Below are 135,000 nucleotides of genomic sequence, written 5' to 3'. Positions count from 1 at the left end.
TTATCATCACAAGCATCCTCCAGTGATGGCATCTGGTCATCATCTTCCTCACTTTCAGTTTCCACCTCTCCATCAACACGTGCGATCATGGTTCTCTTATTTGGGCATTTTGAAGTTATATGACCTACTCCCAAACAACGAAAACACTTAATATCATGATTACGAGTTTGGGATTCATTTTTACCTTTGTTGACATTGGGAGCTTCATCTCTCCTTTTTGGTGGTTCGGTTTTGGACTTAAAAACAACCCCTTCATCTTTCCTCCCATTTGGCTTCCATGAAGCAGAGAAGCTAGGATTTTGAAATGACCGAGTTCCTTTCCTTTTAAGCTGTTGTTCCACCTTTATTGCCATGTGCACCATGTCCTCCAACTCCACATAGTGTTGTAACTCCACCACGTTGGGAATGTCCCGATTCAACCCATTCAAAAACCTTGCCATAGTAGCTTCTCTATCCTCCTCTACATTAGCCCGAATTATGGCAATCTCCATCTCCTTGTGATAGTCATCCACGCTCCTATAGCCTTGAGTAAGACTATAATTTCTGATACAAGTCCCTATAGTAGTGACTAGGGATAAACCGCCTCCTCATGGTGGCTTTCATTTCCTCCCATGTCTCAATAGACCTATCATAGTTTCTTCTTCTGTTCATCACAGGTTGATCCCACCATATAATAGCATAGTCAGTAAACTCAATCGCAACTAGTTTTACCTTTTTCTCCTCGGAGTAGTTATGGCACTCAAAGATGAACTCCACCTTCTTCTTCCACTCCAAGTACACTTCTGGATCATTTTTCCCTTGGAATGATGGTATCTTCATTTTGATGTTTCCTAGGTTTCTATAAGTCCCATCTTGCCATCTTGGAGCTCTTCGGAAACCTCTACCACGCCTTTCTCCCCTTGGCGCAAACCTGTCCTCATGGTTCAATGAAGCTTGATCCTCTCATCTTCAAACCCATCCTCATGGTAGTCATTAGAATCATCAACGTGCGCACGCTTTCCTTGCCTTCTAGCATTAGGGGCTCTTTGGGTACGCTCCTCACGCAAAGAAGTGATAACAGTGTCTTGCCTATCCATCTGATCCTAAATATCATTAAACACCACATTCATGCATTCAAATTGTTGTTGCATAACCTGCAACATGAGGGATGACTCCTCCCCTCCTTCCTTATTTGATGTTTCGCCCTTGGAAGACATATTTTTGAAACTACAAAAAAATGTTAGAAATGATTCCTCACAACACTCCCTCACGTGTTTGCACTCACACTCGTGTTTCACTCTTAAATTGGCCTTTTCCAGATATTAGTCTCACACTCTCTTGCCTTTTTCCACTCGTAGTTTCCCCTTTTCAGTTCTACTTAAACTAATAAACTTGATCAAGAAATTCAACTTGTAGTATTTAAACTAATGCCAATGGCAAGAAAATATGACAGAAACATTAAATCAAAGGAAGATGACAAAAGAAAATAATATTTTGATTTGAGAGAATTGAAACTACACAATTATTTTTTATTTTTTTATTTTTGTTGTTTTCTATTTCATTTTTAAAGTTTTTTTTTTTTTTTTTTGGAGCTTGGTACACGATTTTAACCTAGTGCACATCAAAAAAATAAGAACAAGGAATAAAGAACACAAAAAGAATAAGATAGGATGATAATAGGAAACAAAAGATAAATGGATAGAAAATTGATTTTAGATCCTGTGCTCTGATACCAAATGATGCGAACCTCAATCGACATGCTTTGAGATCCAACAAACAGTATTGGAATAATTGCCCAAGAAAGCCAAAATACAGATTTTTGATAGAACCTTGACCCAACGTTTATAAGTGAAACGCGAACAAAAAGTATAAGTAACAGACCTTGACCCAATGATTACAATGGAATTATGAACCGAAGGTATAAAGTTTGAATGCCACAAGGAATAATCCTTAATAAGTTCACAATTCTTGAAGAACCAAAAGAAGAGCAAAGCCTCACCTTTTCTGATTTTTTATTCAATCAAAATTCTTCCATATTACAAAGAGTGCATGCTATTTATATGTCATGACAAAAAAACTTACTAAATATTAAAACCCTAAATAAAAGTTGATTTGGTCTGAAATTAGCAGATCCAAAATAGGAAAATAGCTAAAAAAACGTTCTAAATAATAAAAGCCTAAAATTAAGATAGATTTGGCCTGAAATTAGAAGCTCTAGAATAGGAAAAATGTCTATTAACTGATATGGAGTTGGAAAGTCAATCAGTCATTAATCCACGCCATAAATCACGTCCAATCAAGCCAGATTAGCCCTCAATAGCTTGGATTAAATTTATTACACCTTCATCTTCCTTTGGGCCAAGCTTGGAATATCCTACGTTAGAATAAGCCCTAATATCTTGAATTAGCCCATTAAGTGCTACTTTGATCTTCTTGGATATTGCTTTAGTAATAGGCTCAACTGGAACATGTAGTGGATCCTTAAATGCTTGTTGATTCTCATCATTGATTCTTATAATTCTCTCAGACAACTATGTCCGTTCTAGCTGGTGTTTAGATGAACTGGTCAAGATCATGAAGTGCAGGAAAGAAATGGGAAAAATTGTTTTCCCAGTTTTCCATCATGTTGATCCTTCCCATGTGCGAACTCAGAGGGGTAGTTACGGACGATGGATGGTCGATCATGAAAGAAAAGGTTTTGACGAGAAGATACAAAGGTGGAGAGCAGCTTTGAGGGAAGTGGGCTATATTTCTGGATGGCATGTACAACTTGTTCCACATAATCTCTTACAAGTATCCTCAATTTTTTTATACATATTGATAAAATAGAAATCTATTAAAAGTTATAATTGGCATATGCATCTTATCCTAAAAAGTCAAAATGTTATGTCTCCTTTCAATCAGATTTGTCATGTGGGAATTTGAAATGGTTCTTCCCAATTAAGTGACCATTTAATTTACAAATTTAGGGCCTTTACATCATAATAATAAAGCAACCTAGCAAACTAAAGTTGTTATATAATGATATCAAGTATTGGAAACCGAAATAGTAAGTAGTGCATTTTCATCAATTAAAATAGAAAAAAAATCATACATTTTCTTAACCATTTCTCCAAATATATTATGGGAAAAATAATGGTTAGGAATGTGACCAATTGAAATATAAAAGACAAATATGATGTTTTTTATCATAAAAGATTCGATTTGGAGGAGCTTTTTCTATAAATGATATAGCATTACTCTTTCAAAATATGAGTTGCATATAAAGGTATTAAGACTTGAAGTCATACGGATGAGACTCAAGATGGAAGGCAAAAGTTTCTTAATGAGACTTTAATATTTGATACTTTTAAAATGTCATCTATCCTTTTGTTTTATTCAAAATAGTCTTCCAAACTTTATCTTTATCCTTGAATTGTGAAAAAGAGACTCATTGTTTAATTTGTTCACAAAAAAAAAAAAAAAAAAAAAAAAAACCTATAGATTTCCATTTTGTTGTAGAGGAATGGAGATTTTTGTGTTTATATATGAAAATGATGATGTTATATTTGGAATTGTACATGTGATTAAGACACATTGCTTTTACTGCTATGGTAATCTTTGATAATTGTCAAAAGTAAGATTTCATTGTAATAAACTTTATGAAAGGTAATAAGTTGATTTTAGTAAAATAATATCTTTTTTCTTCACCATTTATTTCTTTCTTAGGATCTTATACACCATATAATTGCACACTTTCCAACGATTTATTGTCTTCAACATTGTCTCATTTCAAGGTTTACATTGCTTTGATTAAAATTAATTGTTTCAAATCCAAAATAATGTTGTCTTCTTTTCCTTCTACTAAAATTTAGTTAATTTCTTGTTTCTTTCCATTCTTTTATTAGGTTAATATTTTGGTACGTATTTGCAAACAACTATTCTTGATTTCCTTTTTTTTTTTTTGAAGTGTTTTGAGCTAGATCAAATACCATTTTAGGACTGGCCCTAATTGAAAAGAAGCTTATGAAAATAATTGTGTAAAATTTCAAATAAAGGCCAACATCATCTAAGAAGGGAGGTGAGTAATCTTCCAATATGAATGGAGGTGGGAAAGATGAAATAATGTTATCTTCAATTGTGATGAAAACATTTAAAGACAATTTATTTGTTACCGAAACTATATGTCAATATTTCCTCCCTAAATGTAAGTGGAAATATTTGGAGATAAAATTATTTCATTGCAGAAACTCTATGTCAACATGATGGAGATGAAAATATTTCATCTCCTAATGTATAAAGTAACATTTAAAGATGAAATAATTTCGTTGCCCAATGAAATTTTGTGTCACCAAATGGTTTACTAGATATTTGAAAATCTAATTCCCAACAAAACATTTTACTTTATGCCACAAAAAACACTTGCTGGCAAATAGTTTTGGCCATGAGATTTCATTTCATCATTAATATGTTTTCCTAATGAAATGTAATTATTTGTCTCTAAAACTATAGGGTGACACAATTGTGGAGACAATTGCCGAGAAGAAATTTTTTGTTAGGAAAGCCTTTTAGCCGCGAAAGAAATATTGTTGGAAATAAAACATTTCATCCTCGATCATGTAATTTGTTGTAGTGTGAATTTTTGAAATTTTTGAATAGATGTAAAAAATTTCATTGGTATAGATGCGTACCTAAGAATGACAATGAGGTTGATTTTTTTTAGAAACCCATCTTTCCCTCATACTAAGTTCAAGACAGGTTGGAATATGATTTTGTCTTGTCTCCCCCCATTTAATATAAATAAATGACACAAGATTGAAATGGAGGTGATCCTTCCCAGACTCATCCGTTGCCACCCTTAATGTGTTATCTAAAAGTTCCATTTCCAAGGGTCTTTTCTACCTTTCCTTTAGATGGGAATAATGTGTAATATATTCCCTATTGCTATGGTTGAGTGTGAACTAATAAACTTGGAGCCTCTTCCTATGCTATCTTTATACTATAATAGCTACATACTTCAGTCAAAGTCCACGAGACATTCATGATAGATTATCAAAAGATATATGTCTATGCACTAATGGATATGCACAACTATGCTATAATATATGACATGGAACAATAGATTATTTTCATTTTTATTTTAGTAAACTTAACTTAATTTTTTAAAATTATCATATTGATATATTTAAACTCACTAATTTTTCTTAGTATTTATCTTCATAAACTTAAATTTGTTCAACATTAATATTAAAAAGTACTATTATGAAGCTACAAAATAACTTCAAAATATTTACTAAAAAGAAAAAAAGAATTGTGAACATAGAGTCACTGAAATAAAAGTGATTATCACCAAATATAAACAAACAGAATAAAAAAAAATAGAATTTAGAATAAGTTAATTATTTTGATTTGATATTTAAATTCATTTTTTAATTCTAAATGATGATAAATAATTATTTTATCTAACACTAAGTTAATTTATCAGACACGTACCCTAACTATGACTCATGATTGTCATTGTCATTCTCATGCGGAGGTCATATTAATTTATGCATCATTTGAATAATTTTCTTTCATATGTTAAGCGAGAACAAAAATATCAATTTTTACCGATATATCGTTAATTGGAGTTTATAGCTATATCAGGAAACATCATATATATATATAATGTTGGAAATAATTCAAAAAATGATAGAAAAAATAATAATGTATATAATGAAATTGTTTTAAGAGAAAAATGATATGTGTATAATAAATTGTAATCTTAGACAATAATATACAAAATTGTAAAACATTAATGCTAAAATGATAAAGCATTAAGTTTATATATATTAAAGGATATAAAAATTTTTTTGATATATATTTATATTTTTTATTTAAAAATATTAATAATTTTATTTATAAATTTATGTTTGTCTTATATTTAATCACTATATAAAAGATATAATAAGATAATTAAAATTAATTTATTTTAATTAATTTATAATTACTAATATACAAAAGATATTGTACAAGGCCCACACTCAAATCTTGATATTGTGTGTTTTTTTAATAACTTTAAGAAAGGAAATCCACATTATAAAGGGAAAACAAAATAATAAATAATGTATTGCTATGTGACATCACTATTATAAGGTTGTTGTGCTTCACTTTGGCAGGTTATGCATGGGCTATCTTTGGCTGATCAAAGGTCCACCACCATGATTAATTTTTTAAAAAAAACTTAGGTATTTTAAAATATTTAATTTATATTAATGAAAAAAATAATAATTTATTAATTTTTTATTTATTGAACTGATTTCGTATTGTTTGAACCAAGGATTGGATTGATGGAGCTAGACGGTTATTCAAGAATCAAATTGTTAACGACCTTTTCATTTTGGGCAAAATGGGCTAGAGTGCCTATCATTTGCAACCTAGCATTCAACACCCTCTTTTTTATTTTGCAAAATGGGACATTGCCCATGGGTTTCACCATTGTTTGCTTTACAATGAATGAATGAGATTTATAATGCTCTTTCTTATCTCCTTTTATTTCCTATATGGGATCATTGTAGTGGCTAATTTAAAGAAAAATAAGCTTGGACGATAGGTTCAAGGTAAAATGGTTGGACCACTTTGTTACTCTTTTGTTGATGTTTAAAATTATAAAAAATAAATAAATTACATATGTTATTTAAAAAATGAATATAAGTAAACATATATATAAGATTATTGTGATATAGTACAATTTTTCTTTCATTTTCAATGTATTTTTATATTGAAATATTATAGATGTTTTGTTTCATCAATTTGAAGATGGTATCAGAGTTAGGGAACTGAAATCTTGGATATTTTATCGGTAAGGCTAGCCATCGCCCCTCATTCGCGATAAAAAAAAAAAAAATTTGAGTGAAAAAAATACTGTTGTTTTTCAATCTGAAGGTACTTTTAATCCAGGAATTAATTTGATTGAATTAAACTATGACATTTGGTCACAACTCGTGGAGATGCATATTGCCAAACGGGAAAAACTTTCCTACATTCGAGGTAAGATAAATCCACCAAAAGAGTCAGAAGATGGATATGAAAAATGGTATGCTGAGAATCAAAAGGTGAAAAGATGGTTGTTAATGTCCATGAGTCCAGAAATTATGAAGCGTTACTTACGCTTACCCACCGTTCAAGAAATTTGGAGTGCATTATCAAAGGTCTTCCATGATGGAAGTGATGAATTACAAGTTTTCACTTTGAATAAAAAAGCCTTCACTGCCAAACAAAGCAGCAGGTCTCTTTCTGAATATTATGGAGAGTTAACTAAAATTTTTTGCGAATTAGATCATCGGGATAAGGTAGTCATGAAAGACCTTGAGGACATTGCAGCACACCGGAAATCCATTGAACGACAACGGGTGCACATTTTTCTTGCTGGATTGGATGGTGACTTTGAGCAAGTTCGAGGAAAGATTCTACGCAAAGATCCTCTTCCTGATTTGGAAGAATGCTATGCACTGATTTGACGAGAGGCAGTCTGTCATGCTAATATGAAAGCAGAATCTAACAACCCTGACACCTTAGCTATGGTAGTCCGACAACGATCAACCCAGAATTGGAAGGACCAATCCAAGACCAACCATCCTAAGACAGACCCTAATATTGATGAGTCAACCTTCAAATGCACTCGCTGCAATAAGACTGGTCATACCAAGAGTTGTTGCTTTAAAATTGTGGGATATCCAGACTGGTGGGATCATAATCGTGATCAATGGAAAAAAGATTCCAAGAAAACCTCAACTGCAGCTGTTGCCGAAATAAAAACAGAGGCTAATGTCACTGAGAAAGCCTCTGCATTGGTAACCGCTACAGATTATGGTAGTAAGTTTTAAAATACTTCAACACCTGTTATTAATAGTGCATGGATAATTGATTCTAGTGCTATAGATCATATGACTTTTGATTCTAGATAGGTCTCACCCCTTAAACCTTCCTCACAAAAAATTGTTTCCACAACCAATGGTAACACAACCCCAGTCATTGGGAAAGGATCCTTAACTCTTACTGATACTTTGAATTTGGATTATGTTTTAGTTGTTCCATCTTTAGATTACAATCTTTTGTTAGTTTTTCAAATCACTGCAGTTTTATCTTGTATTGTCATTTTTTGGCTTGAATTTTGTGTTTTTAAGGACATCCAAACAAGACAGACGATTGGTTGTAGTATTAAGCGGGGAAAAATCTATTACTTGGACTTGCAATCAAAGGATTCAAATAAGTTGCGACAAGCCTTGATGGCAGATGGATTTGAGGGGGAAAAGAAAAAGTTTGAAATTTGGTTGTGGCATCGACGTCTGGGACATGCTTCCTCTGATTATTTAAAAAAATTGTTTCCTAGTTTGTTTGCAAATAGTGATATTTCTAGTTTCCGTTGTGATATTTGTGAATTGGCTAAAAGCCATCGTGCTCCGTTTCCGTTAATTTTGAATAAAAGTCTGTTTCCTTTTATGGTTATATATTCTGATGTTTAGGGCCCATCCAAAGTCCCAACTTTGAGTGGTTCGCGTTGGTTTGTTACTTTTATTGATGATTGTACCAGAATGACATGGTTATGCTTGATGAAGACCAAAGATGAAGTGAACTTGTTGTTTCAAAAATTTCATAAAATGATTGAAACTCAGTACAATGCAAAGGTTCGGGTTCTGCGTAGCGATAATGGTGGAGAATATCAGAGTTCTGATCTTCAAAAGTATTTGGGAGGATATGGCATCATTCATCAGACTACTTGTTCCAATACACCCCAGCAAAATGGAGTCGCTGAACGGAGAAATCGATACTTGTTAGAGGTTGTTTGTGCTTCCTTGATAGTAGCAAAAATACTGATATCTTATTGGGGAGAAACAATCACATCTGCCGCATACTTGATCAATCGGGTACCTTCCAGCTCAATTAACTTCCAAACACCTCTCCAAGCTCTTACTAATGTCATAGTTGCCCCAACCGTCCCAAATCTACCTCCTTGTGTTTTTGGTTGCGTGGCATTTATGCATCTACACAAACACTAACACACCAAGTTAACTTCCTATGCATTGCAATGTGTGTTTGTTGGATATGCCTTGCACAAAAAGGGATATCGATGTTACCATCCTCCAACTCGATGAATGTTTATTATAATGGATATGGTGTTTCATGAAGATTCGATGTATTTTTCATTTGAGTTTGAACTTCAGGGGGAGTACGAGAAGGAAATTCAAACTCTTGATTATGATTATCATATCTCTGAGGAGGATGAATCTGGACAATCTAAACTAGTGAACCAGGAAGCGGGTAAGTTGGATATGAGTGGCACAACTTTGGAAACCAAGTAGTAATGACCACCCAGAAACTGAAGAAGTGATAAAACAAAGAAAAGACAGTACAATTGAACCATCACCACCATCTAAACAATTTGGGTCCAAAGATGTCTTCATTGAAATACCAAACCAATCGTCGTCTGTTAAGGGTGTTCTTAATTTGGAACCTGATCCATTCATGAAATGATTACCACACCGTCATAATAGAGGTATTCCTAAACCCACATATGAACTTGAATTGTCTAACAAAGTCAAATATCCCATGAGCAACTATGTGTTTAACCATCGTTTGTCTGAATCAAATAAGTCATTTGTAAATCAATTATCTACTGTAGCTATTCCTAACAGTGTGCAGGAAGCCTTAGCTAATCCAAGTTGGAAAGCAGCCATGAATGAAGAGATGAAATCATTGCAGAAGAATGAAACATGGGAACTCGTAGAATGTCCACTAGGAAATAAGCCAGTTGGGTGTCGTTGGATCTATACTGTGAAGTACAAGGCAAATGGTAGTATTAAACGATTTAAAGCAAGACTGGTAGCAAAAGAGTACACTCAAACTTATGGAATTGACTACATAGAAACATTTGCACCTGTAGCTAAGATCAACACAGTTCGAGTATTACTGTCTTTAGCTACAAACCTGGATTGGCCATTACAACAGTTTGATGTGAAAAATGTCTTTCTTCATGGCGAGTTATCTGAAGAAGTATATATGGATCTTCCACCAGGATGCATGGTGTTAGAAAAGCAATGTCAGAAGGTGTGTAAATTAAAAATAATATATATTTTATTTCATTTTATTTTTGGAATTAAAGAAAAAAATGATAAAAAATTTATTTAACCGTAAAAAATATTAATATAAGATATGTTATAAAATAGAAATAACCCCAAGTTTATTTACTTATTTCCTTTTATTTATTTAAACTAGAAAGAAATTTATTTTAAAAGATCAAAATGTGCACAATTAATCTATTACTTTGTTAATTATGGATATATTAAAATTTTGTATTACACAAAAAAATAGAGAAAATAAAATTAAAAAGAGTAATAAATATATATAATTTAGTTATTTAACTATTTTTCATGTAAAAGATAGCCACACAAAAAAAATACACAATTGACCAATTCCTTTGTTTAATGGTAAGCATACTATATATATTATTAAAATAACTAATGGAAAAAATAAAAATAGATAATCAATGAATGAAATTCAATTCTTTTTATTATTTTCATATAAAAAAAAGTATCAAACAAGGTTTTCAATTTTAATTTGAAAAATAGTTTTCCTTTTTTAATTAAACATTTTTTCAAAAAGAAAATATAAAAAATAAAAATCACATTATCATATTTTTTTAGATAGTATTTTTTAAAATAGTTTTTAAATGTAATTTTTCTTTTATTTATAATTTAAAATATAAAATAATACTGATTTTCAATTATTTATAAAAAAAAAGTTTTGAAAAACAATAAAAAAATCCAAATGATTAAAATAGAATTATTCTGATTGTGTGAACAATAGTGCAATAAAGACTAAAAAAATATATATAAAAGGTCAATAGATATTTTAGTACATCATTATTTTATATCTTTAAAATCAATAAAAAGTTATCCACGCATCTTTGTTCAAATTTGAGGTTCACCTCAAGAAAGGATCATATATTTTAGGCAAGTATTCTTTTTTAGTTGCATCATTACACAATCTAGTTCTTTTTTCTAGTACATCCAGAGTAAGCGATCCATTGTCTAGAGCCTCAATTCTAGTTATAAACTCCTTTCTTAGTGTGTTTTCTCACCTCAAATCACAATGCTCCCTTATTTTTCCTTTACGGAATCCTTTTTCTCTCAAGCAATCTATTTGGAGTAGTTGGATAATTGACCATTAATGTTTTCTCCTTTTTGTGATATTAAAAGAATTTCCTCTCAAGCAATCTAATTGGAGTAGTTGGATAGTTGACCATTAATGTTTTCCCTTTTTTGTGTTATTAAAAGAAGACAAAAAAACTTATGGAGAAGTCAAATACTTTTAAATGAACTATCAAAAATCATATCAATTTAATAATATGACTTGGACCTCTAAAATTGGTTTATAATAATCACAAATGATTGCCACGTAGACTTATTATATAATATGTCAATTCATCAAATTAATTACACAAAACACTTTGGAATAATGCAGAGTTCAGAATTTAAAGCCATTAGGCAGAATAAAATAATTGTTAAATAATTTATTTATTAAATTATTTTACTATATTGAACAAATATTAAATTCCAAGCTTCCTTTGTAAAAACTGAGGTGGCCTGCCTAACCATGAATCACAGAAAGGACGGCAAAACGTCAGGCCATGTTGCGGTTTGGGCGGCGGAGATTGGTTGAGAAGGGAGACTGAAAACGAGACCACCAAGTTAAACGTAGCCGCAACTACAAGCAGCTTTTGGGCCCTACGTCACATGCTCTTGTATTTTCCTTGGCTCTTAATTGGGTGGGCCCAATCTTCCCCTCTATCAGCCCGGGCCGAGCCATATTTAAGGGTTAAATAAGAAGGTTAGGGCCTCATAGAACCATGCTATTTAAGTACTGTTATAAAAGGCGTTAGACTCCCCATCCATGATGACTCACAACTGGTTGGCTTGGTGATAACCTTAAAAATCAGCTAATTTGTTTTTGACATGTTATTAGATTTCAATCAATTTTCTAAATTAAATATTGATTATTCAAATTTATTTGTCTTTTTATATCATAGGAAGAAATTGAAGAAGAAAAGAAATAGAAAGAATCCAAATTATCTGATTTAACGTTGGGAATTGTCCCAAATTCCTAATTAGTAAAGATCTCTTTTTATAAAGAATATTGTATATAATATTTTCTAAGTTAATATATTATTATAATATTAGATTTCCTTATAGAATAAAGAAAATTGTTGGAAATATCTCTATAAACATTCTAGATCATGAGGGGAAAAAGTCATGAGATGAAGATAGACTTGTAAAGACTATACGTGATGGATAGAGATGTGAGGAAGAAAGGGAGGTATCCGATGGAACGAGAAGACTCGTGGTAGGGTATGGATACAAGGAGTTGGGAAACATGAGATGTTTTGGGAACCCAATAGTTTTATCTGGTTTTGTCATCTGTAATATTCTCTATTGTATAGTGGAATAATTCTTGCTCATTCGTAGACGTAGGCATGATTGGCCAAACCACGTTAAAGCCTCAGGTAACGTGTGTGATTGTTTTATCTTTGTGTGTTCTTGAATTAACCTTATTTGCATGAAAGATTTCATTGTCACAACATTTAATTTATTATGAAAAGTACAAAGAGAGAAAAATAAATTGATGAAAAATAAGGCTTCTGAGTTACCTTTTGAAATGTCTAAGAATTCTGATTGGTTGTTACCTTTTAAAATGCCCAAGAATCCCCATTAGTTGTTTCACTAACCAATTTTCTCGCCTCAAATCATGAATGGAATTATGAATACAAGAACCATTCTTTTCTCACAACAAAGAGTCTTAACCTCTCTTTTCAAGGAGAAAAATAGGGAAAATTTTGAGAAAGGGAAAAGAAAAATATATTCTTTCTTTTGTATCCAAGGAAAAAGAAAAATATATCCAAGAATTTGCATGTGAAACCTCTGATTCACATTTTCTAATTGCTTCAGACTGTCTGAGAATGAAAACATCAACTTTATGGCAACTAAATTAAGGGAAATGCAAAGTCTAACAAATAAATTACCAAGATTTCAATTCCCAATCCAGGTTTCTCTCATTTCTCTCTTGATCATATTGTAAAAGTAAATCAATTAAATCCTATGAAATAATTCTTATACTCCTTTAAGCATTACTCCTACATTATTTCCATATAACTTGACAATGATTTTCATGACCCGGATGGTGCTATATACTCCACATATTGAATCCAGTACTTTTGTTCCTGGAAGTCAAATTCCTGAGTGGTTCAGCCAACACAGTATAGTGTCACGGACTTAGTCTTTTCCTGAGCTCGTGCAACACTTAGACAAGTCAAGACACTTGATCTTGCTAAGTTAGCCTTACTCCCAATGTTTAGTTTGCTAGGCTAAGATGCACCCGACTTAGAAGCTTTAGAGGGCATAGTAGGCAACACTTAAAGAATGGAAGCTTTTATTGCTCAAATGAAGCTTTACAAGTGCTTTGGGAACTAACTTGCTTGGTTAGGAAGTGATTTGGGTGGTTTTGGATGGTGCCTTAGCCAAATGAGGCCCTCACCTATTTATAGGCACCAATGGAACTCTCTGGAACCTTGGAGGGTTCCTTACAAATCAAGAATAATCTAGAAGCTCCTGCACTAGTCTATGTACAAGGGTATGTACAAAATGATTTTAGAAGATTCTAGAATACCTCCACTATTCCAATGCTCTCCTAGCCAAGTGCAGAGATGTATGGACATCTCTAGCCCTCTTTAAAAGCTTCCATACTCTTCCACTTTGTAGCTAAGTGTAGATGTCTCCAAGGGTCTCTAGAAGCTTCCCACCTCCTATATAAGCCCATGGGGAGGGTCATTTGAAGCATCTTGTGACACTTTTCCCCACCTATGCCGTCGACGTCCCCATTGTTGTCTCTTCTTGAAACTTCTCGATGTGTTTCTAGAACCTTCTCAAGGCATCTGCATGTTCCCAGCTTACCTGCTTCTTAGGTAGTTCTTTCCATCGGACTAGATAGTCTATCAAAGGAGAGACCCCTTGTCTCTTGGTAACCCGTTCAGCCAAGAAATTTTTCACCTCCTTCTTCCGTGAGGCCTCGGATGGATGCAAACCCCTGCACTTTCGATGCTTGGAGTGCTGCTTCCTCTTGCCCATCGAGTTTACCTTTCCTTTGGTGACCTTGTCCATGTGTGTGCGGCCTATCTCAACTCACTCCTCTTTTGCCTCCTTTACTTGTACCCCTGATAGTAAGAAGGTCTTAGGCGTACTAGGCTTTGGGTTGACTTGGAGGGCACCTAGTAACATCATCGAGCCCATATGTGCTTCGTCTTCCTATTCCCCCTCCTCGATCATGGCATTGAGCGCTTTCCTTTTTGGACAATCTCGTGCCCAATGTGGACCGTCACATAGGAAGCATTTGATTTTAGGTGTAAACTCTTTCCTTTTCGCCTTACCCTTTCCTTCTCGGATGTTAGGCATCTTACCTGATCCCATTATAGGAGCATTGTGGTCCCTTGAAACCTCGTCTCCTCCACCCGTAGCGTGGCTATCCTCCAAAGACTCAACTTGGGAGGAGTCTCCCCTCTTGTAATCCATTAAAGACTCTACTACTGCCATAGCAGTGGCAAAGTCTTGAACGCCTCGGCGCCTTAATTCTTGCTCGGCCCACCCTTCCAGGTTATCCATGAAGTTGAATAGCAACTCCTCATTAGTCATATTAGGCATCTCAAGCATGAGCAAAGAGAATTCATTGACATAGTTGCGTATTGAGCCTATGTGCTTGAGACGCCTCATGTTTTTCCTAGCCAGGTAAGCCACGTCCTCTAGGTAAAACTGCTTCTTGATATCTCTCTTGAAGTCTTCCCACGTCTCTATGGTGCAAATGTCTTTCTCCATATCGGCGAACCTCCGTTACCACCATAGAGTAGTTGTATCAGTAAGGTGGAAGGTTGCAGTCCTTACCTTAGCCACCTCATTAGTTAGTGTGATAGCCTTGAAGTATCGCTCCATATGCCATAAGAAGTTGTTCAACTCCTTGGAATCCCGCTTACCACTAAACCCTTGTGGCTTCGGCATCTCCACCCTAGATGCCTCCTGTGTGGCCATGACCCGTGCCAACATAGCAACCTTGTAGATGACCAAATCCTACCTAACCTCCTAGTCTCGGGACTCCATTTAAGTGGCCAAGGTCTCTATCCTTGACTCTATGCTAGCAAGCATGCTTAAGACCTTTTCTTGGAAAGATATAAACTCCTCGTGCGACACTGGCTGAAATTGTGAGACTAGCATCCCCTCAAGAAGGTCTTGGATCTGCTCCCTTAGATCCTTTAAGCCCTTCTCCATGCTTTGCTCCATCAAGTCCACCTCTTCTCGAGTGTCTACCATGGCTAGCTCCACCTTGGCTAGCCTTGCCTCCATGTTGGCTATGGCATCAAGAGATTTATCCTTTTTGCCCATGCCCCGTGTAGTAGGCTCAGTCTCCCTCCCACGAGTTTGCTCGCTAGCGTCCTCAATGTTGGACCCCAACATGCTTCCTTTACGGTGCCCGCTTCATAGCCGTGCTCTGATACCAACTGTCACAGACTTAGTCTTTTCCTAAGCTTGTGCGACACTTAGACAAGTCAAGACACTTAATCTTGCTAAGTCAGCCTTACTCCCAATGCTTAGCTTGCTAGGCTAAGATGCACCCGACTTAGAAGCTTTAGAGGGCGTAGTAGGAAACACTTAAAGGCTGGATGCTTTCACTACTCAAAGGAAGCTTTACAAGTGCTTTGGGAACTCACTTGCTTGGTTAGGAATTGATTTGGGTGGTGCCTTGGCCAAATGAGGCCCTCGCCTATTTATAGGCACCAGTGGAACTCTCTGGAACATTGGAGGGTTCCTTACAAATCAAGAATAATCTAGAAGCTCCTACACTAGTCTATGTACAAGGGTATGTACAAGATGACTTTGGAAGATTCTAGAATACCCCCACACTATTCCAATGCTCTCCTAGCCAAGTGTAGAGATGTGTGGACATCTCTAGCCCTCTCTAGAAGCTTCCATACTCTTCCACTTTGTAGCTAAGTATAAATGTCTCCAGGGGTCTCTAGAAGCTTCCCACCTTCTATATAAGCCCATGGGGAGGGTCATTTGAAGCATCTCGTGACACTAGGCTCCACAACAATAGTACATCTACCTCCAAATTGGTGTAATACTAGGTTGGTGAGATTGGTTGGGTGCGCTATTTTTATTGTTAAGGGTGTTTTCCATGATTGCCCTGGTAATATATTTTGTCATTTGAATTTGACTCAAGGTAAAACTGTTCACCTTTTTGCTCCCATCAATCTAGAACACCAGAATTCTTCGGATGAAGGACATAGATTCATTAAATCAGATCACATGTGGCTTGGGTATCAACCAATTTCTCGAATTGGGATTGGCCACGCCAATTGGCTAAATAAACTGAGTCAAATTTAGGCTTCATTTCAAGTCTATGGCCCATCTTATGAGGTGAAGAAGTGTGGGGTTCATCCACTATAAGAACAAGATGAGAAAGAAGGCAATCAACCAGAATTTCAGTGCAACACTACGGATGAGAATTCAAGTATCTTCACTATTAAAGATTATGGTGAGCTTACACATTTTCTCTTTACAATGCTGATATAATGAAGCAAACCACTTCTACATTGAGAGGATGCATCAGCACAAGATGCTCAAACTTGAAAGATGGAGATGAAAACTATCATATTGTTATTGTCTTACTGGTTTCTCTTTTGCATGGTTTTTCTTTTGCATTTGATGCTTTTGGGGGTTAGAACTCGTAAGAATCTAGCTGAGAATTTAGTCATCTATTGCACAGTAGTTGATTCCCAAATTGAACCATTTTATTTGAGCCTATATTTTCTTTTTATGCTTCTTGTTCTTCATATTTTTTCATAGGTTTTTCCTTTTAATAGTAGTCATGGATTGCTTGAGCAATATTCTGTTCAAGGTTGTTAGCTAGCTTGGTAGAGCTAAAGAGAGCGTCCCGATGATCCTCTTATATCTGTGCTTAGTCTTCACTTAATTTTGGCCATGGATGTGATTGATGTGACTAATGTTTTAAGATTTGGTTAACTAAAAATGATCTACATGTTGGCAATTTTGTGAAAGTGTATTTTGAGTAGTTACAATATTTATCATTTTTAGTTCATATAAGTGGTACATCCAATCCAATCCAATCCAAGTTGTTAAAGACCCTTTCAACAACTCAAGGAGAAAATAAAGATCAAAGCCTCTCCAAGGAACCCTGAGGGTGAGCCAATGCTCTTATTTTTCTTTAGATATGCTTTGAGAGGTTTTCATAATCTTCAAATTGGAGAAGGCCTCTATGGATGAAAGGCTAGTTGGTTGATTTGAAGTTATTCTTCAATTTGTCTAAGCCTAGTTGCGTTGGCCGAAAGTGCAAATTCTGTAATTTGAGTTTTCCTCATTGAAAGTTAGTTGATCTAGTTTAGGTAACATCTAGAAGGGGTGAATAGGTGTTTGAACCTCTTACGCTCAAAAATTAAATTTTTTGAAAAATTAATTTGTTTGATTTAGGAAAGCCTAAAAATATTCAATACAAGAATGTAAGATTTTTTACATGGAAAACCGCTTATACAACATGCGGATGTAAAATCCATGGGGTCAGAAACATCTAATTACAAATCCACTATTCAAAAGTATAGTGCACAGTTTTATCTAGTCGAACCCATCCCTAAGTCTTACTCCCTATCACCTCTACTATACTTCACATTTGTAGTACAACACTGCTTGTGCTCCTAGTGAATCATACTTTAGTGTTTGTGGAGATGTGAATCTCTTTCTCAACCTAGTAAAACTGAAGACAATCATTTTTCAAAGTTTTGGGAACAAGAAGGCAAATTAGGTTTTTTTGAAATATTTGCATCAAAAAGAGAAAATCCTCTTTAGACAAGGTATTTATAGGGCCAAGATCCTAGTGGATCGGATTTAGAATTTTCCTAAAATAAAGCTTTTAAAATTTGGAAAATCAAAGCTTTAGAATTGTAGAGAATTCTATCACACTTGAGTGCTTTAGGGAGAGCTTAAGTGCTCTCCATAGCACTAGAATTCTCTAGGAGGTTTTTAAAACTATTTTAAAAAAACATTTAACTCAGTTTAAGAACTTGACATTCACACCAACCTTCATTAACTCTAATTTGTCTTTCTTAGACCTTTCTATACTTACCTTTGTTATTCTAGTTGATCACACGACAACTTCGAGTTTTCAAAGGAGAGTGAGATATAATCTAAAAACTCCCTAAGTTAAAATGATTGAAACAAAATTATCAATCTTGAACTATATAAATTAATGTACCAATACTCACAAATAAGAAACCTTGGGTTCATTTAGCAAGAGGGATTTTCTATCAAGCATGTTGGGTTTGCTTCAAAAATGACTTATTATGATATGAGAATCATACCAAAATGCTTCAAAGTATAACAAATACTATGGTCCCAATCACAATATGGTGGAATAAGAAAATATATGACTAGTGAAGTGATTATTTATTTAAGAAAATTTTAAGGTTAGGTTGTTATGATATCCTAGGATTTTAAATTAATTATGCCCACCTTTTTATAGTTGAAATATTAAAAAAATGTTTTTTTTAATTTTGATTTATTATAAAAAAATATGAAAGAAAAATATAATTAAAATTAGTTAAAAAGTTATATATATATATATATATATATATATATATATTGAATTTTTATATAGAATAGAAAAAAAAAATCAAATGAATTAAACAAAACATAAATTTCTTTTCATTCTTTTCCCAACCTCAGACTCTTTTGCCATTCTTAGACATACATGCATCTTTGATGATGGAAGTACAAAAACAATTTATTTCATGCATGAACCACAAATGTAGAGATAGCTTCCCCAACTTTTTAGATGAGATTATAACTATAAAGGTCCTTGTTCATTTTACAACAAATAATTAAATCCATTGGATAAAGAAGAATAACATAAATAAAATGAAGATAGTGAAATTAATGATCATCTTATATAATGTTTGTTGAGATGTTTATTTGGTATTACTCATAAAAATGTAGATTAAAGGCATTATTATACAAATATTATTTGATCTAGTTAAAATAAAAATGAACTTTCAAAAACACAAAAAGAAAATGAAGATATTAAGAATATTTTTTAAATGGTAAATGATTTGTTCAATTAGAGGTTGGATTTTATATTAAAACAAAAAAGAGTAAAATTTTTGTTTTGATCATTATACTTGTTCATAGTAATTCAGTCATTTACTTGATTAAATACTTAAATATTGTTGGAGTTGGGTGGGCACCCAAGTTGGTGTGACCTAACCTGATCTAACCAAATAAGAGATAAGAGTGGAACATTTCTGGGAGTTGAAACTACTAGAAATTACCCAAAAATCGCCCCAATAAACTTTTCTCTAGAAAAGAAAGATTGAGAGAACTCTAGAAGAAAAGTTCTTTGAAAAAGAAGGTGAAAGACTGTGTGTTGTGGAACAGAGTGATTCTCAATTTTAGTGTGGTTTCATTCATGACTTGGGGTAAAGAATTAAATGGTGAAACAATTGATTGTTTTTTTTTTTCCCCGATCTTGGGTATTCCAAAAAGTAATCCAAATTTTTCCTACAAATATTACCTTTGAAATTTAGGAACACTTCTCAACTGAGCAAATGTTCAACTACTTAATATTAACTTATTTTCTTTCAACCCTATTAAAAGTGATTTTTCTAATATTAGTTCATATGCATTTAGTTGAAACATGATATTTCTTTGTATATCAATATAAAACTAACTAAAATATAAGTCATTAAGCTCATATTTGGTACATTGGAATGGGGAATGAGAATGAATAGATATTTTTGGTAACCATTTTTAAAAAAAATTTCCTATTCTCTAAAAAAAAAAAAACAGGAAACCATGTTTGACAATCAAAAAATAGAAAATAGTTTTTTGCTTTTAAAAACTATTAATATGATGTCTTCAGATAGCATTTTTAAAATTATTTTAAGTTGTTTTTTGGCTATTTTAAAAAATAATTATACAAATATGGGGAATGATAAAAAAATAAAGCACTACAAATAAACATATGTAAAAACATATAAAGTGGGTTAAAAACATTTCAAGTTCCTAAATAGACATTTTTTTACAAGATATTGAACAATTTTTAAAAAAAATTCTCGAAAATTATTTTTCAAAATTATTTTTAAAGGCAATTACCAAACATGACCTTTATTTCGATGCCTATTTTTCCTTGATTAGTAATAAATATGTCAATTCCAATTCTTATGTTTGAAAGCACTACAGAGTGTAAAGTCGGAATGAATGTTTGTTTCCATTTCAATTTTAGGTAATAATGAGAATGAGAATGGAAAATAAAATTGATAATAATAACTATACACATAACTTCAAATAATTTTTTATTTTTATTTAAAAAAAAAAAATCTTTGAGAGTTTCTTTACTGAATAATAAAAGTTGGTTTGATCATATAGCCACCTAAAGCAATTCCTACTATTTGGGCACAATGTTATTATTAATAAGTCAAAGTAAAATGTTTGTTTATAATTTTTTTAAAATATAATTTAAGTATGCAAAGTATATTATTTAGTTTTATCTTTAAATGGAAAGTGCCTAATTTTTTGAAGAAAGCGAATTTAATTATTGAATTAAATGAACTCCTACTTATCAATTTTTTTTATAAAGATGCGATAGCTCCTAGGATTTAACTTTGTACTATACTTGATCCTCCTTAGTGAACTATTTTTCCTAACTGAGTTTTAAGTTCACTCTTCTCTATTATTTCACTTTTTAGGTACAAGTGATATTAATGAGGAGAAATCAAGTTAAGAAGGGTGTTTCTTTTGAAATCTTCTTTACAATTAATTATTTAGGAGTTTTAAATTAAGATTGAACTTAGTATTGATTTCTAAAACTCTTTGAATTCTTTGGGATGATCTTTGAATTTATTATTTAGATATTTTTAATTAGTTTTGGGTTAGATTTTTTATTTATTTATGCTCTAATCATTATTATGAATCAATTTAAGGAAGTTGTCAACTAATTACTTGTTGGATTTGTTAGTTAAGGTCATTCACATGTTGGACTCTTGGGTTTGACAAGTCAAATGACCATGGTGTCTTTGATCTTCAAGTGTCACAATTAAAAACTAAACTATTTTCATTTTCAAGTAAAGTTCCTTGTTAAGGTAAAAATATACATTCAAAATAATTTAACCAAATATTGAATAAATATGTATCATACGGAGAAAAAATTTATATTAAAGCTCCACAAATAGTAGGAAATTTATTCCAAAATTTTAAAAGAAAATGTGAGAAAAAAGTGAAAAAAGTCTAAATTAACTTGATCAAATTTTTACACATCTTAAAATTTATTCATCATTTTTTTTGTTTATAAATAATTTAAAAATATATAAATCTTTCCATAATTTATTTATATAATGATTTTTCTTTGTATATGATACAATAAACCAAACAAGGAAGTTTGAATTATTTCTTATTTTACTTTTTTTTAGATGGTTTGTGTAAGCCAACTAAAACCATTTTAATCAAGATATACATATCATACGAACAAATAAATTATAGATTGCATTTGTTTTGAAAAACATTTTTTTTAATCTATAATTATTTATTATTATTATTATTATTATTATTATCATTATTATTATTATTATTATTATTATTAAATTGCTTTTTGTTGAGAAAAAAGATACTATGACTCCCAATTGATGTTTTAAGTGATTCACAACATACAAGGGGTTGGTATTCTATTTTCAACTATTCACAAAATATATTTTTGTGTTTTTTTTATGGAAAATTCTGAAATACCAACTTAGCTTATCGTCATGTCTTTTATAATCTCAATTCTCAAAGTTTTAAAAAAATTGGGAAACAACTTTGTCCCATCCAGACCAAAATAATAATCATGTTTGCCCCCCAACTGCCGAAATCATCGGTTCAGCACTATTGATTGTCTTAAGTAACACGATAACAAGTGAGAATAATAATAAGGGTTTGCTAAATAATATTTACAAAAATAATTTTAAAATAATTCTTAAAAGGAGTTGTCTATGAAAAACAGTTTATACGCGAGGCCAAAATAACGTGTGAAAGAATATTTTAAATTTATTCTAAAATAACGTGGAAGTAACCTATAAGAATTTTTCACAATTGTTAGCTTTCTTCACGCATTTGGTTTATTTTAATTTGGTAATTGATCAAATATCATTATTGTATATAGTGGTCCTGCTCATTGAAGTGGTCAAAGAACATTAAAAGCCAATACACATTCAAATCACTTTCTCTTATATTGAAACGTGGAGAGGAAGAATGGTATCCCGACAGAATTATCATGACTATATAATGAATCATATATATGAAAGAAACACATCAAAAGGAGTAAGAAAATTGAAGGAGTTCTGTTTAGGAAAAGAGAAGAGGCTTTTATTCCAAAGAAGATGTGGCTGATCATGAAGGTTTTCCTCTTACAAATTTTAGTGTTTCAACTTTTTGGTGGTGGCATCCATTGCCAAGCTTCAACCCGTCGGCAAACTTTTGTGGTAAATACTACATATGATTATGGCCTTAACGTCACCTTTTGATTATAATATTTCGGGAGCAGTATGACTCTCATTTTCCACATTAGGACCCTTTACTCTAGTGTCGTTGAGTCGTTCATGCATGCTATCAAATTTTAAGTGGTTATACACTTGCATGAATGGATTGATGCAACTATTCATGCATGTAATATTTCTTTTGGGATGAGGTTGCATGGTTAACTTTTAATTGGTTGCAGGTGAGGGAAGCTTCATATACAAGGCTTTGTAGCACCAAGAAAATGTTAACAGTAAATGGACAATTTCCGGGACCAACTATATATGCTACGAAAGGAGAGACGATCATTGTCGACGTTTATAACAGGGGAAAAGAAAACGTCACCATTCACTGGTAGGTCTTGAGTGTGTCTCAGAGAAAGAGCGTCGAAAACATGCCTACATGGCATACATTCTTTTATTTCTAAGAGGGGGTTGCAATATATTGCTTTGCAAATAAAGTCAAATTTAAAACAATACTTTAGGGTTATTTGCTTTAGTTCCATTGAAATACAGTAGATGTTGCTTGTTACTATGATAATATGTTGCTACATGCTATCTTTTGTTAGTTCAAAAATAAGTACTAGTTTTAACGTATAGTTATTGTTTTGTAGGCATGGGGTGAACATGCCTAGATATCCATGGACAGATGGTCCTGAGTATATCACACAATGCCCAATTTAGCCCGGGTCAAAGTTTAGTCAGAAGATCATCCTTTCCTCTGAGGAAGGCACTTTATGGTGGCATGCTCACAGCGACTGGACCCGAGCCACCGTTCATGGAGCTATAATCGTCTATCCCAAGAATGGAACCAAGTATCTTTTTCACAAACCTAATGCAGAAGTTCTCATCATATTAGGTATAAGTGTTGTTACTTTTAAATGTTAATTTACATATTATGAATTAATCAGCATAGCAAAATCTAAAATTATTGGAGTTGTTGAAATGCAGGACAATGGTGGAAGATTGATGTGAATGCGATTCGAGATAAAGGGCTTGCAAGCGGAGCTGATGCCAACGCCTCTGATTCTTTATTGATAAATGGACAACCCGGTGATCTACTTCCATGCTCAAAATCAAGTACAAATTAAGTTTAACTTCCCATTTTAAAATTGTACACAGTTTCATTTTCTTGTATGTTGACCATAATACTTTTTCTTATTAACATCGACATATCTAAAGCTTAATGCTAAGAAAGAGGAATATAGTTACGAGAATGGTAGAGCCATGATTTAACACATGAGAAAAGGCTAGTTCAAATATAATTTTGAAATATGGAGCCAAATTTACACCCCTAATCAATCAATCACTTCATAATTGGTGGATCCTCATGGAAACTTTTTCTTTTTCTTTTGGTTAGTCATAAGTATACAACTTTCCCTTTCTAATTGCAGGCACATTCAAGCTAACAGTGGATCATGAAAAGACCTATCTACTTCGCATAATCAATGCTGCCTTGCATGAGCCTCTCTTCTTCTCCATTGCCAAGCATAAAATGATAGTGGTTGGAACAGATGGTAGCTACACGAAACCATTGACACGAGATTATATCACAATATTTCCTGGCCAAACCTTCGATGTCTTACTAGAAGCTAACCAACGCCCGGATCACTATTACATGGCGGCTAAAACTTATTCCGATGCCCCGGCAGGTCGTAATAGTTTTTATAACACAACCACCACAGCTATTGTATAGTACAGGGGATTCTACACTCCATCTTCACCTCCCTTCTTGCCTCATTTGCCTGCATTCAATGACACAATTGCATCGCTTCAGGTCATGGCCACCCTCCGAAGCTTAGCAGATGCGGAACATCCTTGCAATGTCCCATTGAGCACGAGCACTAAACTGATTTACACTGTTTCTGTAAACTCGTACCCATGCGTCAATGATTCATGTTCAAGTTCCAATGGGTTGAGATCCGCCGCAAGTACAAACAACATAAGCTTTCATACCCCTACAATTGACATACTAGAAGCTTACTATTATAACATCAGTGGTGTATATGGAGATAAATTTCCTAGCGTTCCACCAGTGGTGTTTGATTTTACAGCATATTATCTTCCATTACTCTATCAGTTGCCGAGCGCCGGAACAGAAGTAAGGGTGCTCGAGTATAACTCCACAGTGGAGATTGTTTTGCAAGGGACAAACTTGGTTGCAGGGGTAACCCACCCCATGCATCTCCATGGACACAGTTTCTATGTTGTTGGATGGGGATTTGGGAATTTCGATGAAAATAGGGATCCTTTGCACTACAATCTGGTGGATCCTCCCCATCAGAATACCATCGATCTCTGTTCCTAAGAATGGTTGGGTTGCAATCAGATTCGAGGCATCCAACCCTGGTATGTTGCAAGCTCTCATGTCCTCTATGAAAAAAAAAACCCTTGAAACTGCCAACATAGGTGTAATGTTGTGTATTTTATGTATTGCAGGAGTGTGGTTCATGCACTGCCATGTAGAACGCCATCTGACTTGGGGCATGGAAACTGTGTTCATAGTGAAAAATGGTAAACACTCAGAAGCTCAAATGTTGCCTCCTCCATCCGACATGCCACCATGTTGAAGTTGCAAAGAAATAACATGCCAAAGATTTCATTGAATATTTGTATTATTTAGCTTTCATGATTTATTTTCTGTTCAATAAATACAATGCTAAGATGCTCCCAATGCCATGTCCACAATAGATATATCTTGATTTGACAACTTTTGGCCATTCCAATTTCTTTAGACATGATAAAATATCATGTTGTATTAGAAAAGTTTGAAATGGCATAGTTTAAAATTATCTTGATTTGACAATTTTTTACTTCTCCATATTTTATTCCGATTCATAGAAGGTTAGGTATCAGATTAATAATTAAAAAAATTATAAATGATATAGTTTAGAGTAATTGACTTATTCTTATATTTTAAAATTAAACTATGATCTAAATGGATACTTGTGAAAAAGGTCATGAAATGGTTTGTTTAATTTTTTACTTTTACATCTAAAAATATTTTGCAAATAAGATAATTTTTATGAAGTCTTATACAGTAGAGATAAAGTGAGTTCTTTTTTATTTATTTATTTTAAATTAAAATAAACGTTTTTTCCTAAAGTTAAAATAATTGGTATATAATTTATATTTTTATGTTCTATTTTAATAACAATATCACAAGATCTACACCAAGATAAAGGAAAAGGAAAAAAAAAATCACCCATTTCCATTGCATGGGCACAAATGAGCCTAACCCACACTGAAAGAACTCCAAATTTGAGCCTAACCCTTTTCTGCTTCCTTAAATTAAAATAACTAGTAAAACAAATCACTGGTTTTTGTAAATTAAAACGTAGGACTGGATCATTTGAATTTATGGTTTAGAGAAAAGACACTTACCAATTAACTAAGTTGCTGCATTTGACCAAACCCTCCAAGTCCAAGTCAATAAATTAAGTTGGCAGGAAAGTTGTAGAGTCATCATGAGTGGTGTGCTAAAAAAGATTAAATATTAAACTTTGGTTTTATGGACTTGGAATATTCCAGCTGATATTCCAATGCTATGTGGTTGGAGTTGACGAAACAATGCAGGAGAATGTCAGAAGCGAAGAAAGGTGGAGAGAGGCCAAAATTTCACGCTACCTATACCTAATAGAGAGTTAAAAGGAATAAATTTGGGTATGACCTAATTATACTTTATAAACACTCAAAAATAATTGTAAAGAATTAAATCCCAAAAAATAAATAACAATAAATGAAATTTTATGAATTAAAAAACAAATTAATTGTGATTAAAATGTTTTTTATTTGTAATGTTTTTATCCATAAAAAAAATATTTTTACATTATAAATGATTTTAAAAAGAATCACTTAGTATTTAAACCTAAATTAAAAAAAATGTTCATAAATTATTTTTAAGTGACTTTTAAAATTTTTAAAAGTGATTTTCAAATATATTTAAATTTTATTTAGATTGACTTTTAAGAGTTAAAAAAATAAAATTAAGTTGAATAAAAGTTTTTATACCTATTTAATTATTATTATTTTAAAAAAAAAACCTTATAACTTTTAAAAAAGGTTTCATATAGAAGTCATAAAAATGTTATTTCTTATAAGAATTTTATAATTCTATTTTTGTTTAGGGATGATGAAGAGCTTCCAAGAGGAGAAGAGATTGCAGCAGAACTTTTAAAAGCTATTGAAGAGTCAAGGATTTGCCTCATAATTCTGTCGGAAAACTATGCCCATTCTAGGTGGTATTTGGAAGAACTGACAAAAATACCCCTATCACAAACCGAAAAATCTAACCGTTAAAACTGAAATGGGACTCCGTAGGATGTTCTTCACAACAAAAATACTGTTCTCCTAAAATTCACATGAAACAGAGCATGCTTAGCTTACTAAATCGATTACTGAAGTTAAAATAATTTGTATATAATTTATATTTTTATGATACAAATATCATCTTATGATAGATGTGATGAATGTGTGTTAAGTTTCAAATAAAGGCTAATATCATCTAAGAAGGGAGGTGATTGCTCTTCTTGTGTGGGATGGTGGTCAGAAATGATGATTAAAGGACAACAGTTTCCATCGTTAATGTATATGTTGGCATAATGAAAACTCTTGAATATGTGAGCCAAGTGATTCGACCTTATCCCTTCAACACATTTTATTTGCCCATAATTCTGGTTTTCTAAATAAAGCTAAAAGCATAATCCAATGTTCTTCATGTTTGCTAGCATTTGAATCGATGATCTAAGGGGAGGCGATATTGCATTGGGTCTTTTGCACGCTATTGAGAAGTCAAGGTTGGTTCTTATAATTCTCTCAGACAACTATCTCTGTTCTAGCTGGTGTTTAGATGAACTGGTCAAGATCATGAAGTGCAGGAAAGAAATGGGAAAATTTGTTTTCCCAGTTTTCCATCATGTTGATCCTTCCCATGTGCGAACTCAGAGGGGTAGTTACGGACGATAGATGGTCGATCATGAAAGAAAAAGTTTTGACGAGGAGATACGAAGTTGGAGAGCAGCTTTGAGGGAAGTGGGCTATCTTTCTGGATGGCATGTACATAAAAGGGTAAATATAGCTTGTTCCACATAATCTCTTACAAGTATCCTCAATTTTTTAAACATATTGATAAAATAGAAATCTATTAAAAGTTATAATTGGCATATGCATCTTATCCTAAAAAGTCAAAATGTTATGTTTCCTTTTGATTAGATTTGTCATGTGGGAATTTGAAATGGTTCTTCCCAATTAAGTGACCATTTAATTTACTAATTTAGGACCTTCACATCATAATAATAAAGCAGCCTAGCAACTAAAGGTTTTAGATAATTATATCAAGTATTTGAAACTGAAATAGTAAGTAGTGCATTTTCATCAATTAAAATAGAAAAAAAATCATACATTTTCTTAACCATTTCTCCAAATATATTATGGGAAAAAATAATGGTTAGGCATGTGACTAATTGAAATATAAAAGACAAATATGATGTTTTTTCTCATAAGAGATTCCATTTGGAGGAGCTTTTTCTATAAATGATATAGCATTACTCTTTCAAAATATGAGTTGCATATAAAGGTATTAAGACTTGAAGTCATATGGATGAGACTCAAGATGGAAGGCAAAAGTTTCTTAATGAGACTTTAATATTTGATACTTTTAAAATGTCATCTGTCCTTTTGTTTTATTCAAAATAGTCTTTCAAACTTTATCTTTATCCTTGAATTGTGAAAAAGAAACCCCTTGTTTAATTTGTTAACAAAAAAAAAACCATAGATCTCCATTTTGTTGTAGAGGAATGGAGATTTTTGTGTTTATATATGAAAATGATGATGTTATATTTGGAATTGTATGTGTGATTAAGACACATTGCTTTGACTGCTATGGTAATCTTTGATAATTGTCAGAAGTAAGATTTCATTGTAATAAACTTTATGAATGGTAATAGGTTCATTTCAATAAAATAATTTCTTTTTTCTTCACTGTTTATTTCTTTCTTAAGATCTTATACACCATATAATTACACACTTTCCAACGATTTATTGTCTTCAACATTGTCTCATTTCAAGGTTTACATTGCTTTGATTAAAGATATTAATTGTTTCAAATCCAAAATAATGCATGTTATGTCTTCTTTTCCTTCTACTAAAATTTAGTCAATTTCTTGTTTCTTTCCATTCTTTTATTAGGTTAATATGTTGTTATTTGCAAACAACTATTCTTGATTTCCTTTTTTTTTTTAAATGTGTTTTGAGATAGATCAAATGCCATTTTAGGACTGACCCTAATTGAAAAGAAGCTTATGAAAATAATTGTGTAAAATTTCAAATAAAGGCCAACATCATCTAAGAAGGGAGGTGAGTAATCTTCCAATATGAATGGAGGTGGGAAAGATGAAATAATGTTTTCTCCAATTGTGATGAAAACATTTAAAGAATAAATTTGTTTGGTATTGAAACTATATGTCAATATTTCGAAACGAAAAATAGTTCCTCCCTAAATGTAAGTGGAAATATTTAGAGATAAAATTATTTCGTTGTAGAAACTCTATGTCAACATGATGGAGATGAAAATATTTTGTCTCCTAATGTATAAAGTAACATTTAGAGATGAAATAATTTTGTTGCTTGATGAAATCTTGTGTCACCAAATGGTTTACTAGATATTTGAAAATCTAATTCCCAACAAAACATTTTACTTTACACCACAAAAAACACTTGTTGCCAAATAGTTTTGGCCATGAGATTTCATTTTGTCATTGATATGTTTTCCTAATGAAATGTAATTATTCATCTCTAAAACTATAGGGTGACACAATTGTGGAGACAATTGTCGAGACGATTTTTTTTGTCAGGAAAGCCTTTTAGCCACAAAAGAAATATTGTTGGAGACAAAACATTTCATCCCTAATCATGTAATTTGTTGTAGTGAAGGTCTCTTTTTTATGGTGTTATAATGGTGCTTGAATGATCTATCTAATTAATCCATATCCCTTTAACACACTTTATTTGCCCATAATTGAAGTTTTTATATGAAACCCAATATTATCAAGTTTACTTCATGTTTTCTATTGTTTGTTAGTCTATTGGTTCACCCATCTATGTGCCTTACTGGTGGCAGGTCTGAGGCAGATTATATTGAGGATATTACTCACGTTATTTTGATGAGATTTAGCCAAAAACTCTTACATGTTGACAAATAGCTCATTAGGATGGATTATCATTTACAAGAAATGGAAAATTATTTTCCACAGATGATAGATCCGTTATCAAATGATGTTCACATGGTTGGGATCTATGAATTTGAATGAATTGGTAAGATAACCATTTCCAAAGTTTTATATCAAATGATGTTGGCATGGTTGGGATCTATGGATTTGAAGAAATTGGTATGACAACCATTTCCAAAGTTTTATATAATCGAATTGTCGCATAGTTCATGATTACTAGTTTTCTTGCTAAAGTTAGAGAGGATTCCAAAAGTTGGGGCCTACTTCCTTTATAGAAACAACTCCTTAATGATATCTTACCAAGAAGGAAGAACTTTATAAGCAATGTTGATGAAGGGATCTGTATGATAACAGGTAGGCTTTGCTTTTAAAAAAGTCCTTGTGCTTGACAATGTTGATCATTTGAACCAATTGGAAGCCTTAGTTGGTGATCATAATTGGTTTGGTTTAGGAAGTAGAATTATTGTAACAACTAGAGATAAGCATCTATTAGAGGTACATGAAATGGATTCATTATTTAAGGTTAAGAAATTAGATAACAAGGAAGCTATTGAACTCTTTAATTGGAATGTTCTTAAACAAAACCATCCCACAGAAGATTATGAAAAACTTTAAAACTCTATGGTACATTATGTTAATGGTCTTCCATTGGGTCTTAAAGTTTTGGGTTGTTTCCTGTATGGCAAGACAATAAGTGGGAAAGTGAATTTTATAAACTAGAACGAGAACCTAACCCCAAGACATTCAACATGTGCTTAAGAGAAGTTACGGTGAATTAGATCACACACAAAAGCAAATATTCCGAGATGTCGCTTGCTTCTTTAATGGAGAAGACAAAGATTTTGTTACAAGAATCCTAGATGCTCGCAACTTCTTTGTGGAGAGTGGAATACGAGTCCTCAATGATAAGTGCCTCATCAGTATTATAGACAACAACATATGGACGCATGATTTGTTATGACATTTGGGACATGACATTGTTGAACAAGAATTTCGTGAAGATCCTGGAAAATTGAGTAGATTGTGATATCTTCATGTTATAAGTCGTGTATCGATAAGAAAAATGGTAAGAGTAAAATGTAGATGAACCTACTTTCAAACTTAAATAACATTTTGAATATGTAAACTTCAATAATACCATTTTCCATTTAAGTTACAAATCAAAATTTGCTTCTATGTATTTTGCTCTTTACGTCCTGTCTACTCTTGTTTGTTAGGGAACGGAGGCAATTAAAGGCATAGTCTTGGACTTGTCTATACCAAAGTGGATATACATTACTACTAAATCCTTTGCAATGATGAAGAATCTTAGGTTGCTCAAAATATATTTGAATCAGGAATCCACTTCTATGAGGGAGGATAATAAAGTTGTCCAAAGACTTCGAATTCCTTATGAGCTAAGATATCTCTATTGGCATGGATATCCTTTGGAATCACTGTCATCAAGCTTTTATGCGGAGGACCTTGTAGAACTTGACATGTGTTATAGCAGGTTAAAACAACTCTAGGAAAATGACATGATATGATTATTGATAATTTATTCATGTTTCTTCTTTAGTTAATCTTGAAGTCCATGAAAGCTTATATATATATATATATATATTCTGTTACAGCTTCTTGAAAAGTTAAATACTATCAGACTAAGTTGCTCTCAACACCTCATTGAAATTCCAGACATCTCAATTAGTGCGCCCAATCTGGAGAAACTAATTCTTGATGGTTGTTCAAGTTTGCTTAAGGTTCACCCATCTATTGGAAAACTGAGCAAGTTTATTTTATTGAATTTGAAAAATTGTAAAAAGCTTGGGAGTTTTCCGAGCATCATCAATATGAAAGTGCTTGAAATTCTTAATTTCTCTGGCTGCTCAGGGCTCAAGAAGTTTCCAAATATTCTCAACGATCCCACGCTCAAGCTCAAGCGCAAACGCCGTTAAGAATGACTACCAATAAGATTCTCTCCTCTGTTGATTTGGTCATTCATGCTTGAAATCATTGATGATTTTTGTTGTCAATGATTCTTGGCAAACTCCTCCAATCATGTCCGTATATTATATCTCTGTTGACTTTACACGGTGAGTCTTCGTCTTTTCTCTTACTGAGTTATATTGATTGAAGCAACTGAAATTCTTAAAGGAGTTCTCCTTTCTTGTTTTCTTTGATATTTTAGGCAGACATTTTTGTTTGAATCTGACCTTTGATTCTGCTGGAATTTGTTATTAAGCCTATGTAAGGTTCTGACAGTTTGTGTTTTATATAGCATTGGTTGGCACATATAAGGAGTTTGATTAAGAAAATCAAGCAAAGTTGGTGTTGGGTGATGAATGCTAGTTGTCAGCTGTTATTTATGAACATAGTTTCTGCAGAGCAAATCCTTTCCAAATTAATGCAGCAGTGCCACAAGCTTGCAATCTTGCATCCTTATGAAGTTGTGACAAAGCTGCTGGAATGGTTTACTGGATCCTATTAATAAAATAACTTGTATTCAGCGTTAAGAGTGAAGACACCGAGATTTGGAAATGGCAATGTTCCTATAAGCACTGATTTTTCATGTGGCTAGACTAGTTGTTTGTACAATGATAATATCATGTTTACGAAGCTTAGTAGTTCTTATGACTTCTACATATTTTTCTGTTACATAATTTGTAGAGGTTTGAATTTTGTCCTTTTTTTGTCTTTATATTTTTTATCATTGTTGATTGTTTCGATAACTAAATGCTACATAACATTCCAATTCTCCAAGTTCTATTACTTTTTTTGTAGGTTTCTTTGCTTCAGTGGGCTCCATCACTTCAAAAGGTGTTTCCAATTTCTATTCCACTTCAATATCATCTTGGGCTATGTTTGGTTCCCAAAAAATTGAAGAAAAATGTGAGGAAAAGAAAATAAAGAGAAAAAGTATAAGGAAAAAAAAATAGGTTTAAACTTAATAAATTATTTTTATATGCTTCTTCAAACTCATTTTATTATTTCCCTCTATTATATAAAGATTAAATAATTTAAAAATATATAAAGTTTTGACAAATTTTAACTATATTTGATTTTCTTTTGTATTTCTCATGGTGAAACCAAATGTGAGAAAACCATTTTTCTTAACATTTTTTTATTTCATTAGTACTTTCTGAAAACCAAACATAGCCTTAGTATGTGATTAGCATATACATTTACTTGTAGTTGGTTTTTTCCTTTGGCGCCAACATTTTCTTACCATAGTGGAAGCATTCAACATTGTTCTATTTGAATTCTTTGTAGTGCATTTCATATTTCTCTTCTCAAACTCTATCTGCCAACTTCTTTCTAATTACTACCTTTCTGGTTCATTTTCTTTTCTTTCTTTTGTCTCAAAGCATTTTGCTATATTTATTTATTTAATTATTTGCTTTTTTTTTTTTTTGTAAAAGAGCACTTCCTCTTCAATTTTGGATGCTTTGTTGAACATCTTGATTAGCTAATATTAGTCTTTCTAACTCCAATAAATTAAAGATGGTTAAGTTGGCAAACCATGAATTATTGTATTGGATTATGAATCTTGTACTCTCTACTCATTAATTTTAGCTTTAGGATTTAATTATCAAATTTTATGAGTTAGAAATTTTACCTTGAGCAGAGACATTATCATTCCACCTTTAAATTTTCCACTTTTCCAATGCATCAATTGACATATTCCTGAGGTAATGTTGTGTACTTGCTATTACCAAAAACTTTTCAAAAAATCCTTCTATTAAGATAAATAAGCACTTTAATCAATCAATAAGAGATTCGACTAAACCAATGAATTTGATTCAAGCTTAAAGATAAAAGTCGAATTCAATTTCACATTATTTGTTATGATCATGTTTTAGTGTTGAAAAGCAATCACACAATTTAACACAAATCATTTATGTGGAAAACCTTGTCTCAAGGTGAAAAGTTGTCGAAGCATTCCTGACTACCAAACTCTACTAAATCAGTTATCAATGTTGCATTGATTTCCCTATTTAAATTTCACCTTCTAGAGATTTTATAAAAATATCAATTGTTGAATTTTTAGAAGTATCAAATTTATTAGACAAAAATTTAGTCAAAAAAAAAATTAATGAGATAAAAATTGATCAAAACACATAAATGCTGGAAAAAAACATTAAGAAATGATAAAATGAGTAATAACGTATTGGTTGAAGTTATTTTATTGAAGAAAATAATATATTTATGATAACATTTGTAATACGTAACAATAATTTTCAAAACTTGAAGACGTCTTTAATATCAAAATGGTAATCCATCTAATTTGGATATATTCAAGGATATAAAAATAGTAACATATAATTATTTTTTATTTAAAAATATTTATGAATGTATGTTTTTCTCATATTCAATTATAAATTTTATTAAAAAATTATAAGTGACGATCATGTTTTCCTTATTTTATTTACAACAAAAGATATAAAAATTATCTTGATGGTTTTATATTTTTAAAAATCACTTAAATCAAATTTGAAAATGAAAGTTTAATGTCTCATACTGTGAAACTACCAATGGTGGGTGATTCGTTCCCAATTGGTGTACCAGCTAATTCATGTCCTCTCAATGGTCCCCGGCAACGGCGCCATTTGATTTGTGCCCAGCTGGTGTACCTTGATTTCGGTCCTCAGACAAAAGCAATCAACAAAATTTATAACCTATTACATCATGTACTAGGATAGCCTCAGCTAGCATAGCATAGTGGCTCTAGGATCGTTCACTGGGATGGATTTTCACTCCACAATTGATATTAATTCAAAGCTTAATTGGTGCTTTTTCATTTCAAGGTTAGCTTTAAAAAAGAAAACATAAAGATGTTTGAAAAGGCTTGGCTTTAAGCTAACCAAAAATAATAACTGATTTTAATTACAAAGAAAAGTGTTTCTTGGAGTTTCAGATCACTAGGCTCAGGTTCCTAATACAAAAAGAGAGTTCCGGTCACTTGTTTCTTTTCCTCGCATTGGGGATTTAACATATAGTTATTTCTCGAACCGGTGTGGTACAGATGCTTCCCCTTAATGGGTTCAAACATTAAATCCCTGTCACGAATGCATCTTGCAATGGCTCATACCTCTCACCTAGCATTTGCCATTCAAGGTGATCTTTAACCTTGGATTACCCGTCAAAAGCTCGCAAGAGATAACTAATGGATGTCTCCTTAGAGTCCAAAAGCTTACCAAGTGTTGGCTATTCTAGAAAATCCTACCTTCAAACCACCTCCCAAAGGCTCGCAAGAGATAAACTAGTGTAACTCAATGGACGGAGTCCACTTGCCTTACCAAGTGTTGGCCCAGGTGATTTCAAGGCGTTTTAAGTTAACTAAAAAGATAGAAAACATTAACGGGTCACACTTTCTCGTGATTAAAAACTTGAAACAACAAAACTTCCAATTTTTGCATGTGGAAACTTACCTGGCTTTCTTCACTCCAAGAGACAAAGAGCCTAGCCACTCATCCTTTAAGGAAACATCCTCAGAGTTTGTTTGACTAGAAATAAAAATAACAAGAAAACAAAAATATGAAGGAAAAGCAGAGCAAGTGCTCTGTAGATATATTTCTTACTATGATCCTCCTCTCGTCGGATTACATCTATGATCTCCGATGGATCTCTTTTCTTTACATTGGTTCAAAGATATATATAGAGAAGATATTTTCTAAGAAATATCCCAATAATATCTTTGACTGATTACAAGGAGAAAATAGAAATTTACACAAAATATCTTGAGAAAAAATCTAACTTAGTCGATGGCAAATATCTGAGTTTACACAGGTGGATTTCACAAGCTTGAATTGTCCATTTTGCAAGTTTGAACTTTGATTTTGCAAGTTGAATTTGTGATTTCACAACTTGGAGGTGATTTGCAACTTGTTTCGCAACTTGGAGGTGATTTTGCAACGTGGTTCGCAGCTGTGAAGATGGAGTTTCAACTTGCGAAGTAGCATACGTGTGCTTGGAGGTGGTTTCGCAGCTGCGAAACACCTTGCGAAATTTCGCAAGTGGATTTCATTTCGCAGCTGTGAAATGGGCTTTGGGCTGCGAAATTTTCGCATAGCTTGATGCAGTTGTCTTCAAATGGCCATAACTTCTTCGTTTCAACTCCAATTTGTGCATTGTTTGAAGTGTTGGACTCCTGACTTCTCAAGCTTCAAAACAACATATATTATGTATGAAATGGACTCCAGAAAGTACTTGAAATATGTCCAACAGTTGCTGTCCTCTTGAATTCTTCATGTTAGATTCCTCTGTTTTTCCTCCTTGCATTCTTGATTGGCTTTGGCAAAGAACTACGAAGCTCCAAAGCTTGGATTCTTCATGTAAATGAGCTTCCATTTGCTTTTCCATGGATTATACAAAGATCTCCCTCATTCTTAGATTGCTTTGGTGATAAAAAAAAGCTATCAAAAACACCAAAACTTAACGTAATTTGATTAGAAATTATTGCAAGGGTCCTTAACATGCCAATTGAGTTAAAAGGTAATAACTACTACTCAAAAGTGTTTAAAAGAGTTAATTGCAAGCTATAAAATAACACTTTTTGAGTAGTAATCAGTGGGGGTGGTTGATGGGTTGTATAAGTAGTTCTTAGATTTTAGCCTAAAAATTACCAATTTTTTTAATGAATTTTTTAATTAGATTGATAATTATTAAATAATTCAATAACTCCACTCACGTAAGGAAATAAGCAACATACATGGAAAACCTCTCACAAAGTCCCCCAGAGATTTTATGGATGTAAAAAATCATGAGATCAGAGATTCCAGAGACAAAATATATAGTCTTAAACTAGGATAAGTAGAATAAAACAATCAGTTTTATCTAAATAAACTAATGTAGAATAGAAAAGAAAAAAGATAATTAAAATTAATTTATTTACCAAAGTTTTATTTTAATATTTAATTGTGTGCATGGATATTTACTTAAATATAACATATGCAAGTATTGATAATAAGTGCAACTTGACAACGTTTTTCCATGAAAGTCAAGCTATTGTAGAGGTTGTATAAGGGTATGTTAAGGGACAAAAGTGATTTTATTGTATCGAACAATATATAACAACCATTATAGTTTGTTTCCCTTTGAAAGGTCTAGACCGTCAGCTAAATCCATGGAGATATTAAAACATCTTGTGAAGGAATGAGCAATGGTTTTAGCAAACCTTATTAAGTGCTTAGCATTAGGAAGGCGTTAGAGTTTATGGTTATTAATACTTTTCAAATTTAAAAAAAAAAAATTTATAATCATGGAAGAAAGTGAGCAATCTCTTTTGGTCAGAGCAATCTCTTTTGGTCATTGCAATGCATGCTTGATATATTATATAATGAGGCTTGACTTAGTCCTAGGAGTGATTGAGCTCACAACTTTCATATTGACACATATTATGTTAGACATTGATCATTAATTAGATAACTTTACTAAATGACTTTTCTAAAGTGTTAAACTTGCCTAGTCTCTTAATTTTGAAATGATTAATGGATTCAAGGTTCTTGCTTCTTTATTTCTTTAACATACAACATATTATGCCACAAAACTTACTTATTTCACTTAACATACCTTTCTAATAAAAAAATGTTGATGCTCACCTATAAATCTGAGAATAGCCTAAAGGACTAGCTGTTGAAGAAGAACGAAATTTATGGCTTCATTAGTCACTCATAGTAGGAATTTTTCTTGACATGTTCCTTAATTTTTTAGGCTTAAACATTCCTTGTACAGTATCTTATAAGCTATGTGAAAACTCATGTCATTATCATCGAAGTCACTTAACTCACTTAAAGGTTTTTTAAGGGAGGTTATCTATTGACATTTGTCACAAAGGCAATGAAGTTAATGCACTCACAACATTCATTTAATTTATTTCACTTGTTTAATTAGATTTGAATTCACTCCAAGTTCTTTGTATGACCTTTTTATCCTTTGAGGGACAATCAAATGCAAAATGACTCTCTTTGCTTTCAATTTCAAGCCTTTCTCCATATTTTTCTCTTTTCCCATTGATTTTCTCTATTTTTTAAGCATTATTTAATTTTTTTATTGGATTTTCTTAATTTCATATCCTTCTTGAATTTTTTTAGCAAACCTTGTAAATTTTCCCTTTGACATTTTCTCATCATCATCACTTTTAGAACTTAGAGACTATTCTTCAATAGCATTTAAAACAACTCCTTCCCCTTTCCTAGGTGATTCAAGATTCATCTTTAATGATTTCACATCCTTAGATTCCTCAATGGTGGTCACATTTGCTCTAAATCTCTTCGAGAGAGATCTTAATTTTTATTTTTTTTTTATAACTTTATAGTTAGGAATAGGTTCACCAAGATTAAAACTAGAATTCATACTATCCATCAATTTTGTATGAAAATCTCCTAATGGTCTCAAACCTAAAGGTCAACATTTGAAGTTTGGACACTTTAACAACATTGTTTCTTTCATGAGTCACTTGGAGAATATCCCAAGCCCCCTTAGCCGAAGTGCATGTAGCAATCTTTCAAAATTCATCCATGCTAATGACATTGAAAATAAATACATGACTCTTGCATTGTTCTTATTAGCATCATTTTCACTTCTATACCATTTCAAATTAGGCTTGACAACATTCGTTAGTCTACTTTCTCTATCCAACACCTTAGATGGAGACCAACCAAATTTAATAGTGTTTCAAACCTTTTTGCTTTGTATTTTGAAAAAATAATGCATTCTTACTTTCTAATGGAAATGATTTTTGCTGATTAAAAAAAAAGTGGTCTCCCAATAGAAGCACCCTCTTGATGAGGTTTCATATTTGAGATTTAACTACTGAAAATGATTTTTGTAGCATAAACCCAATCTAGTACTAATTGTGGATGAATCTTAATGTAGACTCTCCATTTTGTCCTCCTAGCACTTGTCATATTAAGTATTTGTCCGATACTTTACAGCAATTCCTTGGTGGCCCATTACTACTCGTGCACCCTATCTTTTTTAAGTCACCTTGGGGACTTTGGTTGAGGGGTTTATTGAACTCCATTTTGACTCTTGGCAGCCCTAATTTAGACTTAGGCTCACTTAGGTACCCTAGGTTCATTTAAGTACACCTTAGGCCCATTTAGACACACCTGGCCCATTAGGCACCACCCTAGGCCCACTTAGGCACCACTTTAGGCCCACTTAGATACACTTGGCCCATTAGGCACCACCCTAGGCCCACTTAGGTACCTTAGGCCCACTTAGACACCCTAGGCCCATTTAGGCACCCTAGGTTCATTTAAGTACACCTTAGGCCCATTAGGCACCACCCTAGGTCCACTTAGGCACCTTAGGCCCACTTAGGCATCTTAGGCCCATTAAGCACCACTTTACGCCCATTTAAATACACTTGACCCATTAGGAACCACACTTGGCCCATTAGGCACCACCCTAGGCCCACCTAGGCACCTTAGGTCTACTTAGGCACCTTAGACCCATTAGGCACCACTTTAGGCCCACTTAGATACACTTGGCCCATTAGGCACCACCCTAGGCTCACTTAGGCACCCAAGGCCCATTTAGGCACCTTAAGCCCATTTAGGCACCTTAGGCCCATTTAGGCACCTTAGGCCCATTTAGGCACCCTAGGCCCATTTAGGCACCCTAAGTCCATTTAGGCACACTTGGCCCATTAGGCACCACCCTAGGCCTACTTAGGCACACTTGGCCCATTAGGCATCACCTTAGTCCCACTTAGGCACCCTAGGCCCATTTAGATCATTTTTTTGCATGGATGCATGGTTTGCATGGTTTGCATGGCTGCATATCTCATATGGCTTGCATGTGCTTGATTTTGTTTTTGTTTTTTTTATCTTTCTCTATTTATTAGTTTTATTCAAGACGTGGTGTCAAATGATATTGGAATGGTTAGAATCTATAGGAGAAAAAGTTACTAGCAGAAGAGCCTGATGAAATTAATGTTAGGGCTAATTATTCTGGCCCCAAATTTAAATTAAAATTCTAGTTTAAATTCAATTGTAGATTCTCAATTTCATTGCATTTTCTGATTCTCTGAACTAAATTTTATATTCCAAAAATAATATTAAACTCTAAGTTATCCAAGAAAAATGAAAAATAAAAAATAAATTGCATCAAGAAATAATATAATATAAAAGCATAACCTTTATTACATGGAGGGGAATAACTGGTCCTTCAATGGCATCAGTCCTTTCTTTCCTCCACAAAATTTAAAAATCATACTTGTTAGTATTATTAGCTCCACCATTTACTCCTTAGCATTATTAGCTCCACCATTTGCTCCTTAATTGTATTCACCATTAGCTCCTTAATTGTAGACTAATTCCTTGATTTTCTTCCATTTGATGTGGCCTTCTTTCCTTAGTTCTACTATAAATAGGCTAAGATGTAAACTTGTTATATTATGAAATATAGAAAGATCATTCTTTCAAAGTTTTTTCTCAATATTTTTGTATCAATACTCATTGATAAATATTAATTCTTGATGGAAACATCTTGAAAATGCAATATATTCATATAAAATCATCCCTAATCTCAAATCAGCATAATTAACTCTAGTCAATATATATATATATATATATATATATATATATATATATTTTCTACATTGGGATGAATTTAGAATTTATTGGAATTGTTTCATAAACCAAAGCAATTTAATTGTAATTTAATAAACCAAAATAAAATACTGACATTTCAAAATAAAAAACGTAAGCAATCGGTTCCTTTTTATTGCTAAAATTATGAAATCAAATACGAAAGTGTGAAGGGCAAAAAAAGTCAGTCCAATATTTCAAAATTTTGTGATTTTTAGGTTTTGAGGAAAAAAAAATATGTCAGTAAAAATGTTTCAACAATTTGTTATTTATAAGCTTTGGAAGTGAATTGAAAATTCAAGGTATAATCAACACTGTTATCTTATATCGCCTCCTGACTGGGAGTATTGATTAGCAGACTATTTTCCAAACTTAGGATCTTTATATCCTCTTTAATAAAAGAACACAGCAAAAGTGTTTCTCCAATAATTGCAGGGCAATACTCTTTCAAGAAGGTAAGTATGTTAAGTTTCAAATGTTGGGAGGCCAAGTCATACAACCAGTGTTTGGTTCTTTTAGGCTATGTTAGGTTCCAGAAAATACCAAGGAAAGAAAAAAATGTTTAAGGAAAATGATTTTATCATATTTAGTTATCCCATTCAACAATAATTAAGATTAATTAGAAATTTATACATTTTTAAGTTATTTAATCCTTCCCTCAAATTTTCCGGGAACAAACATAGCCTTAGTATTTTCTCATACTTACAAGTACCATCTTGTGATAGACCTAATGAAAGTGTTTTAAGTTTCAAATAAAGGCCAATATCATATAAGAAGGGAGGTGATTGCCCTTCCTGTGTGGGATGGAGGTCAAAAAAGATGAATAAAGGATAACGGTTTCCATAGAAGACCTCTTTATGTATGGTATTCTAATGGAGCTTGAACAAATGACAAAGGATTGCCCAAGTATAATATCCCTTGTTGTTGAAGGATTGAAAAACATGTAGCTCATGCCAGCTAAAAACATTACATGATTTCATACTATGATCTTCATTGTTATGCCTACTCTGGCAAAATGAAAACACCTGAATATGTGATCCAAGTATTCCAACCTTATTCCTTCACTGCATTCTATTTGCCCATAATTCTGGTTTTCTAAATAAAGCTGAAAGCATACATAATCCAGTGTTCTTCATGTTTGCTGGTGTTTGTAACTGTTGGTTCACCACTTGTGTCATGCTCTACCACTTACAGGACTGAGGCTCATGTTATTGAGGAGATTACTTCCACTGTTTGGAAGAGTTTAAATCGGGAATTCTTACATGTTGAGAAGAACTTTGTTGGGATGGATCGACGAAGGGCATCTTCTACTTGTACTTCTACTGGTTCATGGGATTATGAAGTTTTCTTGAGCTTTAAGGGTGAAGATACCAGATACAATTTCACAGATCATCTCTATGCAGCTTTGTATCAGAAAGGGATTCGTACCTTTAGATTGGATGAGATCAGGGGAGAAGAGGTTGCATCAGCTCTTTTTAAAGCTATTGAGAAGTCAAGGTGCATCCTTGTGGTTCTCTCAAAATACTTTGCCCACTCCAGATGGTGTTTGGACGAATTGGTGAAGATCATGGAGTGCAGGAACCAAAATGGAAAAGTAATTCTTCCAGTTTTCTATCATGTGGATCCTTCCGATGTGCGAAAGGAGGAAGGGTGGTATGGAGAAGCATTAGCCCAACATGAATCAAGAAACATTTTTGGCCACAAGACACAGAGGTGGAGAGCAGCTTTGAGGGAAGTGGGCAATCTTTCTAGATGGCATGTACAGAATGGGTAAATATAGCTTGTTCCATACAATCTTTTGCGAGTATCCTTTATTTTTTTACATAAATAATGACAAAACATAAATCTATTGAAAGATATATTCGACATATGTATCTTTCCTAAAAAATCAAAATATGATGTCCCCCCTTGAATGGGAATGCTAATGTTCAAGCTAAGCGTTGGTTAACTGCATGTCTACTTTATTATTCATTATTCGATTCAAGGCTTCATTCTGGTTATTAACAGATTACCCAGGTTCATGGCCCATATACAGTGTTAAAATCTGCTTCATCAATTAAAATAGAAAAATCATAGATTTTCTAAATTATTTCCCTGAATTAGTTCTCATAGGCCCTGTGACTATTTGAAATGTAAGGGGCAAACATGATGTTTTTCTCAACAGAGAGCCAATTTGGAGGAGTTTTTTCTTCTTCTTCTTTCTTTCTTTCTTTCTTTTTTTTCTTTTTCCTTTACTTTTTTTTTTTTTAATGATATAGCGTTACTCTTTCAAAATATAAGTTGCATATAAAAGGTCTCAAGACTCAAAGTCATGCAGATGAGACTCAAGATAGAAGGCCAAAGTTTCTTGATGAGACTTTAAAGTATGATACTTTTAAAATGTCATCTACTTTGTTTTTGTTCAAAACCAAGTCTTTCAAACTTAATCCTTATCCTTGAAATGCCAGAAAGGAACCCCTTTTTAAATTTGTTCACACACGCAAAACTGTAGATTTCAATAAGGTGTCTCATTGACATATGATTTTTTTGGGTGGGCTTTTGTTTCCTGTTTTTCATTTTGTTATGGGAAATGGCGATTGTTTTGGTTGTATATGAAAATGATGATGTTTTATTTTGTATTGCATGTGTGATTAAGATACATTGCTTTTATTGATTTGATAATCACAGATAATTGTCTGAAGCAGGATTTCGTTGTAATCAATATGACATGGAATAAGTTGATTTTCAGTAAAATCATCTCTTTTTTCTTCATCATTTATTTCTTTCTTAAGATATCATACACAATATAAGTGAATATTTAACAAATGATTTATTTATTTTTCAAGTTTTTTTTTTCTAAAGATATATTTTTCTTTGATTAAAATTAGTTGGTCTGAATTTAAAACAATATTATATCTTCTTGTCCTTGCATTAATATTTAATTGGTTTCCTATTTCTTTGCATTTCTTTAAAGGGTTAATATATTGGTATGCACAAGCTTCTCTTCTTTATTTATTTTTATTTTTTTAGTGTTTTATGATACATACAAATACCATTAATTGATAGGACTAATGAAAAAGAAGCTTATAAAAGGAAGTGTGTAAAGTATCAAATAAAGGCTGACATCATCTAGAAAGGGACGTGAGTGCTCTTCCGGTATGGATAGAGGTTATCAGAGATCATTAAAGGACTATATTTAAAAGCCCTTTTTCTACGATGCTCTAATGGGGTGCTTGAAAAAATGGCTAAAGATCATCTAAGTATAATATCTCTGATTGTCTAAGGATTGTCGATCATGTAGTTCATGCTAGCTAAATAGATTTCATGCTTTCAACTTATTGATAATTGTAATGTATACTCAACATAATGAAAACACTTAAGTATGAGATATAATGTATTCATTCTTTCACCCCTAATGCATTCTATTTGACCATAAGTTAGGTTTATAAATGAAACTAAGCATAATCAATTTTAGTTCATGTTTTCTACTATTTGTTACTCTATTGGCTCATCCATGTATATGCCTTGCTGGTGGCAGGCCTGAGGCGGATTATATTGAAGATATTACTCGTGTTATTTTGATGAGATTTAGTCATAAACTCTTACATGTTGACAAGAACCTCATTGCGATGGATTATCATTTGGAAGAAATGGAAGAAATTTTTCCATGGATGATGGATTCAATATCAAATGATGTTCACATGGTTGGGATCTATGGACTTGGAGGAATTGGTAAGACAACCATTGCCAAAGTTTTATATAATCGAATTGTTGCTCAATTCATGATTACTACCTTTATTGCAAATGTTAGAGAGGATTCGAAAAGTCAGGGTCTACTTCATTTACAAAAGCAACTCCTTCATGATATCTTGCCAAGAAGGAAGAACTTATAAGCACTATTGATGAAGGGATCTATATGATAAAAGATAGGCTTTGCTTTAAAAAAGTTCTTCTTGTGCTTGATGATGTTAATGATTTGAACCAATTGGAAGCCTTAGCTAGTGATCATAATTGGTTTGGTCCAGGTAGTAGAATTATTGTAACAACTAAAGATAAGCATTTGCTAGAGGTGCATGAAGTGGATACATTATATGAGGCTAAGAAATTAGATCACAAGGAAGTTGTTGAACTCTTTTGTTGGAATGCGCTTAAACAGAACCACCCCAAGGAAGATTATGAAACACTTTCAAATTTTGTGGTACTGTAGACCCTCAATTTTGTCCGTTTAGCACGTCTTTAAATTTGTTTTCAGTGTTCCACAATAGTTCTTTGGTGGCCCATTGCTACTCATACTACTTACCTTTTTTTGAGCCACCTCGGAGATTTTGGTCGAGGGATTATCTGACTCCTTATTGTGACCCTTAGCAGCCCTATTTTAGACTTAGGCTTTTCGTTCATTTTTAGGATAGCTTTTAGGGTTGCCCATTTAGGCACCCTAGGCCCATTTAGGCATCCTAGGCCCACTTAGGCACCCTAGGTCCATTTAGGCACCCTAGGTCCACTAAGGCACTCTAGGCCCATTTAGGCACCCTAGGTCCACTTAGGCACTCTAGGCCCATTTAGGCACCCTAGGTCCACTTAGGCACCCTAGGTCCACTTTAGGACACTTAGTTCATTAGGCACCCATGTACGGCCGTTTAAACACTTCATCGGGCTTAACTTTTATATATATATATAGATAACTTTTATTATTATTATTATTATTGCATGTATTCGATAATTATATTTATTTTGTTTATTCATTTTCATTTTTTACTCTTTATTTGTTTATTATTATCATTGTCATTATTATTACTATTACAATTTTTATTTTTATTTTTATTTTATTTATTCACTTATCTAATAGGAAATTGCTTGAATTGTTTAGACTCCAAAATGTGCATATAGCCCCCTTATTGAATGATGGATATATAATCTAGTCTCTCATTGTTCTCTTTCTTTTCTTTTAAATCATATTTTATTTTATTACCAATCTCATGATTTCCATTAGTTTATTCTCTTTTCTTCTAATTTTTATTTTATTTTTATTTTTATTTTCAATTTAATTTTATTCTGTTTTGCATGAGGAAATTATTGAGAGAGCTTGCTACTGTTAAAGATGGGGCTGTCCGGTTTGAAGTACCAGAAGATATTAAATCCTAAAGCCTTGATTTTGGAGCAGACCCTTGGAATGAGGATGAAGATTGGTTCTTCGATGACGAAGATTCTGATACAGAAGAGAAACAAGAATCTCTTCTTACCAAACGTCAAGGAAAAGGTGCTGATTTTGTTCGTGCAGTACAGGAGATTGTTGATAGTTATGAGGAGTTGAAGAAACAGGATCAAGTTGATGATTTTAACTCTGCCAATGATGTTGCTGTGACAAATAGTGAGAATTTAGTGGACTCATCATCTAATTCTGGGTTGAAGGATCAACCTGAAGCCCCCACAGTAGCAGTCAATTCAAGATTAAAAACTTCATATTCTGCCGAGGATAGAAGTGAACCAAAGCTACTTGAGAAAGTCCAGAATGAGTTGCTGTCGATATTTGCCAACCAACTGCTTGAGAAGGAGCACTCTGGGTGCCATGTGTTGCTTAGAGATGACAAGGTGGATAATTTATCAAGGAAAACAAAAATAGGAAGGAAGTGGCCACACAACACGCATATAGTGGGCTGTAAGGGAGATTCCTTTGGGTTTTTTTTTTTAGAAAGAAAAGTCAACTGATCTAATGACTTACCAAACAACATGCGGCTGCATCCTTGGGAAATCTCCAATGTGAACCACATGTATGCACTTTCCTATAACACGTGCATCGACGGAAAGGAAAGAAATATTAGAGTGAAGCTGCCATATAAAGGAGGAGGCGTTTTGAAGGGATAGGAGACGACTGTTGGGAAGGGATCAGCCTGCGTTTTGAAGCGTGAGAGGCTGCTGTTTGGAAAGGATCAGCCTGCGTTTTGAAAATTCACATTTGCCTTGACTTAATTTCGTCCATTTTAACCAGTCTAGATGTGTTTGTGTGTTTGATTGATCATGTGCTAATTCTTGATTGTTATTTTTAATTGATGTGTTTCTCGAAAATAGTCATTAATTCTTGGTGGGTATATCGTTAGCTTATATGATCTAAGTTCGAATAGTTTATTTCTTTGGTAGTCTATGGTAAAATTTACTTTTCGGAGGCCATCGGAAAATAGTGAAGATTGACCTCCATTCCCACCACTTCAATTTTCTCAGTTGTCAAAAACTCTACTTTGCGATTTTAATCACTTTTGTTTTGCTTGGTATTTTGTTCCTTATGTCTTGTCATTTTCAAATTAATTTCTTTTATTTTGAAATCCAACACTTTTCTTAAAAGATCCCTTTAAAAATCTATTTTCAAAAATTCATTTAGAGTTCTTAGAATCAAAATCTCATTTTTTAAAATAATATGCAACCATGTTTTGATCGGTTCACATCTTTCAAATAAAATTACAGTTTTGAATAAAACACGAATCAAAGCTTGTGGTCCCAAATAAATGGGATAATTCTAAGCTAAATTCGTGTATATCGATTGGGGAATTGGTGAAATCCCTACATAAGAAAATCTTTTCAAGATTTATTTTTGTTGCCACATTTGACACTTGTTGAAATCATGTCTATCTATTTTTTTTAGGAATTATATACAAGATGTATGTGATAATTGATTATTTTGTATACTTTGATCACTTTTGCTATGCTAATTAGATAACGAGCATGCTAGGATTTCTATATTTTATTATTTATTATCAAACCCCTTACAACTTGAGGAAGCACGTTACAAATTATCTATGCTATCCAGGTATGTCCTCTATCACCTACTTTCTGAATTTTGTGAATATGCTTGTCATTGTGAAATAATGCTTATGTCTAATAATGCTTGAGTGTTCTGATATACATGTTTCATTGTTTGATTATTTCTAATAAAATACATGCTGGATGATCTATTGTTTAAATTAACCATCGATGTTTTATGATAGCGCTTGAGAAGCGGTCCCGGTATGCATCCTAACCTTCCTTTATTATGATTTGATCTTGTTTGGCATGCTATTTTTTGGAACCACCTAGCATACTTAGGTATCCATAAATAGCTGATTAATTGCCACACTTCCCTTAACTTTGTTAGTAGAGACCTCTTTAGGGCTTAGAGGGGTGCTACCTCCTAGAGGTATCTTCCCAATAAGTAATCTGATCCCCGGACCTAGACTCGAGTTTTCGAAGACATGCTTTTCCAAAATTATGGAGTCACTTTTTTAGGGTTTTATTTCTTGTTTTATTTTCCCTTTCAAAAATAAAATAAAATAAGTGGCAACTCTAACTTTTCCAAAAATTAATTTTTCACCAAAAGCGAGTCTCGCCGATCGAGTGGGGGCACAAGTGAAAAATGCGGGTCCACAGGTACATTATGTTAATGGTTTGCCATTAGGTCTTAAAGTTTTGGGTTGTTTCCTATATGGCAAGATAGTACGTCAATGGGAAAGTGAATTGCATAAACTAGAACGGGAACCTAACCAAGAAATTCAATGTGTGCTTAAGAGAAGTTATGATGAATTAGATTGCATATAACAACAGATATTCCTAGATGTTGCTTGCTTCTTTAATGGAGAGGATAAAGATTCTGTTACTAGAATCCTAGAGGCTTGTAACTTCTATGCAGAGAGTGGAATACAAGTCGTTGGTGATAAGTGCCTCATAAGTATTGTAGACAACAAGATATGGATGCATGATTTGTTACAACAAATGGGGCAAGACATTGTTGGACAAGAATTTCCTGAAGAACCTGGAAAATGGAGTAGATTGTGCTATACTGATGTTGTAAGTCGTGTATTAACAAGAAAAATGGTAAGAGCAAACTACAAATGAGCCTACTTTTAAACTTGAATGATATTTAGAATATATAAGCTTCAATAATATCATTTTTGTTTAGGTTACAAATATTACTTGTATGTATTTTTCTCTTCAAGTATTAAAGGCATACTCTTGAACTTGTCTATACCAAAGTCGATACACATTACTACTGAATCCTTTATAGAAATATTGGGTATTTATCAAAACTTATATAAATATTGAGAAACATTATAAGAAATGGTAAAATAAGCAATAATGCACTTATTGAAGTCATTTTTCTAAAGGAAACAATATATGTTTGATAACATTTGTGATCTTTGATAATATTTACAAAACTTGAAACATATTTAATATTAAAATGATGATTTATCTAGTTTGGATGTATTCACAGAATTAAAAACATTAATATATGGATAACTGTTTTGTATTTATAAATTTCTTTATATTTAAGTACTATACAATATATATATATATATATATATAAACTTATTAAAAAATTATCATGATTGTTTTATATTTTTGAGAATTAGTTAAATCAATTTTGAAATCAAAATTTAAAATCTTATACCATGAAATTACCAAGGAGGTTGAATAGGTAATCTTTGGACATTAGCCTAAAAATTATAAATTTTTAGATTTTTTTTTTATGAATTCTTTAATTAGATTGATAATTATTGATTAACTTCAAGAATTCTAATCATACATGGAAACACAAGATATTCGTACAAAAACTATCCACAAGGTCTCTCAAAGACTTTTTCAAATGTCAAAAACCTCAAGTCTAGAGACTATAGAACTATAATCCACTTGATATTAAGAATTTTAAATACAGATTTATCCAATAGTGGCTACTCCTTGAGATTTACACTATAATACCTACACTTTAACCTCACATCCATGACATAAAACTTTTGTGCTCCTTAATGGATTCCTCAATACTTTGAGGGGATATGATAATCTACCACAAACCCATGAATAATGGTGACTCAATTATACATTTTTTAAAAACAGAATTTGTAAAATGATGAAAATAGGAATAAAACACAAGGTAATATAGATTGATTATCAAAACAATAAAACACAAGAAACAAAACAAAAACGAGTTGTTTTGTTTTAAACATTTTGACATTTTAACTATTTATTAAGGACTATTGAAGGCTATTAATAATAGCCATGGGCATAATATATATATATATAAAAGAATAATCAAAGCATAATTAATTATTACTACCATAAGGGTGTTCTTATAATTTAACTTAATAGTTATTTTAATAAGTATTTATATAATTTGTGGCAATCAATTTTTTTTTTTTAAAGTATTAGTTGTTAAATAAAAATGTTTGGTTTTTTATTGAAATGAAGTAATTAAAAATGATTAAATTGCTAGTCTTATAGCAATCTTTTAAAAAGACTAAATAATCTAATATATTAAATAAATAAGAGAACTAAAAACCAAATTCAGCCTAAGGAAGACACAATAACCATTCAGGCTTTTCTTGTATCGAGACAAGAGGCACTACATCCGAATAAGCTTGAAGATGAAGAGAATCAACCATTTGTAAAAGAATACTAATAAAAAAAATCCTATTAAATAACGCAAAATGTGTTTCACAACTAACCAAAGGGCAAAAGTAGGTTAAGACATGAACTGGCAAGCTTATTAACAACAAAAGATAGGTTTGGTCGAGTAATGGTGACATATTGTAGAGCAACGACAATGTTGTGAAGGGGCATTAGGAAATGTCTCCCCATCAGATTGAGGCAAGGTTGGACCAACATGAGTAGGAGTAGCAGCTAGTTTACAAGTAAGAATCTTTGTGCAAGTAAGCAAGTTCGTAATGTACTTGTGTTGAATAAGAAGAAGGGCTTCAAATGTATGAGTGACCGCAACACCAAAAAAATAATTGACAACACCAAGATCATATAGGGAAAGGAAGCATTAAGGAAAGCAATCAATTGAGAGACTTGAGTAGAGCTACTACCAACAACTAATACGTCGTTAACATAGACCAGGATAATGATAAGATAAGAGGCTAAATAATAAACAAACATTAAATTATCATCCCTTAAGCATCTAAAACCCCAGTTGCCTAATGTTAATCTTAATTTAGAGAACCAAGCATGAGAAGCCTATGTGAGGTGGTCATAAAGAGTCTTGTTAAGCTTGCAAACTTATACAGAATATTAGGATGAAAAAATCCTTGTGGTTGGAATACAAATACTTGCTCATTTAAATCACCATTTTAAAAAGTATTATGCATATCCAACTAAGCAAACCATGCATCCAACCAAATGAGAGAGTAATCATGAGAACAATTCAAATAGTATCCACTTTGACTACCATTGGACTAAAAGTAGTCAATGCCATGTGTTTGATGAAATCCCTTGGCAATCAAGCATGACTTAAAACATTCAACATTGCCATCACAATTATACTTGGACTTATAAACCCACTTGAAACCAGCATCATTCTTCATCAAGGAATCATAATCAGTTTCCATAGCTTTTTGCTAATGAAGATCCTTGATAGATAGCTGAAAAGTAGACAACTCAATGGAAGCATTAGCTTGATAAGTCTTATGTTTAAAAACACTAGCTTTGGCACAGATAAGCATAGGATGAGTATTAATAGTTGGAGCTAATAGATGCATCCTAGAGTCTAAAACCACGGGTTGAATGGGGGATGGAATAAGGAAACTGAAGAAGAATGAGAAGGAGAAGAAAAGGGCATAGGAATAAAAGAAAGTGGAAAAGTAAGGAGAGAAGATGAGTCGAAACATTAGGGAGAGTGCCTACAACCATAGGAAAACAAGATTCATCAAATATAACATGATAAGTGATGTAAACTCTATTAAAGGTCCAATCAAGACAAAGATACAATTAGTGACGAGTGTGATAACCAACAAAGAGACATTTGTTCCTTTCGGAAAAAACCAAATATTTTGGTTTTTTCTATTTAGTTAAAAAATTTAAGAAATAAGTAACAAGTTTTAAAAAAAAATGTAAAAAAACAAATCATCTGAAATTTAAAAGTAAATTGCTTTCAACAAAAAGTATAAAAAATAAATAAAAAACACCACCAACACCTTAGAGCACCGAAGGCACTTTGATGTATTAAGCAAAGATCCTACTAGAATTAGATCCTTGTCAAAACATTTCCCCTCCCGCTCTAGTTTGTCATCACCTAGCATACATGACAAGGTCATCCTGCTTTAAGCCCTTAATGCAACAAATAAGAATCCATAGTGATGCTACAGTAATCTTGACGAATGTCCCTCTACCATCAAACTTTTCAAGGTTGCCAGCCAAAGAATTTTAACTCTCACTCCTACCCATCTTGGTTCAATTTTCACCCATACATCGGGATCAATGCGCAAGTATCCCTTAGCCTTAAAGGCCTCAACAACCAGTGCTCTAAACAGTATAAAGTTAAGGTAACAGGTCAGCTTCCAACTAACAGCCCCAAGTGGAGAAATCTTTGTAAATTATGGACAAGTCACCACTAAATGTCCCTTTACAATGCCTAAGCTCTGAAGCCACCCAGAAAGTAATTACTGAAAAATTTTACCATGGTTAGGGTCCTTATTGATCCACTTCTATTCATCATGTTCAACTGGCCATTCTTGGTCTTCCTTCAGGAGAGTTCACATTGATCAATAACACTTGGTTGGATGTTTGACCATCTGATGGAAGCAATAGTACTTGTGTGAATCTTATCTTCTGTGATTGACCGTAGGGGCACAGCTGGCAATATCATGCTCACAACCAGGTCCCTCTGATCTAGTATATTAGCCATTTCATAGTTCATCCAGTTCACTAGGGGAAGGGGCAATAATTTATACTCTCTAGCCTCTTGAAGCATGTTTATACTTCACATGATTTCCAAGGTCCCTCCGTGACAGCTACTAGAACGGACCTATGCCCCTGCAGGTGTAACAATAGCCTCATAAAATCAGGAAAACAAAACTATAGGGAAATTTTCCAGGTGTAACTTTGCTAAGATAGCCTCTCAGTTACACAGAGGCCTAGTACAATATCCTTGGGAATTCAGTTGCAACATGCAGTCAACCATCCACACAAGTGTAGATATGCGTAACCATGTTTTCAACATTGACTCCAGCTTCCTTAACTTTGAGTAATATAAGTCGACGAGCACATAATATTGAACTTTTTTTTTTTTTATGGAAGAGTGTAAGCATGCCATCCTATGACCCAATCAACCCTAGGATTAGGGTCAAGAGTCAAGTACCACACATACACACACACATATATATATATGCACAGTCTGCAAGGAACTCAGAGAAACTCCTGTAGGAAGTTCGTACCTTATGAAATATATCCTTTGTGCTAAAACAGATAAATATGTGCTCCGTGTAATCTTAATTACTTCTTGAAGAAAACAAAAGCGGGTATATACAAGGCGAAGCTCCAGGGGAAATGGTCGTGTGGATCTGTCTAGCTCTTCTTGAATTGGACTCTACCTTGGAATGGCAAGATAGCCTTTGAGTGGTGCAGGCGCCAGAAGGGGGCCTGAATGGGTTAGACCTGCCTACTTCACAGTAGGACTAGGACCATGGAAGGTGTGGGAGTACTTGTCAAACAACCCTATTAAAATTGTTGTAAGCTTAGGAAAGTATCCCAGATTTGGCCCTAGGTTTGCAAAAAGACACTAGAGCAAACAAGATTGCAAGACATTGAACATCATTCTGTTACATTGTTTATGTGACATTTCCAACTAGGACACATGATTCGATCACAGTAGAGTCACCAAAACGTGCATGGTGGTTCTTAGGCGGACGAAGTTAACCAAGTTGATGGCAAGTTCTCTCAACTTGACAGGGGAAAGGATAAAATTGGAGGGGGGAAATCAGTAGCAGATCCCACAGGTTAGAATCTCAAAAGAGTGCTAAGAGAATCAGTGTGATTCCTATTGTGCCTTCAAACTCCTTTTTTTTTCTGTCATTGGGCTAGAGCATGCTCAACACATGCTACAAATGGCAATTATGCCCACATCAAGAAGCTTTTGGTCCCACGCCAGGACCCTTGAATCATCCCAACTTGATGCCTAAGAATATAGGCAAGGTGAGTCTAGTTCATACAAATCTGTCAAACCCTGGTACAAGTTTAGGCAGCACCAAAGTAGCGTATGTTGATCACACATGAGGGGAGTCCCTTAAGTGAAACTTCCCTCACCCACAGCCAACATGTGGGCTTCTGTAGCCACACACATCAGCTAGATGTGGCCATTTCGTGTTCAGGTGCGATTATCCTTCGCAGGGGTCTTTCACGCAAGTAACTGCAGGGAGTGAGGGGCAACCCTTGAGGCCTAACTAAAGTGGCAATGGGTTTTTTTTTTTAAGGTGTGGGGATGCAGGAGTTTCCAGGTTCAAATCGCAGTAGGGATAAAAAAAATAAAATAAAATTATCTACTAAATGTTACTTAGCATGTTACATATGATTGGTAATGCTCTCTCTCAACCTAATTTCCACACTTTTTCTCAACCTAATGTCATAATAATCCATTAAATGAGAACATCTACTAACTGATCCCTAGTCTGACCAAAATTTGTTAAGAACTGAATCAAGTCTGAACTTCCAAAAATTATATCGTATCACAACAGATTATGAGAAACTTGTAAAAATAGAAACTTTGGGTCCCCTATACCGACCTAGACTTAAATCTCAGAAAAATTAGGAAAGACTATAATCTAGCCCATACTTCTCTTAGTAAGAAGCACTCTCATCCACCTCTCTCAGCCTTCTCTTCCTTTATTCCTCCCTAAACCCCCATACGTCCATGAAATTGTGGGTGGAGTCTTTCTTTCTCCCCATCTCTTTGAAAAGGTAATTGGTATATAATTTATATTTTTACCCTCTATTTTAATAACAATATCACAAGATCTACACCAAGATAAAGGAAAAGGAAAAAAAAAAATCACCCATTTTCATTGCATGGGCACAAATTGAGTCTAACCCACACTGAAAGAACTCCAAATTTGAGCCTAATTACCCTTTTCTGCTTCCTTAAATTAAAATAACTAGTAAAACAAATCATTGGTTTTTGTAAATTAAAACGTAGGACTTGATCATTTGAATTTATGGTTTAGAGAAAAGACACTTACCAAGCACTCATGTCCTCTATTAAACAAAATAAAAAAAAATAAAAAATAAAAAATAAAGCACCTTGAAACTGCCAACCTGCATACCAAGGAAATAATTTTTCTTAATATTACAATTTAAGTTAGGTGTAATGTTGTATATTTTCTCTATTTCAGGAGTGCGGTTCATGCACTGCCATGTAGAACAACATCTGACTTGGGGCATGGAAACTGCATTCATAGTGAACAATGGTAAACGCCTAGAAGCTCAAATGTTGTCTCCTCCATCCGACATGCCGCCATGTTGAAGTTGCAAAGAAATAACATGTCAAAGATTTCATTAAATATTCGTATTATTCAGCTTTCATGATTTATTTTCTGCTCATAAGAAGAATAATGTAAAGTCGTAGAATATTGTGTCTGGGATTATTAACGTCAATTTCTTGGATTGTTAAAAGTCTATAAAGATAATGGAATTTAAATCATCTTTGAGATATGCTACGGTGGAATTTGCCACCGAAGTCTTTGATTATGAAAAAGAGAATTTGATGTTGTGTTCCTATTTTGATTTGACAACATGGCATAGAATTTGATTTGACAACATTGTAAAGTCTTTGATTTGCCACGGAAGTCGTAGAATTTGATGTTATCTTTGATTATGAAAAAGAGAATTGGAATTTGATGCTGTGTTCCTATTTCAACCTTAATTAATTTCAATATGAACAGCTCATTAAATAGACGACTACAATGCTAAGAAGCTCCCCAACGCCATGTCCACAGTAGATATATCTAGATTTGACAACTTTTGGCCATTCCAATTTCTTTGCACATGATAAAATATCATGTTGTATTAGAAAAGTTTGAAATGGCATAGTTTAAAATTATCTTGATTTGACAATTTTTATTTTGATTCATAGAAGGTTAGGAATCATATTAATAATTTTTGAAATTATAAATGTGTGGACCCTACATTTCGGCTCATGCGTTTTCCACTCGATGGCGAGCTCGATTTTAATTTGAAAAATGATTTTTATTGATTAAGAAAATGACTTGGAGTCGCCACTTATTTTTGTTTTATTTTTAAAAGGGTAAACAAAATAAGAAAGAAAACCCTAAGTGCGACTCCTTATTTTGGAAAAGGTGATCTACGAAAAACCGGATCGGGCTCGGGGGTCAGGTTACTTATCAGGAAGGTACGGTAAAAACCATAGCACCCCTCTAAGTCCCTAAAGTTGGGTCTCTACTAATAAAATGAAGTTGTTGTGACAATTGATGTGAAAATCAATGAATACTTAGGGTGATCATGCACGTGTGAGAATCAGGACATGCATAGACAACAATTAAAGGGAAAATAGGTACATACCTGGGCAACGAGCCACCATGCGCTATCAATAGAGAGGGTTAGTACACAATTTAGGGATAACCTCATGCATGTCAGAGAGTAGGATAAGTCAATCACGTATGATAATCCAATCAAACAATAAATCAATCAATCATAAAGTCACCCATGTTGGGCCCCCACCAAAGCCTGTTCATTTTGCATGACTTAATATCACAGATTCCATTATTCTGGAATTATGAAAAATTCATTCATGCTTATTAAAATCAAGAGGAGCAGAAGATTGTTTGAAAACCAGAGTGGAATTAAAACTATTTGAGAGAAAATTGGATTTTTGAAATTTATTTGAAAAATTGGAGTCTCGAAGATTACTTGAAAATTGGAGTTTTAGAGTTTATTTGAAGATCAGACTTTTAGAAATTAAATGTGAGAATGAGAATTTTAGAAATTAAATTTGAAAGAAATTGGAATTTTGAAAATGATTTGAGAGTTTGGGATTTAAAAAAAATAAATTACGAAAATTGGGACCTTGGAAATTAAATTTTGAAAGAAATCAGAATTGAAAGTTATTTGAGAAGTAGAAACTATGGAAATTGAATTATAAAAATTGGAAATCTTGGAAATCATTCGAAGGCAGAATTTTTAGAAACAATGAATAAAATAATAGTGATAATGATAATAATAAGTAACGGGATAAATACGAGAATTGGAGCATGGGAAATTGAAAATTAAGTTCGGAAATTAGAGAATTGGAATTTTAGAGAACTAAATTTCGAAATCGGAATTTTAAGGAATTATTTAAAGATGGAGTTTTAAATAAATGAATAAGTGAATAAATAAATGAATGAAATAATGATGACGAAGTAATAATGGTTGGATAAATAATTGCGGAAGTTAGGGGTTTCGAAAATTGGAAATTGGACTTAGAGATTGGAAATTTGATGAATTACTTAGGAATGGAATTTTAAATGAATGAACAACCGAATAAATAAATGAGTAAAATAACGAAAATAATAATGATTGGATAAATAATCATGAAGACGGGAATTTTGGAAATTGGAAGTTGAATTTAGAGAGGGGATTTTAAATAAGTGGACAAGTGGATGAGTGAATAAATAAATGAATGGAATAATAACGATGGTGAAATAGTAAAGATCAGATAAATAATTGCGAAAGATGGAATTTTTAGAGATTGAATATTAAACTTAGAGATTGAAAATCTACGAAATTATTTAGAGATGAGATCTTTGATATATGAATAACTGAATAAACAAATGGATGTGATAACATTAATAACGACAATAATCATTAAACATCAGGATATGAACGGTGGAGTTTTTGAGACTGGAAATTAAATTTGGAAGTCGGGTTCTGAATAATCGAACTTTTATGATTGAAATAAATAAATAAATATGGAATAATAATACTAATTAGCGAAAATAATATTTAAAAGAACAAGAATGAATAGTGGAATTTTTAGGATTGAAAATTGAATTAGGACATTGGATATTTGAAGAATTGAACTTTAATGATTGGTATTTTTAAAGGAAATAAATAAATAAATAAATGGAATAATGCTAATAATAAAGAAAATAATAATGATTAAATAAATAAGTGTAAAAAATTGGAACTTTGAAAATTGGAAATTAAATTCAGAAATCGGAATTTTGAAAAATTGTTTAAGGATGAAATTTTAAAAATAAATAAATAAATAGGATAAATAAATATAATAATAATAGTAATAACGAAAATAATAATTAAATAAATGAACGTGAATATTGGAGTTTTTGAAATTGGGAATTAAATTTGGAAATCGGAATTTTGATAATTACTTAAAGATGGAATTTTAAAAGTAAATAAATAAAATAATAATAATAAGGATTAAATAAATAAATATGGAAATTGGAATTCCGGGAGTTAGAAATTGAATTTGGAAATCGGGATTTTGAAGAATTACTTAATGATGGAATTTTTAAAAATAAATAAGTGAAATAATAATAATAATGATTAAATAAATAAATGTGAAAATTAGAATTTTAGAATTTGGAAATCGGAATTTTGAAAATTTGTTTAAAGATGGGATTTTAAAAATAAATAAATAAATAGAATAATAATAATAATGAAAATAAATAATTAAAGAAATGAATGTGAATATTAGAATTTTTTTAAAGGGGAAATTAAATTCGGGAGTCGGGATTTCGAAAAATTGTTTAAGAATGGAATTTAAAAAAAATAAATAAATAGAATAATAATGACGAAAATAAATAATTAAAGAAATGAACGTAAACATTAGAATTTTGAAATAGGAAATTAAATTCGGAGGTCGGAATTTTTAAAAAATTATTTAAAATGGAATTTAAAAATAAATAAGTGAATAAATAAATAGAATAATAATAACGAAAATAAGTAATTAAATAAAAGAACGTGAATATTAGAATTTTTTTTTGTAATCATTATGATCAGTGGGTGATTTTAGATCAATTCTTGTTGAGTTGGATTCTTGCTTCCATATCTGAAGCCATGTATGGTCATGTGGTTAATTGTCAAACATCAGCCGAAGTATGGAGTGTTCTTGAAAAACTTTTTGTCTCGGATTCAAAAGCAAGAACTCTTCAACTACGGTTCATGCTACAATCATTAAAGAAAGGTGCTCTAAGCATAAATGATTATGTGCTGAAAATGAGAAACATAGCAGATATGCTCTCTGCCTCTGGAAAACCTGTACCAGATGAAGATTTAATTCTTTACATCTTAGGTGGATTAGGACCAGAATTTGAAACAATTGTTGTGAATATTACGTCTAGATCTGAGGCAATATCTCTACAAGAGGTCCATTATCTGCTGCAAAGTCATGAAATTCGTCTTGAGCAACTTTCAGCAGCATCTGTTATTGATGTTCCACCAGCAGCACATATTACAGTTGGAGGTGTTCAAAACTCTAACACTAATAATGGACAGTTCAGAGGCTCAAGCAGCAAGAATTTTCGTCCTAGAAATGTACGTAATCCACAAACTTCAAGAATTGTTTGTCAATTGTGTGGAAAAATGGGACATACTGCTATGAAGTGCTTCCACCGTTTTGATGTGTACTTCCAATCTCCACCACGTGCACAAAATCAACAGTTTTCATCTCTTCATCAACCACAACAACCTCAACTTCGGCCACCTCCACTGCATCAGCCTCAATATTATTCCACAGGGCCACTGGTACCATCACGTCCAATTCAGAATTCACACCAACAACTTGATTCAACAAGCACTTCTCCTCATGCCTATATTGTTGCTCCAGATCTTGATTCAAACACTTCATGGTTTGTTGACAGTGGTGCTACTCACCACATGACCACTGATTCCAATACTCTTAATGTCTCTGATCACTACTCTGGCACAGGTAATGTTGTGGTAGGCAATGGACAAACACTAGATATATCTAGTGTTGGTCATACTTCTTTTCCTTCACGTAAATCTTCCAAGTCATTGCATCTTGCCAATGTACTTCATGTACCTCATATCACTAAAAATCTTATCAGTGTAGCTAAATTCACTCAAGATAATGATGTTATTCTTGAGTTTGACTCTCATTGCTGTTTTGTTAAGGACAAGAAGTCCAGAGAGATATTACTCCAAGGCAACCTTAAGGAAGGCCTATATCAGCTGGATATCTCCAAGGTCTCATCTAACCGACAGTTTGCAGGTTTCTTTGAAGATACAAATGTGTTTCTACCTCATCTAGCTACTACTCCGTCTACTGTCAACAAACAATCAGCTGCTCCATCTGTTGGATATAGCCTGCAAGTAAATAAAATTGAGTCTACAAGGTGTGTAGAAGACAACAACACGGGTGTTGGACACTTGTGGCATCAAAGATTGGGTCATCCATGCAACAAAATTGTGTCTCTAGTACTTGACAGATTGGGCATTAAATCCAAGCTCCAAAATGAACTCAGTTTTTGTACTGCTTGTCCTTTAGGCAAGGCAAAACAGTTTCCACTCCCTACCACTATTAATAAAACACAAGTTCCATTTGAACTAGTTTTTTCGGATGTGTGGGGACCTGCACATACAACTTCATGTGATGGGTACAAATATTACATTGCATTTGTAGATGCTTTTACAAACTATACTTGGATTTATCCCATGCAACAAAAGTCCCAAGCAACATCAATTGTCTTGCAGTTCATAGCATTGGTAGATCGACAATTTCCCACCAAACTTAAGTGTCTACAAACATACTGGGGTGGAGAGTTTCATCCCCTTCAATCTCTTCTGCAGAAGAAAGGCATCCTCTTCCGTCATCCTTGTCCTCATGTTCATCAACAAAATGGGAAGGTGGAGCGAAAGCATAGAAGCATTGTAGAAATTGGATTGACTTTGTTGGCTAAGTCTCAATTGCCACTTACTTTCTGGTGGCATGCCTTCTCTACAGCAACTTACCTTGTCAATAGACTACCAACTCCAGTTCTCCATTGTAAGACTCCCTATGAACTCTTGTTTAAATCATCACCTGATTTTTTATTCTTGAAGACCTTTGGTTGTGCTTGCTATCCGTATCTCCGACCTTACAAAAACCATAAACTAGAATATCAGTCAACTAAATGCACATTTATTGGATATAGTCTCTCCCATAAAGGATACCTATGTTTGCATCCTTCCGGGAAAGTTTACATTTCAAGAAGTGTTATTTTTGATGAAAAAACATTTCCCTACTCATCTCTACCAATGAATGATTCCAGCCCTACTCCACACACTTCCTCCACATCTTTCTCTATACCCCTTTTACAAACCATGTCACAGACCTCTTCTCCTCCTTCCATGTGTCCAACTGCATCAAGACCAGTGTCCCCTTTTATACTCTCACCTCCTATTTCAGTTCCTTCCCTTCATCCCATGACTACTCGTTCAAAGGTGGGTACAATCAAACCCAAACTACTCCCAGACCACATCACATACCTGTCTACTTCCATTTCACCCTCAGACCAACTTCCTACCACTGTTAGTCAAGCGTTGAAAAATCCCAACTGGCACACAGCTATGGTTGAAGAATATCAAGCCTTAGTCCGGAACAATACTTGGACCTTGGTTCCCTTTCATCCATCCATGAATGTCATAGATAGCAAATGGATTTTTCGTGTCAAATATAATTCTGATGGTACCATCCAACGCTACAAGGCCAGACTAGTAGCCAAAGGATTTCAACAATATGCAGGTATGGAATTTACTGATACTTTCAGTCCAGTGATCAAAGCCTCTACTATTCGAGTTGTATTTACATTGGCTATAACATATAATTGGGAAATTCGACAAATTGATTTCAACAATGCATTCCTCAATGGAGAGATTACAGAGACTGTTTATCTTTCCCAACCAGTTGGATTTGTTAGCACATCTCATCCCCAACATGTTTGTAAGCTACAGAAAGCACTATATGGCCTTAAACAGGCACCACGTGCCTGGTTCCACAAGCTCAGGGAAGCTCTTCATACTAGGGGCTTCATCTCCTCCACGTCAGATACGTCCCTGTTCATCTACAAGCACAATGGCAATTTTCTTTTGTTGCTGGTCTATGTTGATGATCTACTCATTACAAGCAACAATGTTCCACTTGTTCAAACTCTTATTCAGGATCTTCAGAACAGGTTTGCACTAAAAGACCTGGGTCTTGTGAAAGACTTTCTTGGATTTGAAGCTCTTCTCACAACAACTGGTCTTCATCTTACACAGTCAAAATACACGACTGATCTCCTCATTAAGACCAAAATGCATTCAGCTAAACCAGTTCCTACTCCCATGAGTGCAGCCCTCAAACTTCATGCAACCTCGGGTCCTGCATTTTCTGATCCCACACTTTATAGAAGCACCATTGGTGCTCTCCAATATTTAACTTACACAAGACCGGACATAGCGTTTGCTGTAAACAAACTTAGTCAATACTTGCAGCAACCTACTGAGCTCCATTGGACAACATGTAAAAGAGTATTACGATATCTCAAGGGCATAGTTCATCGTGGACTGCACTTCACTCCAGCTTCATCTTTGCATCTTCAAGTATACACCGACGTAGATTGGGCAAGTTCAATTGATGATCGTCGCTCTACAATTGGCTACTGTGTGTTTCTTGGCACCAATCTTCTCACATGGAGCTCCCGTAAACAGCCTGTGGTTGCAAGATCCTCAACCAAAGCAGAGTATCGCGCCCTCGCTCATGCATCAACTGAAGTAGCATGGCTACGTTCTCTTTTTTCAGAACTTGGAATTTCTCTTGTCAACACACTTGTCATATGGTGTGACAATCAAGGTGCTGGTGCCTTAGCTGCTAATCCGGTATTTCATTCCCGAACGAAGCATATTGAAGTAGATGTCCATTATGTTCGTGAGCAGGTGCTAGATAAAAAACTAGTGGTATCTTATGTTCCTTCTGTAGAACAAGTGGCTGACTTATTCACTAAGCCCTTGTCTATTCCTAGGTTTCAATATCTGCTTACCAAGCTCAACCTTGCTGTTTCTCCAGGTTGTGCTTGAGGGGGGGTGTTAAGCTAACCAATTTCAATTAGGAAGTTAGCTAACCTGTAACTATGGTCAGGTCAATTAGTAACTAAAGTCAGTTGGTAACCAAAGTTAAACTCCAGAAGTTTTGATATAAAAACAAATGTAAATCAATCAGATGAGTTAGTAAAAAAAGCAAGAATACATTTCAGTTCCAGAGTTTCCAATACTCTGTTTTCTCTTTGTCATACTCTGTTTTTCTGCTACAGCCCTGTTCTTTTCATTTTCTCCTCAACAAAACAGACTATGATCTAAATGGATACTTGTGAAAAAGTCATGAAATGGTTTCTTTAATTTTTACATAAAGTCAATTATTTTTTATTTATTTATTTTAAATTAAAATAAATGCTTTTTCCTAAAGTTAAAATAATTTGTAAATAATTTATGTTTTTACTTTCTATTTTAGTAACAATACCACAAAATCTACACCAAGATAAAGGAAAAGGAAAAAAAAAAAAATCACCGATCACAAATGAGTTTAACCCCACACCGAAAAACTCCAAATCTGTTTTTTAGTGATTTGATTACTTTTCAACTCCCATTTTTTATTTTTTATTTTTTTATTTTACATTAAAGTAAGCACTTTCCTGCTTCCTTAAATTAAAATAATAAAACAAATCACTGATTTTTGTAAATTAAAACGCAGGAGTTGATCATTTGAATTTATGGTTCAGTGAAAAGACACTTACCAACTAACTAAGTTGCTGCAATTGACCGAACTCTCCAAGTCCAAGTCAATATATTAAGTTGGCAGGAAAGTTCTAGAGTCCTGAATATTCATTGACCATTGTCTCATTTTCTTCGATCATCAGTAGTTGTGGCATGACAATGTCAGAAGCGAAGAAAGGTGGAGAGAGGCCAAAATTTCACGCTACCAATACCTAATAGATAGAGTTAAAAGGAATAAATTTGGGCATGACCTAATTATACTTTATAAACACTCAAAAATAATTGTAAAGAATTAAATCCCAAAAAATAAATAACAATAAATGAAATTTTATGAATTAAAAAATAAATTAATTGTGATTAAAATGTTTTTTATTTGTAATGTTTTTATCCATAAAAAAATACTTTTACATTATAAATGATTTTAAAAAGAATCACTTAGTATTTAAACATAAATTAAAAAAAAATGTTCATAAATTATTTTTAAGTGACTTTTTAAATTTTTAAAAGTGATTTTCAAATATATTTAAATTTTATTTAGATTGACTTTTAAGAGTTAAAAATAAATAAAATTAAGTTGAATAAAAGTTTTTATACTTATTAATTATTTTTTTTAAAAAAACTTATAACTTTTAAAAAAGGTTGCATATAGTAGTCATAAAAATCTTATTTCTTATAAGAATTTTATAATTCTATTTTTGTTTACACAAGAAATTTTTTCATGTTTAATAAAACTTTTACAACATCAACATTACCCCTTAAAAATTATTACTTTAATTTTGATTTTGATTTTCAGTTAAAGCAAAAAATATGAAGCTATCCCAAATTTGACCCTACCATCCACCTAATTAATTTTTATAAGAAACTGTTTTTTTTTTGTTTAATATTTAAAAGGGCTTTTATTTATTTGACCACTAAAGTTCTTTGGATTTTACTAATCCAAATCTGACATGTGTACTTAATTTTATCTTTTTGACTTTTTAACCACTATTTTATTAGGAAATTTTTGAACTCCTAATTTCCATGTGACAAAAAATACCCGATTATTACAATTTCCTATTGAGACTTAAAAAAAAAAAAAAAAAAACTAGTCTTTGATTTTTTATTTTTTTTTATAGTATTTTTATGATACAAATATCATCTTATGATAGATGTGATGAATGTGTGTTAAGTTTCAAATAAAGGCTAATATCATCTAAGAAGGGAGGTGATTGCTCTTCTTGTGTGGAATGGTGCTCAGAAATGATGATTAAAGGACAACCGTTTCCATCGTTAATGTATATGTTGGCATAATGAAAACTCTTGAATATGTGAACCAAGTGGTTCGACCTTATCCCTTCAACACATTTTATTTGCCCATAATTCTAGTTTTCTAAATAAAGCTAAAAGCATAATCAAATGTTCTTCATGTTTGGTAGCATTTGAAACTGTTGACTCACAGCACATGTCTCATGCTTTACCACTTACAGGCCTGAGGCACATGTTATTGAGGAGATTACTTTTGTTATTTGGAAGAGTCTAAATCAAGAACTCTTACATGTTGAGAAGAACCTCGATGGGATGGATCGTCAAAGGGTGTCTTTTTCTTCTTCTTCTTCTTCTTCTATTGGTCCATCGGAATATGAAGATTTCTTGAGCTTTTGGGATGAAGATGAAGATGCCAAACACAATTTCATAGATCATCTCTATGCAGCTTTGAATCGAAAATGGATTCGTACCTTTAGAATCAATGATCTAAGGGGAGGAGATATTGCATTGGGTCTTTTGCACGCTATTGAAAAGTCAAGGTTGGTTTATGCGAACCTCAATCGACACGCTTTGAGACCCAACAAACAGTATTGGAATAATTGCCCAAGAAAGCTAAAATACAGATTTTTGATAGAACCTTGACCCAACGTTTATAAGTGAAACGCGAACCAAAAGTATAAGTAACAGACCTTGGCCCAATGATTACAATGGAATCAAGAATCGAAGCTATAAAGTTTGAACGCCATAAGGAAGAATCCCTGATAAGTTCACAGTTCTTGAAGAACCAAAAGAAGAGCAAAGCCTCACTTTTTCTGATTTTTTATTCAATCAAAATTCTTCCATATTACAAGGAGTGCATGCTATTTATATGTCATGAGAAAAAAACTTAATAAATATTAAAACCCTAAATAAAAGTTGATTTGGTCTTAATTTAGCAGATCCAAAATAGGAAAATAGCTAAAAAAACATTCTAAATAATAAAAGCCTAAAATTAAGGTAGATTTGGCCTGAAATTAGAAACTCTAGACTAGGAAAAATGTCTATTAACTGATATGGAGTTGGAAAGTCAATCAGTCATTAATCCATGTCATAAATCACACCCAATCAAGCCAGATTAGCCCTTAATAGCTTGGATTAAATTTATTACACCTTCATCTTCCTTTGGGCCAAGCTTGGAATGTCCTGCGTTAGAATCAGCCCAAATATCTTGAATTAGCCCATTAAGTGCTTCTTTGATCTTCTTGGATCTTGCTTTAGTAATAGGCCCAACTGGAACATGCAATGGATCCTTGAATGCTTGTTGATTCTCATCATTCCCCCTCTCTTCAAAAGGATTCGTCCTCGAATCGTCACCTACATCAAAAGGAGAAAGATCAGAAACATTAACTGTAGCACTAATGTTATACTCACCTGGAAGATCCAACTTGTATGCATTATCATTGATTCTCTCAAGGACTTGAAATGGACCATCCCCTCTAGGATGCAGCTTGGACTGCCTACAGGTTGGAAATCTTCCTTTTCTTATATGCACCCAAACCCAATCACCCGGTTCAAAGAGGACTTGTTGGCAGCCCTTGTTAGCTTTGGTCGCATATTGCTCATTTTTCTTTTCTATATGTTTTCGTACACTTTCATGGAGTTTCATCACCATCTCAGCCTTCTTTTCACCATCCAAACTAGTCATTTCATTAACTGGTAAAGGCAGCAAATCCAAAGGAGTTAGTGGATTAAAACCATAAACAATCTTAAATGGTGAAAAATTAGTAGTAGAATGAACACTTCGATTATATGCAAACTCAATGAACGACAAACAATCCTCCCAATTTTTCAAGTTCTTCTGAATTATAGTACGCAACAAAATAGATAAAGTCCTATTTACTACCTCAGTTTGTCCATCTGCTTGGGGGTGACAAGTAGTCGAAAACAATAGTTTAGTTCTCAACTTTCCCCATAAGACTTTTCAAAAATAGCTAAGGAACTTAACATCACGATCAAACACAATACTCCTAGGAACACCATGGAGCTGTACTATCTCTCTAAAGAACAAATTAGCAATGTGGGTTGCATCATCAATTTTATGACAAGATATGGAATGTTCCATCTTAGAAAACCTATCAACAACCACAAAAATTGAATCCCTACCATTCCTTGACCTAGGCAAGCCTAAAACAAAATCCATAGAAATATCGACCCAAGGTGCACTAGGTATAGATAAAGGAGTGTATAATCCACGTGGTAAGACTCTAGCACTACTACAAAAATAATTTATGATGTCACTATTTATGGTGTCGCATTTAAAATAATGACACCATTGAGCTTAAAATTTATAAAGGTGACACATCATATAAAAAATCTTCAATTAGGGTAGTTAGATGATGCTAATTTCAGATTTATGGTGTCATTTTTTGGAAGTGACACCATATGAAATAAAAAAATTTAAATTTTATAACTCAATGGGCCCTTTTTTAAAATAGTGAGTAGGAACAATTTAAGAAAAGTCCATTGTTTCCATATATACATTAACTAATATAAAAAATCTTATTGCTTAACCCTAACCATCTTTTTCTTCTCCTTCTTCTCACACCCATGGTCGGCACACCCATAATTGATATTCTTTGCTTCGTAAAATCTCAGGTAAGTCAAGATCCCTTATCTATCATCTTCATTTTTTTTTATTAATGCAAAAATCTTTGTTAGTAGAATTGTTTTATATCTCTTGATTTAGTATATCTATGATGTGGGTTTTGTAAATGATGTTTTTTATCGAGTTCCAAGGAAGTAAAAACTAGATTTAACATTCTAACATATTTTTCGTTTCATTGCTAATAAGCCCCAAAACAAATGAAAACAAGAAAAATGAATGATTTTTAAATTTTTTGTCTAATTGAGAATGAGAGATACACTAGTTTGTAGTAATTTTTCACATGAAATAATATTTTATTGAAGACTTGACTATATAGTGTATTGGTTGTAATTTTTCACATGTGAAAATATTTTATTGAAGACTTGACTATATTTGATACTTTTTTCTACCGTGCTAGGAGCTTTTTGGTGAAGTCTAACAACAGAGATTGACATCTACTACAAGATGATGCTCAATTAATCCAAAAGCACTTAAGCTATTTAGGGTTTTCTTCGATTAATCGAAGAAAACATTTCTACTTTCTTTGTATTGAGTCACCTAAATGGAATAGAATATTGGGTATCAGAGTGGTAAAGGGTATTATAAATATGACTTTTTTTTTTTAGAGTCACCTACATGGAATGAATTATTGGTAGGTGAACAAAAAATTGGGGTGATTGTAATAGTTGAATTAGTAAATGGAAGAGAAGTGTATGTTGCTTTGTTTATTCTATAAAAACAATAATTTTAGTAGTTGAAATTTACATGCTTTGTTGTTTTATAAAAACAATAATTTTAGTATTTGAAATTTTAAAATGTGAATGAAATGCTTGAAAATATGTTTTGAAAAATAGGATAGTAATAAATGGAAAACAGCTCATTTCCTAAAAATATTTTGATAAATTAAAATAATTTGTGGTTAAAATATATTTTTGTGAAAGTATTTAAAAATGAATCAAAATATTAATAATTGTTATTTTGTTTGAAAATAATTTAGGAATATAAAATAATATTGGGGATAATTTTTGAGTTTAAATTAGGTTATAAATGGTTAATTTTTTTAGGACTATCTTTTTTGAAAATAATCCGGTGATAATTTTTTTTAAATAAGAATGTTGAAAATAGTTTTAAAAATAAAATTTTGTTAGCAATGATTTTTCTAAAAGTATTTTAGGCAGAAATGGAAATTTCTTGTATGAAAATAAGAGAATTTATATATATATAATAGACATATCTTTGATATTTAATAAACAAGTGAATTTTTCTCTAAAAAAAATAAAACAAGAATTTCTCTATATAATAAAATAATTTATATATGAGATAGTTGTCAATAAAAAAGTTTTGAAAATAAATTTGGGATAAAATATTTTTTAGTAAGTTTTGTTTAGATAATTCAAGAATAAAGTAGTTTATTAACTTTTCTTAAAAAATAATATTCTTCTTTCTTTTTTGAATTGATCAATTTTTTAAAAAATAAAATTGTTAGGTTCTATTCTTTGTAAATGTTTAAGAAATTCTAAAAAATTCTTTAAAAATAAAATGACCTTTCTACCACATTTCTTGTAAGAAATAATTGTTTTTTTATACATATTGTAAAGTAAAAAAAAAAAGTCTTTGTTCAGTTAACCTAAGAAGACATTCCTACTTTTCTTTGTGTTGAGAGTCACCTAAATGGAATAAAATATTTAATATCATAGGAGAGTAAAAAGTATTGTAGAAATGATTTTGTTGAGAGAGTTATCTAAATGGAATGAGATATTGGTAGGTGAATAAAATATTATGGTGATTGTAATAGTTGACTTAGTGAGCGGAGGAGAAGTGTATGCTTCTTTGTTTATTCTATAAAAACAATAATTTTAGTAGTTGAAAACGTGTATGAAATGACTGAAAATATTTTATGAAAAATAATATAATAATAAATGGATAATAACTCATTTCCTAAAAATCTTTTGATAAATTAAAATAACTTGTAGTTAAAATATATTCTTGTGAAAGTATTTAAAAATGAACCAATATATTAATAATTGTTATGGTTAAAAAATCAATAATTTTTATGAAAAGTTCTTTAATTCTTTCTCATTCTAATTTCTCTTAACATTTTTTAATAATGAATTAGGTTTTTTGTCTTATATGAACAATTTTCATGCTTGTTATAATATCATGTCTTATCATATTAGTAGTTGAAAACATTTCTATATTTTGGTACTAAAATTTTATTTTATATAATTGAAATGAAATTTAATGGACATTGTTATTTCACAAAATGAACATTAAAAAAAATATTGAAATTTAAAAAATCCTTCCAAGAAATATATATATATATATATATATAAAGAATTAGATGTTAAAAATGATTTTTAAAAGCAAAATGAATTATAAAAAAAATAAATTTAAAAAGTGCAAATTTTAAGTAAAAAATTAGTATTTTTTTTAAATTTTAGATTTATATTTTGATTTTGTAGTTTTGATTTATTTTTTATTTGAGTTCAAATGTGACTACTTTGTTATGAGATTCATTAAAGAAATAATTGTTGATTTTACAGTTAATGCATTAAAGGTTTTACTCATTTAATGAATTGTACATAATTTCATACTTCCAATTATTGTGATATTAATGTTATTCTCATTTGATTTCAGTTTGATGACAAAAAAAAACATATTCTCAAGTAGAATTTGATGAAATTAGAGAAGAATTGATTACTTTTGTGTTATAACTAATCATGAATCATATTAATGTATTGTGATCATTCATGGTAAGTCCCTTAGTTGTTATATGATTGAATTTTCCATTGGTATTGTATAACATTACTTATTCTTTACGAACTATTTTTATATCAAAATGAGAAAAAGGAAAAAGAAAAAGAAAACATTAGTACTTAGATTTGTTTATTGTTTATAACATCACATTTTTATTTTCAATAAGAACTCTAAAACTCATTAAATTATGAAATGCAGGTATACACTCTTGGGAGGATAGTATGAAGAATAAAAAGAAAGGAGAAAGAGGCAACAAGATTTAGGTTTTTAGATATGACTCTTATGCCATACATTATTAGACATAAACGTTACTTTATTTGGAATTGAGAATTTTGGGTTTTTGGATGCAACTCTTGTGTCATTTTATGGTTAGCCGGTTTTATGCATATGAAATGCAAGTATACATGAATGTTGGGGAACTTAACATTTCTAAATCATGTTTTAATGTGTATTCAATTTTCTTTTTTACTTTTGGTGGGTTTGATGTACTATCATTTTGTGAACATTTGATATACAAATATTATTGGATGATGTAATGTGTTACAAGTTAATTCATAAGCATTATGAAAATATAAGTTAAATGTACTATGATTATTATATTTATGGACAATTTACACAGGTTGGTCTTATTTATTAATAAGCATTACAAAAATCTACAAACTAATCAACAAAAAACAACCATATTTTCCATAATCATTTACAATGATGTGACACCATAAATTAAAAGTGATACATTTAACGTGACACCATAACTCAAAGATGATGCATTTAATATGACACCTTATATATCTCATACAACTCTATATCAAATTAAGCATTACTAAAAATATATGGTGTCGCTTCTGAATGTGTCACCATTTATCTACTTTGGTGTCGTTTCCAAATATGTCACCAATTGATACCCTCTATGGTGTCAGTGGATAAGGTGACGCTATGTTGTAGTGACACCCTATGTTTATAGTGACTTATTATAAATGTCACCATATTTTTTTTTCCTTGTAGTGTAGATTTGGCCTGCCTACAGGTAATGCATCTAGCACAAGCTCTCTCCACATCATGTTTCATCTTTAGTAAAAAAAAATGTTCATGTAATACGTCTAAAGTCTTCCTTACACCAAAGTGACCCATTAAACCACCTCCATGTGCTTCACGCACAAGCAACTCACGCATAGAACTATTAGGCACACAAAGTCTATTATCTCTAAACAAGCACCCATCTAGTCTATAGAATTTACCAAATTGTTAGATATAAAATAATACCGATTTTCAATTATTTATAAAAAAAAGTTTTGAAAAACAATTAAAAAAAAATCCAAATTGTTAAAATAGAATTATTCTGGTTGTGTGAACAATAGTGCAATAAAGACTAAAAATATATATATAAAAGGTCAATAGGTATTTTAGTATATTTTTAAAATCAATAAAAAGTTATCTACGCATCTTTGTTCAATTTTGAGGTTCACCTCACCTCAAATCATAATTCTCCCTTATTTTTCCTTTACGGAATCCTTTTTCTCTCAAGCAATCTATTTGGAGTAGTTGGATAATTGACCATTAATGTTTTCCCCTTTTTGTGTTATTAAAAGAATTTCCTTTCAAGCAATCTAATTGGAGTAGTTGGATAGTTGACCATTAATGTTTTCCCTTTTTTGTCTTATTAAAAGAAGACAAAAAAACTTATGGAGAAGTCAAATACTTTTAAATGAACTATCAAAAATCATATCAATTTAATAATATGACTTGGACCTCTAAAATTGGTTTATAATAATCACAAATGATTGCCACGTAGACTTATTATATAATATGTCAATTTATCAAATTAATTACACAAAACACTTTGTGATAATGCAGAGTTCAGAATTTAAAGCCATTAAGCAGAATAAAATAATTGTTAAATAATTTATTTATTAAATTATTTTACTATATTGAACAAATATTAAATAACAAGCTTCCTTTGTAAAAACTAAGGTGGCCTGCCTAACCATGAATCACAGAAAGGACGGCAAAACGTCAGGCCATGTTGCTGTTTGGACGGCGGAGATTGGTTGAGGAGGGAGACTGAAAACGAGACCACCAAGTTAAACGTAGCCGCAGCTACAAGCAGCTTTTGGGCCCTACGTCACATGCTCTTGTATTTTCCTTGGCTCTTAATTGGGTGGGCCCTACGCTCTGTAAAATAAGAATTTAAAAAGAATAGGAAATCAACAGGTGGGCCCAATCTTCCCCTCTATCAGCCCGGGCCGAGCCATATTTAAGGGTTAAATAAGAAGGTTAGGGCCTCATAGAACCATGCTATTTAAGTATTGTTATAAAAGGCGTGAGACTGCCCATCCATGATGACTCACAACTGGTTGGTTTGGTGATAACCTTAAAAATCAGCTAATTTGTTTTTGACATGTTATTATATTTCAATCAATTTTCTAAAGTAAATATTGATTATTCAAATTTATTTGTCTTTTTATATCATAGGAAGAAATTGAAGAAGAAAAGAAATAGAAAGAATCCAAATTATCTGATTTAATGTTGGGAATTGTCCCAAATTCCTAATTAGTAAAGATCTCTTTTTATAAAGAATATTGTATATAATATTTTCTAAGTTAATATATTATTATAATATTAGATTTTCTTATAGAATAAAGAAAATTGTTGGAAATATCTTTATAAACATTCTAGATCATGAGGGAAAAAAGTCACGAGATGAAGATAGACTTGTAAAGACTATACGTGATGGATAGAGATGTGAGGAAGAAAGGGAGGTATCCGATGGAACGAGAAGACTTGTGGTAGGGTATGGATACAAGGAGTTGGGAAACATGGGATATTTTGGAAACCCAATAGTTGTATCTGGTTCTGTCATCTGTAATATTCTCTATTGTATAGTGGAATAATTCTTGCTCATTCGTGGACGTAGGCATGATTGGCCAAACCACGTTAAAGCCTCATGTAACGTGTGTGATTGTTTTATCTTTGTGTGTTCTTGAATTAACCTTATTTGCATGAAAGATTTCATTGTCACAACATTTAATTTATTATGAAAAGTACAAAGAGAAAAATAAATTGATGAAAAATAAGACTTCTGAGTTACCTTTTGAAATGTCCAAGAATTCTGATTTGTTGTTACCTTTTAAAATGGCAAAGAATCCCTATTAGTTGTTTCACTAACCAATTTTCTCGCCTCAAATCATGAATGGAATTATAAATACAAGAACCATTCTTTTCTCATAACAAAGAGTCTTAACCTCTCTTTTCAAGGAGAAAAATAGGGAAAATTTCGAGAAAGAGAAAAGAAAAATATATTCTTTCTTTTGTATCCAAGGAAAAAGAAAAATATATCCAAGAATTTGCATGTGAAACCTATGATTCACATTTTCTAATTGCTTCAGACTGTTTGAGAATGAAAGCATCAACTTTATGGCAACTAAATTAAGGGAAATGCAAAGTCTGACAAATAAATTACCAAGATTTCAATTCCCAATCCAGGTTTCTCTCATTTCTCTCTTGATCATATTGTAAAAGTAAATCAATTAAATCCTATGTAATAATTCTTATACTCCTTTGAGCATTACTCCTACATTATTTCCATATAACTTGACAATGATTTTCATGACCCAGATGGTGCCATATACTCCACATATTGAATCTAGTACTTTTGTTCCTGGAAGTCAAATTCCTGAGTGGTTTAGCCAACATAGTATAGTGTCACAGACTTAGTCTTTTCCTAAGCTCGTGCAACACTTAGACAAGTCAAGACACTTGATCTTGCTAAGTTAGCCTTACTCCCAATGTTTAGCTTGCTAGGCTAAGATGCACCCGACTTAGAAGCTTTAGAGGGCGTAGTAGGCAACACTTAAAGAATGGAAGCTTTTATTGCTCAAATGAAGCTTTACAAGTGCTTTGGGAACTAACTTGCTTGGTTAGGAAGTGATTTGGGTGGTTTTGGATGGTGCCTTGGCCAAATGAGGCCCTCACCTATTTATAGGCACCAATGGAACTCTCTAGAACCTTGGAGGGTTCCTTACAAATCAAGAATAATCTAGAAGCTCCTACACTAGTATATGTACAAGGGTATGTACAAAATGATTTTAGAAGATTCTAGAATACCTCCACTATTCCAATGCTCTTCTAGCCAAGTGCAAAGATGTATGGACATCTCTAGCCCTCTCTAGAAGCTTCCATACTCTTCCACTTTGTAGCTAAGTGTAGATGTCTCCAAGGGTCTCTAGAAGCTTCCCACCTCCTATATAAGCCCATGGGGAGGGTCATTTGAAGCATCTTGTGACACTTTTCCTCACCTATGCCGTCGACGTCCCCATTGTTGCCTCTTCTTGAAACTTCTCAATGTGTTTCTAGAACCTTCTCAAGGCATATGCATGTTCCCAGCTTACTTGCTTCTTAGGTAGTTCTTTCCATTGGACTAGATACTCTATCAGAGGAGAGACCCCTCTCTCCTGGTAACCCGTTCAGCTAGGAAATTTTTCACCTCCTTCTCCTATGAGGCCTCAGATGGATGCAAACCCCTACACTTTCGATGCTTGGAGTGCTGCTTCCTCTTGCCCATCGAGTTTACCTTTCCTTTGGTGACCTTGTCCATGTGTGAGCGAGCTACCTCAGCTCACTCCTCTTTTGCCTTCTTAGGCGTACTGGGCTTTGGGTTGACTTGGAGGGCACTTAGTAACATCATCGAGGCCATATGTGCTTCGTCTTCCTATTCCCCCTCCTCGATCATGACATTGAGTGCTTTCCTTTTCGAACAATCTCGTGCCCAATGTGGACCGTCACATAGGAAGCATTTGCTTTTAGGTGTAAACTCTTTCCTTTTCATCTTACCCCTTCCTTCTCGGATGTTAGGCATCTTACCTGATCCCATTATAGGAGCATTGTGGTCCCTTGAAACCTCGTCTCCCCCACCCGTGGCGTGGCTATCCTCCAAAGACTCAACCTGGGAGGAGTCTCCCCTCTTGTAATCCATTAAAGACTCTATTACTGCCATAGTAGTGGCTAAGTCTTGAACGCTTCAACGCCTTAATTCCTTCTCGACCCACCCTTCCAGGTTATCCATGAAGTTGAATAACAACTCCTCCTTGGTCATGTTAGGAATCTCAAGCATGAGCGAAGAGAATTCATTGACATAGTTGCGTATTGAGCCTATGTGCTTGAGACGCCTCATGTTTTTCCTAGCCAGGTAAGCCACATCCTCAGGGTAGAACTGCTTCTTGATCTCTCTCTTGAAGTCTTCTCACGTCTCTATGGTGCAAATTTCTTTCTCCATATCGGTGAACCTCTGATGCCACCATAGAGTAGTTGTGTCAGTAAGGTAGAGGGTTGTAGTCCTTACCTTAGCCTCCTCATCAGTCAATGCGATAGCCTCAAAGTATCGCTCCATATGCCATAAGAAGTTGTCCAACTCCTTGGCATCCCGCTTGCCACTAAACCCTTGTGGCTTCGGCACCTCCACCCTAGATGCCTTCTATGTGGCCATGACCCGTGCTGACACAACAGCCTTGTAGATGACCAACTCCTACCTAACCTCCTAGTCTCGGGACTCCATTTGAGTGGCCAAGGCCTCTATCCTTGACTCCATGCTAGCAAGCATGCTCAAGACCTTTTCTTGGAAAGACATAAACTCCTCATGTGACACTAGCTGAAATTGTGAGACTAGCATCCCCTCAAGAAGGTCTTGGATCTACTCCCTTAGATTCTCTAAGCCCTTCTCCATGCTTTGCTCGATCAAGTCCACATCTTCTCGGGTGTCTACCATGGCTAGCTCCACCTTGGCTAGCCTTGCCTCTATGTTGGCTATGGGATCAAGAGATTTATCCTTTTTGCCCATGCCCCGTGCAGTAGGCTCGGTCTCCTTCCCATGAGTTTGCTCGCTAGCGTCCTCAATGTTGGACCCCAACATGCTTCTTTTACTGTGCCTGCTTTGTAGCCGTGCTTTAATACCAACTGTGACAGACTTAGTCTTTTCCTAAACTTATGTGAGACTTAGACAAGTCAAGACACTTGATCTTGCTAAGTCAGCCTTACTCCTAATGCTTAGCTTGCTAGGCTAAGATGCACCCGACTTAGAAGCTTTAGAGGGTGTAGTAGGAAATACTTAAAGGATGGATGCTTTTATTGCTCAAAGGAAGCTTTACAAGTGCTTTGGGAACTCAATTGCTTGGTTAGGAAGTGATTTGGGTGGTGCCTTGGCCAAATGAGGCCTTCACCTATTTATGGGCACCAATGGAACTCTCTAGAACATTGGAGGGTTCCTTACAAATCAAGAATAATCTAGAAGCTCCTATACTAGTCTATGTACAAGGGTATGTACAAGATGACTTTGGAAGATTCTAGAATACCCCCACACTATTCCAATGCTCTCCTAGCCAAGTGTAGAGATGTGTAGACATCTCTAACCCTCTCTAGAAGCTTCCATAGTCTTCCACTTTGTAGCTAAGTATAAATGTCTCCAGGGGTCTCTAGAAGCTTCCCACCTTCTATATAAGCCCATGGGGAGGGTCATTTGAAGCATCTCGTGACACTAGGCTCCACAACAACAGTACATCTACCTCCAAATTGGTGTAATACTAGGTTGATGAGATTGGTTGTGTGTGTTATTTTTGTAGTTAAGGGTGTTTTCCATGATTGCCCTGGTAATATATTTTGTTATTTGAATTTGACTCAAGGTAAAACTGTTCACCTTTTTGCTCTCATCAATCCAAAACACCAGAATTCTTCGGATGAAGGACACAGATTCATTAAATCAGATCACATGTGGCTTAGGTATCAACCAATTTCTCGAATTGGGATTGGCCACGCCAATTGGCTAAATAAACTGAGTCAAATTCAGGCTTCATTCAAAGTCTATGGCCCATCTTATGAGATGAAGAAGTGTGGGGTTCATCCACTATAAGAACAAGATGAGAAATAAGGCAATCAACCAGAATTTCAGCGCAACACTACAGATGAGAATTCAAGTATCTTCACTATTAAAGATTATGGTGAGCTTACACATTTTCTCTTTACAATGCTGATATAATGAAGCAAGCCACTTCTACATTGAGAGGATGCATCAGCACAAGATGCTCAAACTTGAAAGATAGAGATGAAAACTATCATATTGTTATTGTCTTACTGGTTTACCTTTTGCATGGTTTTTCTTCTGCATTTGATGCTTTTAGGGGTTAGAACTCGTAAGAATCTAGCTGAGAATTTAGTCATCTATTGCATAGTAGTTGATTCCCAAATTGAACCATTTTATTTGAGCCTATATTTTCTTTTTATGCTTCTTGTTCTTCATATTTTTTCATAGGTTTTTCCTTTTAATAGTAGTCATGGACTGCTCGACCAATATTCTGTTCAAGGTTGTTAGCTAGCTTGGTAGAGCTAAGGAGAGCGTCCCGATGATCCTCTTCTATCTGTGCTTATTCTTCACTTAATTTTGGCCATGGATGTGACTAATGTGACTAATGTGACTAATGTTTTAAGATTTGGTTAACTAAAAATGATCTACATGTTGGCAATTTTGTGAAAATGTATTTTGAGTAGTTACAATATTTATCATTTTTAGTTCATATAAGTGGTCCATCCAATCCAATCCAATCCAAGTTGTTAAAGACCCTTTCAATAACTCATGGAGAAAATAAAGATCAAAGCCTCTCCAAGGAACCCTAAGGGTGAGCCAATGCTCCTATTTTTCTTTAGATATGCTTTGAGAGGTTTTCATAATCTTCAAATTGGAGAAGGCCTCTATGGATGAAAGGCTAGTTGGTTGATTTGAAGTTATTCTTCAATTTGTCTAAGCCTAGTTGCGTTGGCCAAAAGTGCAAATTCTGTAATTTGAGTTTTCCTCATTGAAAGTTAGTTGATCTAGTTTAGGTAACATCTATAAGGGGTGAATAGGTGTTTGAACCTCTTACGCTCAAAAATTAATTTTTTTGAAAAATTAATTTGTTTGATTTAGGAAAGCCTAAAAATATTCAATACAAGAATGCAAGATTTTTTACATGGAAAACCACTTATACAACATGCAGATGTAAAATCCATGGGGTCAGAAACATCTAATTACAAATCCACTATTCAAAAGTATAGTGCACAGTTTTATCTAGTCGAAGTCATCCCTAAGTCTTACTCCCCATCACCTCTACTATACTTCACATTTGTAGTACAACACCGCTTGTGCTCCTAGTGAATCATAATTTAGTGTTTGTGGAGATGCGAATCTCTTTCTCAACCTAGCAAAAGCGAAGACAATCATTTTTCAGAGTTCTGGGAACAAGAAGGCAAATTAGGTTTTTTTGAAACATTTACATCAAAAAGAGAAAATCCTCTTTAGACAAGGTATTTATAGGGCCAAGATCCTAGTGGATCGGATTTAGATTTTTCCCAAACTAAAGCTTTTAAAATTTGGAAAATCAAAGCTTTAGAATTGTAGAGAATTCTATCACACTTGAGTGCTTTAGAGAGAGCTTAAGTGCTCTCTATAGCACTAGAATTCTCTAGGAGGTTTTTAAAACTATTTTAAAAAACATTTAACTCAGTTTAAGAACTTGACATTCACACCAACCTTCATTAACTCTAATTTGTCTTTCTTAGACCTTTCTATACTTACCTTTGTTATTCCAGTTGATCACGCGACAACTTCGAGTTTTCAAAGGAGAGTGAGATATAATCTAAAAAATCCCTAAGTTAAAATGATTGAAACAAAATTATCAATATTAAACTATATAAATTAATGTACCAATACTCACAAATAAGAAACCTTGGGTTCATTTAGCAAGAGGGATTTCTATCAAGCATGATGGGTTTGCTTCAAAAATGACTTATTATGATATGAGAATCATACCAAAATGCTTCAAAGTATAACAAATACTAAGGTGCCAATCACAATACGGTGGAATAAGAAAATATATGACTGAAGTGATTATTTATTTAAGAAAATTTTAAGGTTAGGTTGTTAGGATATCCTAGGATTTTAAATTAATTATGCCCACCTTTTTATTGTTGAAATATTTAAAAAAAAAATTAAAATTTGATTTATTATAAAAAATATGAAAGAAAAATATAATTAAAATTAGTTAAAAAGTTATATATTGAATTTTTATGTAGAATAGAAAAAAAAAATCAAATGAATTAAACAAAACATAAATTTCTTTTCATTCTTTTCCCAACCTTAGATTCTTTTGCCATTCTTAGACATACATGCATCTTTGATGATGGAAGTACAAAAACAATTTATTTCATGCATGAACCACAAATGTAGAGATAGCTTCCCCAACTTTTTAGATGAGATTATAACTATAGAGGTCCTTGTTCATTTTACAACAAATAATTAAATCCATTGGATAAAGAAGAATAACATAAATAAAATGAAGATAGTGAAATTAATGATCATCTTATATAATATTTGTTGAGATGTTTATTTGGTATTACTCATAAAAATGTAGATTAAAGGCATTATTATACAAATATTATTTGATCTAGTTAAAATAAAAATGAACTTTCAAAAACACAAAAAGAAAATGAAGATATTAAGAATATTTTTTAAATGGTAAATGATTTGTTCAATTAGAGGTTGGATTTTATATTAAAACAAAAAAGAGTACAATTTTTGTTTTGATCATTAAACTTGTTCATAGTAATTCAATCATTTACTTGATTAAATACTTAAATATTGTTGGAGTTGGGTGGGCACCCAAGTTGGTGTGACCTAACCTGATCTAACCAAATAAGAGACAAGGGTGGAGCATTTTCTAGTTGTTGAAACTACTAGAAATTACCCAAAAATCACCCCAATAAACTTTTCTCTAGAACAGAAAGATTGAGAGAACTCTGGAAGAAAAGTTCATTGAAAAAGAAGGTGAAAGACTATGTGTTGTGGAACAGAGTGATTCTCGATTTTAGTGTGGTTTCATTCATGACTTGGGGTAAAGAATTAAATGGTGAAACAATTGATTGTTTTTTTTTTCCCGATCTTGGGTATTCCAAAAAGTAATCAAAATTTTTCCTACAAATATTACTTTTGAAATTTAGGAACACTTCTCAATTGAGCAAATGTTCAACTACTTAATATTAACTTATTTTCTTTCAACCCTATTAAAAGTGATTTTTCTAATATTAGTTCATATGCATTTAGTTGAAACATGATTTTTCTTTGTATATCAATATAAATCTGGATAAAATATAAGTCATTAAGCTCATATTTGGTACATTGGAATGGGGAATGAGAATGAATAGATATTTTTGGTAACCATTTTTTAAAACAATTTCCTATTCTCTAAAACAAAAACAAAAACAAAAAAAAACAGGAAACCATGTTTGACAATCAAAAAATAGAAAATAGTTTTTTGCTTTTAAAAACTATTAATATGATGTCTTTAGATAGCATTTTTTAAATTATTTTAAGTTGTTTTTTGGCTATTTTAAAAAATAATTATACAAATATGGGGAATGATAAAAAAAATAAAGCACTACAAATAAACATATGTAAAAACATATAAAGTGGGTTAAAAACATTTCAAGTTCCTAAATAGACATTTTTTTTACAAGATATTGAACAATTTTTTAAAAAAATTCTTGAAAATTGTTTTTCAAAATTATTTTTAAAGGCAATTACCAAACATGAACTTTATTTCGATGCCTATTTTTCCTTGATTAGTAATAAATATGTCAATTCCAATTCTTATGTTTGAAAGCACTAATAAATATGTCAATTCCAATTCTTATGTTTGAAAGCACTAAAGAGTGTAAAGTGAATGTTTGTTTCCATTTCAATTTTAGGTAATAATGAGAATGAGAATGGAAAATAAAATTGATAATAATAACTATACACATAACTTCAAATAATTTTTTATTTTTATTTAAAAAAAAATCTTTGAGAGTTTCTTTACTGAATAATAAAAGTTGGTTTGATCATATAGCCACCTAAAGCAATTTCTACTATTTGGGCACACTGTTATTATTAATAAGTCAAAGTAAAATGTTTGTTTATAATTTTTTTAAAATATAATTTAAGTATGCAAAGTATATTATTTAGTTTTATCTTTAAATTGAAAGTGCCTAATTTTTTGAAGAAAGCGAATTTAATTATTGAATTAAATGAACTCCTACTTATCAATTTTTTTTATAAAGATGCGATAGCTCCTAAGATTTAACTTTGTACTATACTTGATCCTCCTTATTAAACTATTTTTCCTAATTGAGTTTTAAGTTCACTCTTCTCTATTATTTCACTTTTTAGGTACAAGTGATATTAATGAGGAGAAATCGAGTTAAGAAGGGTGTTTATTTTGAAATATACTTTACAATTAATTATTTAGGAGTTTTAAATTAAGATTGAACTTAGTATTGATTTCTAAAACTCTTTGAATTCTTTGGGATGATCTTTGAATTTATTATTTAGATATTTTTAATTAGTTTTGGGTTAGATTTTTTATTTATTTATGCTCTAATCATTGTTATGAATCAATTTAAGGAAGTTGTCAACTAATTACTTGTTGGATTTGTTAGTTAAGGTCATTTACATGTTGGACTCTTGGGTTTGACAAGTGAAATGACCATGGTGTCTTTGATCTTCGAGTGTCACAATTAACAACTAAACTATTTTCATTTTCAAGTCAAGTTTGTTGTTAAGGTAAAAATATACATTCAAAATAATTTAACCAAATATTGAATAAATATGTATCATATGGAGCAAAAATTTATATTAAAGCTCCACAAATAGTAGGAAATTTATTCCAAAATTTTAAAAGAAAATGTGAGAAAAAAAGTCTAAATTAACTTGATCAAATTTTTACACATCTTAAAATTTATTCATCATTTTTTCTGTTTATAAATAATTTAAAAATATATAAATCTTTCCATAATTTATTTATATAATGATTTTTCTTTGTATATGATACAATAAACCAAACAAGGAAGTTTGAATTATTTCTTATTTTACTTTTTTTTTTTAGATGGTTTGTGTAAGCCAACTAAAACCATTTTAATCAAGATGTACATATCATACGAACAAATAAATTATAGATTGCATTTGTTTTGAAAAACGTTTTTTTAAATCTATAATTATTTATTATTATTATTATTATTATTAAATTGCTTTTTGTTGAGAAAAAAGATACTATGACTCCCAATTGATGTTTTAAGTGATTCACAACATACAAGGGGTTGGTATTCTATTTTCAACTATTTACAAAATATAGTTTTGTGTTTTTTTATGGAAAATTCTGAAATACCAACTTAGCTTATCGTCATGTCTTTTATAATCTCAATTCTCAAAGTTTTAAAAAAATTGGGAAACAACTTTGTCCCATCCAGACCAAAACAATAATCATGTTTGCCCCCCAACCGCCGAAATCATCGGTTCAGCACTATTGATTGTCTTAAGTAACACGATAACAAGTGAGAATAATAAGGGTTTGCTAAATAATATTTACAAAAATAATTTTAAAATAATTCTTAAAAGGAGTTGTCTATGAAAAACAGTTTATACGCGAGGCCAAAATAACGTGTGAAAGAATATTTTAAATTTATTCTAAAATAACGTGGAAGTAACCTGTAAGAATTTTTCACAATTGTTAGCTTTCTTCACGCATTTGGTTTATTTTAATTTGGTAATTGATCAAATATCATTATTGTATATAGTGGTCCTGCTCATTGAAGTGGTCAAAGAACATTAAAAGCCAATACACATTCAAATCACTTTCTCTTATATTGAAACGTGGAGAGGAAGAATGGAATCCCGACAAAATTATCATGACTATATAATGAATCATATATATGAAAGAAACACATCAAAAGGAGTAAGAAAATTGAAGGAGTTCTGTTTAGGAAAAGAGAGGAGGCTTTTATTCCAAAGAAGATGTGGCTGATCATGAAGGTTTTCCTCTTACAAATTTTAGTGTTTCAACTTTTTGGTGGTGGCATCCATTGCCAAGCTTCAACCCGTCGGCATACTTTTGTGGTAAATACTATATATGATTCTGGCCTTAACGTCACCTTCTGATTATAATATTTAGGGAGCAGTATGACTCTCATTTTCCACATTACGACCCTTTACTCTGGTGTCGTTGAGTCGTTCATGCATGCTATCAATTTTTAAGTGGTTATACACTTGCATGAATGGATTGATGCAACTATTCATGCATGTAATATTTATTTTGGGATGAGGTTGCCTGGTTAACTTTTAATTGGTTGCAGGTGAGGGAAGCTTCATATACAAGGCTTTGTAGCACCAAGAAAATGTTAACAGTAAATGGACAATTTCCGGGACCAACTATATATGCTATGAAAGGAGAGACGATCATTGTCGACGTTTATAACAGGGGAAAAGAAAATGTCACCATTCACTGGTAGGTCTTGAGCGTGTCTCGGAGAAAGAGCGTCGACAACATGCCTACATGGCATACATTCTTTTATTTCTAAGAGGGGGTTGCAATATATTGCTTTGCAAATAAAGTCAAATTTAAAACAATACTTTAGGGTTATTTGCTTTAGTTCCATTGAAATATAGTAGATGCCGCTTGTTACTATGATAATATGTTGCTACATGCCATCTTTTGTTAGTTAAAAAGTAAGTACTAGTTTTAACCTATAGTTATTGTTTTGTAGGCATGGGGTGAACATGCCTAGATATCCATGGACAGATGGTCCCGAGTATATCACACAATGCCCAATTCAGCCTGGGTCAAAGTTTAGTCAGAAGATCATCCTTTCCTCTGAGGAAGGCACTTTATGGTGGCATGCTCACAGTGACTGGACCCGAGCCACCGTTCATGGAGCTATAATCGTCTATCCTAAGAATGGAACCAAGTATCCTTTTCACAAACCTAATGCAGAAGTTCTCATCATATTAGGTATAAGTGTTGTTACTTTTAAATGTTAATTTACATATTATGAATTAATCAGCATAGCAAAATCTAAAATTATTGGAATTGTTGAAATGCAGGACAATGGTGGAAGATTGATGTGAATGCAATTCGAGATAAAGGGCTTGCAAACGGAGCTGATGCCAACGCCTCTGATTCTTTATTGATAAATGGACAACCCGGTGATCTACTTCCATGCTCAAAATCAAGTACAAATTAAGTTTAACTTCCCATTTTAAAATTGTACACAATTTCATTTTCTTGTATGTTGACCATAGTACTATTTCTTATTAACATCAACATATCTAAAGCTTAATGCTAAGAAAGAGGAATATAGTTATGAGAATGGTAGAGCCATGATTTAACACATGAGAAAAGGCTAGTCCAAATATAATTTTGAAATATGGAGCCAAATTTACACCCCTAATCAATCAATCACTTCATAATTGGTGGATCCTCATGGAAACTTTTTCTTTTTCTTTTGGTTAGTCATAAGTATACAACTTTCCCTTTCTAATTACAGGCACATTCAAGCTAACAGTGGATCATGAAAAGACCTATCTACTTCGCATAATCAATGCTGCCTTGCATGAGCCTCTCTTCTTCTCCATTGCCAAGCATAAAATGACAGTGGTTGGAACAGATGGTAGCTACACGAAACCATTGACACAAGATTATATCACAATATTTCCTGGCCAAACCTTCGATGTCTTACTAGAAGCTAACCAACGCCCGGATCACTATTACATGGCGGCTAAAACTTATTCCGATGCCCCGACAGGTCGTAATATTTTTGATAACACAACCACCACAGCTATTATACAGTACAGGGGATACTACACTCCATCTTCACCTCCCTTCTTGCCTCATTTACCTGCATTCAATGACACAATTGCATCGCTTCAAGTCATGGCCACCCTCCGAAGCTTAGCAGATGTGGAACATCCTTGCAATGTCCCATTGAGCACGAGCACTAAACTGATTTACACTCTTTCTATAAACTCGTACCCATGCGTCAATGATTCATGTTCAGGGGCCAATGGGACGCGGTCTGCCGCAAGTATAAACAACATAAGCTTCCATACCCCTACAGTTGACATACTGGAAGCTTACTATTATAACATCAATGGTGTATATGGAGATAAATTTCCTAGCGTTCCACCAGTGGTGTTTGATTTTACAGCATATTATCTTCCATTACTCTATCAATTGCCGAGCGCCGGAACAGAAGTAAGGGTGCTTGAGTATAACTCCACAGTGGAGATTGTTTTGCAAGGGACAAACTTGGTTGCAGGGGTAACCCACCCCATGCATCTCCATGGACACAGTTTCTATGTTGTTGGATGGGGATTTGGGAATTTCGATGAAAATAGGGATCCTTTGCACTACAATCTGGTGGATCCTCCCCATCAGAATACCATCTCTGTTCCTAAGAATGGTTGGGTTGCAATCAGATTCGAGGCATCCAACCCTGGTATGTTGCAAGCACTCATGTCCTCTATGAAAAAAAAAAACCCTTGAAACTGCCAACATAGGTGTAATGTTGTGTATTTTCTGTATTGCAGGAGTGTGGTTCATGCACTGCCATGTAGAACGCCATCTGACTTGGGGCATGGAAACTGTGTTCATAGTGAAAAATGGTAAACACCCAGAAGCTCAAATGTTGCCTCCTCCATCCGACATGCCACCATGTTGAAGCTGCAAAGAAATAACATGCCAAAGATTTCATTGAATATTCGTATTATTCAGCTTTCATGATTTATTTTCTATTCAATAAATACAATGCTAAGATGCCTCCCAATGCCATGTCCACAATAGATATATCTTGATTTGACAACTTTTGGCCATTCCAATTTCTTTAGACATGATAAAATATCATGTTGTATTAGAAAAGTTTGAAATAGCATAGTTTAAAATTATCTTGATTTGACAATTTTTTACTTCTCCATATTTTATTCCCATTCATAGAAGGTTAGGTATCATATTAATAATTAAAAAAATTATAAATGATATAGTTTAGAGTAATTGACTTATTCTTATATTTTAAAATTAAACTATGATCTAAATGGATACTTGTGGAAAAAGGTCACGAAATGGTTTGTTTAATTTTTTACTTTTACATCTAAAAATATTTTGCAAATAAGATAATTTTTATGAAGTCTTATACAGTTGAGATAAAGTGAGTTTTTTTTTTTTTTTTTTTTTAAATTAAAATAAACGTTTTTTCCTAAAGTTGAAATAATTGGTATATAATTTATATTTTTACGTTCTATTTTAATAACAATATCACAAGATCTACAACAAGATAAAGGAAAAGGAAAAAAAGAAAATCACCCATTTCCATTGCATGGGCACAAATTGAGCCTAACCCACACCGAAAGAACTCCAAATTTGAGCCTAACCCTTTTCTGCTTCCTTAAATTAAAATAACTAGTAAAACAAATCACTGGTTTTTGTAAATTAAAACGTAGGACTGGATCATTTGAATTTATGGTTTAGACAAAAGACACTTACCAACTAAGTTGCTGCATTTGACCAAACCCTCAAAGTCCAAGTCAATAAATTAAGTTGGCAGGAAAGTTGTAGAGTCATGAGTGGTGTGCTAAAAAATATTAAATAATAAACTTTGGTTTTATGGACTTGGAATATTCCAGCTGACATTCCAATGCTATGTGGTTGGAGTTGACGAAGCAATGCATGAGAATGTCAGAAGCGAAGAAAGGTGGAGAGAGGCCAAAATTTCACGCTACCTATACCTAATAGACAGTTAAAAGGAATAAATTTGGGTATGACCTAATTATACTTTATAAACACTCAAAAATAATTGTAAAGAATTAAATCCCAAAAAATAAATAACAATAAATGAAATTTTATGAATTAAAAAACAAATTAATTGTGACTAAAATGTTTTTTATTTGTAATGTTTTTATCCATAAAAAAAATATTTTTACATTATAAATGATTTTAAAAAGAATCACTTAGTATTTAAACCTAAATTAAAAAAAATGTTCATAAATTATTTTTAAGTGACTTTTAAAATTTTTAAAAGTGATTTTCAAATATATTTAAATTTTATTTAGATTGACTTTTAAGAGTTAAAAAAATAAAATTAAGTTGAATAAAAGTTTTTATACCTATTTAATTATTATTATTTTTTTTAAAAAAACCTTATAACTTTTAAAAAAGGTTTCATATAGAAGTCATAAAAATGTTATTTCTTATAAGAATTTTATAATTCTATTTTTGTTTAGGGATGATGAAGAGCTTCCAAGAGGAGAAGAGATTGCAGCAGAACTTTTAAAAGCTATTGACGAGTCAAGGATTTGCCTCATAATTCTGTCGGAAAACTATGCCCGTTCTAGGTGGTGTTTGGAAGAACTGACAAAAATACCCCTATCACAAACCGAAAAATCTAACTGTTAAAACTGAAATGGGACTCCGTAGGATGTTCTTCACAACAAAAATACTGTTCTCCTAAAATTCACATGAAACAGAGCATGCTTAGCTTACTAAATCGGTTACTGAAGTTAAAATAATTTGTATATAATTTATATTTTTATGATACAAATATCATCTTATGATAGATGTGATGAATGTGTGTTAAGTTTCAAATAAAGGCTAATATCATCTAAGAAGGGAGGTGATTGCTCTTCTTGTGTGGGATGGTGGTCAGAAATGATGATTAAAGGACAACAGTTTCCATCGTTAATGTATATGTTGGCATAATGAAAACTCTTGAATATGTGAGCCAAGTGATTCGACCTTATCCCTTCAACACATTTTATTTGCCCATAATTCTGGTTTTCTAAATAAAGCTAAAAGCATAATCCAATGTTCTTCATGTTTGCTAGCATTTGAATCGATGATCTAAGGGGAGGCGATATTGCATTGGGTCTTTTGCACGCTATTGAGAAGTCAAGGTTGGTTCTTACAATTCTCTCAGACAACTATGTCCGTTCTAGCTGGTGTTTAGATGAACTGGTCAAGATCATGAAGTGCAGGAAAGAAATGCGAAAATTTGTTTTCCCAGTTTTCCATCATGTTGATCTTTCCCTTGTGCGAACTCAGAGGGGTAGTTACGGACGATAGATGGTCGATCATGAAAGAAAAGGTTTTGACGAGGAGATACGAAGTTGGAGAGCAGCTTTGAGGGAAGTGGGCTATCTTTCTGGATGGCATGTACATAAAAGGGTAAATATAGCTTGTTCCACATAATCTCTTACAAGTATCCTCAATTTTTTAAACATATTGATAAAATAGAAATCTATTAAAAGTTATAATTGGCATATGCATCTTATCCTAAAAAGTCAAAATGTTATGTTTCCTTTTGATCAGATTTGTCATGTGGGAATTTGAAATGGTTCTTCCCAATTAAGTGACCATTTAATTTACTAATTTAGGACCTTCACATCATAATAATAAAGCAGCCTAGCAACTAAAGGTTTTAGATAATTATATCAAGTATTTGAAACTGAAATAGTAAGTAGTGCATTTTCATCAATTAAAATAGAAAAAAAAATCATACATTTTCTTAACCATTTCTCCAAATATATTGTGGGAAAAAATAATGGTTAGGCATGTGACTAATTGAAATATAAAAGACAAATATGATGTTTTTTTTCATAAGAGATTCCATTTGGAGGAGCTTTTTCTATAAATGATATAGCATTACTCTTTCAAAATATGAGTTGCATATAAAGGTATTAAGACTTGAAGTCATATGGATGAGACTCAAGATGGAAGGCAAAAGTTTCTTAATGAGACTTTAATATTTGATACTTTTAAAATGTCATCTGTCCTTTTGTTTTATTCAAAATAGTCTTTCAAACTTTATCTTTGTCCTTGAATTGTGAAAAAGAAACCCCTTGTTTAATTTGTTAACAAAAAAAAAAAACCATAGATTTCCATTTTGTTGTAGAGGAATGGAGATTTTTGTGTTTATATATGAAAATGATGATGTTATATTTGGAATTGTACGTGTGATTAAGACACATTGCTTTTACTGCTATGGTAATCTTTGATAATTGTCAGAAGTAAGATTTCATTGTAATAAACTTTATGAATCGTAATAGGTTCATTTCAATAAAATAATTTCTTTTTTCTTCACCATTTATTTCTTTCTTAAGATCTTATACACCATATAATTACACACTTTCCAATGATGTATTGTCTTCAACATTGTCTCATTTCAAGGTTTACATTGCTTTGATTAAAGATATTAATTGTTTCAAATCCAAAATAATGCATGTTATGTCTTCTTTTCCTTCTACTAAAATTTAGTCAATTTCTTGTTTCTTTCCATTCTTTTGTTAGGTTAATATGTTGGTATTTGCAAACAACTATTCTTGATTTCCTTTTTTTTTTTTTTAAATGTGTTTTGAGATAGATCAAATGCCATTTTAGGACTGACCCTAATTGAAAAGAAGCTTATGAAAATAATTGTGTAAAATTTCAAATAAAGGCCAACATCATCTAAGAAGGGAGGTGAGTAATCTTCCAATATGAATGGAGGTGGGAAAGATGAAATAATGTTATCTCCAATTGTGATGAAAACATTTAAAGAAAAAAATTGTTTGGTATTGAAACTATATGTCAATATTTCGAAACGAAAAATATTTCCTCCCTAAATGTAAGTGGAAATATTCGGAGATAAAATTATTTCATTGTAGAAACTCTATGTCAACATGATGGGGATGAAAATATTTTGTCTCCTAATGTATAAAGTAACATTTAGAGATGAAATAATTTTGTTGCCTGATGAAATCTTGTGTCACCAAATGGTTTACTAGATATTTGAAAATCTAATTCCCAACAAAACATTTTACTTTACACCACAAAAAACACTTGTTGCCAAATAGTTTTGGCCATGAGATTTCATTTTGTCATTGATATGTTTTCCTAACGAAATGTAATTATTCATCTCTAAAACTATAGGGTGACACAATTGTGGAGACAATTGTCGAGACGATTTTTTTTGTCAAGAAAGCCTTTTAGCCACAAAAGAAATATTGTTGGAGACAAAACATTTCATCCCTAATCATGTAATTTGTTGTAGTGAAGGTCTCTTTTTTATGGTGTTATAATGGTGCTTGAATGATCTATCTAATTAATCCATATCCCTTTAACACACTTTATTTGCCCATAATTGAAGTTTTTATATGAAACCCAATATTATCAAGTTTACTTCATGTTTTCTATTGTTTGTTAGTCTATTGGTTCACCCATCTATGTGCCTTACTGGTGGCAGGTCTGAGGCAGATTATATTGAGGATATGACTCACGTTATTTTGATGAGATTTAGCCCAAAACTCTCACATGTTGACAAAAAGCTCATTAGGATGGATTATCATTTACAAGAAATGGAAAATTATTTTCCACATATGATAGATCCGTTATCAAATGATGTTCACATGGTTGGGATCTATGAATTTGAAGGAATTGGTAAGATAACCATTTCCAAAGTTTTATGTCAAATGATGTTGGCATGGTTGGGATCTATGGATTTGAAGAAATTGGTATGACAACCATTTCCAAAGTTTTATATAATCGAATTGTCGCATAGTTCATGATTACTAGCTTTCTTGCTAAAGTTAGAGAGGATTCCAAAAGTTGGGGCCTACTTCCTTTACAGAAACAACTCCTTAATGATATCTTACCAAGAAGGAAGAACTTTATAAGCAATGTTGATGAAGGGATTTGTATGATAACAGGTAGGCTTTGCTTTAAAAAAGTCCTTGTGCTTGACAATGTCGATCATTTGAACCAATTGGAAGCCTTAGTTGGTGATCATAATTGGTTTGGTTTAGGAAGTAGAATTATTGTAACAACTAGAGATAAGCATCTATTAGAGGTACATGAAATGGATGCATTATTTAAGGTTAAGAAATTAGATAACAAGGAAGCTATTGAACTCTGTAATTGGAATGTTCTTAAACAAAACCATCCCAAAGAAGATTATGAAAACCTTTAAAAATCTATGGTACATTATGTTAATGGTCTTCCATTGGGTCTTAAAGTTTTGGGTTGTTTCCTGTATGGCAAGACAATAAGTGGGAGAATTTTATAAACTAGAACGAGAACCTAACCCCAAGACATTCAACATGTGCTTAAGAGAAGTTACGGTGAATTAGATCACACGCAAAAGCAAATATTCCGAGATGTCGCTTGCTTCTTTAATGGAGAAGACAAAGATTTTGTTACAAGAATCCTAGATGCTTGCAACTTCTTTGTGGAGAGTGGAATACGAGTCCTCAATGATAAGTGCCTCATCAGTATTATAGACAACAACATATGGATGTTACGACATTTGGGACGTGACATTGTTGAACAAGAATTTCGTGAAGATCCTAGAAAATTGAGTAGATTGTGATATCTTCATGTTATAAGTCGTGTATCGATAAGAAAAATGGTAAGAGTAAAATGTAGATGAACCTACTTTCAAACTTAAATAACATTTTGAATATGTAAACTTCAATAATACCATTTTCCATTTAAGTTACAAATCGAAATTTGCTTCTATGTATTTTGCTCTTTATGTCTTGTCTACTCTTGTTTGTTAGGGAATGGAGGCAATTAAAGGCATAGTCTTGGACTTGTCTATACCAAAGTGGATATACATTACTACTAAATCCTTTGCTATGATGAAGAATCTTAGGTTGCTCAAAATATATTTGAATCAGGAATCCACTTCTATGAGGGAGGATAATAAAGTTGTCCAAAGACTTTGAATTCCTTATGAGCTAAGATATCTCTATTGGCATGGATATCCTTTGGAATCACTGTCATCAAGCTTTTATGCGGAGGACCTTGTAGAACTTGACATGTGTTATAGCAGCTTAAAACAACACTAGGAAAATGACATGATATGATTATTGATAATTTATTCATGTTTCTTCTTTAGTTAATCTTAAAGTCCATGATTTAATGCAAAATCTAATTTGGATATATTCAAGGATATAAAAATAGTAATATATAATTATTTTTTATTTAAAAATATTTATAAATGTATGTTTTTCTCATATTTAATTATAAATTTTATTAAAAAATTATAAGTGACGATCATGTTTTCCTTATTTTATTTACAACAAAAGATATAAAAATTATCTTGATGGTTTTATATTTTTAAAAATCACTTAAATCAAATTTGAAAATGAAAGTTTAATGTCTCATACTGTGAAACTACCAATGGTGGGTGATTCGTTCCCAATTGGTGTACCAGCTAATTCATGTCCTCTCAATGGTCCCCGGCAATGACGCCATTTGATTCGTGTCTAGCTGGTGTACCTTGATTTTGATCCTCAGACGAAAGTAATCAACAAAATTTATAACCTATTACACCATGTACTAGGATAGCCTCAGCTAGCATAGCATAGTGGCTCTAGGATCGTTCACTGGGATGGGTTTTCACTCCACAATTGATATTAATTCAAAGCTGAATTGGTGCTTTTTCATTTCAAGGCTAGCTTTAAAAGAAAACATAAAGATGTTTGAAAAGGCTTGATTTTAAACTAACCAAAAATAGTAACTGATTTTAATTACAAAGAAAAGTGTTTCTTGGAGTTTCAGATCACTAGGCTTAGGTTCCTAATACAAAAAGAGAGTTCCGGTCACTTGTTTCTTTTCCTCGCATTGGGGATTTAACATATAGTTACTTCCCGAACCGGTGTGGTACAGATGTTTCCCCTTAATGGGTTCAAACACTAAATCCCTGTCACTGATGCATCTTGCAATGGCTCATACCGCTCACCTAGCATTTGCCATTCAAGGTGATCTTTAACCTTGGATTACCCGTCAAAAGCTCGTAAGAGATAACTAATGGATGTCTCCTTAGAGTCCAAAAGCTTACCAAGTGTTGGCTATTCTAGAAAATCCTACCTTCAAACCACCTCCCAAAGGCTTGCAAGAGATAAACTAGTGTAACTCAATAGACGGAGTCCACTTGCCTTACCAAGTGTTGGCCCAGGTGATTTCAAGGCTTTTTAAGTTAACTAAAAAGATAGAAAACATTAACAGGTCACACTTTCTCTCCATTAAAAACTTGAAACAACAAAACTTCCAATTTTTGCATGTGGAAACTTACCCGGCTTTCTTCACTCCAAGAGACAAAGAGCCTAGCCACTCATCCTCTAAGGAAACATCCTCAAAGTTTGTTTGGCTAGAAATAAAAATAACGAGAAAACAAAAATATGAAGGAAAAGCAGAGCAAGTGCTCTGTAGATATATTTCTTACTATGATCCTCCTCTCGTCAGATTACATCTATGATCTCCGATGGATCTCTTTTCTTTACATTGGTTCAAAGATATATATAGAGAAGATATTTTCTAAGAAATATCCCAATAATATCTTTGACTGATTACAAGGAGAAAATAGAAATTTACACAAAATATCTTGAGAAAAAATCTAACTTAGTCGGTGGCAAATATGTGAGTTTACACAGGTGGATTTCACAAGTTTGAATTGTCCATTTTGCAAGTTTGAACTTTGATTTTGCAAGTTAAATTTGTGATTTCACAACTTGGAGGTGATTCCGCAACTTGGAGATGATTTGCAACTTGTTTCGCGGCTTGGAGGTGATTTCGCAATGTGGTTTGCAACTGCGAAGATGGAGTTTCAACTTGCGAAGTGGCACATGTGTGCTTGGAGGTGGTTTCGCAGCTGCGAAACACCTTGCGAAATTTCGCAGCTGCGAAATGGGCTTTGGGCTACGAAATTTTCGTACAGCTTGATGCAGTTGTCTTCAAACGGCCATAACTTCTTCATTTCAACTCCAATTTGTGCACCATTTGAAGCGTTGGACTCCTGACTTCCCAAGCTTCAAAACTACATATAGTATGCATGAAATGGAATCCAGAAAGTACTCAAAATATGTCCAACAGTTGCTGTCCTCTTGAATTCTTCATGTTAGATTCCTCTGTTTTTCCTCCTTGCATTCTTGATTGGCTTTGGCAAAGAACTACGAAGCTCCAAAGCTTGGATTCTTCATGTAAATGAGCTTCCATTTTCTTTTCCATGGATTATACAAAGATCTCCCTCATTCTTGGATTGCTTTGGTGATCAAAAAGCTATCAAAAACACCAAAACTTAACGTAATTTGATTAGAAATGATTGCAAGGGTCCTTAACATGTCAATTGAGTTAAAAGGTAATAACTACTACTCAAAAGTGTTTAAAAGAGTTAATTACAAGCTATAAAATAGCACTTTTTGAGTAGTAATCAGTGGGGGTGGTTGATGGGTTGTACAGGTAGTTCTTAGATTTTAGCCTAAAAATTACCAATTTTTTTAATGAATTTTTTAATTAGATTGATAATTTTTAAATAATTCAGTAACTCCACTCGCATAAGGAAATAAGCAACATACATGGAAGACCTCTCACAAAGTCCCCCAGAGACTTTATGGATGTAAAAAATCATGAGATTAGAGATTCCAGAGACAAAATATATAGTCTTAAACTAGGGTAAGTAGAATAAAACAATCAGTTTTATCTAAATAAACTAATGTAGAATAGAAAAGAAAAAAGATAATTAAAATTAATTTATTTACCAAAGTTTTATTTTAATATTTAATTGTGTGCATGGATATTTACTTAAATATAACATATGCAAGTATTGATAATAAGTGCAACTTGACAACGTTTTTCCATGAAAGTCAAGCTATTGTAGAGGTTGTATAAGGGTATGTTAAGGGACAAAAGTGATTTTATTGTATCGAACAATATATAACAACCATTATAGTTTGTTTCCCTTTGAAAGGTCTAAACCGTCAGCTAAATCCATGGAGATATTAAAACATCTTGTGAAGGAATGAGCAATGGTTTTAGCAAACCTTATTAAGTGCATAGCATTAGGAAGGCGTTAGAGTTTATGGTTATTAATACCTTTCAAATTATAAAAAAAAAATTATAATCATGGAAGAAAGTGAGCAATCTCTTTTGGTCATTGCAATGCATGCTTGCTATATTATATAATGAGGCTTGACTTAGTCATAGGAGTGATTGAGCTCACAACTTTCATATTGACACATATCATGTTAGACATTGATCATTAATTAGATAACTTTACTAAATGACTTTTCTAAAGTGTTAAACTTGCCTAGTCTCTTAATTTTGAAATGATTAATGGATTCAAGGTTCTTGCTTCTTTATTTCTTTAACATACAACATATTATGCCACAAAACTTATTTATTTCACTTAACATATCTTTCTAATAAAAAAAAATGTTGATGCTCACCTATAAATCTAAGAGTAGCCTAAAGGACTAGCTGTTGAAGAAGAATGAAATTTATGGCTTCATTAATCACTCATAGTAGGAATTTTTCTTGACATGTTCCTTTTTTAGGCTTAAACATTCCTTGTACAGTATCTTATAAGCTATGTGAAAACTCATGTCATTATCATCGAAGTCACTTAACTCACTTAAAGGTTTTTTAAGGGAGGTTATCTATTAACATTTGTCACAAAGGCAATGAAGTTAATGCACTCACAACATTCATTTAATTTATTTCACTTGTTTAATTAGATTTGAATTCACTCCAAGTTCTTTGTATGACCTTTTTATCCTTTGAGGGACAATCAAATGCAAAATGACCCTCTTTGCCACATTTAAAACATTCAATTTCAAGCCTTTCTCCATATTTTTCTCTTTTCCCATTGATTTTCTCTATTTTTTAACCATTATTTAATTTTTTTTATTGGATTTTTGTAATTTCATATACTTGAATTTTTTTAGCAAACCTTGTAAATTTTCCCTTTGACATTTTCTCATCATCATCACTTTTAGAACTTAGAGACTATTCTTCAATAGCATTTAAAGCAACTCCTTCCCCTTTCCTAGGTGATTCAAGATTCATCTTTAATGATTTCACATCCTTAGATTCCTCAATGGTGGTCACATTTGCTCTAAATCTCTTCGAGAGAGATCTTAATTTTTTTTTTTTTTAACTTTATAGTTAGGAATAGGTTCACCAATATTAAAACTAGAATTCATACTATCCATCAATTTTGTATGAAAATCTCCTAATGGTCTCAAACCTAAAGGTCAACATTTGAAGTTTGGACACTTTAACAACATTGTTGGAGAATATCCCAAGCCCCCTTAGCCGAAGTGCATGTAGCAATCTTTCAAAATTCATCCATGCTAATGACATTGAAAATAAATACATGACTCTTGCATTGTTTTTATTAGCATCATTTTCACTTCTATACCATTTCAAATTAGGCTTGACAACATTCGTTAGTCTACTTTCTCTATCCAACACCTTCGATGGAGACCAACCAAATTTAATAGTGTTTCAAACCTTTTTGCTTTGTATTTTGAAAAAATAATGCATTCTTACTTTCTAATGGAAATGATTTTTGCTGATTAAAAAAAAGTGGTCTCCCAATAGAAGCACCCTCTTGATGAGGTTTCATATTTGAGATTTAACTACTGAAAATGATTTTTGTAGCATAAACCCAATCTAGTACTAATTGTGGATGAATCTTAATGTAGACTCTCCATTTTGTCCTCCTAGAACATGTCATATTAAGTATTTGTCCGATACTTTACAGCAATTCCTTGGTGGCCCATTATTACTCGTGCACCCTATCTTTTCTAAGTCACCTTGGGGACTTTGGTTGAGGGGTTTATTGAACTCCATTTTGACTCTTGGCAGCCCTAATTTAGACTTAGGCTCACTTAGGTACCCTAGGTTCATTTAAGTACACCTTTGGCCCATTTAGACACACCTGACCCATTAGGCACCACCCTAGGTCCACTTAGGCACCACTTTAGGCCCACTTAGATATACTTGGCCCATTAGGCACCACCCTAGGCCCACTTAGGTACCTTAGGCCCACTTAGACACCCTAGGCCCATTTAGGCACCCTAGGTTCATTTAAGTACACCTTAGGCCCATTAGGCGCACTTGGCCCATTAGGCACCACCCTAGGCCCACTTAGGCATCTTAGGCCCATTAAGCACCACTTTAGGCCCATTTAGATACACTTGGCCCATTAGGCACCACCTTAGGCCCACCTAGGCACCCTTAGGTCTACTTAGGCACCTTAGACCCATTAGGCATCACTTTAGGCCCACTTAGATACACTTGGCCCATTAGGCACCACCCTAGGCTCACTTAGGCACCCTAGGCCCATTTAGGCACCCTAAGCCCATTTAGGCACCTTAGGCCCATTTATGCACCCTAGGCCCATTTAGGCACCCTAAGCCCATTTAGGCACACTTGGCCCATTAGGCACCACCCTAGGCCCACTTAGGCACCCTAGGCCCACTTAGGCACACTTGGCCCATTAGGTATCACCTTAGTCCCACTTAGGCACCCTAGGCCCATTTAGATCATTTTTTTTTGCATGGATGCATGGTTTGCATGGTTTGCATGGCTGCATATCTCATATGGCTTGCATGTGCTTGATTTTGTTTTTGTTTTTTTTTTATCTTTCTCTATTTATTAGTTTTATTCAAGACATTGTGTCAAATGATATTGGAATGGTTAGAATCTATAGGAGAAAAAGTTACTAGCAGAAGAGCCTGATGAAATTAATGTTAGGGCTAATTATTCTGGCCCCAAATTTAAATTAAAATTCTAGTTTAAATTCAATTGTAGATTCTCAATTTCATTGCATTTTCTAATTCTCTTAACTAAATTTTATATTCCAAAAATAATATTAAACTCTAAGTTATCCAAGAAAAATGAAAAATAAAAAATAAATTGCATCAAGAAATAATATAATATAAAATCATAACCTTTATTACATAGAGGGGAATAACTGGTCCTTCAATGGCATCAATCCTTTCTTTCCTCCACAAAATTTAAAAATCATACTTGTTAGTATTATTAGCTCCACCATTTGCTCCTTAATTGTATTCACCATTAGCTCCTTAATTGTAGACTAATTCCTTGATTTTCTTCCATTTGATGTGGCCTTCTTTCCTTAGTTCTACTATAAATAGGCTAAGATGTAAACTTGTTATATTATGAAATATAGAAAGATCATTCTTTCAAAGTTTTTTCTCAATATTTTTGTATCAATACTCATTGATAAATATTAATTCTTGATGGAAACATCTTGAAAATGCAATATATTCATATAACATCATCCCTAATCTCAAATCAGCATAATTAACTCTAGTCAAAATATTTATTTTTTCTTTTTTTTCTATGTTGGGATGAATTTAGAATTTATTGGAATTGTTTCATAAACCAAAGCAATTTAATTGTAATTTAATAAACCAAAATAAAATACTGACATTTCAAAATAAAAAACGTAAGCAATCGGTTCCTTTTTATTGCTAAAATTATGAAATCAAATACGAAAGTGTGAAGGGGAAAAAAAGTCCGTCCAATATTTCAAAATTTTGTGATTTTTAGGTTTTGAGGAAAAAAAATGTTTCAACAATTTGTTATTTATAAGCTTTGGAAGTGAATTGAAAATTCAAGGTATAATCAACACTGTTATCTTATATCTCCTCCTGACTGGGAGTATTGATTAGCAGACTATTTTCCAAACTTAGGATCTTTATATCCTCTTTAATAAAAGAACACAGCAAAAGTGTTTCTCCAATAATTGCAGGGCAATACTCTTTCAAGAAGGTAAGTATGTTAAGTTTCAAATGTTGGGAGGGCAAGTCATACAACCAGTCTTTGGTTCTTTTAGGTTATGTTAGGTTCTGGAAAATACCAAGGAAAGAAAAAAATGTTAAGGAAAATTTATCATATTTAGTTATCCCATTCAACAATAATTAATATTAATTAGAAATTTATACGTTTTTAAGTTATTTAATCCTTCCCTCAAATTTTCCGGGAACAAACATAGCCTTAGTATTTTCTCATACTTACAAATACCATCTTGTGATAGACCTAATGAAAGTGTTTTAAGTTTCAAATAAAGGCCAATATCATATAAGAAGGGAGGTGATTGCCCTTCCTGTGTGGGATGGAGGTCAAAAAAGATGAATAAAGGATAACGGTTTCCATAGAAGACCTCTTTATGTATGGTATTCTAATGGAGCTTGAACAAATGACAAAGGATTGCCCAAGTATAATATCCCTTGTCGTTGAAGTATTGAAAAACATGTAGCTCATGCCAGCTAAAAACATTACATGATTTCATACTATGATCTTCATTGTTTTGCCTACTCTGGCAAAATGAAAACACCTGAATATGTGATCCAAGTATTCCATCCTTATTCCTGTTGAGAAAATTTGGATACAATGGAGAAAAGAAACACTCTCACACACTCACTTTGATACAATAAAACTCTCAAAGATACAAAATAAGAACAAGAAGAAGAAGAACACAAGAAAGGCTCAAACAAGTTCTTGGAACTTTGTCCAAAGACTCTATTTCCTCCCACCTCTAGAAATCTTTAGGGAACTAATGGAAATAGTCTTGGGATTGATCAAGCCTTTTCACTTTTCTGCATAAGATTTCAAAAAGAAGAAAAGTAATATAAAGCACTCTTAGGGTTGAAAAAAGGTTACAAGGATGAGAAAAAACTCATTATCTTCCTCAATCTCTTCATCTTTGTAACATTCAAAAATTAAATCATATGTTTAATTCACACATTAAACATGATTTAATCTCAAATGTGTAACTCTCTTACACTTAACCTCTTAAGTTTATAAAGTTACAAAGATGAGAAGACTCATTGTCTTCCTCAACCTTTCAAGTTTTGTAACATTTCAAAACTTAATCATGTGTTTAATTCACACATTAAAAGTGTAACCCTTCTTACACTTTATTTTCAAAAGTTATTTTTCAAAAGTGTAACTCTTCTTACACTTTATTTTTAACCAACAATATATATATATTTATATAAATATAACAATCCCCTACTTGGTTAAAAATAAACATCAACCCTTATAACCTTAACAGTGAAAATGCATAAAATAAAATATCTTTTGATTTGAATTTTACCTTAGTGTAATTATCACAAAGCTCCGTTGAAATCCCAGGTTGCTTGTAGCATTGAACCAGTTATTCCTTGTAATGAAACCGGTAACAACACACACACTTCCACTAACCACACGAGTGCCCATTATTTTCTTGCTTAGCACTTTTATGGCCATGTGCTCAATCCATTCATGAACTTTCTTGAAAGAAACTCCAACTCTCATGAGAGGCGGCACCACCCCTAAGTTCACATAGGTGAAATTCTTCCAGCATCCTTGTTACCTTTAAGATGCTTGTCACACATAGACTGAATTTCATTAAAAGCTTTAAGCTTAACCCTCCAACGGTAACAACCAGCATTAATCATCATAGATGGAACTCACATATTCTAATGCTGCCACAACCCACTTATCAATGACTTGTTTTTACCTATTGAACTTAAGACTAGTCATTTCTTAGTATTAAGTTGGGTTACCATCATTGGTGAGTTTTATTTAAGGAGTTTTAGTCCCATCCCTCTAGATGTTATCCTTACTAAATCTCTTGTAAGAGGTTTAGTAAAAGGATCCGCCAAGTTTCCACTTGACCTCACAAATGAAATTGAGATGATTCCATTTTGAATCAATTGTCTTACATACTCATGTCTAATGCTTATATGTCTAGACTTCCCATTGTACACTCCACTGTATGCACGAGCTAGAGTGGCTTGACTATCACAATGTATCGATACTGTTGACACATTATTTGCAGTAAAAGGGATGTCCATCATTAGATCCCTAAGCCACTCAGCTTCTTTTCCAGTTGCAGCTAGAGCTATAAACTCTGCCTCCATGGTTGAGTGTGATATACAAGTCTGTTTCTTGGATCCTCAAGAGACAGCCCCACCACCAAGTGTAAACACCCAACCTGTGGTAGATAAATTATCTCCCACACTCGATATCCATCTTGCATCTGAATACCCTTCAATTATAGCAGGAAACTTTGAATATTGGAGGCTTAGTTCTTTGGTATTCTTTAGGTAACCAAGAACTCTACCAATAGCTTTCCAATGTTCCACTCTTAGATTGCTAATAAACCTACTTAGTTTACTAACTGCAAATGAAATGTCAGCCCTAGTACACTGAGCAGCATACATAAGACTTCCAATTGCACTTGCATACTCAAGTTGAGCCACCGATCTACCATCATTCTTTTCAAGTTTTATACTTGAATCAAATGGAGTATTAGCATCTTTAATCTTGAGATGACTAAATTTGCTAACTACTTTCTCAATATAGTGGGTTTGGTTCAAAGCATAACCCTCACTATTTCTTTTCACTTTGATACCCAATATAGTATCAACTTCTCCAAGATCTTTCATCTTGAAGGTTGAGGATAGAAACCTTTTCGTTTCTATTATTCCTTTCATGTCATCACTCAAGATTAACATGTCATCCACATATAGACACACTATGACCATATAGTCATCACAAGTCTTAGAATATAAGCACTTGTCCACATTGTTGTGTCTAAATCCATCCGAAAGAATAACATGATCAAATTTTTCATGCCATTGTTTGGGATCTTGTTTTAAACCATATAATGATTTGACAAGCTTACACACTTTGTTTTCATTCCCCAGTAGAACAAAACCTTCCGGTTGTTCCATGTAGACCTCCTCATTGAGATTCCCATTCAAGAATGCCGTTTTGACATCCATTTGATGAACAAATAGATTATGAATTGATGCCAAAGCAAACAATATCCTAATCTATGTTGTTCTAGCCACCGGCGCATAGGTATCAAAATAATCAATACCTTCTCTTTGTTTAAACCCCTTAGCTACTAATCTAGCCTTAAAGGTTTGAATCATGCCATCGGTGTGATATTTCCTTCGAAATACCCACTTGCACCCTATTGGTTTAGATCCTGGTGGAAGGTCTACCAATTCCCATGTTTGGTTGGACATAATTGAATCCATTTCATCATTGATAGCCTCTTTCCAAAAAGCAACATCTCTAGAAGCCATAGCTTCTTTGTATGTTTTGGGATCCTCCTCTATTTGAAGTACTATAGGAATTTTTCTTATAATATCTTCTCTATTTCCTTCTACTAAGTAAAAGGAAATTCTTTGAGAGTCAATCTCATCCGATCCCAACACTTTCTCTTTTCTAGCTCTTTGGCTTTTCCGAGGCACAATGGGTTGCTCAACAACCTTTGAAGGTGTCTCCTCTAGAGACTCTCCAACACTAGTAGGTACCTGAAAATTGCTATCACTCAACCAATTCTCAAAGAACTCTACCTCTCTTGATTCAATTATCACATTAGACTCCAAGTCTAATAGCCTATAAGCTTTGCTATTTGAGGCATAGCCTACAAATGCACACTTAATGGCTCTTGGACCCAATTTTGTTTTATTTGGATCCGTTTTCTTGCAATAAGCAAGACACCCCCACACTTTGAAGTAACCTATATTAGGCTTCCTTCCTTTCCATAACTCATATGGAGATATCTCATTTTTCTTCATAGGAATTCTATTCAAAATATGGCAAGCAATCAACAAAGCTTCACCCTACAAATTGAAATTCAATTTAGCATGCAATAACATAGCATTCACCATTTCCAAGAATGTTCTATTCTTTCTCTCCGCTATGCCATTGTGTTGAGGTGTATAGGGTGCGGTGCACTCATGTATTATGCCATATTCTTCACAAAAAGAATTGAATTCACTAGAGAAATATTCACCACCTCTATCACTTCTAAGCACCTTAATATTTTTTCCTAGTTGATTTTCAACTTCGGCTTTGTAAACTTTAAAGGCATTGAAAGTTTCACTTTTGTTTTTCAACAAAAACACATAGGTAAATCTAGAACAATCATCTATGAATGTAAGAAAATACCTATTTCCACCTTTTGTTAACATGCCATTAAGTTCACAAAGATCACTATGTATTAAATCAAGCAAATTAGATGATCTCTCAACACTATGAAAAGGCATTTTAATCATCTTTGATTTAACACATATTTCACACTTTTCAAATTTCTTGGTATCACAAGCAATCAAACCACATTTCACAATCCTTTTAATAGTGCTTAAACCAACATGTGCAAGCCTATTATGCCACAAAAATAAAGAATTTGAATCACACATATAAGCAGAAGTAGAAGCCATTTTAATGATATTGTCATTGGTACAAAGTTTGATCATCCCATCACAAGAATACCCCTTTCCCACAAAGTTCCCCGATTTGGATAAAATTAGCTTACCAGATTCAAACACCGCTTTGATACCCGGTTTGCCAAGAAAATCCCCACTAACCAAATTTTTATTCATATCGGGGACATACAATACATTTATAAGGGTAACCTTTTTGCCGGAGGTAAAAGCAACTTCAATAGTGCCCTTGCCAAGCACCTTGGATCTTCCTTCATTGCCCATTTGAACCTCTTGATCTCCCTTTGCATCTTCAAAGGTCTTGAAAAAAGATTTGTAATAGGTAACATGAATTGTGGCACAAGTGTCATACCACCATCCTTGCACCTTTCCTTGGACAACGCACACATCGCTTAGTGTTGCAATGATCTCTTCATCAATTGCATTCACTACAGCCCCTTTTTGGTCCTTTCGGTACCTACACTCCCTAACATAATGCTCGGGTTTTCCACACACAAAACAAGGACCTTTCTTGCCCTTAAATTGCTCTTGATTTTTCTTGGGGCTCATATAATTTCCGGAATTCTTTTTGTCGTTGTTATTTTTATCTCTAGGATGATTGGCCTTTGAAACCGCATTGGCTTTGTTAGTCCCATCATTGGACTCTTCCACCATTTTGTCTCTTGATCTCGATTCTTCCTCAATGCGAAGATGTTTTTGAATCTCTTCCAAGGAGTAATCTTCACTCTTATGGAAAATCCTCTTCCGGTAACCTTTCCAACTTGATGGTAATTTAGCCACAATAGCACCAACTTGGAAGGCCTCCAGAAGTTCAATTTTGAGAACTTTCAACTTATTCACAATTACTTGCAACTCATGAATTTGTGGTAAGAGAGGTTTTTCATCAAAACATTTGAAATCTATGTATTGAGAAATAAGAAACTTTTTGGTACCTTCTTCCTCGGCTTTGTACTTGTTTTCAAGAGCCTCCTAAATCTCCCTCGCGGAATTGGTGTTGGTGTAGAGATCATATAGCCTATCGGATAAGGCGTTCAAAATATGACCCCTACATATGAGCTCATCCTCCTCCCTCTTCTTCCTTGCCGCCACCACTTGAGGTGTGTCATTTTCCTTTGGTTCCGGTAAAGGTGCCAAGATAGGATCAAGGATGTAGAAAATCTTGAGTGCTATGAGAAGGAATCTCACCTTGTCTTGCCACCTAGTGAAGTTGGAACCATCAAAACGATCCAACCTCACAAGGTCTTGGTTCATAATCTTGATAGTCTCTCCTTCCATTGAAAATAGAGTCTTTGATTGTTGAGAAAATTTGGATACAATGGAGAAAAGAAACACTCTCACACACTCACTTTGATACAATAAAAATCTCAAAGATACAAAATAAGAACAAGAAGAAGAAGAACACAAGAAAGGCTCAAACAAGTTCTTGGAACTTTGTCCAAAGACTCTATTTCCTCCCACCTCTAGAAATCTTTAGGGAACTAATGGAAATAGTCTTGGGATTGATCAAGCCTTTTCATTTTTCTGCATAAGATTTCAAAAAGAAGAAAAGTCATATAAAGCACTCTTAGGGTTGAAAAAAGGTTACAAGGATGAGAAAAAACTCATTATCTTCCTCAATCTCTTCATCTTTGTAACATTCAAAAATTAAATCATATGTTTAATTCACACATTAAACATGATTTAATCTCAAATGTGTAACTCTCTTACACTTAACCTCTGAAGTTTATAAAGTTACAAAGAGGAGAAGACTCATTGTCTTCCTCAACCTTTCAAGTTTTGTAACAATTCAAAACTTAATCATGTGTTTAATTCACACATTAAAAGTGTAACCCTTCTTACACTTTATTTTCAAAAGTTATTTTTCAAAAGTGTAACTCTTCTTACACTTTATTTTTAACCAACAATATATATATATTTATATAAATATAACAATTCCTTCACTGTATTCTATTTGCCCATAATTCTGGTTTTCTAAATAAAGCTAAAAGCATATATAATCCAGTGTTCTTCATGTTTGCTGGTGTTTGTAACTGTTGACTCACCACTTGTGTCATGCTTTACCACTTACAGGACTGAGGCTCATGTTATTGAGGAGATTACTTCCACTGTTTGGAAGAGTTTAAATCGGGAATTCTTACATGTTGGGATGGATCGACGAAGGGCATCTTCTACTTGTACTTCTACTGGTTCATGGGATTATGAAGTTTTCTTGAGCTTTAAGGGTGAAGATACCAGATACAATTTCACAGATCATCTCTATGCAGCTTTGTATCAGAAAGGGATTCGTACCTTTAGATTGGATGAGATCAGGGGAGAAGAGGTTGCATCAGCTCTTTTTAAAGCTATTGAGAAGTCAAGGTGCATCCTTGTGGTTCTCTCAAAATACTTTGCCCACTCCGGATGGTTTTTGGACGAATTGGTGAAGATCATGGAGTGCAGGAACCAAAATGGAAAAGTAATTCTTCCAGTTTTCTATCATGTGGATCCTTTCGATGTGCGAAAGGAGGAAGGGTGGTATGGAGAAGCATTAGCCCAACATGAATCAAGAAACATTTTTGGCCACAAGACACAGAGGTGGAGAGCAGCTTTGAGGGAAGTGGGCAGTCTTTCTAGATGACATGTACATAATGGGTAAATATAGCTTGTTCCATGCAATCTTTTGCGAGTATCCTTTATTTTTTTACATAAATAATGACAAAACATAAATCTATTGAACGATATATTCGACATATGTATCTTTCCTAAAAAATCAAAATATGATGTGCCCCCTTGAATGGGAATGCTAATGTTCAAGCTAAGCGTTGGTTAACTGCATGTCTACTTTATTATTCATTATTTGATTCAAGGCTTCATTCTGGTTATTAACAGATTACCCAGGTTCATGGCCCATATACAGTGTTAAAATCTGCTTCATCAATTAAAATAGAGAAATCATAGATTTTCTAAATTATTTCCCAGAATTAGTTCTCATAGGCCCTGTGACTATTTGAAATGTAAGGGGCAAACATGATGTTTTTCTCAATAGAGAGCCAATTTGGAGGAGTTTTTTCTTCTTCTTCTTTCTTTCTTTCTTTCTTTTTTTTTTCTTTTTCCTTTACTTTTTTTTTTAATGATATAGCGTTACTCTTTCAAAATATAAGTTGCATATAAAAGGTCTCAAGACTCAAAGTCATGCAGATGAGACTCAAGATAGAAGGCCAAAGTTTCTTGATGAGACTTTAAAGTATGATACTTTTAAAATGTCATCTACTTTGTTTTTGTTCAAAACCAAGTCTTTCAAACTTAATCCCTATCCTTGAAATGCCAGAAAGGAACCCCTTTTTAAATTTGTTCACACATGCAAAACTGTAGATTTCAATAAGGTGTCTCATTGACATATGATTTTTTTGGGTGGGCTTTTGTTTCCTGTTTTTCATTTTGTTATGGGAAATGGCGATTGTTTTGGTTGTATATGAAAATGATGATGTTTTATTTTGAATTGCATGTGTGATTAAGATACATTACTTTTATTGATTTGATAATCACAGATAATTGTCTGAAGCAGGATTTCGTTGTAATCAATATGACATGGAATAAGTTGATTTTCAGTAAAATCATCTCTTTTTTCTTCATCATTTATTTCTTTCTTAAGATATCATACACAATATAAGTGAATATTTAACAAATGATTTATTTATTTTTCAAAATTGTTTTTTTTTCTAAAGATATATTTTTCTTTGACTAAAATTAGTTGGTCCGAATTTAAAACAATATTACATCTTCTTGTCCTTGCATTAATATTTAATTGGTTTCCTATTTCTTTGCATTTCTTTAAAGGGTTAATATATTGGTATGCACAAGCTTCTCTTCTTTATTTATTTTTATTTTTTTAGTGTTTTCTGATACATAAAAATACCATTAATTGATAGGACTAATGAAAAAGAAGTTTATAAAAGGAAGTGTGTAAAGTATCAAATAAAGGCTGACATCATCTAGAAAGGGACGTGAGTGCTCTTCCGGTATGGATAGAGGTTATCAGAGATCATTAAAGGACTATATTTAAAAGCCCTTTTTCTACGATGCTCTAATGGGGTGCTTGAAAAAATGGCTAAAGATCATCTAAGTATAATATCTCTGATTGTCTAAGGATTGTCGATCATGTAGTTCATGCTAGCTAAATAGATTTCATGCTTTCAACTTATTGATCTTTGTTGTAATGTATACTCAACATAATGAAAACACTTAAGTATGAGATATAATGTATTCATTCTTTCACCCCTAATGCATTCTATTTGACCATAAGTTAGGTTTATAAATGAAACTAAGCATAATCAATTTTAGTTCATGTTTTCTACTATTTGTTACTCTATTGGCTCATCCATGTATATGCCTTGCTGGTGGCAGGCCTGAGGCGGATTATATTGAAGATATTACTCGTGTTATTTTGATGAGATTTAGTCATAAACTCTTACATGTTGACAAGAACCTCATTGCGATGGATTATCATTTGGAAGAAATGGAAGAAATTTTTCCATGGATGATGGATTCAATATCAAATGATGTTCGCATGGTTGGGATCTATGGACTTGGAGGAATTGGTAAGACAACCATTGCCAAAGTTTTATATAATCGAATTGCTGCTCAATTCATGATTACTACCTTTATTGCAAATGTTAGAGAGGATTCGAAAAGTCAGGGTCTACTTCATTTACAAAAGCAACTCCTTCATGATATCTTGCCAAGAAGGAAGAACTTATAAGCACTATTGATGAAGGGATCTATATGATAAAAGACAGGCTTTGCTTTAAAAAGGTTCTTCTTGTGCTTGATGATGTTGATGATTTGAACCAATTGGAAGCCTCAGCTGGTGATCATAATTGGTTTGGTCCAGGTAGTAGAATTATTGTAACAACTAAAGATAAGCATTTGCTAGAGGTGCATGAAGTGGATACATTATATGAGGCTAAGAAATTAGATCACAAGGAAGTTGTTGAACTCTTTTGTTGGAATGCGCTTAAACAGAACCACCCCAAGGAAGATTATGAAACACTTTCAAATTTTGTGGTACTGTAGACCCTCAATTTTGTCCCTTTAGCACATGTCTTTAAATTCGTTTTCAGTGTTCCACAATAGTTCCTTGGTGGCCCATTGCTACTCATACTACTTACCTTTTTTTGAGCCACCTCGGAGATTTTGGTCGAGGGATTATCTGACCCCTTATTGTGACCCTTGACAGCCCTATTTTAGACTTAGGCTTTTCGTTCATTTTTAGGATAGCTTTTAGGGTTGCCCATTTAGGCACCCTAGGCCCACTTAGGCACTCTAGGCCCATTTAGGCACCCTAGGTCCACTTAGGCACCCTAGGTCCACTTAGGCACCCTAGGTCCACTTTAGGACACTTAGTTCATTAGGCACCCATGTACGGCCGTTTAAACACTTCATCGGGCTTAACTTTTATATATATATATATATATATAGATAACTTTTATTATTATTATTATTATTATTATTATTATTATTGCATGTATTCGATAATTATATTTATTTTGTTTATTCATTTTCATTTTTTACTCTTTATTTGTTTATTATTATCATTGTCATTATTATTACTATTACAATTTTTATTTTTATTTTTATTTTATTTATTCACTTATCTAATAGGAAATTGCTTGAATTGTTTAGACTCCAAAATGTGCATATAGCCCCCTTATTGAATGATGGATATATAATCTAGTCTCTCATTGTTCTCTTTCTTTTCTTTTAAATCATATTTTATTTTATTACCAATCTCATGATTTCCATTAGTTTATTCTCTTTTCTTCTAATTTTATTTTTATTTTTATTTTTATTTTTATTTTCAATTTAATTTTATTCTGTTTTGCATGAGGAAATTATTGAGAGAGCTTGCTACTGTTAAAGATGGGGCTGTCCGGTTTGAAGTACCAGAAGATATTAAATCCTAAAGCCTTAATTTTGGAGCAGACCCTTGGAATGAGGATGAAGATTAGTTCTTCGATGACGAAGATTCTGATACAGAAGAGAAAAAAGAATCTCTTCTTACCAAACGTCAAGGAAAAGGTGCTGATTTTGTTCGTGCAGTACAGGAGATTGTTGATAGTTATGAGGAGTTGAAGAAACAGGATCAAGTTGATGATTTTAACTTTGCCAATGATGTTGTTGTGACAAATAGTGAGAATTTAGTGGACTCATCATCTAATTCTGGGTTGAAGGATCAGCCTGAAGCCCCCACAGTAGCAGTCAATTCAAGATTAAAAACTTCATATTCTGCCGAGGATAGAAGTGAACCAAAGCTACTTGAGAAAGTCCAGAATGAGTTGCTGTCGGTATTTGCCAACCAACTGCTTGAGAAGGAGCACTTTGGGTGCCATGTGTTGCTTAGAGATGACAAGGTGGATAATTTATCAAGGAAAACAAAAATAGGAAGGAAGTGGCCACACAACACGCATATAGTGGGCTGTAAGGGAGATTCCTTTGGGTTTTTTTTTTAGAAAGAAAAGTCAATTGATCTAATGACTTACCAAACAACATGCGGCTGCATCCTTGGGAAATCTCCAATGTGAACCACATGTATGCACTTTCCTATAACACGTGCATCGACGGAAAGGAAAGAAATATTAGAGTGAAGCTGCCATATAAAGGAGAAGGCGTTTTGAAGGGATAGGAGACGACTGTTGGGAAGGGATCAGCCTGCGTTTTGAAGCGTGAGAGGCTACTGTTTGGAAAGGATCAGCCTGCGTTTTGAAAATTCACATTTGCCTTGACTTAATTTCGTCCATTTTAACCAGTCTAGATGTGTTTGTGTGTTTGATTGATCATGTGCTAATTCTTGATTGTTATTTTTAATTGATGTGTTTCTCGAAAATAGTCATTAATTCTTGGTGGGTATATCGTTAGCTTATATGATCTAAGTTCGAATAGTTTATTTCTTTGGTAGTCTATGGTAAAATTTACTTTTCGGAGGCCATTGGAAAATAGTGAAAATTGACCTCCATTCCCACCACTTCAATTTTCTCAGTTGTCAAAAACTCTACTTTGCGATTTTAATCACTTTTGTTTTGCTTGGTATTTTGTTCCTTATGTCTTGTCGTTTTCAAATTAATTTCTTTTATTTTGAAATCCAACACTTTTCTTAAAAGATCCCTTTAAAAATCTATTTTCAAAAATTCATTTAGAGTTCTTAGAATCAAAATCTCATTTTTTAAAATAATGTGCAACCATGTTTTGATCGGTTCACATCTTTCAAATAAAATTACAGTTTTGAATAAAACACGAATCAAAGCTTGTGGTCCCAAATAAATGGGATAATTCTAAGCTAAATTCGTGTATATCGATTGGGGAATTGGTGAAACCCCTACATAAGAAAATCTTTTCAAGATTTATTTTTGTTGCCACATTTGACGCTTGTTGAAATCATGTCTATCTATTTTTTTTAGGAATTATATACAAGATGTATGTGATAATTGATTATTTTGTATACTTTGATCACTTTTGCTATGCTAATTAGATAACGAGCATGCTAGGATTTCTATATTTTATTATTTATTATCAAACCCCTTACAACTTGAGGAAGCACGTTACAAATTATCTATGCTATCCAGGTATGTCCTCTATCACCTACTTTCTGAATTTTGTGAATATGCTTGTCATTGTGAAATAATGCTTATGTCTAATAATGCTTGAGTGTTCTGATATACATGTTTCATTGTTTGATTATTTCTAATAAAATACATGCCGGATGATATATTGTTTAAATTAACCATCGATGTTTTATGATAGCGCTTGAGAAGCGGTCCGGGTACGCATCCTAACCTTCCTTTATTATGATTTGATCTTGTTTGGCATGCTATTTTTTGGAACCACCTAGCATACTTAGGTATCCATAAATAGCTGATTAATTGCCACACTTCCCTTAACTTTGTTAGTAGAGACCTCTTTAGGGCTTAGAGGGGTGCTACCTCCTAAAGGTATCTTCCCAATAAGTAATCTGATCCCCGGACCTAGACTCGGGTTTTCGAAGACATGCTTTTCCAAAATTATGGAGTCACTTTTTTAGGGTTTTATTTCTTGTTTTATTTTCCCTTTCAAAAATAAAATAAAATAAGTGGCGACTCCGACTTTTCCAAAAATTAATTTTTCACCAAAAGCGAGTCTCGCCAATCGAGTGGGGGCGCACGTGAAAAATGCGGGTCCACAGGTACATTATGTTAATGGTTTGCCATTAGGTCTTAAAGTTTTGGGTTGTTTCCTATATGGCAAGATAGTACGTCAATGGGAAAGTGAATTGCATAAACTAGAACGGGAACCTAACCAAGAAATTCAATGTGTGCTTAAGAGAAGTTATGATGAATTAGATTGCACACAACAACAGATATTCCTAGATGTTGCTTGCTTCTTTAATGGAGAGGATAAAGATTCTGTTACTAGAATCCTAGAGGCTTGTAACTTCTATGCAGAGAGTGGAATACGAGTCCTTGGTGATAAGTGCCTCATAAGTATTGTAGACAACAAGATATGGATGCATGATTTGTTACAACAAATGGGGCAAGACATTGTTGGACAAGAATTTCCTGAAGAACTTGGAAAATGGAGTAGATTGTGCTATCCTGATGTTGTAAGTCGTGCATTAACAAGAAAAATGGTAAGAGCAAACTGCAAATGAGCCTACTTTTAAACTTGAATGATATTTAGAATATAGAAGCTTCAATAATATCATTTTTGTTTAGGTTACAAATATTACTTGTATGTATTTTGCTCTTCAAATATTAAAGGCATACTCTTGAACTTGTCTATACCAAAGCCAATACACATTACTACTGAATACTTTATAGAAATATTGGGTATTTATCAAAACTTATATAAATATTGAGAAACATTATAAGAAATGATAAAATAAGCAATAATGCACTTATTGAAGTTATTTTTCTAAAGGAAACAATATATGTTTGATAACATTTCTGATATTTGATAATATTTACAAAACTTGAAAACATATTTAATATTAAAATGATGATTTATCTAGTTTGGATGTATTCACAGATATAAAAACATTAATATATGGATAATTTTTTTGTATTTATAAATTTCTTTATATTTAAGTAATATACAATATATATATATATAAACTTATTAAAAAATTATCATGATTGTTTTATATTTTTGAGAATTAGTTAAATCAAATTTGAAATCAAAATTTAAAATCTTATACCATGAAATTACCAAGGAGGTTGAATAGGTAATCCTTGGACATTAGCCTAAAAATCATAAATTTTTAGATTTTTTTTTTATGAATTCTTTAACTAGAATGATAATTATTGATTAACGTCAAGAATTCTAATCATACATGGAAACACAAGATATTCGTAAAAAAAACTACCCACAAGGTCTCTCAAAGACTTTTTCAAATGTCAAAATTCTCTCAAGTCTAGAGACTATAGAACTATAATCCACTTGATATTAAGAATTATATATCCAGATTTATCCAATAGCGGCTACTCCTTGAGATTTACACTATAATACCTACACTTTAACCTCACATCCATGACATAAAACTTTTGTGCTCCTTAATGGATTCCTTAATACTTTGAGGGGATATGATAATCTACCACAAACCCATGAATAATGGTGACTCAATTATACATTTTTTAAAAACAGAATTTGCAAAATGATGAAAATAGGAATAAAACACAAGGTAATATAGATTGATTATCAAAACAATAAAACACAAGAAACAAAAAAAAAACGAGTTGTTTTGTGTTTAAACATTTTGACATTTTAACTATTTATTAAGGACTATTGAAGGCTATTAATAATAGCCACGGGCATAATATATATATATATATATATATATATATAAAGAATAATCAAAGCATAATTAATTATTACTAGCATAAGGGTGTTCTTATAATTTAACTTAATAGTTATTTTAATAAGTATTTATATAATTTGTGGCAATCAATTTTTTTTTTTAAGTATTAGTTGTTAAATAAAAATGTTTGGTTTTTTATTGAAATGAAGTAATTAAAAATGATTAAATTGCTAGCCTTATAACAATCTTTTAAAAAGACTAAATAATCTAATATATTAAATAAATAAGAGATATTGTAACTAAATAAATAGATATATAGTAACTAAATATATAATTTAAATATAGTAACCAAATATGTTAATAACTTCCAACAATACCAACCTATAGTCCAAATCCCAAAAATGACATAACCTTCTAAGCATATGAATTTAGGTTGGCAATTTTATCATAAACCTAGAATATGATTGACATCAATTGAAACTCACTAGTTTCATCTCATTTTGGAATCCTATTTATTGGTTGATTTTATGAAGAATTACCATCATTACATCATCTTTTCCATGATAATAATATTTAGTGTGGAGCTTGGAAGCCCTCACTAAGATATTGCTTTATTTACATGGATACCTAAGTATATAGTGATAATGTGCTTCGAGTATAAAATTTACTACCATTTGCTTGTAAAACATCTTGAAAATGCAATAAATTCATATAAAATCATCCCTAATCTCAAATCAGCATAATTAACTCTAGTCAAAATATTTCTTCTTTTTTTTTCTATGTTGGGATGAATTTAGAATTTATTGGAATTGTTTCATAAACCAAGCAATTTAATTGTAATTTAATAAACCAAAATAAAATACAGACATTTCAAAATCAATAACGTAAGCAATCGGTTCCTTTTTATTGCTAAAATTATGAAGTCAAATATGAAAGTGTTAGGGGAAAAAAAAAGTCAGTCCAATATTTCAAAATTTTGTGATTTTTAGGTTTTGAGGGAAAAAAATGTTTCAACAATTTGTTATTTATAAGCTTTGGAAGTGAATTGAAAATTCTAAAGAATAAACTAAAAAATTGCCCTACTCATGAGCTGGTGATGTTAAATATTTATATAAGTTTTTCCTGTGTAATTCACCTGATGAACAAAACAAAGGTACCTAATATGCATCCATAAAAAATAGTTGCTACAACTAATAGATTATTCTAGAAGTTGAGTTGAGGTGGCAATCTACTATTTATCATCCCCTCGCAAGAGCTAATCAATTTGGGAACAACATAATGCTTACTACAAAAGGTCAACATCAATGTTCTTGGAAAATGCTTTGTAAGCACATCAACAAGTTGATCAATAAAGGGAATATATTCAATAACAAGATCATTATATAACATTTTGCCACAAATGAAATGGAGATTAAGTTCAATATATTTAGAGCAAGCATGAGAGAAAGGATTTGTAGTAAAATGAGTAGTACTCTGATTATCACACCACAAAAATGGAGGGGTAACCTATGCTATAAATAATTCCTAAAGCATAGATTAGATTCAAGTGAGCTCAGCAATTGCAATAACTATGCCACAATATTCTAATTTAACACTACTCCTTGAAATAACCCATTACCTAGTAGAGAACTAAAAACCAAATTCAGCCTAAGGAAGACACAATAACCATTAGGGCTTTTCTTGTATCGAGACAAGAGGCATTGCATCCGAATAAGCTTGAAGATGAAGAGAATCAACCATTTGTAAAAGAATACTAATAAAAAAAATCCTATTAAATATCGCAAAATGTGTTTCACAACTAACCAAAGGGCAAAAGTAGGCTAAGACATGAACTGGCAAACTTATTAACAACAAAAGATAGGTTTGGTTGAGTAATGGTGACATATTGTAAAGCAACAACAATGTTGTGAAGGGGCATTAGGAAATGTCTCCCCATCAGATTAAGGCAAGGTTGGACCCACATGAGTAGGAGTAGCAGCTAGTTTACAAGTAAGAATCTTTGTGCAAGTAAGCAAGTTCGTAATGTACTTGTGTTGACTAAGAAGAAGGGCTTCAAATGTATGAGTGACCTCAACACCAAAAAAATAATTGACAACACCAAGATCATATAGGGAAAGGAAGCGTTAAGGAAAGCAACCAATTGAGAGACTTGAGTAGAGCTACTACCAACAACTAATACGTTGTTAACATAGACCAGGATAATGATAAGATGAGGCTAATAATAAACAAACATTAAATTATCATCCCTTAAGCATCTAAAACCCCAGTTGCCTAATGTTAATCTTGATTTAGACAACCAAGCATGAGAAGCCTACGTGAGATGGTCATAAAGAGTCTTGTTAAGCTTGCAAACTTAGTCAGAATATTAGGATGAAAAAAATCCTTGTGGTTGGAATACAAATACTTGCTCATTTAAATCACCATTTTAAAAAGTATTATGCATATCCAACTAAGCAAACCATGCATCCAACCAAATGAGAGAGTAATCATGAGAACAATTCAAATAGTAGCCACTTTGACTACCATTGGACTAAAAGTAGTCAATGCCATGTGTTTGATGAAATCCCTTGGCAATCAAGCATGACTTAAAACATTCAACATTGCCATCAGAATTATTCTTGGACTTATAAACCCACTTGCAACCAAGAATATTGGTTTTCAAAGGTAAAGGAACTAGTGTATAAGCATCATTCTTCATCAAGGCATCATAATTAGTTTCCATAGCTTTTTGCTAATGAAGATCCTTGATAGATAGCTGAAAAGTAGACAACTCAGTGGAAGCATTAGCTTGATAAGTCTTATGTTTAAAAACACTAGCTTTGGCACAGATAAGCATAGGATGAGTATTAATAGTTGGAGCTAATAGATGCATCCTAGAGTCTAAAACCACTGGTTGAATGGGGGATGGGATAAGGAAATTGAAGAAGAATGAGAAGGAGAAGAAAAGGGCATAGGAATAAAAGCAAGTGGAAAAGTAAGGAGAGAAGATGAGTTGAAACATTAGGGAGAGTGCCTACAACCATAGGAAAACAAGATTCATCAAAGACAACATGATAAGTGATGTAAACTTTATCAAAGGTCCAATCAAGACAAAGATACAATTAGTGACGAGTGTGATAACCAACAAAGAGACATTTAGTAAACCAATATTGTAGTTTCTATTTATTGAAAGGATGAATAAAAGGATAACAAAGACACCCAAAGGATTTAAAGGAAGAGTCATCAAGAATTGACCCAAAAAGAACTTGATAAGGAAATTAAAAGTTTAACATATAAGAAGCCATTCTGCTTATAAGAAAAATAGCTGCACGAAATGCATACACCCAAAATTTGAAAGGCCTAGATGCTTGAGTGAATAAGGCTAACCGACAACATAATGATTTGTAGAGATGCTTGAGTGAACAAGGCTAACCTACAACATAATGATACTACCCAACCCTTTTATTGTGGAGTTTTAGGACAAGACAATCAATGTTTAATGCAATGATTGGCTAAGAATGAGAAGGCTTGAACTCACCCCTACCATCAAATTGATTATATTTTATCTTATTGTTAAATTGGTTTTCTACAAGATTTTTGAAGTGAACAAATATAGACAAAGCTTGACCCTTTGTATGCAAAGGATACAACCAAGAAAACAGAGAGTGAGATCACCTTCTTTACAATCTCAACATAAAGGTGACCTAAACAAGGATACAAAATGTCAAAAGTCTTAGAGGTAGCATTATTAACCGTTACAGCAGGATGATTAAAAGGCTCATGAGAATGCCAATCTGAATGAGAATTGGTTGATTCAGAGACTTGAAATTTGTACATGCCATTTTTAAGCTTGCCTTGAATAATTCCTTCTTTGTATTAAAATAGTTTTTAAAAGATAAGATCAAATATGAGACTTTTTAAAAAATTTAATTAACTAAAAATATAACTCCAACATATTATTTAAGAAAAAACATAGATCTCTTTGCTTTTCCAAGATGCTGATAAATTAAGTTGGGAAGTGTAGGGCTCATGAAGAAAAAACTTCGCAGCGGTGCGAGAATAACCTTTTGCTGCGAAGTGATTTCGCGGCCCTTTTTGGATGTCTGCGAAATCTCGCAGACCTCATTTTCTCTTGCGAAATGGTTCCTGGAGCTTCCCGATATTTATGCACCGACTCTTTTAGATCTTTTCTTAAGATATTTTTGTATAAATTTCCATTTTCTCCTTGTATTCAGCCACTCATGTAATTCCTTAGCTAAGAAGTATCCAAGGAAGGGTAAATTACCTTCCTATATAAACTCTCTTGTAAACACTAACAAGGGGATGCTCGGAGAAGCATGTAATCATATATGTAATCGATCAATATATAGAATATACAAAGCCTTGCTCTGTTTTTCCTTCTCTTTCATTTTTCATTTCTTTTCATTTTCTAGCCAACCAAACTCTGAGGATTTTTCCACAGAGGATGAGAGGCTAAGCTTTTTGTCTCTTGGAGTGAGGAAAGCCGGGTAAGTTTTCACATGCATAATTTGGAAGTTTTGTTGTTTTAGTTTTTAATGAAGAGAAAGTGTAACCCGTTAATGGTTTTTATCTTTTTAGTTAACTTAAAACGCCTTTAAATCACCTGGGCCAACACTTGGTAAGGCAAGTGATTTCCAACCATGGAAATGCACTAGTTTACCCCTTGCGAGCCTCTGGGAGGTGACTTGAAGGTAGGATTTTCTAGAATGGCCAACACTTGGTAAGCTTTTGGACTCCAAGGAGACATCCATTAGTTATCTCTTGCGAGCTTTTGACGGTTAATCCAAGGTTAAAGATCACCTTGAATGGCAAGTGCTAGGTGAGAGGTATGAGCCATTGCAAGGTGCATTAGTGAGAGGGATTTAGTGTTTGAACCCATTAATGGGAAGCATCTGTACAACACCGGTTAGAGAATTAACTATATGTTAATTCTCTAATGCGAGGGAAAGAAACAAGTGACCGGAACTCTCCTTTTTGTATGAGGAATCTGAGCCTAGTGATCTGAACTCCAAGAAACACTTTTCTTTGTAAGTAAAATCAGTTACTATTTTTGGTTAGTTTAAATCTAAACCTTTTTCATTCAAGCATCTTTATGTTTTCTTTTAAAGCTAACCTTGAAATGAAAAGGCACCAATTCAGCTTTAAATTAATATCATTTGTGAAGTGAAAACCCATCCCAGTGAACGATCCTAGAGCCACTATGCTATAGTAGCTTTGTCTTTGCTACCCTAGTTCATGGTGTAATAGGTTATAAATTTTGTTGATTACTCCCTCAATCAAGGAGCACCAACTGGACACGAATCAGCTGAGACACCAAGTGGGCACGAATCAAATGGCGCCGTTGCCGGGGATCAAACCTCGAATCAAATGGTGTCGTTGCCACTGCCGCTGCTAGGGACGAATCAAATGGTGCCGTTGTCGGGGATGGTACCACTTTACAGTGATATCACCTTTTCGGAGTACTTGTGATCTTCATCACAAGTTTGGTGACTTTTCTTTTCCTTTTACTAACTCTTTTTATTTCTTTATTGTTCATATTTTAGTATACCTTTTATTTAGTTTTTAGTTTACCTTAATTTTCTTTCTTTGAATTGTTTTTCGTTTGTTTTCTTTTGTGTTCTCTGTTTTTAATTCACAAGTTGCTAGTAATGCTATATTGAATACGAGATAGCAGAGGAAGCCATGAACTTCATGAGATATGTGGCTGAAATCTCAAGAGGATGGGATGAACCAAATGCTCGAGATATGGGAAGAATGACGTCTCAACCTAAAGCTAAGGGTGAGATGTATATTTTGAATGATGGTATGAACATGAAGGCAGAAATTGCAGCTATGGAAAGGAGATTGGAAGAGCTAGAAATGAACCATATGCAACCAATGCAAGCCATCTCTCAAACACCATTGCAAGCTATGCCTTGTGCCATTTGTCTATCTTATGAGCACTTGGTGGAAGAATGTCCTATCATTCCAACGGAGAGGGAAATGTTTGGTGATTGCAACACCTACAATTCCAATTGGAGGGACCATCCAAATTTCTCTTGGAAACCACAGCCACCTCAGTATCAGCAACCTGCTCAAGCACCACAGCAAGCCTCAAACCTTGAACAAACTATGGTGAATCTTTGCAAGGTCGTGGGAGATTTTATTGAAAAGCAAGAAGCCACCAATGCTCGAGTCGATCAAAGAATTGATAGAGTGGAGACTACTTTGAATAAAAGGATGGATGAAATGCAAAATGATCTATCTCAGAAGTTAGATATTCTCCAAGATTCAATCTCAAGGCTTGTCAACCTCAACACAGTGCAAGAGAAAGAAAACTCTCCTTCTCAACCTTATCAAAATTCTAAGAGTATCCATGAAGTGGTGGCTCAGGAGGGAGAACCTTCACAAAAGAGGGAAGTCAAAGAAGTGATCACTCTGAGGAGTGGTAAAGAGGTTGATCTACCCACATGCAAGCTAGAGCATAAGGTAGAGAGTGAAACAGAGAAAGAAAAAAGAGAGGAAATCAAAGAAAAGAAAAAGGGGAAAAGCATAGAGAAAGATGGCTATGAGGTTAATGTACAAAGAGAACCACAGAGGATAGTCATCAAGGAAGAATTGATGAAGAAACACATGCCTCCACCTTTTCTCCAAGCTTTGTATGGGAAAATCATACAAACCAAGTCTCAATTGAAGGATGCAAACTTCATATGGGATCCGGGCAAGCTAAATCAGGAGCAAATTTTTTGATGGACTTAGTCTTTTTAAAGACTAGCTAGTCCATATCTTTTTGTTTTGTTTTTTTTTACTTGTTTTAATTTTGATTTCAATGCTTTAATTTTGATTTTAATGCTTTAATTTTAGTTTTTTTTGATGTAATATAGGTTTTTGGATGATCAAAATCAAAAGGAATTGCAAAGAAATTGAAGGAAGTCTTTCGGAGCGAAATCGGAGCAAAAACGGGTAAAAAACAGGACAAAAACAGGGGAACAACAGGGGTCTGCGAGATTTCGCAGCCTCTGCGAAATCGGCACTTTGCTGCGAAACCAGTTCGCAGCCCAATAGCCCTCTCTGTGAAAATTTTCGCAGCTGCGAAACCATTTTTGGCACACGAGTGCCACTTCGCAGCACAGGAGCATCCATTTCGCAGCTGCGAAACGCATTGTGAAGTGGTAAAGCCTGATTTCGCACCAAAAGTCCCATTCCGCAAAGGATTTCGCGGCTGTGAAAGCACTTTTGGCACACGAGTGCCATTTCGCAGCACAGTAACCCTCATTTCGCAGCTGCGAAATGGCTGCGAAGTCCCAAAGCGTGAAAATTCCCAATTTCGCAGCCAAAGCTCCATTCCGCAGGGTATTTCGCAGCTGCGAGGCCAATTTTGGCACACGAGTGCCATTTCGCAGCACAGTAACCCTCATTTCGTAGCTGCGAAACGGCTGCGAAGTTCCAAAACATGAAAAATCCCAATTTCACAGCCATACCCCCATTTCGGCTATTGTTGGACACATCTCGATCACTTCCCGAAGTTCAAATTATGCATGCAATATCTCATTTGAAAGCTTGGGAAGTCACGAGTCCACAGCTTCAAACGGTGCTAGATTTGGATTTGAAACGGAAAAGTTATGACCGTTTGAAGATGACTGTGCAAACTATGAACGGAAATGTCGTACCTCCATTTCGCTACTGTTGGACACATTTTTGAAGCACTTACTGGAGCTAAAATTATGCATACCATATCTTGTTTCAAAGCTTGGGAAGTCAAGAGTCCAGCGCTTCAAACGGTATGTGATTTGGAGGTGAAATGAAGAAGTTATGGTCGTTTGAAGACAAGCACTCAAAGCTGAGCGAGAATTTCGCAGCCGAGACGCCATTTGGAAGAGTGTTTCGCAGCTGCGAAACCACTTTTGGCACACGAGTGCCATTTTGCAGCACAGTTCCCCTCATTTCGAAGCTACGATATAGCTGCGAAATCACCTTTAAGCTGCGAAACCACTTTTTGGCACATGAGTGCCATTTTGCAGCCCCGTACACTCATTTTAGAGCTGCGAAATCACTTTTGAGCATCGAAATGGCTGCGAAATGATCTCCAAGCTTTGAAATGGCTGCGAAATCACCTCCAAGCTTAGAAATGGCCTTCAAATTGCGAAATAGACTTGCGTAATTGAGGAAAGTTTGCAAAAACACTTTGCAAAGCCAAGGGAAGTTGCTAAAATGCCAACAGAGCCTTGCGACCATGCATCTGAAGAGGAGAGCCCCGCACACCCTGGGATCACACACACCAAGCCTCTCACTCCATTTCTGACCTCCTTAAAGCATCAAATCCCATAGCTACCAGCTGAGAGCTCCAACTGAGGAGACTATGCCACCTAAGGGGACTACCAGAACAAAGGTCAAAGTCCTGATCCAACCCACTCAAGAGGCCACCACAGACGCATCAGCTCCACAGGACCTTACCATTACTTGATCATCTCTTTATTTTTTGGTCTTTACATATTATATTAGTATACATAGCTTTGTTTTGATGTCTTATATTCTGGGATTGGATGTATTACTGATGATACATCATTCATAGACATCATTTTTGTATAAACTTGGCATTTTTCTATTTCCTCTACTCACTAACTCTTATGTTTTCTTTGAAACATGTGGTTTCTCCTATACGACTCAAACTCCATGTCACTCAAGAGGTACCACTTCCTCCCTATTTTTTAATCGCTTTTGTCACATTGAGGACAATGTTCAGCTTGGTTGGGGGGAGAGTTGAGGAAGTAAGTTTTGTTAATAATGATAAGTTATTTTGGTAATTTAGTTGCTTTTTGCTTAATTTTTAAAATTTTTGCTTTAAACTCCATGGATATTAAGGATTAACTCTCAAAATTAAATGAGAGAAGTCGAGTTTCAACTTGATTACATGAGTCTTAGAGTTTGTATTATGCTCTTCTAAAAGTTGATGAATTGTTGAAACTCCCATTGCATGCAAACTTATCTCTTCCACCTTAAGCTATTCGCACACACATACATTAGATTCCGGTTATAAGATGTGAAACTATCTCACCCTCTAAGCTTGAGAAATCATAATTTGACACCTTTAACCTCTCTTTAATAGTGTTGGGACACCTCATAAAGACCAATGAGTCTTTGAAAAAATAGAAAAAAAAAAAGAAAAAAAAAGAAAAAGAAAAAAAAAAATAGAATAAACTTCTTTACTTGCCTTGAAACCTGAGCATGGTCCAAAGGGGTGGCGAAAGCCTTTAAAGCCTGGTGCCCTAAGCCTTTATTGGTTGGGAGTCACCGATCCTCTGCTTGTTACATGGGTGAATTGGTTAAGTTTAGTAAGTGAAAAGAATTGTGAATAAGAGGTGCGTTCCTAGCCTATCAAGAGATGGTTAATTTTGCTAAACTTAAAGAAAGACTTAGGTTGGGGGGAGATGATAGTTATCCATACTATACTCGGAAGCTAATCACATTAACACTTAGCTTTTAGTGGAAGAATTTGATTTGGATCTTTTGAGAGTGGAAATTCTTTTGATGCTTAAACTTGCATAATATCCATTCTTTGTACTCTAAGATCAAGTGAATGCTTTGACAACTCTTATTATAGGTTGAGTTTCACATCTTTATTGATCCATGGATGTCCATCATGCCACTCATATCATTTTTTGGAGTGATTTGCATGATCCCTTTTATGTATATTATTATAGTTTACTTAGTTTTTACCTCCTCCATTGCTAAGGGACTAGCAATGAGTCGGTTGGGGGGTGTGATTACTACCAAAAAGTGCTATTTTGTAGACCTAATTATAATGGTTTTAAGCACCTTTGAGTAGTAATCATATTCATTTAACCCAATTAATTCATTAAGGTCCTTAGTAATTGGTTTTAACCATTTTGTGGCAAGTTTTCATGTTTTTATCAGCTTATGAATCAATTCAAGCATGCCAAATGATGGAGGAGCTACTTGGACAAGTTATGGCAAAGCTTTTGGAAGCTCAAATTCATCAAGAAACCAAGCTTTGGAGCCTCATAGTCCTTTGCCTTAGTCGTTCAAAGTATGCAAGGAGAGAAGCAAGGAGAGAGAAAAAACAGAGTGAAGAAAACAGAGGACAGAAGCTGCAGTCGTTTTGCACACTTTTGGAGTACTTCCCGAAGTCCATTTTCTCCATGCTATATATCATTTTAAAGCTCAGGAAGTCAAAAATCCAATGCTTCAAACGGTACACAATTCGGAGTTGAAATGAAGAAGTTACAGCCACTGCAAGTCAATCACTCTAAGTTGAAGGAAGCATTCAGCAAAGTGTTGCGGAATCAGCCTTTTGTTGCGAGAATTTCGCAGCCTTTTTGCACAGTGCTTTGGATTTCCCTTGAAGTTTCACGCCGCGATGGAAGCCAAACACCACAAGATGAAAGCCAACTTCGCAGCGGTGCGAGAATAACCTTTTGCTGCGAAGTGATTTCGCAGCCCTTTTTGGATGTCTGCGAAATCTCGCAGACCTCATTTTCTCTTGCGAAATGGTTCCTGGAGCTTCCCGATATTTATGCACCGACTCTTTTAGATCTTTTCTTAAGATATTTTTGTATAAATTTCCATTTTCTCCTTGTATTCAGCCACTCATGTAATTCCTTAGCTAGGAAGTATTCAAGGAAGGGTAAATTACCTTCCTATATAAACTCTCTTGTAAACACTAACAAGGGGATGCTCGGAGAAGCATGTAATCATATATGTAATCGATCAATATATAGAATATACAGAGCCTTGCTCTGTTTTTCCTTCTCTTTCATTTTTCATTTCTTTTCATTTTCTAGCCAACCAAACTCTGAGGATTTTTCCACAGAGGATGAGAGGCTAAGCTTTTTGTCTATTGGAGTGAGGAAAGCCGGGTAAGTTTTTACATGCATAATTTGGAAGTTTTGTTGTTTTAGTTTTTAATGAAGAGAAAGTGTAACCCGTTAATGGTTTTTATCTTTTTAGTTAACTTAAAACGCCTTTAAATCACCTGGGCCAACACTTGGTAAGGCAAGTGATTTCCAACCATGGAAATGCACTAGTTTACCCCTTGCGAGCCTCTGGGAGGTGACTTGAAGGTAGGATTTTCTAGAATGGCCAACACTTGGTAAGCTTTTGGACTCCAAGGAGACATCCATTAGTTATCTCTTGCGAGCTTTTGACGGGTAATCCAAGGTTAAAGATCACCTTGAATGGCAAGTGCTAGGTGAGAGGTATGAGCCATTGCAAGGTGCATCAGTGAGAGGGATTTAGTGTTTGAACCCATTAATGGGAAGCATCTGTACAACACCGGTTAGAGAATTAACTATATGTTAATTCTCTAATGCGAGGGAAAGAAACAAGTGACCGGAACTCTCCTTTTTGTATGAGGAATCTGAGCCTAGTGATCTGAACTCCAAGAAACACTTTTCTTTGTAAGTAAAATCAGTTACTATTTTTGGTTAGTTTAAATCTAAACCTTTTTCATTCAAGCATCTTTATGTTTTCTTTTAAAGCTAACCTTGAAATGAAAAGGCACCAATTCAGCTTTGAATTAATATCATTTGTGAAGTGAAAACCCATCCCAGTGAACGATCCTAGAGCCACTATGCTATAGTAGCTTTGTCTTTGCTACCCTAGTTCATGGTGTAATAGGTTATAAATTTTGTTGATTACTCCCTCAATCAAGGAGCACCAGCTGGACACGAATCAGCTGAGACACCAAGTGGGCACGAATCAAATGGCGCCGTTGCCGGGGATCAAACCTCGAATCAAATGGTGTCGTTGCCACTGCCGCTGCTAGGGACGAATCAGATCACACATGAGGGGAGTCCCTTAAGTGAAACTTCCCTCACCCACAGCCAACATGTGGGCTTCTGTAGCCACACACATCAGCTAGATGTGGCCATTTCGTGTTCAGGTGCGAATATCCTTCGCAGGGGTCTTTCACGCAAGTAACTGCAGGGAGTGAGGGGCAACCCTTGAGGCCTAACTAAAGTGGCAATGGGTTTTTTTTTTTAAGGTGTGGGGATGCAGGAGTTTCCAGGTTCAAATCGCAGTAGGGATAAAAAAAAAAAAAAAAAAATTATCTACTAAATGTTACTTAGCATGTTACATATGATTGGTAATGCTCTCTCTCAACCTAATTTCCACACTTTTTCTCAACCTAATGTCATAATAATCCATTAAATGAGAACATCTACTAACTGATCCCTAGTCTGAGCAAAATTTGTTAACAACTGAATCAAGTCTGAACTTCCAAAAATTATATCGTATCACAACAGATTATGAGAAACTTGTAAAAATAGAAACTTTGGGTCCCCTATACCGACCTAGACTTAAATCTCAGAAAAATTAGGAAAGACTATAATCTAGCCCATACTTCTCTTAGTAAGAAGCACTCTCATCCACCTCTCTCAGCCTTCTCTTCCTTTATTCCTCCCTAAATCCCCATACGTCCATGAAATTGTGGGTGGAGTCTTTCTTTCTCCCCATCTCTTTGAAAAGGTAATTGGTATATAATTTATATTTTTACCTTCTATTTTAATAACAATATCACAAGATCTACACCAAGATAAAGGAAAAGGAAAAAAAAAATCACCCATTTTCATTGCATGGGCACAAATTGAGTCTAACCCACACTGAAAGAACTCCAAATTTGAGCCTAATTACCCTTTTCTGCTTCCTTAAATTAAAATAACTAGTAAAACAAATCATTGGTTTTTGTAAATTAAAACGTAGGACTTGATCATTTGAATTTATGGTTTAGAGAAAAGACACTTACCAAGCACTCATGTCCTCTATTAAACAAAATAATAAAAAATAAAAAATAAAAAATAAAGCACCTTGAAACTGCCAACCTGCATACCAAGGAAATAATTTTTCTTAATATTACAATTAATTTAGGTGTAATGTTGTATATTTTCTCTATTTCAGGAGTGCGGTTCATGCACTGCCATGTAGAACAACATCTGACTTGGGGCATGGAAACTGCATTCATAGTGAACAATGGTAAACGCCTAGAAGCTCAAATGTTGTCTCCTCCATCCAACATGCTGCCATGTTGAAGTTGCAAAGAAATAACATGTCAAAGATTTCATTAAATATTCGTATTATTCAGCTTTCATGATTTATTTTCTGCTCATAAGAAGAATAATGTAAAGTCGTAGAATATTGTGTCTGGGATTATTAACGTCAATTTCTTGGATTGTTAAAAGTCTATAAAGATAATGGAATTTAAATCATCTTTGAGATATGCTATGGTGGAATTTGCCACCGAAGTCTTTGATTATGAAAAAGAGAATTTGATGTTGTGTTCCTATTTTGATTTGACAACATGGCATAGAATTTGATTTGACAACATTGTAAAGTCTTTGATTTGCCACGGAAGTCGTAGAATTTGATGTTATCTTTGATTATGAAAAAGAGAATTGGAATTTGATGTTGTGTTCCTGTTTCAACCTTAATTAATTTCAATATGAACAGCTCATTAAATAGACGACTACAATGCTAAGAAGCTCCCCAACGCCATGTCCACAGTAGATATATCTAGATTTGACAACTTTTGGCCATTCCAATTTCTTTGCACATGATAAAATATCATGTTGTATTAGAAAAGTTTGAAATGGCATAGTTTAAAATTATCTTGATTTGACAATTTTTATTTTGATTCATAGAAGGTTAGGAATCATATTAATAATTTTTTAAATTATAAATGTGTGGACCCTACATTTCGGCTCATGCGTTTTCCACTCGATAGCGAGCTCGATTTTAATTTGAAAAATGATTTTTATTGATTAAGAAAATGACTTGGAGTCGCCACTTATTTTTGTTTTATTTTTAAAAGGGTAAACAAAATAAGAAAGAAAAACCTAAGTGCGACTCCTTATTTTGGAAAAGGTGATCTACGAAAAACCGGATCGGGCTCAGGGGTCAGGTTACTTATCAGGAAGGTACGGTAAAAACCATAGCACCCCTCTAAGTCCCTAAAGTTGGGTCTCTACTAATAAAATGAAGCTGTTGTGACAATTGATGTGAAAATCAATGAATACTCAGGGTGATCATGCACGTGTGAGAATCAGGACATGCATAGACAACAATTAAAGGGAAAATAGGTACATACCTGGGCAATGAGCCACCATGCGCTATCAATAGAGAGGGTTAGTACACAATTTAGGGATAACCTCATGCATGTCAGAGAGTAGGATAAGTCAATCACGTATGATAATCCAATCAAACAATAAATCAATCAATCATAAAGTCACCCATGTTGGGCCCCCACCAAAGCCCGTTCATTTTGCATGACTTAATGTCAGAGATTCCATTATTCTGGAATTATGAAAAATTCATTCATGCTTATTAAAATCAAGAGGAGCAGAAGATTGTTTGAAAACCAGAGTGGAATTAAAACTATTTGAGAGAAAATTGGATTTTTGAAATTTATTTGAAAAATTGGAGTCTCGAAGATTTCTTGAAAATTGGAGTTTTAGAGTTTATTTGAAGATCAGACTTTTAAAAATTAAATGTGAGAATGAGAATTTTAGAAATTAAATTTGAAAGACATTGGAATTTTGAAAATGATTTGAGAGTTCGGGATTTAAAAAAAATAAATTACGAAAATTGGGACCTTGGAAATTAAATTTTGAAAGAAATCAGAATTGAAAGTTATTTGAGAAGTAGAAACTATGGAAAGTGAATTATAAAAATTGGAAATCTTGGAAATCATTCGAAGGCAGAATTTTTAGAAACAATGAATAAAATAATAGTGATAATGATAATAATAAGTAACGGGATAAATACTAGAATTGGAGCATGGGAAACTGAAAAATTAAGTTCGGAAATTAGAGAATTGGAATTTCAGAGAACTAAATTTCGAAATCGGAATTTTAAGGAACTATTTAAAGACGGATTTTTAAATAAATGAATAAGTGAATAAATAAATGAATGGAATAATGATGACGAAGTAATAATGGTTGGATAAATAATTGCGGAAGTTAGGGGTTTCGGAAATTGGAAATTGGACTTAGAGATTGGAAATTTGATGAATTACTTAGGAATGGAATTTTAAATGAATGAACAACCGAATAAATAAATGAGTAAAATAACGAAAATAATAATGATTGGATAAATAATCACGAATACGAGAATTTTGGAAATTGGAAGTTGAATTTAGAGAGGGGATTTTAAATAAGTGGATAAGTGGATGAGTGAATAAATAAATGAATGGAATAATAACGATGGTGAAATAGTAAAGATCAGATAAATAATTGCGAAAGATGGAATTTTTAGAGATTGAATATTAAACTTAGAGATTGAAAATCTACGAAATTATTTAGAGATGAGATCTTTGATATATGAATAACTGAATAAACAAATGGATGTGATAACATTAATAACGACAATAATCATTAAACATCAGGATATGAACGGTGGAGTTTTTGAGACTGGAAATTAAATTTGGAAGTCGAGTTCTGAATAATCGAACTTTTATGATTGAAATAAATAAATAAATATGGAATAATAATACTAATTAACGAAAATAATATTTAAAAGAACAAGAATGAATAGTGAAATTTTTAGGATTGAAAATTGAATTAGGACATTGGATATTTGAAGAATTGAACTTTAATGATTGGGATTTTTAAAGAAATAAATAAATAAATAAATGGAATAATGCTAATAATAACAAAAATAATAATGATTAAATAAATAAGTGTAAAAAATTGGAACTTTGAAAATTGGAAATTAAATTCAGAAATCGGAATTTTGAAAAATTGTTTAAGGATGAAATTTTAAAAATAAATAAATAAATAGGATAAATAAATATAATAATAATAGTAATAACGAAAATAATAATTAAATAAATGAACGTGAATATTGGAGTTTTTGAAATTGGGAATTAAATTTGGAAATCGGAATTTTGATAATTACTTAAAGATGGAATTTTAAAAGTAAATAAATAAAATAATAATAATAACAATAATAATAAGGATTAAATAAATAAATATGGAAATTGGAATTCCGGGAGTTAGAAATTGAATTTGGAAATCGGGATTTTGAAGAATTACTTAATGATGGAATTTTTAAAAATAAATAAGTGAAATAATAATAATAATTATTAAATAAATAAATGTGAAAATTAGAATTTTAGAATTTGGAAATTAAATTTGGAAATCGGAATTTTGAAAATTTGTTTAAAGATGGGATTTTAAAAATAAATAAATAAATAGAATAATAATAATAATGAAAATAAATGATTAAAGAAATGAATGTGAATATTAGAATTTTTTTAAAGGGGAAATTAAATTCGGGAGTCGGGATTTCGAAAAATTGTTTAAGAATGGAATTTTAAAAAAATAAATAAATAGAATAATAATGACGAAAATAAATAATTAAATAAATGAACGTAAATATTAGAATTTTGAAATAGGAAATTAAATTCGGAGGTCGGAATTTTTAAAAAATTGTTTAAAATGGAATTTTAAAATAAATAAGTGAATAAATAAATAGAATAATAATAACGAAAATAAGTAATTAAATAAAAGAACCTGAATATTAGAATTTTTTTTTGTAACGGGAAATTAAATTCGAAAGTCGGGATTTTGAAAAATTGTTTTAAGATGGATCTTTTAAGAATGAATAAATAAATATAATAATAACAATAACGAAAATAATGATTAAATAAATGAACATAAAATATGAATTTTTTTTTTAAAATTAAAGTTTTGAAGATTATTCAAAAGTTATGGTTTTAAAAATTATTTATACAAGTGGAAAACACGCGTACATAGGCTTAGGATGAAACGATTAAATGGCAAGTGGTCTTTGAATTACATAACTGAAACTCTCATCATGACTTCTGGAGGCTGCCAATTGTGGAGGGTATCAAAGCTGGGAATAAATATAAGCTGGCCACGTGCACACCGAAATGGTTATTCATATGGATTGCAGGCATATGGGAGATAATAGCAAAGTGCTGACAATTAGGTGGGTTAGGTGATAAAAAAAGTGGAGAGATGATCTGGGATGGCTGAAGCTAGGGACCGAAAATGCCCAGCTTTTGCATGACCCCACTGACCACATTCACAAGCCGCTGCCCATGCCAGAGTATTCCTAGTCGCTGGTCATATACTCATGCGCATCCTCCTATCTCACATTTATGAAATTCCGAGGCATGCACCACGAGTTAGAGACGAGATCCTGGGGTGATAATATTCCTCTCGTTGACTGAAGAGCACGACTGACATGCTTCTGGATAGCACACAAAACACAAAAAAAAATCCAGCAAAATGACACGAATTTTGATGCTTACAGCATTGCAAACATGCTGCTAAAGGCTCTGTTCTCCACGTGATCAGACCCATCTCGCTTCCGCTCACTCGAAGCCACCCAACCTGTACTGTACCCAATATGAAAACCAAAAGGCTCATGCTGGCCAAAACCCTTCCCCTTGAGGATACGAATCACTATCGAGAACAGAGTATAAACGAGAAGGGAGCAAGCATAAAAAGGAAAAATAAAACAAAGCATCCAATGAACGGGTGGGAAGAATCAGAAGAAAACGAGATCCGAGAATGTGACTCAGACACACATAGGAAAGCTATGAAGAATTAAATCACTCTCAATCAAGTAGCATATGAAGAACAAAGCATGGTTCATTCATATTACAATCACCATAATACTAGTGAAATCAACCACAATAAATATATAGTCTAGTACGCGTACCTGAAAAAAAACTTCCCTTCCAACGAGACTTATGTATCCAGATTCTCTACTTCATCTTCCCCCTCTGTAGCCTCCTTTCCCCAGATAAAAATCTCTCTCTGTTCTCCTTTTTTTTTCAGCCGCTGCCTGCCCTCTCTCTTCCTTGGCAAGCCCCTGTTTTTCTATCTTCCTCTGCAAGCTGCTACCCACTCTCCTATTCACTCCTCAGCAAGCATGGGCAGCCAATCTCCCTTGCCACACGTCCAAGGCAGCTGCCTCCTTGAGAGGTGTCCCTCCCCTTCACTAAAAAAATGGAAAATTTCTCCCCCGGGTCCTCTATCCCCCCTTGTTTCAAACCATAAAAAAAAAAAAAAAACAGAGCTGAGGAGGGGGGGTCTACAAAATGATATAGTTTAGAGTAATTGACTTATTCTAATATTTTAAAATTAGACTATGTTAAGCTAACCAATTTCAGTTAGGAAGTTAGCTAACCTGTAACTATGGTCAGGTCAGTTAGTAACTAAAGTCAGTTGGTAACCAAAGTTAAACTCCAGAAGTTTTGATATAAAAACAAATGTAAATCAATCAGATGAGTTAGTAAAAAAAGCAAGAATACATTTCAGTTCCAGAGTTTCCAATACTCTGTTTTCTCTTCGTCATACTCTGTTTTTCTGCTACAGCCCTGTTCTTTTCATTTTCTCTTCAACAAAACATAGTATTAGAGCTCCATTGACACACGTCCAAAATGGTTACTGATCACATCGATTCCTTTGCACCAGAGATGTCCTCACGAGGACTCCAATCTCCGGCAAGAAACTCGTCGGAAGTTTCCTCAATTCTTACGGGACAAATTTCTTCTACGCTTCATCCGATCTCGGTGAAGCTAGACAGGAACAATTACACAATATGGCGATCTCAGGTATTACCATCAGCTAGAGCACATCGACTGGATCAAATTCTCATTGGTAAGCTACCAAAACCTCCAAGATTCTCTCAATCAACATCAGTTAATTCATCTCAACCTACATCTAATCCAGAATATGATCAGTGGGTGATTTTAGATCAATTCTTGTTGAGTTGGATTCTTGCTTCCATATCTGAAGCCATGTATGGTCATGTGGTTAATTGTCAAACATCAGCCGAAGTATGGAGTGTTCTTGAAAAACTTTTTGTCTCGGATTCAAAAGCAAGAACTCTTCAACTACGGTTCATGCTACAATCATTAAAGAAAGGTGCTCTAAGCATAAATGATTATGTGCTGAAAATGAGAAACATAGCAGATATGCTCTCTGCCTCTGGAAAACCTGTACCAGATGAAGATTTAATTCTTTACATCTTAGGTGGATTAGGACCAGAATTTGAAACAATTGTTGTGAATATTACGTCTAGATCTGAGGCAATATCTCTACAAGAGGTCCATTATCTGCTGCAAAGTCATGAAATTCGTCTTGAGCAACTTTCAGCAGCATCTGTTATTGATGTTCCACCAGCAGCACATATTACAGTTGGAGGTGTTCAAAACTCTAACACTAATAATGGACAGTTCAGAGGCTCAAGCAGCAAGAATTTTCGTCCTAGAAATGTACGTAATCCACAAACTTCAAGAATTGTTTGTCAATTGTGTGGAAAAATGGGACATACTGCTATGAAGTGCTTCCACCGTTTTGATGTGTACTTCCAATCTCCACCACGTGCACAAAATCAACAGTTTTCATCTCTTCATCAACCACAACAACCTCAACTTCGGCCACCTCCACTGCATCAGCCTCAATATTATTCCACAGGGCCACTGGTACCATCACGTCCAATTCAGAATTCACACCAACAACTTGATTCAACAAGCACTTCTCCTCATGCCTATATTGTTGCTCCAGATCTTGATTCAAACACTTCATGGTTTGTTGACAGTGGTGCTACTCACCACATGACCACTGATTCCAATACTCTTAATGTCTCTGATCACTACTGTGGCATAGGTAATGTTGTGGTAGGCAATGGACAAACACTAGATATATCTATCTAGTGTTGGTCATACTTCTTTTCCTTCACATAAATCTTCCAAGTCATTGCATCTTGCCAATGTACTTCATGTACCTCAGATCACTAAAAATCTTATCAGTGTAGCTAAATTCACTCAAGATAATGATGTTATTCTTGAGTTTGACTCTCATTGCTGTTTTGTTAAGGACAAGAAGTCCAGAGAGATATTACTCCAAGGCAACCTTAAGGAAGGCCTATATCAGCTGGATATCTCCAAGGTCTCATCTAACCGACAGTTTGCAGGTTTCTTTGAAGATACAAATGTGTTTCTACCTCATCTAGCTACTACTCCGTCTACTGTCAACAAACAATCAGCTGCTGCATCTGTTGGATATAGCCTGCAAGTAAATAAAATTGAGTCTACAAGGTGTGTAGAAGACAACAACACGGGTGTTGGACACTTGTGGCATCAAAGATTGGGTCATCCATGCAACAAAATTGTGTCTCTAGTACTTGACAGATTGGGCATTAAATCCAAGCTCCAAAATGAACTCAGTTTTTGTACTGCTTGTCCTTTAGGCAAGGCAAAACAGTTTCCACTCCCTACCACTATTAATAAAACACAAGTTCCATTTGAACTAGTTTTTTCGGATGTGTGGGGACCTGCACATACAACTTCATGTGATGGGTACAAATATTACATTGCATTTGTAGATGCTTTTACAAACTATACTTGGATTTATCCCATGCAACAAAAGTCCCAAGCAACATCAATTGTCTTATAGTTCATAGCATTGGTAGATCGACAATTTCCCACCAAACTTAAGTGTCTACAAACAGACTGGGATGGAGAGTTTCATCCCCTTCAATCTCTTCTGCAGAAGAAAGGCATCCTCTTCCGTCATCCTTGTCCTCATGTTCATCAACAAAATGGGAAGGTGGAGCGAAAGCGTAGAAGCATTGTAGAAATTGGATTGACTTTGTTGGCTAAGTCTCAATTGCCACTTACTTTCTGGTGGCATGCCTTCTCTACAACAACTTACCTTCTCAATAGACTACCAACTCCAGTTCTCCATTGTAAGACTCCCTATGAACTCTTGTTTAAATCATCACCTGATTTTTTATTCTTGAAGACCTTTGGTTGTGCTTGCTATCCGTATCTCCAACCTTACAAAAACCATAAACTAGAATATCAGTCAACTCAATGCACATTTATTGGATATAGTCTCTCCCATAAAGGATACCTATGTTTGCATCCTTCCGGGAAAGTTTACATTTCAAGAAGTGTTATTTTTGATGAAAAAACATTTCCCTACTCATCTCTACCAATGAATGATTCCAGCCCTACTCCACACACTTCCTCCACATCTTTCTCTATACCCCTTTTACAAACCATGTCACAGACCTCTTCTCCTCCTTCCATGTGTCCAACTGCATCAAGACCAGTGTCCCCTTTTATACTCTCACCTCCTATTTCAGTTCCTTCCCTTCATCCCATGACTACTCGTTCAAAGGTGGGTACAATCAAACCCAAACTACTCCCAGACCACATCACATACCTGTCTACTTCCGTTTCACCCTCAGACCAACTTCCTACCACTGTTAGTCAAGCGTTGAAAAATCCCAACTGGCACACAACTATGGTTGAAGAATATCAAGCCTTAGTCCGAAACAATACTTGGACCTTGGTTCCCTTTCATCCATCCATGAATGTGATAGATAGCAAATGGATTTTTCGTGTCAAATATAATTCTGATGGTACCATCCAACGCTACAAGGCCAGACTAGTAGCCAAAGGATTTCAACAATATGCAGGTGTGGAATTTACTGATACTTTCAGTCCAGTGATCAAAGCCTCTACTATTCGAGTTGTATTTACATTGGCTATAACATATAATTGGGAAATTCGACAAATTGATTTCAACAATGCATTCCTCAATGGAGAGATTACAGAGACTGTTTATCTTTCCCAACCAGCTGGATTTGTTAGCACATCTCATCCCCAACATGTTTGTAAGCTACAGAAAGCACTATATGGCCTTAAACAGGCACCACGTGTCTGGTTCCACAAGCTCAGGGAAGCTCATCATACCTGGGGCTTCATCTCCTCCACGTCAGATACGTCCCTGTTCATCTACAAGCACAATGGCAATTTTCTTTTGTTGCTGGTCTATGTTGATGATCTACTAATTACAGGCAACAATGTTCCACTTGTTCAAACTCTTATTCAGGATCTTCAGAACAGGTTTGCACTAAAAGACCTGGGTCTTGTGAAAGACTTTCTTGGATTTGAAGCTCTTCGCACAACAACTGGTCTTCATCTTACACAGTCAAAATACACGACTGATCTCCTCATTAAGACCAAAATGCATTCAGCTAAACCAGTTCCTACTCCCATGAGTGCAGCCCTCAAACTTCATGCAGCCTCGGGTCCTGCATTTTCTGATCCCACACTTTATAGAAGCACCATTGGTGCTCTCCAATATTTAACTTACACAAGACCGGACATAGCGTTTGCTGTAAACAAACTCAGTCAATACTTGCAGCAACCTACTGAGCTCCATTGGACAGCATGTAAAAGAGTATTACGATATCTCAAGGGCATAGTTCATCGTGGACTGCACTTCACTCCAGCTTCATCTTTGCATCTTCAAGTATACACCGACGCAGATTGGGCAAGTTCAATTGATGATCGTCGCTCTACAACTGGCTACTGTGTGTTTCTTGGCACCAATCTTTTCACATGGAGCTCCCGTAAACAGCCTGTGGTTGCAAGATCCTCAACCAAAGCAGAGTATCGCGCCCTCGCTCATGCATCAATTGAAGTAGCATGGCTACGTTCTCTTTTTTCAGAACTTGGAATTTCTCTTGTCAACACACCTGTCATATGGTGTGACAATCAAGGTGCTGGTGCCTTAGCTGCTAATCCGGTATTTCATTCCCGAACGAAGCATATTGAAGTAGATGTCCGTTATGTTCGTGAGCAGGTGCTAGATAAAAAACTAGTGGTATCTTATGTTCCTTCTGTAGAACAAATGGCTGACTTATTCACTAAGCCCTTGTCTATTCCTAGGTTTCAATATCTGCTTACCAAGCTCAACCTTGTTGTTTCTCTAGGTTGTGCTTGAGGGGGGGTGTTAAGCTAACCAATTTCAGTTAGGAAGTTAGCTAACCT

The 135,000-nt window shown here is 33.4% G+C and overlaps 1 protein-coding gene and 2 pseudogenes across 1 annotated transcript; 2 read left to right on the top strand and 1 right to left on the bottom strand.

The window, feature by feature from the left end:
- LOC132253150 (uncharacterized) overlaps window positions 1-1,196 on the bottom strand; it is a 6,873-nt pseudogene extending 5,677 nt beyond the window's left edge.
- Window positions 1,197-22,752: 21,556 nt separating this feature from the next.
- On the top strand, window positions 22,753-85,042 carry LOC132253149 (uncharacterized; annotated as a pseudogene).
- Window positions 85,043-104,522: 19,480 nt separating this feature from the next.
- LOC132253148 (disease resistance protein RUN1-like) lies at window positions 104,523-111,035 on the top strand. Its single transcript, XM_059734560.1, has 4 exons — window positions 104,523-104,890; window positions 106,760-106,953; window positions 108,380-108,765; window positions 110,745-111,035. The coding sequence occupies exons 1-4, from the start codon at window positions 104,523-104,525 to the stop codon at window positions 111,033-111,035; spliced, it is 1,239 nt and encodes a 412-aa protein (XP_059590543.1).
- Window positions 111,036-135,000: the final 23,965 nt, after the last annotated feature.

The sequence above is a fragment of the Vitis vinifera genome, chromosome 18, assembly GCF_030704535.1.
Source record: "Vitis vinifera cultivar Pinot Noir 40024 chromosome 18, ASM3070453v1".
Classification (NCBI taxonomy): Eukaryota; Viridiplantae; Streptophyta; class Magnoliopsida; order Vitales; family Vitaceae; genus Vitis; species Vitis vinifera.
The sequence above is the reverse complement of the archived record's forward strand: the minus strand, read 5'-3'. Positions and strand labels throughout refer to the sequence as shown.

Coding starts and splice junctions, on each gene's coding strand:
- LOC132253148 (XM_059734560.1), top strand. CDS start 104,523: ATGGATCGACGAAGGGCATCTTCTACTTGTACTTCTACTGGTTCATGG. Junction 106,954..108,379: donor CTATGGACTTGGAGGAATTG/GTAAGACAACCA, acceptor TCGATGACGAAG/ATTCTGATACAGAAGAGAAA. Junction 108,766..110,744: donor TGTTGCTTAGAGATGACAAG/GTGGATAATTTA, acceptor ACACAACAACAG/ATATTCCTAGATGTTGCTTG.